Source organism: Culex pipiens, chromosome 3 (genome assembly GCF_016801865.2).
Source record: "Culex pipiens pallens isolate TS chromosome 3, TS_CPP_V2, whole genome shotgun sequence".
Lineage (NCBI taxonomy): Eukaryota > Metazoa > Arthropoda > Insecta > Diptera > Culicidae > Culex > Culex pipiens.
The window spans coordinates 79,177,436-79,295,039 of record NC_068939.1 but is presented as its reverse complement, the minus strand read 5'-3'; the positions used below and the strand labels follow the sequence as shown (position 1 = coordinate 79,295,039).

General features: G+C 36.6%; 11 protein-coding genes across 12 annotated transcripts; 5 read left to right on the top strand and 6 right to left on the bottom strand.

The window, feature by feature from the left end:
* Window positions 1-17,096: 17,096 nt before the first annotated feature.
* On the top strand, window positions 17,097-25,303 carry LOC120422645 (uncharacterized). Its single transcript, XM_039586148.2, has 5 exons — window positions 17,097-17,249; window positions 17,316-17,522; window positions 24,724-24,852; window positions 24,915-25,046; window positions 25,108-25,303. Exons 2-5 carry the CDS (start codon window positions 17,340-17,342, stop codon window positions 25,195-25,197), a joined length of 534 nt encoding a protein of 177 aa, XP_039442082.1. The 5' UTR covers window positions 17,097-17,249; window positions 17,316-17,339; the 3' UTR covers window positions 25,198-25,303.
* A 9,102-nt stretch (window positions 25,304-34,405) lies between these two features.
* On the top strand, window positions 34,406-37,637 carry LOC120422634 (uncharacterized). Its single transcript, XM_039586132.2, has 4 exons — window positions 34,406-34,732; window positions 37,119-37,241; window positions 37,319-37,450; window positions 37,517-37,637. The coding sequence occupies exons 1-4, from the start codon at window positions 34,565-34,567 to the stop codon at window positions 37,601-37,603; spliced, it is 510 nt and encodes a 169-aa protein (XP_039442066.1). The 5' UTR covers window positions 34,406-34,564; the 3' UTR covers window positions 37,604-37,637.
* On the bottom strand, window positions 37,615-74,881 carry LOC120422633 (tetraspanin-9). Its single transcript, XM_039586131.2, has 7 exons — window positions 74,197-74,881; window positions 50,296-50,362; window positions 50,035-50,226; window positions 49,772-49,966; window positions 38,513-38,667; window positions 38,339-38,453; window positions 37,615-38,269 (listed from the first exon to the last, which is right to left on the bottom strand). The coding sequence occupies exons 2-7, from the start codon at window positions 50,356-50,358 to the stop codon at window positions 38,129-38,131; spliced, it is 861 nt and encodes a 286-aa protein (XP_039442065.1). The 5' UTR covers window positions 50,359-50,362; window positions 74,197-74,881; the 3' UTR covers window positions 37,615-38,128.
* Window positions 74,882-75,149: 268 nt separating this feature from the next.
* On the bottom strand, window positions 75,150-76,127 carry LOC120422647 (uncharacterized). Its single transcript, XM_039586152.2, has 2 exons — window positions 75,412-76,127; window positions 75,150-75,345 (listed from the first exon to the last, which is right to left on the bottom strand). The coding sequence occupies exons 1-2, from the start codon at window positions 76,096-76,098 to the stop codon at window positions 75,163-75,165; spliced, it is 870 nt and encodes a 289-aa protein (XP_039442086.1). The 5' UTR covers window positions 76,099-76,127; the 3' UTR covers window positions 75,150-75,162.
* A 48-nt stretch (window positions 76,128-76,175) lies between these two features.
* On the top strand, window positions 76,176-77,492 carry LOC120422624 (uncharacterized). Its single transcript, XM_039586117.2, has 2 exons — window positions 76,176-77,207; window positions 77,265-77,492. Exons 1-2 carry the CDS (start codon window positions 76,542-76,544, stop codon window positions 77,457-77,459), a joined length of 861 nt encoding a protein of 286 aa, XP_039442051.1. The 5' UTR covers window positions 76,176-76,541; the 3' UTR covers window positions 77,460-77,492.
* A 2,278-nt stretch (window positions 77,493-79,770) lies between these two features.
* LOC120422623 (uncharacterized) lies at window positions 79,771-80,807 on the bottom strand. Its single transcript, XM_039586116.2, has 2 exons — window positions 80,097-80,807; window positions 79,771-80,036 (listed from the first exon to the last, which is right to left on the bottom strand). The coding sequence occupies exons 1-2, from the start codon at window positions 80,760-80,762 to the stop codon at window positions 79,842-79,844; spliced, it is 861 nt and encodes a 286-aa protein (XP_039442050.1). The 5' UTR covers window positions 80,763-80,807; the 3' UTR covers window positions 79,771-79,841.
* A 383-nt stretch (window positions 80,808-81,190) lies between these two features.
* Window positions 81,191-82,153, top strand: LOC120422621 (uncharacterized). The gene is made up of 2 exons (XM_039586113.2): window positions 81,191-81,896; window positions 81,965-82,153. Exons 1-2 carry the CDS (start codon window positions 81,207-81,209, stop codon window positions 82,145-82,147), a joined length of 873 nt encoding a protein of 290 aa, XP_039442047.1. The 5' UTR covers window positions 81,191-81,206; the 3' UTR covers window positions 82,148-82,153.
* Window positions 82,154-82,358: 205 nt separating this feature from the next.
* Window positions 82,359-83,387, bottom strand: LOC128093572 (uncharacterized). Its single transcript, XM_052710949.1, has 2 exons — window positions 82,699-83,387; window positions 82,359-82,635 (listed from the first exon to the last, which is right to left on the bottom strand). The coding sequence occupies exons 1-2, from the start codon at window positions 83,359-83,361 to the stop codon at window positions 82,423-82,425; spliced, it is 876 nt and encodes a 291-aa protein (XP_052566909.1). The 5' UTR covers window positions 83,362-83,387; the 3' UTR covers window positions 82,359-82,422.
* A 9,422-nt stretch (window positions 83,388-92,809) lies between these two features.
* Window positions 92,810-93,895, bottom strand: LOC120422652 (uncharacterized). The gene has a single exon (XM_052710595.1). The coding sequence runs from the start codon at window positions 93,839-93,841 to the stop codon at window positions 93,167-93,169; it is 675 nt and encodes a 224-aa protein (XP_052566555.1). The 5' UTR covers window positions 93,842-93,895; the 3' UTR covers window positions 92,810-93,166.
* Window positions 93,896-106,281: 12,386 nt separating this feature from the next.
* LOC120422651 (uncharacterized) lies at window positions 106,282-107,431 on the top strand. The gene is made up of 2 exons (XM_039586156.2): window positions 106,282-107,034; window positions 107,114-107,431. The coding sequence occupies exons 1-2, from the start codon at window positions 106,333-106,335 to the stop codon at window positions 107,294-107,296; spliced, it is 885 nt and encodes a 294-aa protein (XP_039442090.1). The 5' UTR covers window positions 106,282-106,332; the 3' UTR covers window positions 107,297-107,431.
* A 4,685-nt stretch (window positions 107,432-112,116) lies between these two features.
* LOC120422626 (UDP-glycosyltransferase UGT5-like) lies at window positions 112,117-114,916 on the bottom strand. Of its 2 annotated transcripts, none has more exons than XM_039586120.2 (2): window positions 114,767-114,916; window positions 112,117-113,723 (listed from the first exon to the last, which is right to left on the bottom strand). In XM_039586120.2, the coding sequence occupies exons 1-2, from the start codon at window positions 114,767-114,769 to the stop codon at window positions 112,167-112,169; spliced, it is 1,560 nt and encodes a 519-aa protein (XP_039442054.1). In that variant the 5' UTR covers window positions 114,770-114,916; the 3' UTR covers window positions 112,117-112,166. The 2 variants fall into 2 exon arrangements, with proteins under 2 accessions (XP_039442054.1, XP_039442055.1); XM_039586121.2 differs by lacking the exon at window positions 114,767-114,916 and adding an exon at window positions 113,778-113,825.
* Between the last annotated feature and the right edge of the window lie 2,688 nt (window positions 114,917-117,604).

The window sequence follows — 117,604 nt, the reverse complement described above, 5'->3', positions numbered from 1 at the left end:
GCGGGAAGGGGAAATAGTTTTACTGTCAAGAACTTTTTTATACGGTCCTATACTGCCTGCCTAAATGTCCCATATGCATTTTCATCACTTTTGAGTTAATTATGCAGTTTGGTTCAAAATCGTGTGCTCTTTCAGAAAAAGCCTACAACATACAGTACTTTGTTCTAGAAATCTGGAGGAAATCCATTGAAAACTTTACACGTAGCCTTATGCGTGGGACAAATTTTAAATGCGTTTTTCTCAGCTTGCTGATTTTGCATACATTTATGCGAACATGGGCAGTATAAACATATGAAACACAATAGCTTATAGGACCATTTAAAAATAAAAACTGTAGATGTGTAACATAACCACCTGCACCTTTTTTTCAGTAATATATCACAAGACTTTAAGGTAAATAATAAATAAATAAAAAAAAATCTCATGATTTTTGAGATTCAGCTTTCACGAGGCACCCAATTTTCTTCTAAGAAAGATTATCCTATAACTATCCATTGGTTTGTATTACAAGAAGTTTGGTTAAATATTTGTCCGTTTCTATTTTCCGGAAAGATGAAAAAAGCTTAAACTTGAAAAAAGTATAGCACTTTTATTGGACCGGACTCTCAACTCGAAGATGCTTTTCTACAAGACGGTGTTTAAGCCGTTGCACAATGGATCCAGGTGTGACAAAAATCCGAAAAATGAAAGTTAAATTTCAGTAGTGTTAATATTTTTCTATTTTTTCTCATACCTTCAAAAACTCTTTCCCAAATTTTGAGCAAGATTGGATGGAATTTGATTTTTTGGCGGCTTTGAGAGTGCAGACATTTTTGTTATTTCTAGTAGCTGAAACTTAAAAATTCGCAAAAAATATTTTTTTCTTATAACTTGCATAACTCAGCCAATTTTAAACCAAATTTGATTCTTCTGGCTGCATTCGAAAGGTATTTAAAAGTTATTAATTTTACTGTTCTCAGAATTTTGATTGACCCCTCCCCCCCTTTTAGCTATTCAAACGAAAGAAAGCATTAGCTATTTTCAATATTTTTTCGAATTTCAACCCTTCAGGAACAATTTTGTACGGGTGTGACCAAAGTCTCGTATGCAGTTTCTGTCGTGAAATTTAATGTACTTTCAGACTGTGTATAGCAAATTTTGCTCATACTTGCTCGAAAGATCAAAATTTGCATGTTTCTAAAAAAAAAAGTCAAAGTGGATCTACTCTACACTATTCACGAATCGGATCAAAAAGTCAGGTATGGCAATCGCCTTATGATCTTTCTTCATATTCAAGAATTCGACAAATGTACTAAAATAATACTGGATTTTGGATTTCTTAGTGTACCAAGGTCCCCCCCTCCTCTCCCTCGTCTTTTTTATGACTTGGTTAAATATTCCTCTTGGAATGACTGAAAACTTCAACGGCGAAAATACTTTCTATTGTAAAATTTCACATGTGCTTGTGTGCCCGTCTGCTGAAAAAGATAGGACGTTTCACAAGATAGCACACAATCTACGATGTGTATCAGCGTGGAGAATTATTGGAACAAAGTGATGCGGGCAGTGATAAACATAGTTAATAAGCAATTGCAAACATTTTAATGAATACCGTCATCAGGGGACATTGGGTCTGGTAGGTGAGATACAGTCATACAAAATTGCTAAAATTTGTATGACCCAATCTCACCCCCAGACCTAATGCCACCCCTGATGACGGTACATACTTTTTTTGATACGATAGATTTTTATGTGGGAATCCTAACCATGCAAGATTTTTTTCAGCTGTCCCAAAAAATCTTCCAAAAAGTCTTCCTAAAAGCAGTTTTTACCTTACATATTTTTATGTGCAGCTTAGTACATAAAAAGCAGAGCAGACCTTGGCTCTAGTCGTGGATGAAGAGAAGAGGGAAGATGGGAAATTAAAAAAAAAATCAAAACTTTATTCTCAACTTTTTAAAATAAAATGTAACACAAATTACTCTAATTAATAACTCTAATGCAAAAAAAGTTAATGATTTATAAGTTTTGTAGGTTTATCTTTGTTTTGCACCCTAGTATTTGGAGAATATTCGAAAGGGGAACGAGATAAAAACTTGAAATGAAATTTTTGTTGGCCTCAACAAAAATCTAGAGTTTTTTTAAAGGTCCTTTAATTTATTGTGTTTCATATGTTTATAGGACCTTTAAAAAACTCTAGAAATGTCTTCTGATCTTTTTCTACCTAAACTACAGATACTACTAAAATGTGCACAGTTAAAATGTTATGATAATCTCATAGAAGTCAAATAACACTTTTCCTCAAATACACAAATTTTGGAACACCCTATTAACTGGACCACCCTAACGTTACTACTGTCCTAACCGTGATCAACTTTTCGGAAGATGACAAAGCTGTTATTTAAAAGTGTGGTATCTACGAATTTGGTTTAACAAAATTTCGGTTATGGATCATTGTGGTATGGTACCACCCTAACATTTTATTTGTTAAGATTTACACACACACAAAATCAAAATTCCAAGCTACTATTGATATAAAAAAAACAATTCCAGCAATTAAAATAAATATTTGAAAAATAAATATTTATGAACCACCCTAATGTACTTAGATTTTATTTCATGAAAAATTAAGGTGTTTTTTGAATTCAGCTGCCCAAAATTACCATAATATGACATATTTGGTAGAATACCTGACATTTTTTAATTTTGTCACACCTTTGTTCGGAGAGGATCCACTCTAGGTGATGAATAGAGAGAATGCGTAACGTGATTTTCGAATGAACCCACTTTGTTTACATCAACAAAGTAGGAGGCTGTTCAAGCACAAGCATGACTTTTTTCTTACTGGTAAATGAGCTGTTTTATAATCAGTAGTATGTGTTTTATTTTTTGAGGGTTATTTACGGGTGACTAAGAACTGCGGCAAGAGTGTCATTTTGCGATGTCGCAGATAAATTTCCTGGCTGTTTTTGGAATCCCGCAGCTCTTTCTGGGCCAGCGAAAAATCATCGCTTATTCTAGCGAAGCTGTTCCAACAAACAGAGAAGATTTTCACTAAACCAGTAGATTTTCAAACGGAATCAAACAATAAAGACAGCTTCTGGATGGATACAACCGCATAGACTCCATATACAACTTCCATTCATAATTAAAAAAAAATACGATCTCGCCTTCAACTTTCGTTAAATTTCTTGACTTCAATTCCAGTTACTCAAAAGCCACACATCTTTCATTCTTGCAAAAAGAAAAAAAAAATTTAATTGTCGATAACAATACTCTCTACTTTTGGCCAACAGTAAATTGGTTCCTCTTTGACAGTTCAAAATTGAGGCCGTTTAGCGAGCCACTTTTCAGGTTTGTTCGTCAAGAATTTTAAGGTTTGTTTCGTCAAGAATTTTAAGCTTAATTCGAATAGATGCAACAGGATCTAATTACATTAATTTTGAAACCAGTATTTCCTCGGTATTTTACTTTTTGATCAAATTATTTATTTTAACAATTAATTCCAACCACTGCAAAACCTCCAGAATATTTTGTTTGATTGTATACTGTGTATAGTAGGTTTTTTTTTCCTAATAACAAAATGGGTTAATGCTTTATTTATGTTGTTTTGCTAATTATCATTTACAAGTATTTGCAACAGCAAATATATATGAAAAAAAAAATTAAAAGATTTTTGGTACCCAAACATGTAAATTTTGAAGTTATCGCAGTTTTAGTGAAAAAAGTAGATTTTTCATTAGAAAATTCTCAATATTTGCTTTTTTTGAACTTTGTTGCTACGACCCTTAGTTGCTGAGATATTGCCATGCAAAGGTTAAAAAAACAGGAAAATTTATGTTTTCTAAGTCTCACCCAAACAACCCACCATTTTCTAATGTCGATATCTCAGCAACTAATGGTCCGATTTTCAATGTTAAAATATGAAACATTTGTGAAATTTTCCGATCTTTTCGAAAACAATATTTTCAAAATTTTCAAATCAAGACTAACATTTCAAAAGTGCCAAACATTCAATATTACGCCCTTTTAAAATGTTAGTCTTGATTTTAAAATTTTAAAAATATTGTTTTTGAAAAGATCGGAAAATTTCACAAATGTTTCATATTTTAACATTGAAAATCTGACCATTAGTTGCTGAGATATCGAAATTGAAAAATGGTGGGTTGTTTGGGTGAGACTTAGAAAACATCAATTTTCCTGTTTTTAAACCTTTGCATTGCAATATCTCAGCAACTAAAGGTCGTATCAACAAAGTCCAAAGAAGCAAAATATAGAGAATTTTCTCAGCTTTTCAAAAATATTTTTTCTAAAAGTGTGCAAACATGTGCACTAATTTTAAAAAATGAAAAACTGCGACTATTTTCAAAAAAGTTACTTAAAAATGGATTTAATTTGAAAACGGTGCACTTTATCAAAAATTCACTGAAGCACTTTTTGATTGCAAATTTGATTTTACATCGCAAAATGAAGTTGAAAAATTTTTGCGACCGATATTTCATTTTTTTTTAAATCTGTATTGATTCAAAAAATCATAACTCGGTCAAAGATTTTTTGCCCATTCTGAAAATTTCTGAAAAGTTGGCATTTGATGTCCTCTAAAACAAATCAAAAAATAAAAAAAATAAAAATAGTGTTTTTTGCAAATCAAGTTTCAGGGACAAAAAGTGAAATCAAAAATCACCAATTTTTTTTACCTTGTGTCATTTTTTTTCAGTGTAGTCCTTATCCATACCTACAACTTTGCCGAAGACAACAAATCGATCAAAAAATTCCTTCAAAAGATACAGATTTTTGAATTTTCACAAATCATTTTTGTTGCCAAATTTGTATGGAAAATTATATGAACGAACTAATGTTGCAAAATGGCTTCTTTGGGCATACCAAAGGCACCACAAAAGTTTCAGCCGGATTATAAAATACAAAAAAAAATCGAATGACCGAAATCTCAGAGAATTGCTCATTTGCGTCCAAGACAACTAAAATCGGTTGAAATGGCGTGGAGTTATGATTTTTTGAAAAATGTGTTTTTTGCCAAAAATGACGGAAGTGGCAATTTTTGGGACTACCCTAGCACGGCGTAGGTCACCCTAATGGCCAAACAAAAAATACGGGTCTTATTATTTTGGCCCAGGAAACCCCACCAAAATTTTGAGCTCGGTCGGAGATTTTTTTTTCGGTTTGTGCCCTTTTCAAATGGAATTGCTGTGGTATGCTATGTACGACACCTCGTCAATCTATTAGCAAATTAATTCGCTTCACTCTCTGCAAAATATTTGAGCTCCGCACACATCATCATCACACAGGCCTTGTGAAACTGCAAAAATGCGCCGAAAAGCGCACTCATTCATCACCACACCGCACACCTGATTGAAATTGGCGCTACCATTGGAAAATTCAATCAATCATTCGATCCGGCCGCCACTTTCCTCGCGGCTGCTATCGCCCGGTGACATTTGACATTTAGTCCTAAAGGTTCTTTTTTATGGTTATCACAGATTATGATTGATTCGCATCCTTCGTTTTTTTTTTGTCTCTTTTTTGTTGCGCTACGCAATATTTTGCAAATTAAGTGCTGAATTTTCGAGTGGATCAATAATGCTTAAGTGGAGATTCTTGTGTGCACTCGCTGGACAATCCTCACAACTGCAAAATCCCATGGTTGAATGCATTAAGCAGGCATAATGTGGAAACTCTTAACGACATAACAAAGCCTGGAATGTATAAAAAAAAACTATAATGAAATGAAATTTTAAAGTTTTGGAACTTGAATCAAATAACTAGAAATTTTGCATAAAAAAATCGAAACTTTATTTTTTTTTTAATCAAAAACAATAAACAAGAAGCAGGATACACTTAATGATTATATAACAAAACAATTCTAGACTTTTTTTTAAAAAGGTCCTATAATCTATCACGTTTCATATGTTTAAAGGATCTTTAAAAAAAACTCTGGATTATTCATTATTCAGTCACTATATTTGATAATGTGGCTTGTACAGGGTTAAAATTATAAACATCGGAAAAGAGTTCTCGACTTTTTTTATTAGGTCCTATGAAGGAGAAAAGCAACTCGCGACAAAAATTTGAGGCTAGGAATTTTGACAGGTATGATTTTCATAAAGTATTCGCCTCCTTTTCTCGCCTACAGAAAACTTGGGACAATGTACCTGTCAAACTAGCCAAAATGTTAGAGTCACTCACAAAATGAACTTTGAGTGATTTGAGTTCATTTCTGACGTCACGATTTTCTCCTCTATTAACAAATGTAAACATTGAGTGTATTCCTTTCACACCTTATGTCAATGTCTATCGGAGTAAGCGGGTTACACTCAATGTTTACATTTGTTTATATGACCTAATCGAAAAATGTCTAGATGTTGAACAAACGCAAGCCATTAACATTTGAACGACGTGCAGCAAGAAATCACTGATACTAAATAGCAGGATTTGTGTGTATTTTCTCTTCATTCATGCTGAAGCTCCTAATAAAGGAGAAAATCGTGACGTCAGAAATGAACTCAAATCACTCAAAGTTCATTTTGTGAGTGACTTTAACATTTTGGCCTAGTTTGACAGCTACCTCGTTCCCAGGTTTTCTGTGGGAGAGAAAAGGAGGCGAATACTTTATGAAAATCATACCTGTCAAAATTCCTAGCCTCAAAATTTTGTCGCGAGTTGCTTTTTTCCTCTATTGGCTTGACATTTAGCAAAATCCCTACTAGCATGGTTTCACCTTCAAATCTAAAACAAGTGCTTTTGAAATAATAAACATTAAAAGAGTAATTTGCGTGTTATTAAACGCTGAACAAAATTTAAATACACTCAACCCCTGGTGAATAGAGGAGAAAATCGTGACGTCAGAAATGAACTCAAATCACTCAAAGTTCATTTTGTGAGTGACTTTAACATTTTGGCCTAGTTTGACAGCTACCTCGTTCCCAGGTTTTCTGTGGGAGAGAAAAGGAGGCGAATACTTTATGAAAATCATACCTGTCAAAATTCCTAGCCTCAAAATTTTGTCGCGAGTTGCTTTTCTCCTCTATAGTCACTTTTTCGTTTGACCCTTTTTTAATTTGTACCCCGATGGTTTGACAAAGTCAAACTAAAAAGTGACGAACTGTCACTTTTTACTCGGAACTTTCACTTACTATTTGGTAGTGTATGTGAGCTCCGTGTAAAGAGGGTGTTAAACTAAAAAGTGACTCCGTTAGTTTGACAACAATTGGTGTCAAACCAATTTTTGAAATATTTCAAATTATTTATGTTTTTAATGTTTTGTTGGGAACGGTGGTGTAACGTGGTTGCTTTTCACCCCAGTTGGGCTAAGTTCGATCCCAAATGGTACCGGTGGCATTTTTTGAGAAGAGATTTGTTTGACGGGGTAGTAAATTTTGGCCCCGGTCTAACCTAGAGGGATAGATCGTTAGCTCAGTCCAAGTCGTCTCCCTGGGTCCTGTCTCGGTAGAGTCGCTGGTAGGCAGTTAAACTCACAATCCAAAAGCAGTCAGTTCGAATCCCGGGGTGGAAGGAAGCTTAAGTGTAAAAAGAGGTTTGCAATTGCCTTAACATTCAAGCCTTCGGACACCCTCGCAATCGAGAACGCCAAGGCAATAGAGCTAATAATTTGATTTTTTTATGTTTTAATTTTTTTTATTTTGCTTCACCCCTTCTACCCCAGCAATAGTGACAGATTTTTGCGAGTTGTTTTCTTGTTTTCTGTTTCCTTTTACAACCAACTTTGTTTGCATCCATTGTGATAAATACCTTATAACGTCATGATTCGAAATCCCGGACGCTTCGAAACCTGGACACCTTATCTTGTTTTATCAATTATTTGTATATAAGTTCACATTATGCATGTCAAAAATGTGTTATTTGATGAATTCTAACATCAACATTCATTTAAAGTTTGTTTGAACGCTGTAGTTAATGTCAAAACATTAAGTAAAATAAAATTCTTAGTTTACCAAAAATGTGAAACAATTCAATGAAATATTTCATAGGCGTCCGAAGCACGGGGAAGGCAAAGCAGAAATTTATGGTTTTGATTTCTTTAAATTCTAGCATATAAAATATTGATCAATAATATTTCAGTCTAAATTTGTGCGATTCATAAGCAAAATCAAGTGTCCGGAATTCGAAGCAAAACTGTCTGGATTTTATGATGAAAAATTGTTAGAAAAGACATATTTTACATGTATTCTCTAAAAAATGACTGTTTATAATGCTATGCAATGCACGAAGTTTTTTTCGGTTTTTATGGAATATCTCAGGATAGAAATATAATTTTGGGGATCTGTGAAGGTCAAAAGGTGAGGTATTGTGAGCTGCAAAAATGGCGTTCTTAACTCAATTTGGCCCAAAATGCACGTACGACAAGTTTGCACGACGGAGACGATTTCCGACTTATTATATGATTTTTTGTCAGCTGTAACAACAATGATATGCTACTAAGTGTCCGGATTTCGAATCATGACGTTACACAGATGAAAGAATACCCAAAAACTCTGTACTACACTTACAAAACTACTGTAAGTCGATAAACTAAAGAAATAAACTGAATTGAATTGAAACATTTCTGTTCAGATCACCTCTTCACGATTATGAAGAAAATAAGCTGTTTATTTTCAACATGCTTTCCACGTTTTTTTTTACAAACAATGTTTATTGATTTAAAAACGGATGAACACATATCCAAATTAGGATTCCGGCTACCTGTGCGGAGAAAAAATAACGCTCTACATAAATATCAACAATCCATATCCAAACAGGTGCAAATGAGGGACAGATCTACGTGGCTCAAACACCAATCGAAATGTTTTAATTACTTTTGTAATTTCGCTTTCATCGGAAATACGAACACCACCGTCAGCAAAGTTTCTGCAGAATGACGTGAACTCACGTGTGTGTGTGTGTGTTAGTCGGTGAAATTCCATACACTCACCTGTTCGAGCACAACTTTTTTTCCCTCCTGTGAAGATACACGAACGGCAACCGGCAAAAGTTCCAACTCTAGTCAGTCGGTGTGAAGAAGAGATCCGTGTGTCACGCAATGTGACACTTTCACTGGCGTGCAAAAAATGTTCTTTTCTAATTCAAACTAAAAAAAAAACACACATTTTCTTAGAGAAAAAAGTGGAAATAAATGTCAAAATTGTCATTTTAAAACCATGAACCAAAGAACCTTAGAATTGAACAAAACCAGCAGTTTTCGTCGAGATGGATCACAAACGGTCTTAGACGTCAACTGACACCGCAAAGGAAAAAAAACAGCAGTTTTCGTGACTCAGTTCAAAAACATGTCTCAAGTTATTTTTAAACGGTCCTATAAGGTATTGTGTTTTATATGTTCATAAGACCTTAAAAAAACTCTACATGTTAACATTTTTCACACAATTATGCGTCCCCTGAACACGAAAGCCAGTGTAATGACATCACTAGCAAATAACATTCGAGAAATCATCCTTGGCTATCTCGCGGCTGTGATGGAGCTACTTGTACCCTGTAATGACGTAAAATCACATCTCGTGGTCCTTACTGCCAGCAGATTGTGCAGTTCACAAGACGACAAACTTCGTGAGTTGGTCCGCGTTTTTCAACACGTTTCTTGGGAAATGAAGTACATACAGTAAAAGGAAGCACACTGGAATGATTCCAAATAGTATGTTTTGAAGGTTTTAATTGTAATTCGTACATTTTTAATCAGTAGAAAAGCATAAGCATAAGCATAGGTGCCCACCCGCAGTTGCTACTCCGTTATTGACCAGGACCTCCAGAAGTTACATCCACGAGCCGTGGAAGATGAGTGGGTGCTATCTTTCCTCGCTTCGCAACTTCTCAAAGGCCCCTATCATGCTGATCAATACCGGCGCCGGCCACGACCAGTGGTAGGGTCACGGGGAAGTGGATGGGAATGTTAGTCCGATACTTGAGTGATAGAGACCGCCCAATCGACTGCTTCTCCGACAAAGTATCACATGAGTTTTGAGGGGGTTAGTAGATGGGTATGAGGTCAGGATTCACGAGTGGCAGTGATGTGACCATGAGCATTTTGTTTATCGGTTCAAATTTTTTAAATCTTAGGCAGCCGGCTGCGGAAAGATAGATAATTGATTATTTAAAATGGTTTATTTTTATCGAACGCGTGCCAGCCGAGCATTAGTGCTATGGGCTGGACTTATCAGTATAATTGTACTGTTTTTACAATTTAGATAACGTGAGCAAATTTCAAAAATAGTAAATAAATGACGCTTGACTCTTCATATAATCGATAGTTTGATGAGTAATTACTAAAACTGAAAGTTGGAATAAATTTTAACGATCATTTACGACGAAAATTATCGCGAAAAAACCGGACTGCGCGTCCCCAGAGGCACTGCACTTATGAAGGCATTATTCAATTATTATGACCAATCACCCCATGCACACAAACAGCGACACAAAAGAGACGAAAATTATCGAGAAAAAACAGGACTGCGCGTCTTCAGAAGCACTGCACTTCAATTGTAATTCGTACATTTTTAATCAGTAAAAAGGCAAAAAAAAACTAAGAAATGATAAAATTATTGTTAACTTACTACTAAATTTATATGGAAAAATAAAATTTGACCAAAAATCCAATGAAGCAAGCATTACTGTCATGTTAATACATCGTCCGTTGTTGTACCATCAACAGGCTCACCTTTCACGTGATGTTACCGAACAAGATATTGGGATGGAGACGGAAGCATACGCATTTTCCGGCACGACAAAGTCGAGTATCCTGTGGCTTTCGATCACAGTGCTCGGCAACGTGATTCGAATTAATTGATTCCATGTTCATCCTCCTGTTGCGTTTTTTTTGTTTTGCAGAAATGTACTGCTACCATTCATGAAAGTTATTTGCTCTTTAGAGATTTTGAAGTGCGGTGTTTTATAGATCGATTGTGCCATGTACTCTTCACCCGGAAATCTATAGAAATCGAGAAACGTGTATCATATCAACATTTCCTCATGAAATTGTCTACATATGACTGCATGCGAAAAGGTCATTTCGTTTGTTTGCTTGTTACGTTTATCGTAAATGATAGACCGAATAAAGGGCAAACTGCAAGTGCATGTTAAAAATGCATTTGAAAGTAAATATGAAACGAGCTGTTTGTTTTTTGGAAAATAAACATAAATTATTAAACACATGAGATTCGTGGAGAGGACGGTACTGTATGGTATTGATTTATCAGTTGAACTATAAAATTAAACTTAATTCACTTATAAGGTGGTTGATGCCTTCCTCACATTTATAGCTAATTTAACCAAATAAGTAACTTCCGCCTAGTGCGTCCATCCCGGGAATTCCCGGGGCAAAAATCCCGGAATTTTTCCAAAACCGAGAATTCCCGAATCCCGGGATTTTTTTATATTTTGTCCATCACAATGACTCATCTTTTGACCTTCACAGATCCCCAAAATTCGATTTCAATCCTGAGATATTCAATGAAAACCAAAAAAGCTCCAAAATTTTTTGTCACTTTTCATATGAAAGTAGTTTTAAACTTGTCGTGCTATCTTGTCACTCCCTGAAAATTGATGTAAGTGCGACAATTGGCCAAAGGGGTTTCAGGTCAGAACGCGTTTGACGCACGTACAAGTTAGACTACCGTAAACATTTGTATTTATAACTCGGGGCTCCAGAAACAAACTTCAACCAAACTTCGGGACAATGCACATAATGGTCAGCCAAAAAGTGTTTGTTATTGTTTACATTGCGTGCTCTAGTTTTTGCTTATTCAAAGTTAAACATTAAAATGCGTTTTTCTCGGAACGTCAAAATGGCGGATGCGACAAGTCGATATATCAGTTTTAAATTTACTTATTAGGATTTTTTTTTTAAATTTTCGTTTATAGATCCGCAAAATGCTTTGCGCCTGAATTATTTTCTATTAAATTTAATTATTTAAAAAAAAACTAAGTATTATATTACCGTATATTTGTGACATTTAACTTGAAAAAAATATTATATTAAAAAAAATAAAACCGGCATTGGGAGCAAATCCGGACAAAAGTTACGAATTAAGACAGCTGTTTAAGCTATTTTTCTACATAATGTTCTGGATGTTTTGATCGATTTCAGTTAGTTTCAGTTCAGTTCAGAACAAAACAATTAGTACACCGATTTTCAAATTTATTGCTCTAAAATCTCCTATACCTTTTCAGACTGCAGTCCTGAAAATCCCCATTTGGCGGTAATGACTTAGAGATAATTTTTTAAATATGTTTTGAATATAAAACATATCTGGTCTGGTCTGGTATAATTTTATTTGTTTTCGTTTCTTGTTTTCAGACAGTTTCAATGAAATTGTTCAAGTTTTTGTAGTCATGTTATATAAATAAATAAATAAAATAAATATATTAAAAATTGTGGTTCATTTAAATTCCAAAGGAAATTCAAAACCCGGGAAATGTGGATGCCCTACTTCCGCCTTTTCCCTGTCCTATCAATTCAATTAATTCTTGTTGAATGATTTTTCCTGGGTAGATTAATCTTCATGTGTTGAAATCAACTTGTGATTTAATTTGTGTCATTAACTAAAATTAACCCTCTTTGACCAAACCATACAACTTCGTTCTAAAAATTCGCCGAAAATCAAATTTCCAACCAATTGCAGATCTTTAAAAAGCATTTAAAAGAAGAAGTTTAAAAATTTCAGAAAATTTTAAGAATTGGAAGTGTGAGTTGTTTTATGTGACTTTTAATGTTTTTAAAAATGATTTTTTTTCTGGGTTCAAATTTGGCAGTTGTTTTTCACAAACATTTTATATATTTTGTAAAAATATGTTTGTAGTTATTTTTTTGTGATGTACCAGACTAAGCCTGTACGTATTTTTAACAATTTAAATGATAATGACATCATCCTATATAAGAAAATGTGAAAAACATGCAAAAATTCAAAAAAAGCTGTAAAACATTAAAAACTATAAAAGCAAAAGGTAATGATAGGAGGCGGTAGAATAAGCCAAATACTATTAGAAACAAACATAAACTAAACAAAATGAATGAAAATTAAAATACCAGAAATGAAACAAGAAAAACTTTTAACAAGAATAGCAGTATTTCGTAGAACAAAAATTGCACAAAATTACATATTTTTTTTGTATTTTTTTATTTGGCTCAATTTTTGTGGGGACCTTTCCTATCACCAAAGAATCCATTTAGTGCCATTGGTTAACCCATACAAGTCTCCATATAATTTTAGCAGCTGTTTATGAAAAGACATCGAAAATCAGTAACTTTTAAAAGAATGTTCTGATCAATTTGGTGTCTTCGGCAAAGTTGTAGATATTGATGAGGACTATTCCGAAAAAATATTTACTGGGAAAAATTTTCCGATTTTTAAATTAACAATTTTTCACAAAAATTCAGTTTCCCAAAACCCGTGTTTTATCAATTTTTGTTATTTTCAATGTGTTTTAGGGGACAAACAACCACAACTTTTTAGCCATACAGAAGTATGGACTAAAATTTCGCCACCGAGTCATGATTTAAAAAAAATGTTTTTTTTTGAACAAAAAAAAATGAAAATAACAAGCCATAGTGTCAACATTTGAATGCAATCATTAGTCTTCAAACAAAATGTAAAATTTGAATAAAACGAAAATTTCAGCGAAAAAAATCTTTTTGCTATTTCGAAGGTTATTTTTGCAATTTTTTTCCTTCTCTATCCAATTCGTTCTCCTTAGTAAGAGTAAACTCTCTCCCCATTAAGAACAAATCAGCTGTTGAAAGGTAGTCCATATCTCAGCTCAGGATAACAACTGCACCAATGTATTTGTTATAGCAACCAAATAAATGAAATGAAATGAAAATCTTTTTGCGATACTAAACATCGACAAATTCAAAAAATTTAATGGGTAATTCTCTACCAACTCACACGAAATCAGGAAAAGTTGCCCCGACCCCTCTTCGATTTGCGTGAAACTTTGTCCTAAGGGGTAACTTTTGTCCCTGATCATGAATCCGAGGTCCGTTTTTTGATATCTCGTGACGGAGGGGCGGTAGACCCCTTTTATTTTTGAACATGCGAAAAAGAGGTGTTTTTAAATAATTTGCAGCCTGAAACGGTGATGAGATAGAAATTTGGTGTCAAAGAGACTTTTATGTAAAATTAGACGCCTGATTTGATGGCGTACTCAGAATTCCGAAAAAACGTATTTTTCATCGAAAAAAAACACTAAAAAAGTTTTAAAAACACAAAGTTGTAGAGCAGGCCACCCCTCCGTCACGAGATATCAAAAAACGGACCTCGGATTCGTGATCAGGGACAAGAGTTACCCCTTAGGACAAAGTTTCACGCAAATCGAAGAGGGGTCGGGGCAACTGCTGTGTGAGCTGGCGGAGAATTACCCTTAGGGTACAGTAAAAAAAAATCATGGTAAAATTACATCTAAAAAGGGGTACATCTTTTATGTCAGAAAAAAGCTTTAATTTTACCACTTATAATGTGTAAATTTACCGGGACCCGTGGTGTAGGGGTAAGCGTGATTGCCTCTCACCCAGTCGGCCTGGGTTCGATCCCAGAAGGTCCCGGTGGCATTTTTCGAGACGAGTTTTGTCTGATCACGCCTTCCGTCGGAAGGGAAGTAAATGTTGGCCCCGGACTAACCTAAAAAAAGGTTAGGTCGTAAGCTCAGTCCAGGTGTAGGAGTCGTCTCCCTGGGACCTGTCTCGGTGGAGTCGCTGGTAGGCAGTTGGACAAACAATCCAAAGTTCGTCAGTTCGAATCCCGGGGTGGATGGAAGCTAAGGTGTAAAAAGAGGTTTGCAATTGCCTCAACAATCAAGCCTTCGGACACCTAGTTTCGAGTAGGAATCTCGCAATCGAGAACGCCAAGGCAATGCTGAGAGCGAATAATTAGATTTTTTTTTGAATGTGTAAATTTACATCTGGCAGACGCTAGGGAAAAATAACTGTAATCCCAAAAATATATCAAACTGGCGATAGTTAAATCTAGCTTACTAAGTCCGCGCCCCAACTCGCACGGCCAACTCGCCGCTGTAAAAACAGGTTGACCAAAGCCAATGTAGCTCTATGTGTTCCGTACGTTGTATACCGTAAACCGGGGTGACTTTGATAGGATTTCAATTTGTTTTTGGAATATTTTCGAACAGGTAAGGTTTTTCTCAAGATTATTATTTTTAAAACATGTACTGGGGTAGGCCACACAAAGTCCATGCACTATTTCGGAAAAAAAGTTTTTTCAATAATGTTTAGAAAAATAGTTACGTTAAAAAATTTTAGTTTTAATTCCGGGGTGACTTTGATAGTCATAGTTTTTCTTGTTAAAATCATATTTAAGATGTTCAAACTTTATTTGTACGTTAAATGTACCATCACTAAAGTAGCTGATATAGTTTTAAGAAAAAAAATCAATGTTTATATTTAGTTAACTAAGTGTATAAGCTTTTTAGCAAAATACATATAAATTTTAGGTAAAATTGTTAAAAAGTCGGAATTTTGCCTGAAATTTGTTAAAACTTGTTTTGTTTATAAAATTATCGATTTATATTGCATTTTATACTGAATTTCAAGCACGAATCACAGATTTTCACATTTTACATGAAATTTGTTCAACTGAAATTGCCTATAAAGTTGGTGATTTTTTAAATTGTGTTTCAAAAACAAAATATTATATATTATTTACAATTTTTTTAACCTTCTCCTAGTGGAAAATTGTCCAAAGAATCCGAAAATGCATTCCGTTTTCCGATTAAAAATCATGTTCATTGAGAAAATCATGACACTTTGAGAAGTTTAAAATAATGACTTTCATCAACATTTTCTTAACTATACTTAACTAACTTTTTAAACTTGTCAAAATTTTATGAAAAGTTCTTGTTGAGGTACTTCGAACACTTCTCTACCACGGTCAGTATGTTTCTGAACCATTCCTTACGTATTTTAACAGTACTCTTCATTTTGCGTAAAAATCGCAAACCTATCAAAGTCACCCCGGCTATCAAAGTCACCCCGTTTTACGGTACTGTATTTACTGCATATACAGTACATATACGATAAACGCGATACGTAGAGCTAAATCGGCTTTGATCGTCCAGTTTTCACAGCGGCGAGTTGGCCGTGCGGGTTGGGGCGTTTTTTTTCTATCGGATGGGGAAGTAAAACGTCGGTCCATTTGCGTAAAAGTGGTTTTGGGTGACTCAAATAACCTTCGGACGCCTAGAAATGAGCAGAAACTTGCAATAGACACCACAAAAGACCCGGGGGCAGGCCCGTAGCCAGGGGGGTGGGCTTCGTGCTGAAGCCCCCCCCCCCCTCAAATTTTCCAAAATTCTGGCTACCCTCCTGCGGGGGGGTCGTTGGAGTGGATTTCTTTTTTTTTTAATTTCTCAGTTTGTTCACTTAAAGAGTTAGTTCATCTGGAATGCAATTACTGAATTGTTCCTATCCCTACTTCCAGAGAACCTTTGTAAACAACATTAAGTCCATCCCGCTTATTCCGATGGACATTGACATAAGGTGTGAGAGGGATACACTCAATGTTTACATTTGTTTATAGGACCAAATCAAAAAAAGATTTCAGATTTCATAAAATTTCGCTGCCAGCCTGCGTGAATTCAAACACGCGGGTTCGTCGCATTCTCACCGTAGTAGAGTGCGTTCGCCCTAATTGGTTTAAACAACAAAACAAAACCAATAACCAGAGGTAAACCCTGTTGATCATCACACTCCACCACTCCACAGCAGGTGGTGCTGAATGCATAATGCATAAACAAAATTGGGCAACGAAAGCACACTTTGGCACGGCGACGATCGGCGCGTACATGTTTCTACTAGAGCGGTACCTTAAATACAGTGAGTCTTCGTTAAGAATGGTGGTAAGATATTCCTTGGTTCAAAGCAGGACAAAGTAAACCAACATGGAAGTTGTTATAGGCATGTACGCTGATCAATCGGTCGTCCAATTTCACATTAGATACCAAGACTTTACTCCTAACGATTCTTTAGTCATGAAGAAAATACTACACCTTACGAGACGTGACGGTGCCTGTTGAAGTTTTAACGTACACGAAGCCAACCCTCTCGATCCAATCCGATCGCTGTTTATAGTCGCTTATGAAAGTCTCCAACCGATACCGGTATGTGGAGAGTGGGGTGCAGTGGATAGCCCTCGACCGTTGGCGAACGATTCTACGACCAACCCACAACTTCTTAGTAGTCGATTGACCGGGTCCGCGCCAACAAGTTCTCTCGCTGCGCGATCATACCACTCGTGGTAAGGCTTTTCTTCGCGACAGCAAAACTTGTTCTGGATATTTAAATTTTATCAATTCTTTTTTAGAATAATTCAAACCAACCAAACGAAATGTCTCCCCACTGGCGCGTGATCTCCACGTTGACCGTGATCGCTGTTATGTCATCTGTCCAAGTTCACAGCCATCCACTGGGCACGAAGACCTTCGCCACGCAAAACAGTGACGATTCGGAATTTCGGGACAAGTCGTACGACGAGGACTTCAAGAAGGTGACCTGGGTCGGAGATGTTCCAGTGAGTAGTGGCCACTTGCAAAACTTCGATAACACACGCTGAACACCATCAAACAACGAGTTCGTACAAAACTGGCAAGGTTGTTCGGCTTCATGATTCGTGATGTAACAACAACAGTCAGGCCAAGTCGGGCCTGGTTTGCAGCGTTTTGCAATGCTGCTGCTGCAGTCAGTGCATTAGTGGAGTACATGTTGTTGTTGAGGAATGTGAATGTTGCAGGTTGCACTCTTGAACGGTGTGATCTTGTGGAACGACGCGTAATTTCGTTCTTTTAGTGAATAACTGGTGTCTGTTTTGCGTCACAGAGTAAGCTGCTAAATGGGGGGCAAGTTCAAGTGTAATAAATTGCGTCCATGAGTGGATAACGGGTTGACAAATTATGACAACCTCGAATGGACAAGGTTAAAATATTAGTTTATGCAACAAGTTGCAAAAAGAAGATTTTTTCAGCATAGGTCGCACAACGAAGTTCACCGAGTTGGATAAATACGATGTGAAAATCAAGTTTTGCAACGAGTTCCATGCAACATTTCCAGAGTTTTTTTTTTTTTGAAAAAGTCCTATAAGCTAATGTCTTTCATATGTTTATAGGACCTAATAAAAAAAATCGAGATTTTTTTTAATTTCGAAAATACCCTTAGAACAGAATTACAAATCAATGTCCATTAGGGTGCCCAGAAAAAATTACCCCTGCTCCACAAGCGGAAAACGGTTTTTTGAGTTATTTTAAGCATTAACCCATTGATACTGGAGTCTAAAGCTGGTGAAAAAAAAATTCATACAAAAATGACTTTTGCAAATCGCTAATAACTTTTCAGGAACGAGTTGTACAGCTTTAGCATGTTCTACAAAGTTAGAACATGACATTTTCGATAAGAATCTCACTTTTGAGAATATTTGGATGAAAGTAGCACGGCATGCAGACAATACCGTAAGAAAATTGGGGTTTTCATACATTTTTCAGATTTTTCCCATACAAACTTCACCCTCGAGTATCAATGGGCAAATGTTGACCGATTTGTTTCATATTTGACCCAGAGTCCTAAAATGGCTCAAGAAAAAATATACAGCTTGTGGAGCGAGGTTTTGAAAAAAAGTCTCATATTCTTGGCACCCTTATGTCGATCCATGTCGATCGTTTTAATCGTTTTAATAAAAAAAAATGTTGAAAAGTATAAATTTTCCAAAAAGTGCTGAAAAGTTCAACTTTTTAGCATCCGTTTCAGTGCTGAAAAGTAGAACATTTTTAGTCATTAGTTCGTCAATACTAGTTTTTAAACAATTGTATCAATATACTGTATTTTGAGAACAAATATTCGGATCGATTTGGTGTCTTCGGCAAAGTTATAGATATTACTTAGAACATTTCCGAAAAAAATAGTTACAAATAGTAACTTACAATCAAAAAATGTATTCATTTTTAATTGAACTATTCACAAAAAAAACAATAAGTTGCACAAAAAAACCTTTTTTGAAAAATCTCTTCTGATCTCCAATATGTGAGAGTGAGCCAATTTATCGAAAAAACATATTTTTTGAGGTCTAAAAGGAAAAACAAAATTTCATATTACAGAAAATGTATTGAATCCACTAAAAAGATGATTTTCAATCACTCCTGAAAGTTTCATGAAGATAATACATGATTAAACTGAGTTAGAGACGATTTTAAGCTCAACATTTTGCCGGGCGCATAGCGGACTGTCAATCTTTCAATTTTGAGCCGATTTGATCAAGGCAGTGTTGAGATATCGTGGCACCCGTTTTTTGAAACTGCTAACTTCAAATAGCTGTGTCTCGGAAATGATACAACCAAATTTCTTCAAATTTGTTTTGATAATAGATGAAAATGTATATTTTAATGTCCTTAAAACAGATTTTAAATAAAATTAAGTGTGTGCTGACACAAACCTCTGACTTTTTTGTATGTAACACCTTAACACAGACAAGTCTGTGACCTTAAGGCATGTCCTTTCAGGACTTTTTTTAGGTAAAAAAGTCCCGGGAATCGATTGGAGGGGGTTTCATCATAGGTGGACCATGTGGAACCGAGATATGACCCGATTTCCACCGGAACTTTTATTCCGACGATTTTATAAAATTCCTATATGGCCAAATATCAACGCAAAATTACGCTCTTGGCATGATAAGACGTATGAAGATCCCCCAAGATTGGACAGTACATAATTGGCCACAGGAACCATGTTCCTGAGCCCCGGTGGAATCATCAGTGTCTTGCGAACCTTCGAGGTGAACGGACACTAGAGCTGCGGTATTTTTTACTACCTAAGCTCAGAGTTATTTCAAACAAAATTCACAGTCTTTTTAAAGACTACCTGAGTTACTTTCCAAAATTCTAAACAGTCTTTTCAAGACTAACCCCACCTGAAATTTTGTTGTATTTTACAAACGAAGCCATCTTTTTAAGAGAACTTTGCTTGCAAAATGCGTCAAAACAAAGGTAAACGCAAATCTTCTGAAGATTTGGTCGTTACGTCGGTGAAGCGTTTGAACGCTAAGCCGGCTAACGGAAACAGAAAAAGAAAACAGCCTCATCCGAGGTCTGATTCTGATTCTGAAAGTGAGGTCAATCCTCCAATTCCATTGGCAAACAGTTTCGGTGTTTTATCCGAAACTGTTGACAAGGATCCTTCTCCTCGTACTGAGCCTTCTGCCGTCGAGAAACGAGTAAAGGCTCCGCCAATTGTAGTGACTTCCGTCTCCGATTTGGCCAGCTTTCGAACGCAACTGAAGAATTGCAAGGAAACTTGCAATTTGAAGGTTTCGTTCCAGCTTGGTCGAAGAGGAGAATGTCGCTTGTTGACGGAATCTTTACAAGATCACCAAACTTTTGTTGGTTATTTGAAAAACCACAAACACAATTTCTACACGTATGAGACCAAGAATGCTCGTCCATTCAAGGCGGTCCTGAAAGGTCTCTCCAACGACTTGTCGGTGGATGAGATCAAAAACGAACTTAAGGTGTTGCTTGGCTTTGCCCCATCCCAAGTAATACCAATGAAGAAAAAATCAAACGGGAATATTTCTCGCTTTGGTTTGACTTCACAATTTTATCTGATTCATTTCAACAGAAATGAAATCAACAATTTGAAACTTTTGGACAAAGTTCAGTTTTTGTTCCATGTACGGGTAAAGTGGGAGCATTTTAAGAAACATGGCGGTAATGGCCAGAATCTGACCCAGTGCCGGCGTTGCCAGGCATTCGGTCACGGTACTGATCATTGCGCCATGGTTCCAAAATGCATGGTTTGCGGGGATTCTTCTCACGACAAGGACAATTGTCCCGTGAAAGAAGTCACCCAATTTAAATGTGCAAATTGTAGTGGAAATCACAAATCAAATTTCTGGGATTGCCCCATCAGAAAAAAGGTTTTGGATTCTCGTGCTAAGCATCAGCCGAAATCCAAACCGAAATTTTCTCAAAGTCAGGTTGTACCTGCATCTTTAAATCAAACGTTCGTGCTGTCTCACTCGAACAATGCTAGAAATACCCCTACCGTGGAAAAGTTAGGTAACAGCAATGGCATTTCTTATGCCAACGTCGTTTCGGGTTCGGGTTCATCCACGAATTTTAAATCCTCTACCAATCTTCCTGAAATTGGGCAGGTACCTCAAATTTCATTTGAAAATGTTTCTGCTGGCAACGCTTTAGGATCTTCTGATCTCGGCGATGTTACGTTTGAAAAAATGACTTTTTTGCAAAACTCACTGTTTGGTTTGATTCAAACAATGAGTAATGCTACATCCATGATGGAAGCTATCCAGATTGGATTAAAATTTGCGAATGATGTTGTTCTTACCCTGAAGTTTAATCATGGATCTAAGTAATTCCATCAATATTATGAATTTTAATGCTCGCTCTTTAAAAGCGAAAGAAAATGAATTTTTCAACTTTTTACGAGTTCATAACGTGCATGTTGCTGTTATAACCGAAACATTTTTAAAAACTGGCACTTATTTGAAAAGTGAACCAGATTATAAAGTTATAACCAATAACAGAATGAATCGAAATGGCGGTGGAGTTGCAATAGTTATCCACCGTAGTATGACTTATAGTACGTTACGTGACTTTAAGTTGAAAGTTATTGAAAGTTTGGGCATTGAACTTGAAACTTCTTTTGGGAAAATTATGATTGCAGCTGCATATTTGCCATTCCAATGCACTGGGGAAAATAAAAATTATTTCAAAGGGGATTTGAATAAACTTACTCGGCATAGATCTCGATTTTTGATCATCGGTGATTTTAATGCCAAACACCAATCTTGGAATAATTCAAAAGTAAATTCCAATGGTAAAATTCTATTCAGAGATTGCACTTCTGGTCTTTATTCGGTTTTATACCCGAATGGGCCAACTTGCTTTTCTTCTGTTAGAAATCCATCAACAATTGATTTGGTTTTGACAAATCAAAGTCAGTATTGTGGTCCTTTAGTGACTCATGCTGATTTTGATTCAGATCATCTTCCAGTAACTTTTTCACTTTCTCATGAAGCAGTTACCAGACCCAATAGTTCTGTGTTTAATTATCACAAAGCAAATTGGGACAGGTATCAGCATCATATTGAGAATAATTTAAATCATGATTTTGTTTTAGAAACTAAAGCTGATATTGATTCAGCCTTGGAATCTTTAACTAATGCAATTTTGGATGCAAGGAATATTGCTATTCCTAAAGTTCAAGTCAAATTTGATTCTCCCATTATTGATGACGATCTTCAGCTTTTGATTCGTCTGAAAAATGTTCGTCGAAGACAGTATCAACGTTCTCGTGATCCTGCACTGAAGCGAATTCAAAAAGATTTGCAAAAGGTTATTGACCACAGATTCACTCTCCTGCGAAATGAAAAGTTCGCAAGAGATGTCGAACAAATTAAACCTTATTCCAAACCTTTTTGGAAACTTTCAAAGGTTCTTAAGAAACCTCAAAAACCAATCCCTTCTTTAAAAGATGGTGATAATATTCTATTAACTAATGGGGAGAAAGCTCAAAAACTTGCTCAGCAGTTTGAGAGTGCTCATAATTTCAACTTAAATGTTCTGAGTCCTATTGAAAATCAAATTTCAATAGAATTTCAGAATATTGTTGAACAACAGTTTTCATCAGATGATGTTTTTAATACGGATCTGAATGAAATAAAATCTATTATCAAAAAATTTAAAAATATGAAAGCCCCTGGTGAGGATGGCATTTTTTACATTTTAATTAAAAAATTACCAGAAGCAACTTTAAGTAGCTTGGTCAAAATTTGCAACAAATGTTTTGATTTGGCATATTTTCCCAGTAGTTGGAAAAATGCTAAAGTAGTTCCGATTTTAAAACCGGATAAAAATCCTGCTGAAGCCTCAAGCTATCGGCCCATTAGTTTGCTTTCATCTATTAGTAAATTATTCGAAAGAATAATTCTCAATAGAATGATGACGCACATTAATGAAAATTCAATTTTCGCTGATGAGCAGTTTGGATTTCGCCTTGGGCATTCAACTACTCATCAGTTGTTGAGAGTTTCAAATTTAATTCGAAGAAACAATTCTGAGGGCTATTCTACTGGCGCTGCTCTTCTAGACATAGAAAAAGCATTTGACAGTGTTTGGCATAAAGGTTTGATTGCGAAATTGAAAAGGTTTAATTTTCCGATTTATATCGTGAAAATTATTCAAAATTATTTGACAGATCGTACTCTGCAGGTATGTTATCAGAATAGCAAATCTGATCAACTACCTGTACGTGCTGGCGTCCCTCAAGGAAGCATTTTGGGTCCAATTTTATACAATATTTTTACTTCTGACTTGCCTGATTTGCCCCCAGGATGTCAGAAATCACTTTTTGCTGATGATACAAGCATCTCCGCCAAAGGAAGAAGCCTTCGTGTCATCACAAGAAGATTACAAAAAAGCTTGGATATTTTCAATTCTTATTTGAAAGAATGGAAAATTACTCCAAATGCTGCAAAAACTCAACTTATTATTTTCCCTCACAAACCAAGGGCTGATTTTCTTAAACCAAAAAGTCATCACATTATAAAGATGAATGAGGTAAATTTAAAGTGGGAGGATCAAGTGAAATATCTTGGACTTGGTTTTGACAAAAACCTTACTTACAAGGATCACATTGAAAGTATCCAGGTTAAATGTAACAAATATATTAAATGTTTGTATCCACTTATAAACAGGAATTCTAGACTTTGTCTCAAGAATAAACTGTTAATTTATAAACAAATTTTCAGACCTGCCATGCTTTATGCTGTGCCGATCTGGACAAGCTGTTGCTTAACCAGGAAGAAAAAACTTCAGAGGATTCAGAACAAAATTCTGAAAATGATTCTGAAACTTCCTCCCTGGTTCAGCACCAGTGAACTTCATCAATTAGCCGAAGTTGACACTTTGGATGTTATGTCCAATAAGATAATTGATGCATTTCGACAAAAATCATTGCAGTCTTCAGCTGCATTGATCCGCTCTTTATATAGTTTATAAGTTAGTTTTAAGGTATCCCTTTTCCCTTTTGTACATGTAGGCCCTCCTACATTTGAAATCACTGAATAGCGAAAGCTACAATATTTCATGAATAAATGAAAGTTGCTAGTATTTAAAATTGAGGTGAAAAGTCATCGATTGTGATTGGACACTCAATAATATTTTAACTGAATGAATGAACATGGAAAAGAAAATCAAAATAAATATAAATTGAAAAAAAAAAAAAAAAAAAAAGAGCCCCGGTGGAATATTGACCAGGACGGTCCAGTAATTTTGACATGTTGTATTTCGAACGTACTGATTTCAACTAAGTAGACTACTACTAGTGTCCAGTTAGTGCAACAATCAATTCTGACCTACTGTTACCGGTTCTAGGTGCCCCGGGTTAAGTTTTAGCCTTTTGCAAAAAGGGCAAGATGCATGTCAAACTTAATGATTTTTGAAAACCAATCAATAGTAAGTGTTTTTCAGACCAAATGAAGAATTGTTGATTTTTTTTAAATGATAAATAATCTTTAAAATATTTTTTTTAATCTTGAAAACGCTTCGATTCCAGTCCAGGAACTAACAGTAAAATATAAAAGGAAACATGTAGAGACCTAACCATCCCATCCCATTTAGATTTAAGGGCTATTCCTATCAATTAAACCATTTTTAACAGAGATCCATTCATTGCTAATGATAAATTTCTCAAAACAATATTTTCAGGTCCCTGCGCTGCAAAAGTACGGCAACCCAAAGAGCGAGGACAACGCCCACAAGGAGGTGGACAACTTTCCGTCCAACATTTACAGCAAGTACGACAACACCCAGAAGAAGGCGAAAGATTTCTTCGACGTGAGTTTTTTATTCGTTTGTTTTCTTTGAAGATTTAAATGTTTGATTTTTTTCAACGTTAGACCAAACCCCTTCTCGACACCATCCGCGAATCGGACAAGTACGGAAATGAGGGTGACCATTTCTACTTCATCACGAAGCCGCTGGTCCAGATAACGGAGAAGGTGTCCAACTCGATCAACAAGGTGCTGGCGGTAAGTTGAGCCAATTAATATGGCGATACACGTGAAGAGTATTAATACCAAACCATTCCAGGCTCCCCGTAATCTATTCCGGAGTGCAACCAAATCCGTTTCTGACAAGCTGAACAACGTCGGTGCTGGGCTGGTTGGACTGCGAAAATAAAACCAGTGACCTGGAGCGTATTGTAGTGTAGATGTAACATTTTTAGACTGAACTGTTAGGATAACATTTTTGTAAATAAAATAGAGTTGATTTTTCACAACTGAAACTCGGTGGCTCTCCGAAAAGGCAATACTATTTTGTAGATGTTTTGTTCCATCTGTTTTTTCTCTTTTTGTGGGTTCATCACTCCATGCTAGGAAAACGTAAACAACATCAAATTTTGTGGAATTTTTTACATCGTTTCCTACAAGGCTTGTGGAATCTTTTATAAGCATATCTTCTCTTATCTTAAAAAAAAACTAAACATTAAATTTCACAATGATTAATAGCATCGCTAACCCAGTTCATTCAGAGGAGGGGACCATCAACCGGCTCTCAAAACCGGGCTTGCCCAAGGTCGTCGTTTGCGCTTCACGAGAGCGCTGGTTAAAGATCAACAAGCGCGCGTGTCGCACCGATCAATACCAACAAAAAGCAAAACTTTGATTCGGGTGAATCTCGGCGCGAGTTCGTGGAATGAATCACCCAACACGTAGCATGCCATGGAAACGAAAATGAACCGTTGACTTCTTTGCCGTTAACGCGTTAAACCTACGCGCGCGCGAATCCCCCACTGACTGACGACTGGCACGCGTGAAGAAACAGACAAAATGAAGCCCCTGTCGCGTGTGTAGCTGCTGCTGTGTTTGTACTGTGCGAAATCTGCACGCTTTTGTCGATGTTGTGCTCTCTTGTTGAGAATGTTATTGACACAATCTACGGGTTTATACCTTCCAGTGCCAAAATTGATTGAATGGCAATATTGATGTTGTGATTGGATTATATATAGTTTAAGAGCGAGTCCACGAACAGGGCATACCCCTTTGTATAGGACGTCGTTTGGACCTCACCAATCTGCCTGAAATTTTCAGGGGTTGTTTGTACATATAAAACTAGCATCTGGCAAAAATATGAGCACTCTAGGTCAACGGGAAATGGGGCAAATCAGGACACAAAGTTTGAAGGTTCAAAAACGTAAAAAATCTTAAAAAGGCTATAACTTAGGCAAAATTCAATTTAATTTCAAAATTCAAAATGCATCTTAAAGGGCTTCAAAAATGCAACAAAATGCAGGGTAGAGCATCCAAATTGGTTAATTCTAAAGGGAGTTATTGGCATTTTAGTGAAAAAATAGCATAATTTTCAAACTCAAATAAAAAAGTGTTCCATCCAGATATCAACTCGGTTCGACCTGCAGCTTGTAGGGGACATCTGGGACTACCATCTGAGACTGAGAACGCTTTGGGTAAGGCAGTTTAACATATTGAATAGACACTTTTACTTTTAGTGATTTTTTTGGTTGTAAATTTTTGCTCGGGGGACCCCTTAGATCCCATTTTATGGTGATAATTTTATCATATTCGTGTTTCTGAGACAATTTCACAATAGAAACATACATAAAAATATATATTATCCATTTTAACCCTTTAAAAAATGAAAGATAAAAAAAATTAAGAAGCTGTTTTTTTCTGGTGTCATCTAGTATCCTTGGAAACGAACTTGATTTTCAATAAATGTGAATCAAAGTTTTTTTTTTAACTTTCATTTTTTAAAGGGTTAAAATGGATGAAAACAAACATTTTTATGCATGTTTCTAATGTGAAATTGTCTCAGGAACACGATTATGATAAAATTATCACCAGAAAATGGGATCTAAGGGGTCCTCCGAGCAAAAATTTACAACCAAAACAATCACTAAAAGTAAAAGTGTCTAATTGATATGTTAAACTGCCTTACCCAAAGCGATCTCAGTCTCAGATGGTAGTCCCAGATGTCCCCTACAAGCTGCAGGTCGAACCGAGTTGATATCTGGATGGAACACTTTTTTATTTGAGTTTGAAAATTATGCTATTTTTTCACTAAAATGCCAATAACTCCCTTTAGAATTAACCAATTTGGATGCTCTACCCTGCATTTTGTTGCATTTTTGAAGCCCTTTAAGATGCATTTTGAATTTTGAAATTAAATTGAATTTTGCCTAAGTTACAGCCTTTTTAAGATTTTTTACGTTTTTGAACCTTCAAACTTTGTGTCCCGATTTGCCCCACTTCCCGTTGACCTAGAGTGCTCATATTTTGGCCAGATGCTAGTTTTATATGTATAAACAACCCCAGAAAATTTCAGGCAGATTGGTGAGGTCGATGCGAGATGGGTATGCTTTGCTCGTGGACTCGCTCTTAAAGCTTCTAGAACAAGCTTTTACAAACATTCAAAGATTTAGGAACTCCATATTTGACGCAAGTTAAGTATCAACTGCAATAAACCGTTTTCAAGTACCTCAATCATCAAAACAAACCCTCAAAACCACCTCCGGAAACCCGCAATATCTCCGGTGGTCAGGAACCATTTTTCCAAAGCTGATCATACCCTGAAAATAGGATTAATTTCCCGTCGAATGCATCTGGGTTAGGGTGGTCCAAATCTGGGCTTTTTTGGGGCTACCCCCTGAAATCAATGATAGACCCATCACTAGGCTAAAATCCAAATGTGAGCTCATTCTGACCACGGGAACCCCTCCCTCCTATCGCTTAAAGTTTGTATGGGAAAAATCGTCAAAATGTATGGAGAAAAGCAACTGTTTTACTTTTTTACCTGTGGAGGGCGCCATATTTATCCGATTCTTACCATTTCTCAAATGTAGAACCTTCATTAAATTTAGAACAACTTTCCCGAAGACACCATATTTTTAAGATTTTTTCCCGCGAAGTTATTAGCGCCCAAAACTGACCCTTTTTGCGCGGCCGGCTGTAAGAGGCTACCTAACAGCGATTTTCTTAATTCCAATTCGTACACGCACGTGCTTTCTCTCAGGTTCAAACTCTCTCACGAGCTTGCTGCCTGCCTGCCTGCATGTTTACCGCGCGCTGTTTCTCTGCTTGGACTTTTGTCGTAGTCGTCGTTTTCGTTTGCCTTCCGCTGTGCTGCGTTCCTGGCATGTTTATTATAATTTTCAACCAAAATAAAAGGTTTGTTTTGAGAAACATTTAACATAGGGTATTTTAACTATTAGTGGACCTTCTCGTAGAGCCGAAGCACATTTTTCACAAATTTTCAATATTTTAACCCTTTTTTCATAACCCTTTGTACAAAACAATGAAATCTGAAGTCTTTTGAACAATTTTGACTATTTGTTTCATCAGTTATTTGTTTTTGAGCAGAAAAATAGCCATTTGAAAAAAAAAGTGTTTTTTGCCTGTTATGGACCCCCTTTTCCTATAGTGGACCAGGGTCCATAATCCGATTGTGGACCCGGGTCCACTATAGGCAAACTGTTATTTTTATACCAAATTTATCCGATATTTGATGTTTTGATGCATGAGGTAGGTCTAATGATAGATATAATGAATAAAAGATGGATTTTGCTCACTTTTCATCATAAGCAAATATGTTTTGATAACAAATTTGGCTTTAAACAACAACAAAAAAAAACCTGACAGACATTTAAACACATTTATTTCCGAAAAAGAGCAGAGAAAACGTTTCAAAAAACCACTGTAAACATAAAAATACTAAAAAAAAAGTAATTTTGATGCACATTTTTTCATATTAATTACATAAATGGTTGACCGAAACTAAACAATAGATTTGTTTACAGTTGCTGATAAAACCACGCATGTTTATTTAAAAAAAAGTTTTGTTGTTGATTTATTATTATAAAATATCACTTCAAACTGCAATTATGATGCTTCAGTTAAGTACAATTAACTATAGTTTTGATTAATTATAAATTCTTACGGCTTTAGCATTTTTGGTACTTTTAACATGAAAACTGCTATATTTATACTCATAATTGAAGAAAATATGCGTTTAGGTTGATAACAGCAAGCATTTATTGTAGGGGAGAGTGGGGAGACTTGATCCCCTTTTTTTGTATCGCACATAACTCTGTCAATTTCTCACAAAACTATAAACTTTTTGCATGAATTGAAAGCTTAAACATTCATCTGTGTTTGGCTAATAAGGATATTTCATCAGATGAACTCTTCGAATCATGCCAAGCGTTTTAAAAAAATATTTTAAACCGGCATTTTAAAAATGTTAGGGGTAACTTGATCCTCCTTTCAACATTTTGAAGAAATCTTAAGCAAAATGTTTCTTATTCATCCAAACTTTTAATTTTCTATAAGCTACAGCAATTTCACATAAAACCTGTACGTTTGTGTTCAAAATATAACAAGTTTATTATATTAAATATTTAAAAACTTAAAATATTATTTTTTAGACCAAAATTAAGCATGTTTACAAAAGCTGCAAATTTTTGTTTACGAAACTTTTGAAAAATGGTTCAAACTGCAGTAAGTTATGTACAACTATACTAAAGGAAACTATGTATGAAAACCCAGCTCAATTAATTAATCTTGAGGCTGATTCCAGTGACTGTAAAAATGCAGGGATCAAGTCTCCCTAAACGCACTTTTTTAAACAATTGATTGTAAAAATAGTATGACGATAAATTTAACATCAAATGCGTAAGGGTTTTGGAGTTGATAAGTTTATCAAACAATTCATGTGTAAAAAATATTTTTTTAAATAATTTTTGAGTATTTTCTATACATATCAATACAAAGAAAAAAAAATCTCTTGGAAGTTTTTTGCAGCTCGTTTTAGAAAAATGTGTGTAACTGAATCTAAACATTTTTTAATTTTTTTCTTTGTTTTCTACAATGAGTTTTAGTTAATTTCGCACAACTTTCTAGAACAAAGCTAATTGTTTTACCCACATGCTGACGAGATACAGGCTTGGGATCAAGTGTCCCCGGGGATCAAGTCTCCCCACTCTCCCCTATGTTTAAGAGAAAGATTTGCTTAAATACACAGTTTTCTTCATTTTTGAAGGTTAAATTAACAGGGGTCCACTTTTGGAAAAGTTTGGATTTTCGTTTTCCTATATTGGACCCCCCTAATTTTTGGTCGAAAATGAGCAGTTACTCGATTAAATTTTCAAAAGGCCCTATCTGCATAGGAAACCCATGAGGGATAGGTTGTTTTGAAAATTTAATCTAGATGTCCTTCGCTGGGTGCTGAATAGTGGTTCGCAAAACTGCCTCAATTTTGAAATGTCAAAGTGGAACCAATTTACTGTTCGCCAAAAGTAGAGAGTATTGTTATCGATCATTGAAAATTGTTTTTTTTTTTTGCAAGAACGAAACATTTTTTGCAAGAACAAAACATTTTGAGGACCTGAAGTTGAAGTCAAGATTTCTTAAGAAAGTTGAAGGCGAGATCGTTTTTTTTTTTATTATTATGAATGGAAGTTGTTTATGGAATCGATGCGGTTGTATCCATCCAGAAGCTGTCTTAATTGTTTCATTCCGATTGAAAAAATACCGATCCAGTGAAAATCTTCGCTAGAATTAACGGTGTTTTTTTGCTGGACCAGGAAGAGCTGCAGGATTCCAAAATCAGCTAGGGAATTTATCTGCGACATCGCTGAATGACACTCTCGCCGCAGTTCTTCGTCACCCGTGAAAAAGCCTCTTCTAACCGAACGAAACTTGAAAAAATACACACACACACAGACACAAACACACACAATTTTCCAGCGAAAAAAAGTAGAAATGTAGACAAAATAAAACTCACAACACTGATTATAAAATAACTCATTTACCAGTAAGAAAAAAGTCATGCCTGTGCTTGAACAGCCTCCTACTTCACTGAAAAAATCCAACATAGCAAAATCAAATGTTTTTTCATGTGAGTCACTCGAAAAACCCACACGATAACTTCACGTGCTTTTCATTTGAATCTCACGTGCTTTACATGTTAAATTAATGTGAAAATCATTCAGCTCCAGCTGATCGTTGACAAAAAAGAATTCATTCATTATTCGGATGATGTTCACGTGAGATTCAAATGAATTTCACTTAGATTTGCCCCAATCCGCTTGTCCTTTGGTTTTGAAGTGAATGTCACGTGAGATTGAATTGAATTGCACTTTGATTTGCCCCATTTGACTTTTCCTTTGATTGCGAAGTGAAAAACACGTGAGACTCAAATGTATTGGTTTTTAATTGCGTATGGTGAAAAATCTTCATTAGTAAGATGGCCACGGACGATGATGGTCAAAAAATTGCTGCTCTCTGATTTTGTAAACGAATTTTCTCTTTTCTGAAGATTTGTTTGCAAATTTAAACTGAGCACTCAATAAGTTTTCAGTGAGTACAAAAAAGAATACTTAGGGCAGAAAATTTTATACTAAGTTTCACTTTTTTTTCAGGAAATCAAGTTCCAGCTTCGGCTTCAGAATCCACACCTGATGCGGCGAATCGGAAGATCCGCTCTTGTTTCTTCCGGCTGGCTATGGAGAACTACGAGAACCAATTATTTCGGGCGGTGCTTCCCGACGTCCGCCAGGAAGTGCGCTCAAGTCCTACGGACCTAGCAGGATACGGAATCGCAATCAGACTTTCCGACGCTGCGTAACAGTGACCTTCAGAATCAGTGGAAAAAAACTAATTTATTGTATGTGTTTTTACTATTTTGAAAAATAAATTTAATTATGCAACCAATTTTTAAATAATTCTATTTCAATCCAAAAGAAAATACTAAATATTTAACACACATGAATTCCAATGGAAATGCATTTGAATCGCACTACAATCTCATTTCTTATTTATAAGCCAAGCATTGGAAATTCATGTGAGATTTCACGTCAGATCAACGTGTTTTTCATTTGGAATGGCAGGTTTGTGCCATGATTTGATTTAAGTGCTTTGCACATGAAATTCACATGCTAAGCCGTATGGGGCAGATTCAGGTGTAAAACATGTGATATTGCTGTGTGCCTTTCTTTCAGTGTTTGTAGATGTAAACAAAGTGGGATCATTCGAAAATCACGTTACGCATTCTCTCTATTCATCACCCAGGTTCTTCACTTTGTTTTAGTAAAGTTTCTTAAACTTACATTATTTCGACTTGCTGAAGTTAAATAATCAGTCAAAAAAAGATTGGATAGTTAATTCAATCATAAAATATAAATGCAGTTTTGTTGTGAAAATGCTATTGGCCATGGCTAATTTCAGATGTCGAACTCAAAACACTTATTTTGGTGAAAAGGACAATTCAATGTCAGTCAACATTGTTTTAAATGATGCTGAACATGCCAAATAAAAGATTTGTAGACAACAACACGCTTGACATTGTTATTTTATTGAATTTTTCATCAAAAACCCTTCAGAGGGTCCACTATAGGAAAGGGGTCCACTAATGGATAACGTACCCTATACATTCTTAAATTATGTCAAAACTTAAAAATAACTTGCACTGAAAAATATAATTTATATAAAGAAAATTAAAAAGATTACAGCAATTTACAATTTCTTCTGCAAATTTTCTTTCTAAAATTATATATTTTTTGTGCTTTCTGGAAAAAATTTCTGCGTTTCTCGACAACCTGGAACAAATATTTCAACTGTTCTTCAGTTAACCTGTATTTTTTTTCATTAACACTGGAAGGCCCAACGCATGTCTAACTAACACTGACGCCCAAGCCTCCCAAAACAATTGGAACTGTAACTTCAACTCGCTGGTTCTCGGGCATAACACAACCAATCGAGACGATTCTTGTTTCCAGTGATTTGTAAGAATGTCTAAATGATCCTAAAGTTTTGCAGAATTTGATTCGAACAAATCTGTAATTTCTGTTCCACCTTTTTTAAAACGACTGCCTCCGCGGAATTTTTGTCGATTTTTTTTTACACGCGAAAAAAAAAGTTGGAACGATGTTTTTGATTGCAAAAATTACAGATTTGATCAAATTAAGTTCTGCAAAGTTCTAGAATCACCTAGACATCCTAACAAATCACTGGAAAGAAGAATCATTTGATTGGTTGAGTTATGCCCGAGAACCATTGAGTTGAAGTTAGCGTTCCAACTTTTTTGGAGCCTTGGGCGTTGGAATGTTAAGGAAACACCTCTTCCTGTACAATAGCGTGAGTTACGGAAATATGGAGTTTCGTACGTATCAACCGAAATTTTCAAGCACTATAATCTCAGAAACTAGCCTGAAAATAAGCTCATTTGGTTAAGGTTTGGTTGAAAACCGGGACCCGTAGTGTAGGGGTAAGCGTGGTTGCCTCTCACCCAGTCGGCCTGGGTTCGATCCCAGAAGGTCCCGGTAGCAAATTTTGAGACGAGATTTTTCTGATCACGCCTTCCGTCGGACGGGAAGTAAATTTTGGCCCCGGACTAACCTAAAGGTTAGGTCGTTAGCTCAGTCCAGGTGTGGACCGGTTCGGTTGCCGGCGTATTTTCCGACGACGTAATTCCGGGTTGGTACGAAATTCCAACGAAAAATCTATTCTAGCGATACAAAGACCCCTAAACCGGTGTTTATACCCACTCCAAAATGTTTATTTAGCAATTCTATGATAATATTTTGACATTTAGTTAAATTGAAAGTTTGCAAAATTAAGTTTAGATAAGTTTTATATAGAATTTCCAGAGTTATATAAACTTTTATACTAAATATTTAGTAAACTTTATATTCAATCCAAATTATTTTTTTTAATCAGTCAAGGATGCCTATTTGGAGTTGAGAGACTGGATTTATGGTGATTTGTCAACAAATAACTTTATTTATGTTAATTTTTCGAAAGGTGTACAAACTTTTTTTGCACCTTTTTTTATTTCTGTAATAGTATTTGTTATATAACTTTTTATAGAAATCATCTTTTCATGAGCTTTTTGTAGCAAAATGTTCGGCATGAGTTTCTAAACAAAACGTAGTACTAGGTTTCTGTCAAACATTAAATTGTTTACATGTTTCATCACAAAATGTGCATAGTGCCCAAGGGGTGTAAATACTTTTTTTTACATACTGTACAAGACTTTGGTAAGATTTCATGGTATTTTACCATCTATTACTGGGCAACCAAAGGCACATTTTGGTCCCTGTTATTTGTCCAAGTAATACCAAAATTTGGTATTCCCGTGTTATTTACCCCTGCTCGGGTCAGGCAATAATAAGTAACTGGGCCAATTTTGAGTTACGAAAATTGCGATAACGTCAAGCAAGCACGACCACAACGTCAACTTCACGAAAAACGATGCCAACAATGTTTATCTCCTATGACTTTGAAGTGTTTTTCGTCGCTGTTGAATGGATGAATCAGATGCTGTTTCTTTTGCTGCCACTACTACTCATTAGATAATTCCACCACCGTCGAAATCTACTAAATTCGGGCATTTTTTTTGTTCGCCGCTTGTCTCTCTCTAACGCCTCGAGTCCTTCTCGTTGGATGAGGTGAGTCGATCGCGGTCAGTTCGCGGCCAGCATTTGACCGCAGGTGTCGTCTACTAAGCCGGTCCAAGTCGTCCACCCAAAACGATGTTCCTCCAAAGTGTTCAAAGTTTGGCCGTGCTGGTTCTGGTGTGTTGTAGTGTTCTAGTTGTGGACGGTCGACCCCAGGAGAAGACATCGGCGACCTCGGATCAGATCGAACGGAGGCAGGACAATGAAGAGTTAACCCGGGCGACCAAGATTGGTGATTCGATGGTAAGGGGGCCGGTGCAGAGATCGGCGTGTGGGCCAAAGAAGTGTGGCAAGTGCATCGAATGCAATTAAGGTTTTGAGGTGTAACAAAATAGAGATCAAACAGCGTGAACTGACGAGCAACTTGGTTATGAGAGTTGGTGTTGCAATGTTTGCGTCGGCAAAAGGAAACGTTTTGGACAATCGGATTGAGTTAATAGACAGATTTTAGGCAAACTTTTTATACATCAAGCATTTTTACAGTATGCTTTGTACATGATTATTTGATTGAAGGTATTTATCACATTTCATTTAGTATTTAAAAAAACATCAAAGGGCAACCAACTGCAGTTTAAGTGGAAAAAGTAGTTTTTTTACTGTTTAAACGCGTGATGATTTTTGAAAAATGTGATTCTGCGAAAACGTCATTTTTTGGACCACATATTTTGGCCGAATTATCGCACTTTTGATTAGGATCCTGCTTGTATGACATGGAATGGCTGTATAAACGTAGATCATTATCAGAGATTTATACCAGAAAGTGAGGCAAGATTAACATAATCGGCAAGTGAAACAATCAGTATTAGACCGATTCTTCGGCTCCTTTTCAAAAAAATCCTAAGTTTTTTTCAGCGTTTTGGCTATAGTGGCAAAATGAAAGAGGAAACCCCCTATTGTTATTACATATTTGGAAAGATAATTGATTTTCCTACAAAGAAATATCATGCAGAATGAACCATATAATTCCTGTGCTTCCCCTGAAATAAAAATGTAGCGTGACGGGACAACATCGTAAAACTGAACTTTAAAAAGGCACACTACAAAAATCACTACAGTTTTGCCAGTTTGATTTTTAAAAACTTTTGCTCTTCTACACATTATCACAAATTAAAAAACGAACCTTTTGCTCCTTGAACTGAACGATTTGGTTGAAATTTGAGTTTTTGCCAGCCATTTCTTTTCGTGACGGGACAACGAAAGGAGCAGATTAATGAAAAAACTCCTCTCCCATTCAATGGCTTGCAGACCATATTTGGTCAATATTTTTGGCTTTTGAGGTAAGAAAACGCATTTAAAGTACATTGAAATTATTGAATCATAAGAAAAATTAAATCTTTCATATAAAAAATCACATTGAAAATTGAAAATTGTGACATTTTGGTGTAGCTTCGCTAAGAATCGGTCATTAGTAAATATTAGTATATAGTCAAAGAATTTATCAAGTCTTCATTGACAATATTGATTAGAATAAATCAGAAAGAAATAGTTACACTTTAAAAAATAGAGCAATTCCACGTTAAATAGGGAATCGGTTGTACCGATTTCAATGAAACTTTGTAGACATGTTATCCTACGCTTCACAGAAAAAAAAGTTGAATTTTGGAATGTTGAAAATTTGGTAGGTTGAATATTACCTCTTTTTCGAGTAATATTACATAAAAAATGTGTAAAAATGTGAACCTGATGAATATTCATCAAAAACTGATGAAAATTCATCACTTTCTGGAGTAAAATCAATCATTTTTTTTTGACACAAAATCTGTCAACATTTCCTGATGAATATTACCATCATTTTTTTTCTGTGTTATGTAAGCCATTATTGTGTATATGGAGCCAGTTTCACTCGATAATGACATTTGAGAAGGGCGTAAGTGTTTTAAACATTTTTGTATTTCGTAATTTAAACATTGCTGTAACTCGAAGCCGTTGCATTTCATCAAAAAGTGGTCGAAAACAAACTTGTAGGAAATTTGACGGGCTTTCTGAAAAAATACACTGAAAGAAAAAAGGCACTTTTATGAGATTTTCTGGTTTTTAAGTTTAAGAGTCAAAATTTTTGTGAAAGTAGCCTAAGATGTTACAAAAAGACTCACGAAAATTATAGGATGGAGCAATGGAGCAACTCTTCTAAAAAAATCCAAAAATCATTTACTGAAACTATTTTTTTGAAAAGTGCTCTGCTATCTTGACTAGAGTGTAACAAAAATGACTTTTTGGCGGGCATTCAAGGGTTTGTTCCGGTGGGCATACTAAGCCCAAATCCAAAATATGAGCTTGATTGGACGTAACAGGAGCTGGCGCTTTGCATTTGAATTTTTATTATGATTTAACCCGTAAAAAAAGATTTTTTCAAAAATGTCACTTTTTGAGGCATTTTGGCCACTAAAGCGTTTATTTTCAATCGTAATTTGTATAGTAATTTTAAAGATATATTAGATACTTGAACTGTTACTGAATATTCATTCATTTATGTACCACAGACGTTCTTTTTCTTGAACAAAAAAAAACGAAATATTGACCTTGTCTCAAGCTTTAAGTTCATTCTAGCATTCCACTACTAATGATAATTATGGTTAACCCTTCAGTGCCCAAATTGAATAAATCATCATACTTACTCAATGACTTCCAGGTGTACGGTTTAATCAACAACGATTCCGAAGACAAGGACGCCAAGCAGGAGAAGGAAGACTTTGACTCGAAAGTGCTGACACTTTTCGAGAATATTCAACAGAAGATCGTCAAGGCGTTAAATGTAAGTGGTATTAAGAGAAGAAAATATGACGAAAGTGGGTAATTAACGCTGAAACTATCTGCTTTTTTATTTCGCAGCCCGGTGCAATCGTGGACAAGGCCACTCCGGAGGATTACGAGAAAAATCCCATCGAAGACTACGAAGCGTTCCGGCTGGGTATCGTCAGTGGGGTTGACTTTCTGGCCAAACAGTTGAACGCAGCGTTAGATGTGAGTGGTGTTTGATTGATTTTGGGGCCGTTCATGTGTGACGAAACGGTTTGTTTCTCGTTTTAGGTACCAAAGAAGATTGTCAAAAAGACGAACAAAACGTTCACGAAAGCGCTCAACGACATTGGTGCGAAGCTAGTTGGACTTGAATAAAAGAAACAACATTATTTATTTATTTAGTACTATATATCGATGTTTTATTTTCACTGGTGTAAATACAACTGCTACTTTGGAATGTTGCTACGTTGGAATGGAACATTCCAGCTTTGATTTGGGGAAGGGGAGCGCAGACGCTCTTGTTTTCATAAATAACTTAAAATTTGTTGCTTACGCACTAAAACTTGAAAGCACGATCTTCGATTCCACATCACTATTGCTTAATTTGATGCTTATGTTGTTCGTTTTTTGTTGATCTCACCTTAAACTTATTTCGTATTTTGTATTTCATCAATTTCCTAACGAGTACGGATTTAAAAATTATCAATTATTGTGAATTAGTTTTTGGCACAGCTTCTCCTTAATCTAAGGATTCGATTTCATCACCATTTACAGTAAATTTTCACTACTTCTCTTGTAGTCTACGTGGAAGATTCTTGAGTATTCCTACATCAAATTCAATATTCGTGGGTGCGTCTTGCTTTTCATCGTAGAACCCGAAACCCGGATATGCAGCTAATATCAATCGTCCAGATACGTCCCCGTGCTGTTTCGGTTCAGGGTCGTATCCACCGAAGGCGAGTAAGACTTGTACGTTTTCGATGATTTTCGTTTGTGCTTGACGGTGCAGAATATCAGCATCGAGGATATCAGACCAAATAGCTGCAAGGTGTTTAAAGTTTCATTATAGAATGAGATAAACTTGTTCCGGGTAGCAGATTCGCTACAAACCTGTAGAAATGCTATGACTAGACCGACGATACCAACGACGTGTAGTCGCTGGATGAACCACATTTGGAGAATTTGGCCGCAACTTTTGTCCCACAGCAGCGAAGGATCGCCGGATCTGGAAAGTAACGGTCTTTAAAAGTGTCCTCCAAGTAAATGTTGGGATTATACACTTACTTGCGGCAATCGCCACCCGCCAGATCATCGCCGGAGCCTTCCGTGTAAACTGAACCATACCGTGGGCGGCAGCATGAGCGGGGAACCCAACGTTCACCAGGCCAAGCACTAATATCGTACCAGTCTTCGTAGGAGGATACTCCGCAGCATTGCAACTGTAATGAGGTTAAAACTTTTAAATGAAAATTTGCAACAACACAACCAAATTAGGTTATTTTAACTTGCTTTGAGCGGCAGTTTAGATATTACGAGTTACATAAAGGTTATTGACACAAAGCCACCCCCACTGGTCAGCAACTCTTCAAGTGTTCTGACCTAAATTCCATACACTACGTTTCCCTCCTTGGCAGGCTGGGTTCTCTAGAAGGACTAAGGGAACTTCCAGCATTGAAGATTTGACTGATAAACTTTCACTTTGCGTGAGTAATTGACCTCCGCGCACGTGTGTATAAAGAGTACATTGTCGTGGTCGTGATATCTTGTCGCACGTGCATTTTGGGCCAAATTTAGTTAAAACGCCATTATGTGCAGCTCTCAATGCCTCACCTTTTGATCTTCACAGATCCCCAAATTCGGTTTCAATCCTGAGAAACTAAATAAAAATCGAAAAAAATCCGTGTATTGTTGTCACTTTTCACATGAAACAAGTTTCAATCTTGTCGTGCTATCTTGACACACCCTGAAAGTTGCTTTAAGTTCGTAATTGGCCAAAGGGATTTCAGGTAAGAACTAGAGCGTCCAATTTCCCGTCCCGGGAAAAAAATTCCCGGGAATTCCCGGGATTTCCCGAAAAAAAATATTTCCCGTTTCCCGGGAAATTTCTAAATTTCCCGGGAATTCCCGAAATTTAAGCGGAAGTATACATTTTATTAACTTATTGGTACATTTTTTTAAACTTACAAAACAAAATGAAATAACTAAATTTTATTTTATTAAATTCAATTTACTGTTCTTATTGAACTTGTCAGTTCGTCGGAAAATTTCATATAAAGATTTATTTCAGATGATATTAATTTCTGAACCATTCACAACTAGGAATTGATCTTGTTTATTTGTAGGGCAGTAAGCTTTTTAAACGAAAATTCGTGTTATATAATTTGAAAATAAGGTAACTCTTCCCGCCAAGATCAATTTTTTTTTTACGTTTTGTTTACCATGACCAAATTTAAAGAAAAAAATGAATTGCTATCATTAAATGTCGATAAGAGGATTTTTGTTAGAAGAATTAGGTTAATTTCTTTAAAAAAGTTCTAGAAATGACAGTCAAAAGTTAAAATTTTATAGAGCACTGGAGCAAACAAGGGCGTAAGGTTTAAATCTTAAACCAATAAATAACTTTTTTTCTATGAAAATTCTTTTCACCGAATTCTTGTATTTGCCCGAATCATTAAAAAACCATTAAAAAACTACTTTGTATTATATAAAAAGTGCCAAAAAAAGCAAACATATTTCAAATACTCGTTCCAAACATTTGAAAATTTGAGTTGTGATTACATGAAAATGGTATTTCAAGTGAATAGCAGATTTTTAAGGTAAATTCAATGCTTACCTATTTATCCATGAGATAAAACTAGAAATATTTGTTCTGGATAAAATATTTGCCATGAAAAACATATTTTCTTTATTATTTTTTATTCATTTCAATGTATTGCCATGAAAAACATATTTGCTGCATGGTCTCAGAGACGTATTCAAAAGCAATTTTATCGTTTTGGAGCATGGATTCATTTTACTCACTTTCCAAACCTTGTGATTAAAAAAATTATACCTAGCTACTTCTTATCAATACAAAATACTAATCATTATTTTTTGGTATCTTGAACGAAGTGAAAGACAGCAGAAAAAAGAATTATCAATTCGATAAGTTTCTGCCATCATTTCGATAAATTAAATTATCGGTTGGCAACCAATAAAGTTTATAGAAAAGATAAAGTATTTTATCAAATTGAAAATGTTATTTATCTTCCTTCCACTGCTCCTTCTTCGTAATAAAACCAAACAAAATATATGCTGCTTTAAAAACTTTATTTTGTTACAAAAATGTAATACCATAAGAAGATAATCCTACTCGGTGAATGGTCCATCGGTTGCTGCCGTTTGTGACAGAGGTTTGGACTCTCCATCGGGTTGAAACTCCGCCTTGGAGGAATTTTTCGATACCGGGTGCGTTGTGTTGACGTCGAAAAGCGGCTTGACGCTGTCCAGATTTCTGGTAGATTTTTTTGTTCAGGAAACACGCAACTGACAAGAAGCACGTTTAGAAATCTAACTTTACACACCTTTACATACAGTTGGACTCGACCGGCAGACGACCTTTTTTGTAAGCTGGCCAAATCCTCCGGGTACAGCATCTTTAAAGAAACTTGTTCGTTTCCTCACTCATTTTGGTTTGTTTGTTTATGTTTCGAATGACAGGCAAAAACGTGCATGCGGAAAAAATCTAGCAATAATGTTATTTATCAAAATGATAAAGAAGATTGTCGTTTCGATACTAAAAGTTTATCAAAACGATAATTCAACGTTATCAGAACAATAATCAAAAGTTATTGAAGTTGATAATGATATTTATCAATTTGATAAGGCAGTATTTCTCTGCGTGTATATATTTAGAATTTTTATATATTCTCTTGAAGTTGTATTTTTTTACAAGCGGCCAAGGCAATAATTGAACCTAACACTCATTTGACCATTATGGTTGCTATTTTATACTATTTTGTTGCAAAATATTAACCAAAACCAGGCCCAGAACAATTATCGATAAATTTCAAATTTCCCGGGAATTCCCGGGATTTCCCGGGAAATTTGTTTAAAATTTCCCGTTTCCCGGGAATTTTGTAACCCCGGGAAATTGGACGCTCTAGTAAGAACGCGTTTGACACACGTTCTTGCACGTCTACTGTAACCATTTTAAATTATGACTCGGAACTCCGGCAACCAAATTCTACCAAACTTCGGGATAACGCACAGAATGGTAACCAAACAAAAGCGTGTTATTCAAAAAGTGACGTTCGACAAGATAGCACGACAACGTCGACGTTTTGATTAATTAAATATTCATTGGTGTTGGGTGACACGTGCAGTGTGCAGGTCAACATGAACCACTTGTTTTTTATATTACACACATTTTTATTGATAATTTTTACACAACAAAACAATTTAATAATATTTCAAGGTGTGCAGTCGTCTTCCCCTGAGCGTGTCAAAGCAAACAAAAATGAATGAATAACGTCATGATTCGAAATCCGGACACTTAGTAGCATATCATTTTTGTTATAGCTGACAAAAAATTATGTAATAAGTTGGAAATGAAGAAATATTATCAGGATGTAGTATTAACAGTCAGTTTTAAGAGAATGCATGCAAAAAATGTCTTTTCTAACAATTTTTCATCGGAATTTGAAAATTAAAATGACTTGTTGTGCTTCGAATCCCGGACACTGATAAAAGCTGATTCGAAATCCGGACACTTTTGCTTCGAATTCCGGACACTCGTTTTTGCTAATGAATCGCACAAATTTGGACTGAAATGTTAGTGAATGACATTCTTTAGGTCTCAAATAAGCTGTTTACATAAAAAATCGATATTTTATATAAAAATTTGCTTGAATTTAAGGAAATCAAACCATGAATTTCTGCTTTGCCTTCCCGGTGCTTCGGACGCTAATGAAATATTTCACGTGAAATGTTTCGCATTTTTGGTAATCTTATAATTTTATTTTATTTTATTGTTTTGACATTAACTACAGCGTTCAAACAAACTTTAAATGAAAGTTGATGTTAGAATTCATCAAATAACCCATTTTTGACATTTATAATGCGAACTTTTATCCAAATAATTGATAAAACAAGATGAGGTGTCCGGGTTTCGAAGCGTCCGGGAATTCGAATCATGACGTTACTACTGTGTACTAAATTAACCCCTGAGCAATTCTCTACCAAAACCGGAAATGGATTTTATTTGTATTTTTTGATTTGGCTCAAACTTTGTGGGGGCCTTCCCTGTGACCAAATAAGCTATTTTGTGTCATTGGTTCACCCATACAAGTCTCCATACAATTTTGGCTGCTGTCCATACAAAAATGGTATGTAAATATTCAAACAGCTGTAACTTTTGAGTGAATTTTCTGATCAATTTGGTGTCTTCGACGAAGTTGTACGTATTGTTGAGGACAATTGAGAAAAAAATATGCACACGCAAAAAAAATAATTGCAGATTTTTTTATCAACTTTTTTTTTACTAAAACTCAATTTCCCAAAATATGTATTTTTTGATTTTCGAGATTTTTTGATATGTTTTAGGGGACTAAAATCCGCAACTTTTGAGCTATAGAGAAACATGGTCAAAAAATCTGCCGCCAAGTTATGAATTTTTGAAAAAAAATTGATTTTTGGAAAAAATCCAAATTTCATGCAAAAACAAATTTGAAATTAATTTTAAATGCAAAATTGAATTTGCAATCGAAAACTACTTTACAATTTTTTGGATAAAGGGCTTCGTTTTCAAGATATAGGCACCGAAAGTTTGACTTTAGCAAAATATTTGCAGTTTTTCGATTTTTAAAAATAGTGACCATGAGCGACCATTTCTAAAAATATTTTTTTTGAAAAGTTCAGAAAATTTGCTATAAAATTGTCTAAGAGACATTGAAGATTGGACCTCGGGTTGCTGAGATACAGCCGCTTTAAGAAAAAGAAACACGAAAATTGAAGTTTTCGTAGTCTCAATAAAACAACCCACCATTTTCTAATGTCGATATCTCAGCAACTAATGGTCCGATTTTCAATGTTAATACATGAAACATTCGTGAAATTTTCCGATCCTTTCGAAAAAAATATTTTGAAAAAAATTAAATCAAGACTAACATTTTAAAAGGGCCAAACATTGAATATTACGCCCATTTAAAATGTTAGTCTTGATTTAATTTTTTTCAAGATAATCTGCAAATTTTTTTTTCCGTGTGCATATTTTTTTCTCAATTGTCCTCAACAATACGTACAACTTCGTCGAAGACACCAAATTGATCAGAAAATTCACTCAAAAGTTACAGCTGTTTGAATATTTACATACCATTTTTGTATGGACAGCAGCCAAAATTGTATGGAGACTTGTATGGGTGAACCAATGACACAAAATAGCTTATTTGGTCACAGGGAAGGCCCCCACAAAGTTTGAGCCAAATAAAAAAATACAAAAAATAAAAATGGTCGAAATCGGCCGATTTCGTAGAGAGTTGCTCCCCTTTAAATACACGTGCAGTTATCCTTTACCCACGCCACGTTAGCTGTTATCGGGACAAAACATCGGGAACAAAATTTACCTTCAGTCAGACTAGAAAAATGACCTCGCCAAGGTGGGCAATGACGTCGATCACCATCACATTTTACATCGCTGAATTGGTCGGATGTTCAAATCACAGAAACTTGATCATCTCCACCATCGAAAAGTTGGCTACGCGGGAAACTGGAGTTCCTGAGTTTGTATTGTACGAGTTGGCTCTTAAAAAACGCTTCGCGGGAATATTTGGTGCTATACTGCGCTCTTCAAAACTGAAGCTCATCCCAAGATATGTCATCGATAGAAAAATTAAGCTGAAGTATGGGGAAATACCTAGCGAACCGTTGATATTGTTGATTAATGCCAGAGATGTGCCATATACTGACAACAGCATTTTGCAGACCCTAAGGGCCTTCAACCCAAACACTAAAGTTGTAGTGGTAACTAACATAGAGACTAGAAATTACGCCTACATGAAACGGATCTTGGAGTTGCTGTCGTTCGACAAAGTTACTTATTTAAACTGTGGACCACAAAATAACAATCAGCTGGTTGCATCAAGCGTGGAGAGTTTTTTCAACAATAAAATCAGACGAGAAATGAATGGGAAACCAATCAGATATTCCAGTAGATACGAGCTGAATCCTTTGAAGACTGAGTTGCGATGGATTCAGGAAACTGCAATTTATTTGAATACAACATCACAACAGTTAAAACATTCGTGTTCAAAAAGCCATTATGAGTTGCAGGACAAATGCTATTTCCACCAGTTTGAAAGCAACAACGTGGACATTGATTGTTCTACTTACTCAATGTTAATTTTGGACGCAAGTCGATTTTACTGGCTCTTATCGAATGTACCAGCCCTTAAAGTAATTGTGGTGCCCAGATTGCTACGAAATGTGGTAGAATTGTTATTGTTACCTTTCAACTGTGAGGTTTGGATATTGTTGATAGTAATCTTTACAGCAGTGGAAGTTATGTCTATTCTTAGACCAACATATTTCAAAAATGATCCTATTCTACTCTCCATTTGTGGATTTGAAAGACGGAGTCTGCACCAGGTTAACCTCAGGGAAAGGACGATATTAATCACATTGATTCTGTTGATGTTCATCATGTCTTGTGCTTACGAGGCCAAGCTCCTTTCAATGCTAGTGTACAGACCAGTGAGACCGAAGATCAATACGTTTCAGAGCCTTGTAAAGTCTGGCATCAAGATCAAAACAAATATTCTTTTGTGCCCAGATAACATAAGAGACAACATACTAGAAGGCATTGTAACAGCCAGTAACGTTACTATGTTTGGAATAGACATGGAGCACGCTTACATTTTTGATAAAGAAATCTCAAAAGTAATCCTTTCAATGTACTACGACCCTAAAAAACGTATTCAAAGATACAGTGTAATGGATGAAACCCTTGGATCGTATGTGACAGCATATGTATTGTCACTTAGAAGTCCACTGATGGTCGCTTTCCGCCATACTCACACCACGTTTGTTGAAAGTGGTATCTGGAATAATTGGGAATCGAAATTTTTATTTCATGACATAACTACTCATAATTTAATTTCTGACGAGATACTTTCTTTTTGGGACCTGGTTCCAGCATGGCTAGCCTTTGGATTTGGATGTGCTTTAAGTTTACTGGCATTACTCTATGAATTATTATTTAATTACCTGTCTAAAAATCGGTTTCAAAAATTTAACAAAAAAGTACCAACAAATCCGAATGGAAGGTTTTCTAAAATCAAAAAATATCTTAAAGCTAGGAAATAACCAAGTACTAAAGGTAACTGAGTATTGTGCAACCTGCTGTAACCCAAATGTAAGAGATTTTAACGAGGAAGTTACCATATCAAGCTCAAATACCAATTATGATATGTTTGAAAAGCTGGTAATCCGTGGTTTGCAAATAATAAATGGATAAATAGAAAAAATAAATAAGGGTCATTCCGTGTCAATTGGGTACACTTTTGGACTCGACCTTCACCGACTTGGACCAAACTTGGAGGGAACGTTCATCTGTCGATAGTTAACAGAAATCCCAAGTTTGGGTTTGTCGTCATAAATGGTTTGGTTTAATTTGAAATATACATTGATTCTTATTTAAAATTGTCCGGGGAACACGATAGTGATCAAATAATAAAATCATAAAGGAATGGGTAAAAATCACGTTTTAAACCAGAAACAGTAGTTGAAGGCATTTGAGGGTTGATATTTAATTTTTAATGAATTCCTTGGACAATTTCCTTCCATTCAACCAGAAGAAAGTCTTTGGCCTAATAGTTGGAATGTTACGATTAACAGAATAACAAGTTTTTAAGAAAATCGTCAAAAAAGAGGGCGGTGCCAAAGAATGAGGGATGGTCTAATCTGCCTGGGACCTGGGATTTCCGTTAACTATCGATAGCTAAACGTTTCCTCCAAGTTTGTTCCAAATCGGTGAAGGTCGATTCCAAAAGTGTACCCAATTGACACGGAATGACCCTTATATACACGGAAAGGGGATCCATCGACAAAATGTCCAACTTACACGGACGCTCAAGCCTCCTAAAAAAGTTGGAACGGTAACTTCAACTCACTGGTTCTCGGGCATAACTCAACCAATCGGGATGATTCTTGTTTCCAGTGATTTGTAAGCATGATGACCATAAAATTTTGCAGAACTTGATTTGAACAAACGATGTTTTTGATCGCAAAAAATACAGATTTGATCAAATTGGGTTCTGCAAAGTTCTAGGATCATCTAGACAACCTAACAAATCACTAGAAAAAATAATTGTTCCGATTGCTTAAGTTATACCCGAGAACCAGCGAGTAGAATTTACCGTTCCAACTTTTTGAGGGTTTTAGTTTTCGGCGAGACGAGTTTTCTCACAAAAAAAAACACGCTTTTAAAATTTTCAGGAACTTGTCAAAATTGTTTTTTTGTGCATCACTTTTGAAGTACCTAATCAAATTTGCTGATTTTTAAAAGAGACTTATGGGAACCAAAGACGGTTGGATAATCGAGGGACAATTTTTTGTCCACATGTATACGAGAAGGTGGGTTTAGAAAGTCAGAAGTGAGAAGTTCATTTTTCAATTGATTTTATAGCCTTGACAAAAACAGGAAAGGCAAAAATAAGGCAGATCTCTATGAATTTCGTAAATTAATTTTAAAGGTATATCTTTATGAAATTTACAATTCTCATTAAAAAATGTCTTTTAATCTGGTTAAATCATACCTTTATTCACCAAACAACAACAGTAATAATTAACATTTCTGAGCAGTTCTCTACGGAATCGGTCTTTTTTCTTTAATTTTATTTTTTGTATTTTTTAATCCGGCTGAAACTTTTTTGGTGCCTTCGGTATGCCCAAACAAGCCATTTTGCATCATTATTTTGTCCATATAATTTTCCATACAAATTTGGCAGCTGTCCATACAAAAATGATATGTGAAAATTCAAAAATCTGTATCTTTTGAAGGAATTTTTTGATCGATTTGGTGTCTTCGGCAAAGTTGTAGGTATGGATATGGACTACACTGAAAAAAAATGATACACGGTAAAAAAAAAATTGGTGATTTTTAATTTAACTTTTTGTCACTAAAACTTGATTTGCAAAAAAAACACTATTTTTATTTGTTTTTATTTTTTGATATGTTTTAGAGGACATAAAATGCCAACTTTTCAGAAATTTCCAGAATGGGCAAAAAATCTTTGACCGAGTTATGATTTTTTGAATCAATACAGATTTTTTCAAAAAATCGAAATATTCGTCGCAAAAATTTTTCAACTTCATTTTTCGATGTAAAATCAAATTTGCAATCAAAAAGTACTGTAGTGAATTTTTGATAAAGTGCACCGTTTTCAAGTTATAACCATTTTTAGGTAACTTTTTTGAAAATAGTCGCAGTTTTTCATTTTTTTAAAATAGTGCCCATGTTTGCCCACTATTGAAAAAAATATTTTTGAAAAACTGAGAAAATTCTCTATATTTTGCTTTTTCGGACTTTGTTGATACGACCCTTAGTTGCTGAGATATTGCCATGCAAAGGTTAAAAAACAGGAAAATTGATGTTTTCTAAGTCTCACCCAAACAACCCACCATTTTCTAATGTCGATATCTCAGCAACTATAGGTCCGATTTACAATGTTAAAATATGAAACATTCGTGAAATTTTCCAATCTTATCGAAAATTTTTTTTTCAAAAATTTAAAATCAAGACTAACATTTCAAAAGGGCCAAACATTCAATATGACGCCCATTTGAAATGTTAGTCTTGATTTTAAATTTTTGAAAAAAAAAATTTCGATAAGATTGGAAAATTTCACGAATGTTTCATATTTTAACATTGTAAATCGGACCTATAGTTGCTGAGATATCGACATTAGAAAATGGTGGGTTGTTTGGGTGAGACTTAGAAAACATCAATTTTCCTGTTTTTTAACCTTTGCATGGCAATATCTCAGCAACTAAGGGTCGTATCAACAAAGTCCGAAAAAGCAAAATATAGAGAATTTTCTCAGTTTTTCAAAAATATTTTTTTCAATAGTGGGCAAACATGGGCACTATTTTAAAAAAATGAAAAACTGCGACTATTTTCAAAAAAGTTACCTAAAAATGGTTATAACTTGAAAACGGTGCACTTTATCAAAAATTCACTACAGTACTTTTTGATTGCAAATTTGATTTTACATCGAAAAATGAAGTTGAAAAATTTTTGCGACGAATATTTCGATTTTTTGAAAAAATCTGTATTGATTCAAAAAATCATAACTCGGTCAAAGATTTTTTGCCCATTCTGGAAATTTCTGAAAAGTTGGCATTTTATGTCCTCTAAAACATATCAAAAAATAAAAAAAATTAAAAATAGTGTTTTTTTGCAAATCGAGTTTTAGTGACAAAAAGTTAAATTAAAAATCACCAAAAATTTTTTACCGTGTATCCTTTTTTTTCAGTGTAGTCCATATCCATACCTACAACTTTGCCAAAGACACCAAATCGATCAAAAAATTCCTTCAAAAGATACAGATTTTTGAATTTTCACATATAATTTTTGTATGGACAGCTGCCAAATTTGTATGGAAAATTATATGGACAAAATAATGATGCAAAATGGCTTCTTTGAGCATACCGAAGGCACCAAAAAAGTTTCAGCCGGATTAAAAAACACAAAAAAAAATCGAATGACCGAAATCCCAGAGAATTGCTCTTCTGCGAAATTTTTCATTCTGGGGAGTGGCTTTCTCTGCAGTATGGGTTATTAAAAAAAAATATCCAAAATGAGTGGGCACAGCAATTTTTCAGTTCCTCATGGGGTCCTAAACAACTCACCAAAGTTTGGTAACGATTGCTTTTGTCCACACTTTGCGCGAAATAATTCAATTTTCTATGGGAATTTGTTTGGGAAAATCATTTTTATTTTATTTTGATAATCATATAATTCACGTTTCACGCTGCATTAAAACCGGACTCAAATTTGATTGCACTAGAAGGTGCCCTAAAACATTCCCGAAGGGAGTAACCCAGAATGTTTTAGAGGTAGCAACCGAATACGCGCCCGGTTTTAATAATACGTGTAACGTGATTTTTGGATATATCAATATGCAAAACATGGTTTTTCATAGAAAATTGAAACGCTTTGCGCAAAGTGAGGACTAAACGAACCGTTCCCAAACTTTGGGAAGTTGTTTAGGACCTCAAAAAGAACTGAAAAGTTGCTGTACTAGAAAATCGGTTTTGTTATAACACCCTAATGGGTCATTCTGGGGAATGGGCTACTGGGAAAAGAAATTCTACAGAATAGATTCATGGCTAATGGCAAAAAAATTATAAAAAATACAGTACACAACTAAATAGAATCGTGGGAAATTCGTTGTACCCAATGTTTGTCAACCTACTGCACCTGAGCGCCATTACCAAGAATTGTTTGCAATTATTATCGATTCAATTTCACGAACCCTACACATTCCATAACCCGCGTGAACCTACCTCCACCTGCAGCTTGTCCCAGATCGACGCGACCGACGGTGCCAGGATTCCTCCCCGGTCGGTCACGTTGTAGTGCTTCTCGATGCCGTACTTTAGCTCGTGCACCAACATCCGGCCGATTCCACCACGGAACACGAACGCGAGCGAACCCAGCAGGAACTCGCTGAGGAACAGCATCACCACCAGCATAAAGTACTAGAATAGCAAGCAGTTCATTGTGAAACGTTTTGCGAGGAATTAATTCAGTTGATGATACGACGTACTATGATGAGGAAACACCTGGACTCGAACCAGGACCCACAACAGCCGAAGAAAGCGATGACGAAACTAATGGCACCAATGGCCATAAACACGTAGTCCGCACTGAGCCCGGCATGGTCCGGGAGCAACGTGGCATAGCCCGGGGCCGCGAACCGCAGCCACACTCCGATCGCCAGAAAGCCACCGCCGCAAATCTGTGGGGTGGAGCAGAGGTAGAGCGGTGAAAATGGGTCAAGTTCAGCGAACTAACGAGCGATATTTACCCATATCAGTACGTTGAACGAGCAAAACATCCGCCGTATGCACGTGTAGCCGGAATTTCCCATGGTTCTGGAAAGAGGAAGAAAAACATTGTGAAGTTGAAATCAGTCATACAAAATAGATAATGCCGACTGGAATAATAACCAATTCTCTCAAAAACAATTTCGGCACCCTGTACTTGACCTTAAGATTAAAGGCTGTTGAAGGATGTTATCACACCCCAATACACGTTCACTTGTTCACAAGTATGATGCCGAAATTATTCCACGTCTGGAGAAGTCAATTCAGCATCAGTGTAATGCTGGAGTGTTTCCAGTGTGTGGTTTGCGTCGGGCAAATAATGCCCCGTAATGATGACATCCGTTTCGTGGTCGTTTGGCTGAGCCGAAGTGAGATTGTATGTTTTATCACTTAATTCTACACTCGCTAGAAAAAAACCTTTATGTAATATTTTCCATTAAAAATCAAATAAAATTTCATGGAACTGTTCAAAAAATGTGGAGACCAAAAAGTCATCCCTTTTTTAAATTAAATTAAATTAAATTAAATTAAAATAGTTAAAAACGTAGTATTTGTTTTGCCCGAATTTTAAAGAACTTCAACTGGATCTAATGATGATAAATTAGGAATCAGTCCACAAAGTGCCTCCGACCAGTACAGTTGTGTTTACCGGATCAGCTAAAATATATAAGCAGCGTAAAAGTGGACTGCGTTGCCCATCAAAGTGCGAACGTTAGCAAAATTAAACCAAACGAGTGAACAGACTAAGTGCATAGTGAAACCGTAAACCGCGAAATGGCCCCTGACGGGGGCACATCACCATGGGGCCCCCCAACGAGGGGCAAAATATTAATTATCGAAAGGAATGACCAGATCGACCAACAAAAGATGAATATGAATGATATTTCGCCATTTATCATTGGTAAGCATCTAAAAGACCATGCTGGAGAGCTGAAAAGCATGAAACTCCAAAGGGATGGTACTTATCATGTGGAATGTAAGACGGATAAGCAGGCAACTAGCCTGCTGAACCTGAGGCATCTACAAGATGGGCTAAACGTCATCATTACTGAACACCCGACAAAAAACAAATCGAGAAACATCTTTTCATCCTACGAGCTCAAGGGCTTGTCTGATGAAGGGATTTTGGATGAACTTAAGAAAACACATAAAAACATCGAAAAAGTGAAAAGATTCACCAAAAAAGTGGAGGGCAGAGAGGTTCCAACAAGCTCGTTCTTGGTGACCTACAACTCCCCCAATCCACTAAGTGAAATTAAAGTCGCGTTCAATCTGATTAAAACTCGCGCATATTACCCAAGTCCATTCCGCTGCTTCAACTGTCTGGCCTTCGGCCATGCAACTGTGAACTGTAAAAAAAGCAAAGTTTGCGCAAAGTGTAGCGAAGAACATCACGAAGGCCCATGTACCGGAGAACTGAAGTGTGCGGCGTGCAATAACCCTCACCACACCTTTGATAAAAAATGCCCAATAAAAATTCAGGAGAACAAAGTGGTTAAGGTTAAAATCGATAATGGTATTTCATTTAAGGAAGCCAAAGCAATAGTTGAAAAAGAAAACGCGACAAATTATGCAAAGGTACTGAAAAAAAATCTCCAACAACCAAGTCAGGACACGGACAAAGAAATCAAAGAGCTGAAGGAAAATATTAAAATCCTCAAAGCATTGAATGAAGAGCTGCAACAAAAGTTAAATCAGCTTAAGGAAGAAACAGACAAACTTAAGGAAGACGCGAAGATAAAGGAATTGGAATACCAAAAATTAAATCTAGAAAACAGTCAGTTGACCCAAAAAAACTTGAGCCTTCAATTAGAAATGGAAGAAATGAATATCGAAATGGTTAATTCTAATAACCAAATCATACTATCACCACCAAGAAAACAAAAAAAAGATAAAAAAAACCAAAAGGTTGGTTTTATCAGACCAAGAGGATGACGAATCAATTTAAAATAACATAACAATATGACAACACAACATACAAATAATATCACAGCAGATAAAATCATATCATGGAATATACAAGGAATAAATACAAGTCGACAGGATCTGGCAATACTAATCAAAGAGGAAGAACCAGCAATAATATGCCTCCAAGAAACGATGTGTAAAACGGAAGAACAAAGTAAAATTAGTGGTTACAATACGATCCACAAAAAAAGAAATTATGGAACCAGAGCAGCAGGAGGTGTGATTGTAGGTATAAATAAAAACTTACATTTTCAGCAAATAGATATCACAACATCGGATGATATAGAAGCTATAGCAATTCAAGTCAAATCTCCAATTAATATAAACATCATTAACACTTATATACCACCGGACAAAAAAATCGAAAAAGCACACATACAAGATCTACTAGTACAAGTACCTGAACCCTATATTTTAATGGGCGACTTCAATGCCCATAACCAAATATGGGGATCCGACAAAACGAGCCAAAGAGGCAAAATTATCGAAGAAATAATGGAAGAAAACAATCTAACCATAATAAATGACGAGGAAATAACCTATATTAGTAACTCATCAGGATGCAAATCTATACTAGACCTAGTACTGTGCTCCCAAAACTTAACTGGAGATCTCATGATCAATGTTAAAGAAGATAATCACGGAAGCGACCACTTCCCAGTGATAACATCGATTAACATTAATCAATTCCAAGAACCTGCAAAAGTAAGCAGATGGATAATGGAGGAAGCAAATTGGGAAACCTACCAAAACACAATAAATTTTGATGAAACCGATGACCCGCAAGAACAAATCAGAGAAATAACAAATAAAATAATAAAAGCAGCTGAAAGCAGTATACCGAAGACAAAAAATACGAAAAATAACAACAACAGAAAAAAAGTACCGTGGTGGAATGAAGAGGTAGCCAAAGCCATCAAAATGAGAAGAAAAGCTCTGAGAGCGCTCAAAAAAGCAAAAAACGATGAATTTGGATCCTCACTTCGAATGGATTTTCAAAACAAAAAAAAACGAAGCCAGGAAAATAATGGGTGAGGCCCAACAAAAATCCTGGAAAAAGTTTGTGGAAAGCTTCAATGTAAACACATCAATAAAAGATATGTGGTCCAATTATAGAAAAATACAAGGAAAAAGTAATAATTCACACATTAAACAAATAAAGTATGAAGGAGATATCAAGAAACAAAACACGGAAATAGCCAATGCACTTGCAAACACATTTGAAAAAATCTCGAGTGATCGAAACTACAGCATACCCTTCCAAAACTACAAAAAAACCAAAGAAACGAAACCAATAAATATCCCACACGATGACTCAGCATATAATCAGAATTACTCAATAGTAGAACTTGAAGATGCACTGGAAAGCACAAAAGGATCATCACCAGGCCCAGATGAAATACACTACGATATGATCAAGTATTTACCACAAGACTGTAAACAACTACTACTCAAAGCATACAATAAACTGTGGAACCTGTCAGAGTATCCTGAACTATGGAGGGAAGCCACCGTAGTACCAATCTATAAAGGAAAAGGGGACCAAAATAACGCCTGCAATTACAGACCCATCTATCTTAACAGCTGCCTGGGCAAAATATTTGAAAGAATGGTAAATAACAGACTAATCCACATCCTTGAGAACAGAAATTTGCTATACCAACACCAATATGCTTTCCGCAAAGGAAAATCAACAACAAACTACATGGCACAACTCGAAAATCATGTCAGATGCGGAATGAGCAAAAAATTATGTACCCAAGCAGTGTTCCTTGACATCAAAAAAGCATATGATACCACGTGGAGAAACTTAGTTCTTGACAAACTAATTAAATGGAAAATTGGAGGTAAAATGACAAAATACATTCAGGAAATTCTCAGGAAAAAAACTTTCAGAGTAAGAGCAAATGGAGAAAAGTCTGAAACAAAAACAATGGAAACAGGACTATGCCAGGGATCAGTACTCAGTGTGACACTATTCTTAATAGCAATAAACACAATCGTGGAAGCAATGGACGACTCAGTACAAACACTTATTTACGCAGATCGTTGCCACAGGAGCAAACAGCAGAGAAACAGCCAAAATAATCCAAAAAGCACTGCAAAAAATAGAAAAATGGGAACAGGAAACAGGCTTTCAAATATCAGCAGAAAAAAGCGCCTCAATTATATTCAAAAGCCCCCGAACTAAAAAAACAGACACAAATCACAAGATAAAATTAAACAACCAAGAAATACCACAGGTAAAGCACCACAAATGCCTAGGTGTCATACTAGATCAAACACTAAGCTACAATAAACATATCGAAACAACAGTAGCTGCCTGCAAACAAAGATTAAACTACCTCAAATGTGTAGCGAATCAAGTATGGGGAGGAGACAGAGCAACCCTCCTCAAAATTTTCCAAGCAACAGTTATGGAAAAAATTCTTTACGCTGCCCCATTACTATCAGCGGCCAGCGAAAAACATATTGAGAAACTTCAAAAAGTTCAAAACATAGGGATCCCCCCTTCCACACAAGCCCAATACAAAGCATGCTCGCAGAACTCGGGTTAATAAATATTAAAAAAATGCTGAATCAAAGGACAGTAATATTTCACAAAAAAACAGAAAACCCAAATGAAAACAACATGGAAAGTGAACATAGTCCAGATAGCACCGAAACCGATAGCTCCGGGGAACTATGGAATGAGCAACAAGCCCAGAAACCAAACACAATAAAACACAGAGTTGAAAATATTATGGAAAAACTAAAACTACAGCTGCCTCTGTCTACAATTTTTCAAACACCAAAATGCCCTCCGTGGGAGAAAAAAAAATTAGATCGGACAATACACTAATTAACAAAAATAAACAAGGTGTAACCAATGAAGAACTACTAGCAACCTTCTACGAGAGAAAGAATAAGAAATACAAATTCAGTGATATAATCTACACGGACGGCTCAAAGATGAATAACAGAACCGGCTATAGTGTTTGTCATAACCAGTCAGTCATAAAAAAAAGAATGAATGGAGCTTGCTCAATTTTTCACGCAGAGTACTTAGCAGTAATCACTGCCTTGACAATTATCAAAAACCAAAATTCAATCAAAGAATACGTTATCTGCTCTGACTCACTGAGCGTAATCTTAAACATCCAAAAAAATCGAATAAACAACAAACTCAAAGATAAAGTTCAACTACTAAACAAAGAAATAGAAGCCAAAGGGAGCTCAGTCATTTTTATGTGGATCCCAAGCCACATTGGAATCCCTGGCAATGAAAAAGCAGACCGAGAAGCAAAAAACGCACTTCAGCTAAATATTAGTGAACCTGAATTACTTTTCGAAGAAATTAAAAAAATAGTGAAAAACGCTATATGGAACCAAGCACAAAACGAATGGCACAATACAACAAACAACAAACTCAGAGAAATTAAAAATACCATAAAACCCTACTCCAAAATCATATATCAAAATAGAAAAAACGAAGTAACCCTAACCAGATTAAGAATTGGACACACTAAATTAACACACAAATACCTGCTAGAAAAAGAAGAAGCCCCCAAATGCCCCAGGTGCTACCAACCAGTCACAATTAAACACATAATTGCTGACTGCATCGGTTACGAACCAGAGCGAAAAAAAAATAATATACCACCAAATGTCCGAGAAGCATTGGCCGATGATGATGAAGCAGCAAAAAATATTCTGCAATTTTTCAACGAAGCCAACCTAAGTACACTCATTTAACGAACTCCCAGCCAGTCTGGTGAGAGACGGCCGCAGCCGTCAACAAATCAAGGATCAACAATGATGAATAACACGATGTGTGGACCCGATAGCAGCAGGAAGAAAAAGAAAATTAAAAAGTGCTAATATTAAGCGATGAAGTGAAGACCTTTTCAAGAGATGAATGCACACAAGTGTAAAATCTCTCTAATTCAATTAAAAAAAAAAAAAATAAATTAGGAATAGAAAGAAAGCCTAAAATTTCCCTTTTCGTCTGGTGGTGGTACCTCTCTATGGTGTGTTGAAAAGGATTTCTGGTATAAGTGTTGCATATCTTGCAGCCGCGACAAGAGTCGCGTTTAAATTTTCGAGAAATTCTGGATTGCTACCCTGAGCCCCTTACCTATCGGAAGTCGCATTTTGGCCTCCCTTGAAACATCCTTACAAACGGTGCACAAAGTGCACTAGCGCGACCACCGAAAGGTTAAACAAAGTTTATTGGGAAAACAAACTTTCCATAAAAAATTTAATGATATTGAAATTATGAAAATCACATCAAAAGTTAAGAGCTGTTACAAAAATTATAAAAATTAAAATACATCTTTTAGAAGCCAAAAATCTTTAAGGCGTCATCCATAAAGTATGTCACGCTAAAATCGGCCAAAATGATTTTTTGCCAGCTATAACAAAAATGATATGCTACTAAGTGTCCGGATTTTGAATCATGACGTTACCCCTGCTCTCCCCTTTGTCACCCTTGCGCCAACCCCCCATCTCCCCCTAGAGCGTGACGTACTTTATGGATGACGCCGAAGGGTAAGCCGTCTATTATTTTCAAAGAAAAATTATCCTCACTCTAACCTGCTCTGTTTTTTGTTTAATCTAATAAATTTCTGCACCAAAAAGTATAAGCAAAATATTATGTTGTACCCTTCTAGAAGGTACTTAAAGAATTCTTGATCTAAATTTACATAAGTTTGGTTAGCAGTCATAAACCTCCTAAATAAAAATCATTGATGGTGAATGGTAATTTCTACAAAACAATAAAAAAAATAATTTAAATAACAAGCTATATTCCCAACATTTGAATGCAAAAGGTGTTTCAAATGCATTTTACACTAGTTCACTTGTTTTACAATCATTAGTTTTTAAAAAATGTAAGGTTTGACGAAAACAAAAATTTTAGCGCAAAAAGTAAAATTTGTACCAGCCATACCCAAATTAAAAATTTTGGGCTACGCACAAGTTGGCAAACAATCATTTGGCAGTGTTGCCAATTTCCCGAAAAAATCTTGTTTTTTAAGCGTGGAAAAGAAGTTGATAACATTTTTATAATTAATTTTCAATATCGTGCACCGTTTTCGAGTCATCCATTAAAAAATATTTTTGGTTGATAACGTGACATTTTTTACCAGTAAAAGTCATGAACAAGCTTGGCCATCTCTGATTTTTTTAAGAATAAAAAAATCCTATAATTTTGCTACAAATATATATTTTTTTAAAACACGTTTATTACAACATTTTCACTTAACATTTTAGAGACAATTACACTGTAAAAAAAATTATATTGATATTAAAGATTATTGAAGAAGTTAAAACAATTACACAAGCAATACGAGGTTTTCTCCAAATAAATAAAAAATCGTTTAATTGTTGTGTAACGATAACTTAGCTTATACGTGTCCGATTTTCAATGTCATAAGATTGAAGTATCATGAAATTTTTCGATCTCTCAAAAAAATGTGTAAAAAATTACCGAAACATTTGAAAGCCCAACAACTTTTTTTTTCGACATATTAAATGTAAGGATTGATTTGTGTGAAAAGTCGAATTAAAAAAAAAGGTTTTTTGTTAAAGCTCAACTATTTTTGCCTGAGAGAAGAGAAAAAATCGTAATTTCCCAGACTATGCCTCTATGCATGTTTTTCAAATTTAAATGGAATCATTCTAAAGCAGAAAATGTTAAAAACGAACAAAAAAATAAAAATTACTGTAAAAATATGAAAAAAAAAAGCTTAAAGGAAAAAAGGTAAAGATAGAAGGTGGCAGATAAATCAAATACTGTTAGAAAAAAATTAACTAAAGAAAATAAATGCATAGTTAAATAGCTAAAATTTAACAAATAAAGCTTTTTAAGAGAAGTAAGGTTTTTTTTTTTTTTTGAACTAATGTTGCTCAAGATGACCTCCTGAAAACGATAAAACTAAGAAAATTCGAATGAAATTGGGAATTATAATTTGTTATAAGTTGATTTAACAAAAAAAACTTTGATGAAATCGATTTTTGGATCAATTGTTGGACGTTGATTTGAAAAATCAATCAGATAATTCATAAAGTTTCTCAAGTCTCATTAATCATAAAACATGAATTGATTATTAAAATATTACATACTTTCAATATTGAATTCCTAGTCAAAACATTTTTTTCCAAAAAGTCCCAAACAAGCTAGAAATCTAAACATAAGAGGCAGTATTTGTAGATTTTGCTCGGTTTGTTGTACAGGTCGCATCGAGATGCTCCGATTTGAAAACTTTCAGCGTTTGTTTGTCTATACATGAAATGAACTCATGCCAAATATGAGCCAGACAAAGGGATGTGACCTAAAACGTGTACCGTCATCTGGGGCGAATCGGGACTACAGTCTGAATAGGGACAGCACGTTTTAGAGCAGTTAAATGCTTCAAATTTGGAAATGGATGTACACATTTTGTTGCTCTGAATCTGGTCTACCCGAAACCACTCAAAAATATCAAAATAATTGGCTTCAACATTGTTAAAATAGCTGTCCCAATTCGCCCCATGTGTCCCGATTCACCCCAGATGACGGTATTGAAGTATGGGGTATAAACAACATGAAAAATCTTAAAACTGCCCGCATTTTCGTAAAACTTGATCAATTCTAATTTTCTTAAATGCATTCTTAAGTGAAAGGTCATTTGAAGCACTTCAAAATGTGCCATAGCCATTCGGGATTGGTTTTTGGCTTTTGCAGATTACTGTTCAAAATTGATACTTTAAAAATCCCAATATCTTTTTGCAACAGCCGTTTAATTGGCCTTTTCTATCTGGTCCATTTATCGCCCCAAGAAAAAAAAATCTTCCATTCTTACATAGGTACCTCTACAAAACTCACTTTTCCCCCCTTTTCCAAACATAACGGACCCGAGGGGTCGTCCACTCGCACCTTGTTCTCTTTTATTTTGTTTCAATTTTGTTTTATGCTGTCTGGGGGTGCCATTAAAGTTTGTAGTGTTGCTTCATGGCACCTTTTCTCCCGGTCAAAATTACTTCTCAGTTTTACGAAGAACTCAACGCAGCAATAAAACATGATTTTAAGCTGAATCGAGCGAGTATTTAGGCATTTTTCTACGCGTTCAATTTTCATATGATGCGGTACTGCTTTTTTCACACCAGCCAGCAGAGCGGGTGCTCAAACTGGGCTGTGAATGGGTGGGAAAAGTGGGGTACGAGAAAAAAAAAAGTGTAAATAAAAGGGAAAACAAAAATGTATGCGTTTGTTCTCACACCTTTTGATTGAAAGATGCCGCTGCTGTGATGGGTGCAATATGATGATGATGAATGGAACGAGGAGTTTTCTCCCCCTTGGGGGTAAGTGTTTCACAAGTTTGAACTTTCTGAATGATGTAACGGCTAAGAAGCAGCTGAATCTTGCTGTTAGCTTTTAATTATTCTGGCGTCGCGACGTTACATATGGGCTCATCTCGTCATTATTATCTGGCGTAGGAACAGAATGCCGTTAAGTTTCACTTTATTTGATTGTATCAACGCAACATAAGTCAGCGATGTTACTTATGATTTTGTTTCTTTTAAAATCTGTACTCTACCCCGCACGAAAACGCGGGAGCTCTGTTGTACTATATATTTTTGTCTAATACCAAAATAATCGAAAATGAACCGACGAAGAATCAAGAATGTGTTATTGTTGCTTCAGCAGCAAAAATCGGCCTTCTGAGCCGTTATACGGTACAGTTTCCAACGCCAATTTGTTGGGGGAGGAAATAATTGAGACCGGAAGCGCGCCAGCCAAAACTTCGTGATCATTGTGAGGTCACGAAATCTTGTGAGAATTCGTCGTTGAAAAATCGAAATTAGGATGGTTCTTATGATTCTCCTGTTCTTAAACTAAATTTCAGTGAACTATATTTTTAAAAAAATATTGTCAATTTGAATCCGTTAATTATTCAGCTTCGTTCAGTATTTTTCTTCCAATGCCAAGTTGATTTTAATCTATTACTAAATTTGCTACAGCCAAACGATGCGTAAACGTTACAAACCGTTCCAACTGTTTCATGCCTGCAACATTGGGAGCGTGGAACGATTGAGAGTGAAATGATTTGATTTTTGTTTTGCCTTCTCGGCACTCATGGACCGGCCTCTTGGCAGCTGCTTTGTTTTTATTTTTATTGCCTATTTTCTGCGTGCGTCGAGCGGGGATAATCAGCTTCGTCTTGCATAATAAGCCGTTGCGCCGTACTAATTTCAAAACAAAAAAAAACCCCAAAATAATGAATTTAACATTCCAACGCCCAAGGCTCCAAAAAAGTTGGAACGGTAACTTCAACTCAATGGTTCTCGAGCATAACTCAACCAATCAAGATGATTCTTCTTTCCAGTGATTTGTTAGGATGTCTAGATGATTCTAGAACTTTGCAGAACTTAATTTGGTCAAATTTGTAATTTTTGCGAACAAAAACATCGTTCCAACTTTTTTTTTCGCGTATAAAAAAAAATTCGCCAAAAAATCCGCGGAGGCAGTCTTTTTAAAAAAGGTGGAACGCTGTTTTCGGTCGCAGAAATTACAGATTTGTTCAATTCAAGTTCTGCAAAATTTTAGGATCATCTGGACATTCTTACAAATCACTGGAAACAAGAATCGTCCCGATTGGTTGAGTAATGCCCGAGAACCAGCGAGTTGAAGTTACCGTTCCACCTTTTTTGGGAGGCATGGGCGTCCGTGTAAGTTGGACATGCGTTGGGCGTTCCAGTGTTAACAGATTCCGAGGCGAGATTGTTGCGGTGGTGAATGGCTATTTTTGCTTTGGTACAGGTTGTTCCTAAGAAGATCGGAACTTATCAAAAAAAATATTGAACATAAGTTTCATGCAGTATTTTCATAGTTAATAGATAAGGAATAATTTAAACCTCGATTAAAATATTAAAAGCCTAATTTCGAGTAATTTTATTTTATTTTTTTGATTTTTTTTATTTGGCTAAATCCATTACTATATGACTAAAGAAGTTTTTTACAACTGTGGCAACTTTCCATACAAAAATGGTACGAAAATAAACGAAGTTTGTATTTTTGCCTTTCTTACAAAATAAAATTTTAAGGTTTGCTTTTGGAAAAACGATTTAGGACGTTGCAAGTAGTGGGGGGAGGGGGGAGAGGGGCAAAAAAATAAATAAATAAATAAATTACAGGCCACAGTTTCAACATTTGAACGAAAATAGTGTTTTAAAATGCATTACAAATCTGCCCAGTTGTTTTGCAGTCATAAATTATTTTTGCGAGAAAAAAAGTTTTTGCGGTGATGTACATTAGAATTCCATAAAGTTCAATAAATTTTAAAATGAGCCCAAACATGCTAAATATAATAAGCTTCTACAGGGTATTTTAGATTGTTTTCAGTTGATTAGACTTCTATTTTTATTGAAATTTTCAAGTTTTTTGAAAATATTAATATTAAAATATTTTTTTGCTCCCTGATTTTTCGGACCAACTTTGAAGGAGGGCGACATAAACTTTAAAAAATATTTGCATTGACCTTACTCAGAAATCTTGGAAAAAAAACGTGCACGGGTTGGGAATTGTCCCAGAAAAAAACCTTTAACTAATTTTGGTCCGAAACCCGGAACTCAAAGCCTGATTTTGAGAGCTCTTTTATGAAATACTTGTGAGAAGTCTGTATCCGCTCTTAAAAAAAAGTGTCTTCCATCATTGAAAAACCGCTCGTAAAACCCACAATTTTTATATTTCAGATTTGTAGCCGTTGGGTCGGAGACGAACATTTTATTTTTCGATTCACAATTTTCGACCAATAAATGTGGTCAAAGCCATTTTTAGAGGTATTTTTGGACTATTTTACAGATAACACTTTCAAATTCAAATAATATAATTTTAAACAAAAATACATTCGAAAACATGCACCATAAACTGCTTGTGGCCAAAATTTGAAGCATTTCCAAAATTTATTTCCAGAGATATTGCCATATCAGTGTTTTACGTCTTATTTTTATCCTATTTTCTCTTATTAAATTTTTGGTTTTATACAGAATCATATACTAAACATCAAATTCGAAGTCCCGGCTCGTTCTCGCTCGAAAGATCGACAAGTCGTCAAGTTAAAACTTTAACGCAAGCGCATTTACGCTTGCGCGTGAGAATGTATCTTCTGGCTTACTGTCATAGATCGACAAGGTGCACTATCGATTTATTTATTTTTTAAAAGCTCATAGACTAGCAATGAAGACTGAGTAACCTTTATATTTTTCTAATAATATGAATCGAATATCAAGAGTTTTTTTTATTAAATAGACCATATAAACATATAAAACATAATAGTTTATAGGACCTTTTAAAAACAACTCCAAAATTTTCACTGTGTAATAACAATGTGTTACTGAGAACTTCATCATTTTGTAAGAAAGGCTCTATTTCACCTCTTGGTGATATTAAATCAGTTTTTTTTTATTTTTGTATCCTATCTTAACTTAGTTTTTAACATCAATTTTGAATGTTAAATCAAATTTGCAATCGAAAAGTTATTTACAGAATTCCATTGCGTCCTCGAACAATTATCTGAAATTATCAACAATCTGAAAAATCGAACAATTATCTGAAACAAATCAATTTTTCATTGGTTTTGGGCCAAATACTCGAATTAAGTTATTTTAAAATGTTAGTCTTGATTCCAAAATTTCCCAGATATTTATATCGAAGAGATCAGAAAATTTCACAGATGTTACTCAACAATATATTTCTGAATCTATAAAACAAAAGGGTTGTTGGCACATTCTTCGGGCTAACATACCAGTGGAAAAACTTTAGAACACAATTTAATGGAAAAATGTATGTTGTGATTGTATTCTACATAGATTACACCTCACAACAACTTTTACAAACTTTAAAAGATTTCAAAAAATAAAAAAACGTTAGAGGTTTATAAACATTGACTCAAGTGAAAAATAAATATCAATAAACCGAAATATCGGGTTTTCACGAACCTCAATCAGTGAAAAAAACCTCAATCCGGAAACCCGAAATAACTCCGGGTGGTCAGAAACCATTTTTTCAAAGCTGATCATATCCTGAAAAAAGGATAAATTTCCCGTCGAATGCAACTGGGTACATCAAAATTGATCATTTCTTCGTAGAATCTGTAAAAATATTGAGGTGTTTTCTTTGAAATTTCCGAGTTATAGCCAAAAAACAGAAAACAGAAACGTCAAACTGTTGTAACGTCACGGCAGAATGTGTCTATTCTGTTTGGTTTACGAAAATTCCGAATAACTCGAAAGCGGCAAAAAATTACATGGGTTCAAAAACATAGAACAGTAACTTTACCTTACTTTAGGTACTCCCATGTTATACCCGTAACGGTAAAAACTCAGTTCAACTTCACCCAAACTTCAGCTGCTTTATGGTTCTTTGAACAAACAAGCGCAACTCATTTGCATATGAAGCGATGACGAGAGTCCACAAAAAAAAGATGATCCATTTGAAAGCACACGTCTTTCTTTCAAGTGTAAGTCCACACGTACAACTTCCTCACACAACATACCTAAAACGACCCAAGAGAGCTTCTTCCGTCGACGGGGGTAACACATTTCGGACGACTCAATAGCATCAACACATCCCTACATGGTGGTTCAACATGCCGTTAAAATGCAACTTTTTGTAGCCGTGTATGTCACACGAACGAATTGTCAAATGCACACAGCACAGCCGGGGCGAATCCGGCCATAATAAACCAATTTAGCGGCCGTAAATTCAAGCCACTTCAACTCAACGGTGTGCGACAACGATCTGCTGCTGCCGTTTGGAGCACGTTTGGATTGAACGGGTTTGGCTTGATTTAGCTGGATTAAATGATGGCTTAGATACTGAGGTGCACATTTTGGGAGAAATTGAAATCATCTTAGTGGAAGGTAAGCGTTGTAGCCTCTCACTCAGTCGGCCTGGGTTCGATTTGAGTAGGAATATCGCAATCGAGAACGTCAAAGCAGTGCTGTAGAGCGAGCAATTGGATTTTTTTTAAATCATCTGAGAATTTTAATACAAATTCAATGAAAATATTCCTTGAAAAAATGTTCATGAATTTAATGATGGGCATTATTTAAAAATTAAGTAAATAGTTTTACTCGAGAGGTGAAGATTTCATCATCCATAACTAGAGGGTGAAGATTCTCGAGATTTTCAATTTCCCGGGAATTCAGAGTTTAATTTGGCCATTTCCCGAGAATTCCCGGGACCCGGTAGTTTTTTTTTTTTGACTATGCCAATAGTGCCAAAATTTAAAATGAAAAGTAATAAATTTGTTTCTTTAAAGTGAATTCAGTTACAATTAATTCATACTAATTCTATGAAACGTTAATTTGAGTAGCCTCATTATTTTGAGTAACTAGGTATGGGTAATTCTCCGCCAACTCACACAGCAGTTGCCCCGACCCCTCTTCGATTTGCGTGAAACTTTGTCCTAAGGGGTAACTTTTGTCCCTGATCACGATTCCAAGGTCCGTTTTTTGATATCTCGTGACGGAGGGGCGGTACGACTCCTTCCATTTTTGAACATGCAAAAAAGAGGTGTTTTGCAATCATTTGCAGCCTGAAACGGTGATGAGATAGAAATTTGGTATCAAAGGGACTTTTATGTAAAATTAGACGTCCGATTTGATGGCGTACTCTGAATTCCGAAAAAACGTATTTTAAATCGAAAAAAACACTATTTTTTTCAAAAATTCTCCCATTCTCCTTTACTCGACTGTAAAAAAATTTGGAACATGTCATTTTATGGGAAATTTAATGAACTTTTCGAATCTACATTGACCAAGAAGGGTTATTTTTCATTTAGAACAAACATTTTCATTTTAAAATTTCGTGTTTTTTCTAACTTTGCAGGGTTATTTTTTTGAGTGTAATAATGTTCTACAAAGTTGTAGAGCAGACAATTACAAAAAATTTAATGTATAGACATAAGGGGTTTGCTTATAAACATCACGTGTTATTGCGATTTTACGAAGTTTTGAAAATGTTGGTCGTCGTTGATATTGGCCGTTCATGGTCACCCGCGACAGACACTTTTTTTCGTAAAATCGCGATAACTCGTGATGTTTATAAGCAAACCCCTTATGTCTATATATCAAAATTTATGTAATTGTCAGCTCTACAATTTTATAGAACATTGTTACACTCTAAAAAATAACCCTGCAAAGTAAAAAAAACACGCAATTTTAAAATGAAAAAATTTGTTCTAAATGAAAAAATGACCTTTCTGGGTCAATGTAAATTCGAAAATTACATTAAATTCCCCATAAAATGACATGTTCCAAAAAATTTTACAGTCAGGTAACGGAAAATGGGAGAATTTTTAAAAAAAAAAAATTAGTGTTTTTTTCGATGAAAAATACATTTTTTCGGAATTCTGAGTACGCCATCATATCGGGTGTCTAATTTTACATAAAAGTCCCATTGACACCAAATTTCTATCTCATCACCGTTTCAGGCTGCAAATTATTGAAAAACACCTCTTTTTTCGCATGTTCAAAAATAGAAGGGGTCGTACCGCCTCTCCATCACGAGATATCAAAAAACGGACCTCGGATTCGTGATCAGGGACTCAAGTTACCCCTTAGGACAAAGTTTCACACAAATTGAAGAGGGGTCGGGGCAACTTTTCTCGATTTCTTGTGAGTTGGTAGAGAATTACCCGTATATAAAACCTTTTGATTTTTTTTTCTGAATCTGCACATACTAAATCGTTTCTTGAGCTTTTTAAGACTAAAAAATGTAGTTTAAAATATGTACGAATCTTAATTCGCACTGAATGATTTTTCAAAAGTTGCACAAACTTGTTATTTGATTTTTGTAAAAAAAAAACTAATATAGCTAATATATAATTTCCCAGTATCGGGAATTTTGCAATATGATAAAAAACGACTCAAAACAACAAATTAAACTGTTTTTTCATTGTAATTTTTAAGGTCAACTGTAAATATTCATTGAAGAAATATTTACAGTTATCAGGAAAATCCATACGTTCACAAAAAAACTAGATTATGAGGATTGCTATGCTCGAGAGAAGATATGGTAATTAAAGTTAAATTCTGGAGTTTTTTTTGAAAAGGTTCAATAAACAAAATTTCCAGGTTTTACTTTTTGGGTGTTTTTAAAACCGCCTTGAGTCAGGGGTATTCAAAACCACCCAAAAAGCAAAAACTGAAAATTTTGTTTATTGGACCTTTTAAAAAAAACTCCAGAACTGAAAAAAAAATTCCCTCTTAAAAATAATTTAAAAAAAATATTTGAAAAAAAACATTTAATTTCATTTCTGGGGTGTAGTTGCTAAATATTTTTTAAGGTAAATTTTGGGGTCCAAATTCTTTTGGCTGCTCTCAATTTTTGACCAGTTAAAATTTAAACTTGATGAATAAGAAGATTAGAGAAGCATTGGTTTATTCAAATTGATTGAACATTCAATTTTCAAAACAATTTTGAATTTTTCAAATGTTTTTCTGATTAGTTTATAAATATAATATAAATATAATTTTGCTTCGATATTTATAAGTTAAAAATTTCCCGGGAGTCTCGACCGAATTTCCCGGGAATCGAGAGGGCCAAAAATGGTCGATTTCCCGGGATTTTTTTCCCGGGAATTCCCACTCGTCACCCTCTGTATACACTTTTTTTGAAGCCAAATCTCACATAATTTGTTGAGAATGCTTTTCGGGTCAATCATGCAACACATCGTTGGCAGGGTGAAATACCTTCATAATAGACAAACAAAAGTCTGCACTTAAGTGTTTAGTTTAAACTTGTTTGCAGTCAAATTTTGGATAAAGACCTTATAGCAATATGAGAAAAGTGGGTTCAATAACGTTTTTCTACATCAACATTTATTTTCATTGCGGTTGTCACCTAAAGACATGAAAAATATTGCGTACAAAGTTGCTCATAACGGCAGGCCATAAAAGAAAAGAAAACTTCAAAATAAAAATCGTCTAAAAGTGGCCAACCCCACCTCGACACAGGCAGTAAAAGATGATAAATCTACGATCAATTGTCGCATTTTTCGATTTCCCACCGTATAAGACAGTGCGCGATAAGTATCTTTCCGGTGCCATCTTTTTCCTATCCGGAGACCTCTGCAGCTAGCTGCTAGTGAGATCACGTGGACAGGCCACGAACAGAAAATGACCGTCGGACAAAAACTCCAGTCTCTGGGGTCTCTCTCGGGTCTTTACACGAACGTTTGAATGCATGGGAAAAAAGTAGAGTAGAGGTTTTTTTTTGTTGTTTCGGCGCTATAAATGGCGATGAATGAAACTTTCCGTTGGCTGGCGCGCGCTAATCTTCGCTTTCCGTAGACTGAAGTCTGCTGGACTACTTTTTAATGTCAACGGGCGGAGGTGTGATTGTCCGGTGAATCCATCGGGCAGAGGAAAAGAGTATGGTAAGCCAAGATTATTGTTTAATTTATTGGGTAGTACAATGATTTCGTTTTATTGTAATAATTCGACATACAAACATGGGACAGCTTTGCATTTATGAGCAGTTCAAGTATCATTACGAAAACGAAAAATATAAAAAAATAATTGAAAGAAATTAAAATACTACGGCTATAATAAAATCCGTCTAAGTATTGAGCAATTTTATAGAATTATAATGTTTTGATCACTTATTCTGCAATAGCTTTACTGAAACTTCACTTCAATCGTCTTACGAAAATATCACTTAGTGACAAGAGGTTTACCAAGCAATTGCGAAAATAAAAAATGAGCAAAAATTATTTTAACTTCCAAACGATTAGTTTAACATCTGTACAAAAATCTCGAAATCCCACGACAAGGGCCAAGTACAAAAAAAGGCAACAAAACAAAGCGAGTGAGAATTTGCCCAATTGGGGACACTCTCACGCACCAGCACCAGCGGCTCAGTCTCTGAGTCCGCCGGCGAAAGTACAAGTATAAGCAAGTAGCTTTCCTTTCCACCCGTTAAACCACGTGCCACAAACCGGCACTAGCGCGACGTGAGCACCTGATCCAAGGGAAGAGTCACACGGTCGCTGCGGGACTGTCTGAATGTTTACTCTCCGCGACTCATCCCAGCACAGTGTGATATACGATTTTGCGGCGTTTTTAAGCGTTAATATTTGAGCAATGATAACACTTATCAGTTCAAGGCACTGCGAGATGAGCGCAAACAGGTTGAATTAAACGTTGTGAAATCTGCTAGTACTACTGCAGCAGAAATTAAGTGTTCATATTTTGCCCGGTTTATTAGAGAAGGGCAAAAGACTTTCTTCATCATTACAAATGCAAATTATTTGCATGGTTGAGATGCATTCCTCAAGTCACGACTCAAGTTCATCTCCTAGCAACTTCTGAAGTTGAGAGAGATCACATCAAATTAGCCTGCAACCGCTTTGAGATTCCTCTCGAGCAAGATCAGACGTATTCTTAAGGTTACCACCTACACTCGCTCGCTCCCTTCTTTCTCGTTGAATCCATCCATTCTTTGCCCACTAATTCATTTTCCGGCTTACTGGTTGAACGCGGCAAAACATAATCAAGATCGGTTTATGAATAGGGGAGAAAAGTCAGCCGTTATTACCAATGTTTCTTATTTAAATTCTCTTGAAATTTTAATTTATATCAAATAATTTTGATTACAATAATTTATTCTTTAAATTGTTTACTTATTTATTCTTCACTTATTTGCCTTTGCTAGCACTTTTTACCGATATTTTTTAATTAACACTGGAACGCCCAACGCATGTCCAACTTACACGGACGCCCAAGCCTCCCAAAAAAGGTGGAACGGTAACTTCAACTCGCTGGTTCCCGGGCATTACTCAACCAATCGGGACGATTCTTGTTTCCAGTGATTTGTAAGAATGTCTAGATGGTCCTAACATTTTGCAGAACTTGATTTGAACAAATCTGTAATTTCTGCGACTGAAAACATCGTTCCACCTCTATTAAAACGACTGCCTCCGCGGAATTTTCGGCGATTTTTTTTACACTCGAAAAAAAAAGTTGGAGCGATGTTTTTGATCGCAAAAATTACAGATTTGATCAAATTAAGCTCTGCAAAGTTCTAGAATCATCTAAACATCCTAACAAATCACTGGAAAGAAGAATCATCTTGATTGGTTGAGTTATGCCCGAGAACCATTGAGTTGAAGTTACCGTTCCAACTTTTTTGGAGCCTTGGGCGTTGGAATGTTATTGTATTACTCTAAAGTTGTATTGTCTTTAAAGAGCAACAATTTTTCATCCATTTATTTTAAATCATAAATGTTATGTGTAAAACTAACTAAATTTTATTTTGAACGCAATTTTGTAAAGTTTTTGTCCCTTGGCTTCGACTGAAATCACGGTTACAACATATTAATGAACACACTCATTTTTGATTTTCGAGTTCGGTATAATTCTGCCGCAAACAGAAAAAAATATTTTCTCAGCAGAAAAATGTCGAAATTTGGCAAATAAACTGTAATTTTTCGCCGAGAATTCAGCAGAATGACGAGACTCGGCATTTATTTATGTTGATATGATTCCGGCAGAATTCTGCTGAAGCTCGGAAAAAAATCATTTAAGGAATCATTTAAAAAGTTGTGTTAGGGCCGATTCTAATTCTCTGGCAGAGGACGAGACGCGGCAAAAAATTAAAAAAATGTATATGAAAATTGAATATACAGGCATAAATTCTAATGATTCAATGTAAACATTGTTAGAAAATGCATCGTACATCATACAGTTGATTTGTAATTTAGAAAAATGTCCATAAATTTCATGGTTATTTAGAAGTTTTTTGAAAAAAAAAATTGCCCACTGATTTTTCGAGCCGACTTTGAAGGGGTGATAAGTGACAAAAGCTTTAAAAATATTTGCCTAAATACGTAAAGATTCGTAGATTTTTGCAAGTAAAAGTATGAATAAATTGTTCAAGTTTAAAGAATGCAAAGCTCTTCCAAACTTGGACAGCTGATTTTTTTATACATTACGTCAGTTTTTTTTTTTGCAAAATTTGCTCAAATTACACTTTTAAATTTTTTAACCGTTTTTCACAGCCAGAATAATTTCACTTTATTTGAGAAAATCTCAGTTTTTGTTTATTCTTAGTTTTAGAATCAATATTTCGTCTGTTGTGTGCTATCTTGTGACAACGACCATTTAGTACTATTCGAGAAAATCAATTTTTAAAGTTTGAAGATAAATATTTTCAAAACTATAAATGATAGAGCCAAACTTTTTGAAGCAATTGTTTCGTATACTATCGCTTAACAAACGCTCCAAGTTTCAACTAATTTGGTTACACCAGTCAAATGATACAGTAATTTATGTAACCAAAAATCTGAAAAGCACGTGTCACAAGTGTGTTTCGAAAGTAAACTTGTACTACGTGTCACAAGTGTGCACAGAATTCCCATACAAGCTAAAATAGGCTTAAATCAGTAGTTTAACCGACTTAATCAGTATATTTTCAAAAACAAAAGATTGCATTGCCTTTAGAAAGTGTGTATCAACATAAATTTGTGGAAAACAAGAAAAATTTTCCACATTTTCCAACAACATGTATGACGTGTCACAAGTGTGCACGATCATTTTGATGATAAATTGGTCTATGTCACAAGTGTGTATTGCGATATCCGGGAAACGGAAGCGAGTTTCCAAAATCGGGTTAAAGCATCTTGTAGTGTTTGTTAAGTATAGCAAAACGTCATCATTAACTCATTTTCGACCAAAATGGTCTATGTCACAAGATAGCACACAGCTGACGATTTAACATTTTTATAATACATTATTCAGTTTATTTTAAAACTGCATTGATTATGTATGTTAATCTTATAATAAAAATTAAATCTTAATTTTAATAATTTGATTAAAAAAAATGTTAAAGGTTTAAGGAGGGCATGCAATTCATAAAAATTAGACAAAAGGGGAATGGAACGAGAAAAGTTGAGAACCACTGGATTATACCATTGATTTTCGAGACAAAAGTTGTAACTTGCATCAAATAACAGCACAGTTTTTTTTTTGCGTTAAGCTATTGTTTTGCAGTCAGCGATGGAAGAATCATCATCGAAAGAAAATCTTTTGACGCTCATTAATAGAAAAAAAAGGGAAAGAACATGGCTCTTCTCTCTTGCGCACGAAAGATCGGTAAAAAGAATCCCAAATAATCATCAGCTTGATTATTCGGCGGAAAATCTATTTGGATAAACAAAACGAAATATATAATTTTAGATAGTGTTAATAAGGAAAATCACAAAAAATCAACTGATTGATTTTATTCCAGAAGGAGCAGAAGGAGCAAGTTGTAAAAAGAAGTTTTTTTCAGCACGAGTCATAAATTTGTCCAACGAGGTCACCGAGTGTGCTGATAAAAAGCATAAGGAGTTAAGAATGTTTTTATTGACTCCAATTGACGTCAACATTTTGGATGAAAGAGGAAAATATCAATACAAAATTAACTTCGTTTCATCTAAGCCATTTTGGCCACCATCTTACATTTGAAAATTCTTAATCACTTTAGCGTAGTTTCGGGGTCATACCTAAGCTCGAAAAACAAAAACAAGACATCGAAAAAAATAATTTGTGATTCTATTATCTAAAGTGATTTTTTTATATGTTGTGTATTTTTGGGTTGATAATTAGTAAATTTTCGAAATTTTTCTTAATTTATAAATTTATTAAAATTGATTCAAAAACTGTTGGATCCTTAACGTGAAATATTTTTGCATCAATAAAAACACATCAGCTGGTGTGCAGATTCCACCGCGCAAGCCCGCCAAACTCTGAAACAAATGAAAACGGGAAAATTACCGGACACATTGTCATATATTTCTACCGACTTAACGAAGTATTTCCTATATCAAAACGGTGCGCTCTTCGGTCGCGGAACCGTGTTTGATTTGGCCCCGGTCTCTCGCACTGGGGACTGCCATCGTGACCAGAGAGAGAGTAGCAAAAAAACACAAAAAATACTTGGGGGAGGGGATCAAATCCCATTCTGACAACCGTACACGGAGCAACATCTGTGCTGTGTATCTGTTTGAGCAGAGACATCTGTAGATTAGAGATGCACAGCATCCATCATCAGCGGTGAGCACTGAGTACACAGCCGAGCCGGGGCCAATCTGTGTCATAAAAATCTCGTAAATTATTGCGACTTTCGAGCGCGCGCTAGATTGCTCTCAATTATTATGGTAATTCTCGCCTCGATTTCAGTCGAAGTCAACCGTGCCCGAGCGCGAGCTATTGTTGTTGAACGGGGAACCCGGGAACTCGAAGCTCTCCAGGGGCACAGAGATTAGGGGATGACTTGCTTTGAGCGAAAAGTACGTATTGTACAAATATTTTAAACAAAATAGTACATACAAAAAATATAAAAGGAAAACAAACATTACAACAACAAAATTAAGCCAAACAATACTAGTATATGCAACAAGTTGCAAAAAGAAGATTTTTCAGCACAAGTCGTACAATTATCCAACGAGATTGACCGAATTTGATAGACAGGCAAGTGCTGAAAAAAAATGCAACGTGGTGAACACAAAATTTCTTGCAATTCCGTAAACAACTCTTGAATTGGATTTTTCATTGATATGTTCGTTTTCCCGATTGAATGTTATTTGCCGTCAAGATAAATGTCAAACTCCAAAACTCGAATAACGGCCTACTTTTCATTGCCAAAAATAACAGTATTGAAAAATTCTTTTTGCAATTCCGCTGTGAAACTGTCAACTTTTCCTTTTCCTACGAAACTAACAGAAAAGAAAATTAATAACTTTCAATACCAGTGCTGAAAAGTTTTACTTTTCAGCACTGAAATGGGTGCTGAAAAGTTGAACTTTTCAACACTAGTATCGAAATGTAACATTTTTCAATATTTTTTTTATTTTAACAGTGAATTTACTTAACACATGGATGATAGACATAAAATTCCATCCACAAGCGTTTTTTTAATTGCAAAAAAGGTTGCAAGCAACTCGTTGCAAAACATGTTTTTTTCAGCACTCGTCGTATTTATCCAACTCAGTAAACCTCGTTGGATAAATGTACGACGCGTACTGAAAAAATCTGCTTTTTGCAACTTGCTGCATAATAGTAGTTTATCCAACGAGGTTTACCGAGTTAGATAAATACGACGAGTGCTGAAAAAATCAAGTTTTGCAACGTGTTGCTTACAACTTTTTTTTCAATGCCGAAAAACGCTTATTTAATGGAATTTTATGTCAAACATTCATGTGTTTAGTTAATTCATCGTTCAAAACAAAACAATAATGAAAAATGTTACTTTTCGATACTAGCGCTGAAAAGTTCAACTTTTCAGCACCCATGTCAGTGCTGAAAAGTAGAACTTTTCAGCACTGTTATTGAAAGGTATTAATTTTCCATTCTGTTATTTTTGGTAGGGAAAAGTAGGCCGTTTCGTTTCTCCAGAAGGGCAGGAAAAGTTGACAGTTTCACAGGGGAATTGCAAAAACTACTATTTCAACATGCAATTGAGTACTGAAAAGTTAAACGACTCATGCTTAAAAATACTTTCCAGCATCCATATGCGAACTATTGCCCAATTTACCGAAGTTTAATCCGCTTATTTTCAATTAGTTTTATCAAAAATATTCGCTATAAAAGATCTCAAACGATATCTCTAAATTAGGAAGCATCACCCTCGTGCCGGATTGATTTAAACGTGCGTCCAGACAGCACAACGGCGACGATTTGTTTTATTTTCATTGCCAATTTTGGACCGCTTCCTCTCAAATCAATTTCCCTTTTTGGTTTCACCGCTATTTTTAAAGCGTTTCGCGCCCATCCCAATCTGAATATCTGCATATACTTGAACGGTCAAAACAAAAACCAAACACAAATATCATTCGCCGCTTTCCAAGGCGACTGCATTGGCGGCTTGGTCAATATCCGAACTGTGAATCACACACCATACAACTCACTTCTAGTGCCGGCCGTCGCCGCCGGATTCCTTTGCTGGGATGTAATGGGGGGTGGTCGCAAAAATTGGCCACTCTGGAACCTCTGGTTTCAACACTCGCTGAGCCCGCTAGCTGTCAACAACTCAACTCGCTGGCCCTCTTTCCGTATAGTTGATGTTGTACGTTCACAATTTCCTCATGATCTTTGCAATCTGGCGCGCGCGCTAAGAAGTAGAACACTGAGAGATATTCGTGACTTATGTCAAACTCCGCAAACCCCCTCTTCTGGAACTCTGCCTTTCTTCTCCGTCGACGGCTACCCCTCTAATCCATCATAGCGGTAGAATTACGCCGCGCCACGATCACGTCACGTTTTATTTCGCACTTCAACACCGCACCGCCGCAAGATCGTTCTCAGAACATTAATTCTTGGCCCAGCAATCAATCACAACTTCTGTTGCGTCGTAGTCGTAGATCACCGCACTGCACCGCCAACCGGCACACTTCTTGAACACCGTTTCGCACACCTTAATTCCACTTTCTACACATCGCCAATGCCATGAATCAACCCCCGCTCCCAAGTGCGTTGTGTCCGGAGATCAAAGTGGATCAGTCTTCAGTCTTCTTCCTCCGCGGAACTTCTCCCAAGAAGGTGAGAGATGATCGACTGGACTGAACCGGACCGCGCTAAGTCCAACACTGCAGTGTTGTGAGTTGATCCGCGAAGTCGGGAAGGTAGCTGGAGCTCGTCGCGACGCCAGAAATCAAATCAACGACGAGAGAGCGAGAGAGTACAGAGAGCAAGCGTGCTGAAGAGAGTAACGGAACGGATCGGAAAATGGAACAGCACGTGCTGTTGGATGATCGCGGTATCGCGATTGATTTAAAAAGAACAGGTAGTTATTCCTATACACAGCTTTTATTTTATTTTACATTCATCTTAAAAATAACATTGCGATACGAAACTACACTTTCGAAAGTCATCATTTACTTGCCAGTGGTCAAACACGTACCGAACGAGTTCTGCACGCGGTTGATCGAGTCCTGGATGTCGGCTTGGACGAAGGTGGCGCAGCGTTGAACTCTGCTGTAGATCAGCCCAGTTTGTGACCAGCGGGCACTGTCGGCGAACATGACGTAGGTTGGGATCTGGCTCATATCGGAAAGGTACTGCGAAAGATAAAGAATTCATGTTTAACCAAAATGTTCTGTACCGCCCTATGATGAGACCCTTACCGCTTGGATGCACTGAGTTGAAGGAGTGTACGGCGAAGCTCCCGACGGGGTAAGTTGAGCCACCGTTGGGACGGTACAGATGCTGCTCAAGCTGAAGAGCGATTGCGCAAAAGTCGCTGATGAGGCGTACGCACTGGACACGTTCTGGGCAACGATCGCCAGCCGGGCGGTTTCATTCGTCAAACATTCTCCAAAGCGGCTGAGCGAGATTGGCTTCGCTGTAAGAGCTGGACCGTACTTGAGCAAACAGCTGGCAGAGAAGATTCCCAGGGGCTGCGATGTCATGTTTTGCACCGCCATAGTCAACTGGCTAATGGTTTGTTGAGCAGCGCTCTGGACTGTGGAGTTCAAGCTGGACAGCGAAGGATCCATTGCCAATGGATTGTAGCTGACCGAGCCAAGAGTGCTCAGCACACTGCTCAGTCCGGATGAGCTGAGCGTGGGATAGCTCTGGAATCGGTTCTGGATCGCAACAACACCACTCTTCAAGGCCGAGTTCCAGCTGTTGAAGGCTTGTCTAACCTGAGAATCTCCGGCGGTGAGCGAGGTGTTGAACGTAAGAACGTTGGCGTTGAGCGTGTTGAGCTGAACGGTTATATTTCCGGTCACAAAGTCCAACAATGTACCAGCAGCCTGGATTCCACTGACCAGGCATGCCGTAGCAACGAGTACTGCGATGAACTTCATCTTCTTGAGAGGACACTGTAACGAGAAGGAACCGACTGATGTAGTTTTGGTGGAATGTAAAAGCTTTTATAGTCGATAATTCCTTTGCTCTACTAATGAACAGCTGTTCTTTTCTGGTAGCACACAGCATAATTTGTAATCGATTTTGGTAAAACCTATTTTTTGAAGATGATTAAACACAAAGCATTGAAAGAAATGGTAAAGGCATTTCCAAAGTTAACCCAGCTGATCAGTTGAGTGAAGTGTTGCGAAAGAATATTCTTTTAAGTCCACTAACGATGTGCAAATAAGCTGAGAAATTTCTTCTTATTGCTTCTTCAACTAGTGAGATAGATAATGTCTTTGAAATGACATTGAGGACAGTATAAAAGATTTATCCGAAACACTCCACAGTATCAGTTGTTTCCTGCAGTTTGAACACGAAGAACCTGAACGGAATAGCAATGAATCGTTGGCTGACCGTAGTTTTCCTGGTGGCTTCCGTTGGAGGAGCCTTCTCGCTGTACACTGCCGTTTCGGTAGGTTCTGGAGGACTAGCCAGCGTAGCTACTAATCTGAAATCGTTGTCAGTCGTGCTGAACAACTACTACACCGCCCTCAACAATGGAAGGACCTTGGTGAACGCTACTTTGAACGATCTGGGATATTATGTGGATGTCACGTATGCTGGATTGAACAAAGCCTACGGAGCTAGCCAAATGAGCTTGTCAGGATTTTTGTCGACTGTTCAGTACTTCAACCAGTCCTTGCAAACCGGAGAACAGATGGTCAACATGCAGATATCTACGGACCTGTCCCAACTTACCAGCACGCTCCAGCAAGCGATTGACACGATCATCCAAACCTACTCATCCTCGTTGTACACGCTGAGCTCTTCCATGGACGGAATGTTCAACATGGACATTTGTGTGGCCAAAAATGTGACTCAGATGATCAACATTCCCAGCTCTATCGGCAAATTGGGTGCATGCCTTCAACAAGAGGTCAACACCGCCAATGCAATCACCCCAATCATTGTGTCCACCATAAATATGTTCAAGAATGATCTTAAGGCACTCAATGCTCAGCTGCAAATCTGCCAGCCCACATCCAACTCGTGTATCGATCAGGTTAGTGCTAGTTACCGTTTGTAGCAAACTCAATACCTTATCGTTTATTTTTTGCAGTACTTTATGAACATTTACTCGGAAATGAGCACGATTCAGAGTGCTTTGAGCATGGTGCAACAATTTATCAGTTCTGCCCAACAAGACGCTTCAACGCGTAACCGAATCTGCTCTAATCTGGTCACCGGTGACATTCAGGACGCGATTCAGAACATTCAATCGGCGGTTAGCAGCTGTTCATACCCAATGTATTAAATTTGAGGCGCTTGAAATGGAAAATGTTCGTGTTAGTTTAGATGTTACACTGGCAAAACAATAAAATAAAAAAAATCCTATACACAGTAATTTTGAAGTTTTTATACATTAAAGTGAAAGTGAAAAATTCTCAAAAACCGTTTAGATCTCACGATTTGCGATTTACTCAAAAATGGTCTGTTTTCATAAAAAATATCATATTTTGTTCGAAATCCTTGAAAAGTGTGTTCAAATTGCCCCGTATTTCACTTCAAATCATAGTTAGGAACCATACCAAATAATGGTCTGTATTCATATTGATCCAGGAAGTCGTAATTTTTCATTGGCAGCATGTTAAAGATGGCAAAATGAAATATTTTGACTGAAAATTTTACCAATTTTTCTCAAAAATCGTAAGAAATACCAATTAAATGAGGTGTTCAATAGTGTGTCCCAAAAATGGTGATGTGGTGGAATCCTTTGGACTCACCCGGATTTCGATAAGGGTAATTCTCTACCAACTCACACGAAATCGGGAAAAGTTGCCCCGACCCCTCTTCGATTTGCGTGAAGCTTTGTCCTAAGGGGTAACTTTTGTCCCTGATCACGAATCCGAGGTCCGTTTTTTGATACCTCGTGACAGAGGGGCAGTACGACCTCTTCAAATTTTGAACATGCGAAAAAAGAGCTGTTTTTCAATAATTTGCAGCCTGAAACGGTGATGAGATAGAAATTTGGTGTCAAAGTTGTATATGTATGTAAAATTTGACGCCCGATTTAATGGCGTACTCAGAATTCCGAAAAAACGTATTTTTCATCGAAAAAAACACTTATTATTTTTTAAACTCTGCCATTTTCCGTTACTTGACTGTAATTTTTTTTAGGAATATGTCATTTTATGGGAAATTTAATATTCTCTTCGAATCTACATTGACCCAGAAGGGTCATTTTTTCATTTAGAACAACTTTTTTCATTTTAAAGTATCGTGTTTTTTCTAACTTTGCAGGGTTATTTTTTAAGAGTGTAACAATGTTCTACAAAGTTGTAGAGCAGACAATTAAAAAAAAGATATATACAGCCATTCCACGTCAAACAGGAAGTCTCCAAATCAAAAGTGCTCCGATTTGGCTCAAATTTGGAGTGGGGGTTCTTTGGCCCAAATAATTAGACCTGTATTTTTTTGTTTGGCGATTAGGGTGGTCCTATCCGAAATAGGGTGGTCCAAAAAATTGCGTTTTTCGTCGATTTTCGCAAAAACCACATTTTTCAAAAAATCATATCTCCGGAACGGCTGAACCAATTTTGGAGCGCCACAATTGCGAAAATCGACGAAAAACGCAATTTTTTGGACCACCCTATTTCGGATTGGACCACCCTAATCGCCAAACAAAAAAATACGGGTCTAATTATTTGGGCCAAAGAACCCCCACTCCAAATTTGAGCCAAATCGGAGCACTTTTGATTTGGAGACTTCCTGTTTGACGTGGAATGGCTGTATAAACATAAGGGGTTTGCTTATAAATATCACGAGTTATCGCGGTTTTACGAAAAAACAGTCGAGTAACGGAAAATGGAAGAGTTTTTAAATCTTTTTTAGTGTTTTTTTCGATGAAAAATACGTTTTTTCGGAATTCTGAGTACGCCATCAAATCGGGCGTCTAATTTTACATAAAAGTTCCTTTGACACCAAATTTCTATCTCATCACCGTTTCAGGCTGCAAATTATTGAAAAACAGCTCTTTTTTCGCATGTTCAAAATTTGAAGAGGTCGTACTGCCCCTCTGTCACGAGGTATCAAAAAACGGACCTCGGATTCGTGATCAGGGACAAAAGTTACCCCTTAGGACAAAGTTTCACGCAAATCGAAGAGGGGTCGGGGCAACTTTTCCCGATTTCGTGTGAGTTGGTAGAGAATTACCCTTATCGAAATCCGGGTGAGTCCAAAAGATTCCACCACATCACCATTTTTGGGACACACTATTGAACACCTCATTTAATTGGTATTTCTTACGATTTTTGAGAAAAATTGGTAAAATTTTCAGTCAAAAAATTTCATTTTGCCATCTTTAACATGCTGCCAATGAAAAATGACGACTTCCTGGATCAATATGAATACAGAACATTATTGGTAGGACTCCTAACTATGATTTGAAGTGAAATACGGGGCAATTTGAACACATTTTTCAAGGCTTTAGAACAAAATATGATATTTTTTATGAAAACAGACCATTTTGAGTAAATCGCAAATCGTGAGCTATAAACGGTTTTTGAGAATTTTTCGCTTTCACTTTAATGTATAAAAACTTCAAAATTACTGTGTATAGGATTTTTTTTTATTTTATTGTTTTGCCAGTATAACATCTAAACTAACACGAACATCTTCCATTTCAAGCGCCTCAAATTTAATACATTGGGTATGAACAGCTGCTGACCGCCGATTGAATGTTCTGAATCGCGTCCTGAATGTCACCGGTGACCAGATTAGAGCAGATTCGGTTACGCGTTGAAGCGTCTTGTTGGGCAGAACTGATGAATTGCTGCACCATGCTCAAAGCACTCTGAACCATGCTCATTTCGGAGTAAATGTTCATAAAGTACTGCAAAAAAAAATAAAGGATTATGCATTGAGTTTGCTACAAACTGTAACTGGTACTAACCTGATCGATACACGAGTTGGATGTGGGCTGGCAGATTTGCAGCTGAGCATTGAGTGCCTTAAGATCATTCTTGAACATGTTGATGGTAGACACAATGATTGGGGTGATTGCATTGGCGGTGTTGACCTCTTGTTGAAGGCATGCACCCAATTTGCCGATAGAGCTGGGAATGTTGATCATCTGAGTCACATTTTTGGCCACACAAATGTCCATGTTGAACATTCCGTCCATGGAAGAGCTCAGCGTGTACAACGAGGATGAGTAGGTTTGGATGATCGTGTCAATCGCTTGCTGGAGCGTGCTGGTAAGTTGGGACAGGTCTGAAGATATCTGCATGTTGACCATCTGTTCTCCGGTTTGCAAGGACTGGTTGAAGTACTGAACAGTCGACAAAAATCCTGACAAGCTCATTTGGCTAGCTCCGTAGGCTTTGTTCAATCCAGCATACGTGACATCCACATAATATCCCAGATCGTTCAAAGTAGCGTTCACCAAGGTCCTTCCATTGTTGAGGGCGGTGTAGTAGTTGTTCAGCACGACTGACAACGATTTCAGATTAGTAGCTACGCTGGCTAGTCCTCCAGAACCTACCGAAACGGCAGTGTACAGCGAGAAGGCTCCTCCAACGGAAGCCACCAGGAAAACTACGGTCAGCCAACGATTCATTGCTATTCCGTTCAGGTTCTTCGTGTTCAAACTGCAGGAAACAACTGATACTGTGGAGTGTTTCGGATAAATCTTTTATACTGTCCTCAATGTCATTTCAAAGACATTATCTATCTCACTAGTTGAAGAAGCAATAAGAAGAAATTTCTCAGTTTATTTGCACATCGTTAGTAGACTTAGAAGAACATGCTTTCGCAACACTTCACTCGACTGATCAGCTGGGGTGACTTTGGAAATGCCGTTACAGTTTCTTTCATTGCTTTGTTTAATCATCTTCAAAAAATAGGTTTTACCAAAATCGTTTACAAATTATGCTGTGAGCTACCAGAAAAGAACAGCTGTTCATTAGTAGGGCAACGGAATTATCTACGACTATAAAAGCTTTAACATTCCAGACAATCTACATCAGTCGGTTCCTTCTCGTTACAGTGTCCTCTCAAGAAGATGAAGTTCATCGCAGTACTCGTTGCTACGGCATGCCTGGTCAGTGGAATCCAGGCTGCTGGTACATTGTTGGACTTTGTGACCGGAAATATAACCGTTCAGCTCAACACGCTCAACGCCAACGTTCTTACGTTCAACACCTCGCTCACCGCCGGAGATGCTCAGATTAGAAAAGCCTTCAACAGCTGGAACTCGGCTTTGCAAAGTGGCGTTGTTGCGATCCAGAACCGATTCCAGAGCTATCCCACGCTCAGCTCATCCGGACTTAGCAGTGTGCTGAGCACTCTTGGCTCGGTCAGCTACAATCCATTGGCAATGGATCCTTCGCTGTCCAGCTTGAACTCCACTGTCCAGAGCGCTGCTCAACAAACCATTAGCCAGTTGACTATGGCGGTGCAAAACATGACATCGCAGCCCCTGGGAATCTTCTCTGCCAGCTGTTTGCTCAAGTACGGTCCAGCTCTTACAGCGAAGCCGATCTTGCTCAGCCGCTTTGGAGAATGTTTGACGAATGAAACCGCCCGGCTGGCGATCGTTGCCCAGAACGTGTCCAGTGCGTACGCCTCATCAGCGACCTTTGCCAAATCGCTCTTCAGCTTGAGCAGCATCTGTACCGTCCCAACAGTGGCCCAACTTACCCCGTCTGGAGCTTCACCGTTAACACCTCCTTCAACTCAGTGCATTCAGGCGGTAAGGGTCTCATCATAAGGCGGTACAGAACATTTTGGGTAAACATGATTTTTTTTTATCTTCCGCAGTACCTTTCCGATATGAGCCAGATCCCAACCTACGTCATGTTCGCCGACAGTGCCCGCTGGTCGCAAACTGGGCTGATCTACAGCAGAGTTCAACGCTGCGCCACCTTCGTCCAAGCCGACATCCAGGACTCGATCAACCGCGTGCAGAACTCGTTCGGAACGTGTTTGACCACTGGCAAGTAAATGATGACTTTCTGAAGTGTAGTTTCGTATCGCAATGTACGAAAATTTGAAATAAAATTAAAACTGTGTATAGGAATTACGTTTCTTTTCAAATATTCATTTTTAATTTATGGAGTAAAAAAGAATTAGGTACCCAAAATATTAGTTAGGAAGGAGAAGTTTATCTGATGCTTTATTGTTATAAGATGAAGTTTTAGCCACCGGAAATTTAAAAGTACGATCATCTGGTTTATGCATTGCACAAAAAAACATGCTCGGAACGAAACTGCAGTTCTTCAAGCTCGACCAACAGTGACGGGAGCAGGATTTGCACAGCTGGACACCGCAGACTGCAAGTTGGAAATTGCATCCTGAATATCACTTTTCACCATTTCCGAACAGATTTTGTTCCTTGCGTAAGCATCTTGTTGGGCACTGCTTACATATTGTTGCACCATGTAAAGCGCATTCCAAAGCTGGCTGAAATCCATTGAGGCCATCGTGAAGAACTGAAAGAATTGGGTCGGTTGTTATAAATTCAGTAAAATTATATTTTGAAAGATTATAATCACCTGATCGAAGCATGAGCTAGATGTTGGTTGGCAGATTTGCAGTAGGTTGATGTAGGCCGTCAGATCCTTCTTGAATAGTTGGATAGTTGAAATGATGGTTGGGGTGATAACGTTTGCAGTGTTAACTTCTTGTTGTAGACACGGACCAAGCTTGCTCAACGAGTTGGGTATTTGAGACATTTGAGTCAGGTTTTTGGCAACACAATTATCTTGAACGTACGATTGATCGTATGAGCTCATCGAGTAAAGCGCCATCTGAAAACTCTGGAAGATGTTATCGATTGCTGCCTGAAGGTTCCAGGTCAAGGTGCTCAGATCTGATGTGATTAGAGAGTTGACGTATGATTCTCCATAACCAAGAGATTGATTGAAGTATGATGCAGTTGACACCATCGACGCGAAGCTTGGTTGCGAAGCTCCGTATGTTTTATTCAACGTAGAAACAGTCACATTGACAAAGTATCCCAAATCGTTAAGAGATGCGTTCACCAAGGCACGGTTAGCGTCGAACGCGGTGTAATAGTTCTTCATCACGACCGACAGCGACTGCAGGTTGACGGCCATGTTTGCGAGGCCCAAGGAGCCAACCGAAATGGCTGTATACAACGAAAATGTTCCTCCGATGGAAGCCCCCAGGAAGACCACTGTTAACCAACGATTCATGGTTCTGTTTAGATGTCACCCGTTCAAACTGCAATGAACAACTGATGGCATAAAGATCCGCTGAGGAATCTTTTATACTAGCTGAATCTGTTACAAATGAACAAATAAATTGAAACTATCAAATTCATTCATATTTTGAAAATCCAACACGAAGCGCACATGATTCAACTATTTGAGTCTGTCGCGTGTCCTCCATCGTTTGAGTAGAAACATTCTGTTAATTCACCTGAATACACAATTGCTTAATCCACCGTTAATAACAATCATTTATTATTTTCAAAAAACATTAAAAATCGGTATCAATTGATTCTTATTTTTACAAAATGTGTCCATTCGATGATTACAAATGAATAAAAAAAAATATTTCCTCCAGCCATCAAGTTTTCAAAAAAAAACTTATGTTTACTTGAAAAATTGTTTCAATTACTTTTCTAATTACGGGTTACGCCAAGGATATGAAATAAGGCTTCAAAAAAGTGTATATTAAACACTCAAGTGCAAATACAGTTTGATAGAATTGGGTCCTAAAATGAAGCTTAGATTGCTGATATTATTGTTTACAGCGATAAAGCTTATTTTTCTGAGTACAATGACCCTTTGTACGACCACAAAGAGTTTAAAATGGATTTTTAAATCAATTTTGAAAAATTAACCTCGCGGTCCTTCTTGACAGAAAAGTTCCTACTTGACAGCTCGTTCCAAGCAGGCCCGTGATACCGACGTAGCTTGCTGAAGCCGCCACCAAATGTTTGGTGGCGCTGTTTCGGGAATAACATTTCAGAGGGTCACAAATCAAAATATAATAAGTCTTATTTTTTTTTTTTTTTTTTTTTAGAATAATCCTGTAGCTATTCAGAATGATTCTTTTCATTAAAATAAACGAAAAATGCCGCCAACAACAATATATGTTTAGCATCAGGTCTCAGGCAAAGCTTCCCAGCAGGTGTCTTTTTCAAATCCTCTGAAATGTCTTCCGCAAATTCTTATTTAGCCAATGAACTTACAGATCATCATAATGTTAATTTAAATCTACAATTTGTTGTTGGGAAACCTTAAGAGCGAGTCCACGAACAGGGCATAGCCCATTGTTAGGGACGTTGTGGAGCTCACCAATCTGCCTGAAATTCAGGGGTTGTTTGAACTTATATAACTAACATCTGGGCTAAATATGAGCACTATGAAGCATCCCAATTGTTCAAATCTAACGGAAGTTATAAGCATTTCAGTTAAAAAATTGCAAATTTCGAAGTTTTTATCCATTTATGCCTACTCTTTAAAAATTAAAGTTAAAATAATAACAATCTGCTCTTGTCGGTTGACATTTGGTATTGTTGGATATGAACCTAGTTTCCAATGAATGTGAATCGGTGATTTCTTTACATTTTAGTTTAGTAAAGAGTATAAATGGATAAATATAAACATTTTAATACATGTTATTCTGAAATTGGCTCAGGAACTTGAATTTGATAAATCCATCTCCAAAAAATGGGATATCCGAGCAAAAGTTTCCACCTGCAACAATTCATCGTAACATTAAGTTTAAAGCTAGATAATACTCAAATCATCATGCACTGAAAGCCCAATCATGGTTTTTGCTACCATATTGTGGAGTTGAATTGAGGCACACACCGATGTATTTTGCTAAAAACAAACCGTACAAACTTGATTTGAATAAATTACGTTGTCAATTTTACGATGTCCAGTAGTGCATAGTAATGTTAACCCTCCAATAAAGAAAAGATGAACATGATTTAGTATTCACTACCATACAGTTTCGAGGAAGCATGGTACATTTTACCACATTTGCGTTTACAAGAAAGCATGTTTTTGAGTCAAACGACCAAATTCTATGGTACCCCGTGGGTTGAATGTGTTGGTAAATTTTCGACAAGAAAGCCTTCTATGAACAGCTGTTTTTAGACATAAAAGTTCAAATTTACAAACTAATTTTGTTGTTTTGTGTCTATTCCTACTGAAACAAATTAAAAACTATTCAAATATTGTGCAAAAACATTGCTAAAATCACTTCTCAATTTACCCCATGTGTCTCGATTTGCCCCGGATAATGGTACACATTTTATTTCATTTTAACTAACGAAACAAAAATAAAGAAAAAAAATATTTTCGTCGTTTCGATTTTGCGCCCTTTTTGTCATGTTACTCCCCATAATTTTGACACTAGACACCAAAACTTTGGTACTTTTTAGGCTTCAGTGACATTGTATGCAGAAGACAGCCGAAGCATCCCCGTGGTTCCAAGGGGATCATAGTTGATCCATCGAAAAAATGTTGTCTTGTCATTTTTTTTTTTTGCATTAAAATGAAAAAAGGTGATCAGAAATGGTTTTTGATCGTGTTTTTTACCGTTGTACATACAAATTGACATAGGGCTTTAGTACCCAATTGCCATACCTTCAATCTTCATGAGTTTATATGATGTAATAACGGTTTAGGTTTTTTTTTAACGGTGTAGGTCAGAAGTTTAATATCACCAATTCGAAAACCCACAAATTCACTCGTTGCAAAAAAACAACTTGTGTACTGTTGTGTAGGAAGAATTTTATTGACTTTGTTTCACTAAACTATAACAATATCCAGTGATTGCACCATCGACTTGAGCTCTGCATTGTACCATAAACACACTTGAAATTTTTACATCTGAGGATATGAGCATCTTTGTACGGTTGATTGCAAGTTCATAATTTGATCCTGAATGTCGGCTCTGACCAAGTCTCCACAAACGCGGTTACGGTTAGCGGCATCCATTTGAATATACATGACATATTGCTGCACGGTATACAGTGCAGTTTGCAAGGTACTCCAATCCATCGAGAGATACGTGAAGAACTGCAATAAGTATTAATAATGTTTAGGGGAAATGGTTTTTCATAACTACTGACCTGATCAAGACACGTTTTAGACGTCGGCTGGCAAATTTGCAGAAGGTTGAAGTACGCCATGAGATCGGCCTTGAGCAGTTTAATAGTTGCCACAATGGTTGGAGTGATGGCGTTTGCAGTGTTGACCTCTTGCTGCAGACACGGACCCAGCTTGCCCAAATTGTTGGGAATTTGAGACATTTGTGTCATGTTTTTGGCAACGCACTTATCTTCAGTATACGACTGATCGTACGAGCTCATCGTGTACAGCGACATTGAGAAGCTCTGGAAAATGCTATCAATCGTCTGCTGGAGATTACTGGACACTTGAGATAAATCTGACGAAATCATGGAATTAACGGTAAGCTCTCCCATTGAAAGAGTTGAGTTGAACATCGGTGCCATCGACATTATCATTGAAAGCGGTGGTTGCGTAGCTCCATAAGTTTTGTTCAACGCAGAAACAGTCACGTTGAGATAGTATCCAAAGTCGTTCAAAGATGCGTTCACCAAAGTCCGGTCAGTGTTGAGGGCGTTGTAGTAGTTGTTCACCACGACCGAGAGCGACTGCAGGTTGGTGGCCATGTTGGCGAGGCCCGTGGAACCAACCGAAATGGCCGAGTACAACGAGAATGCTCCTCCGGCGGAAGCCACCAGGAAGGCCACTGTAAGCCAACGATTCATGGTTTCGGCGTTCGGTACTTCTTATTCAAACAGCAGAATACAACTGATGATTGATAAGTGGTATTTTGATCACTTTTATACCAATTCGTGTGGCAATTTCACATTTATTTATTTTTTGCGAATTTCGGATCTTAACCTTCCCTTGGTATTAAAAAAAAATCACACATAAGGTATTGGGGTCCTTTTCGACCCCAAACTTTAAAAAATCGTCAAAAATCCATTTTTTTACCGATTCCAGTTCTTTTGGTCACAAATGAAAGCTTGGAACGTCCCCTTACCGAAACCGACCTGGAAAACCGGATTTGGTCACTGTGGCCACCGGGAATCGGCTACAACCGAAAAAAGGCCTTTTTGAGACCCCAACTTTGACGACCTGTATCTCCGGCAAATTTTAACCAATCAGGATGCTCCAGGTTGCATTCGACAGGTATTTACCTGTACTTTGACCACAAATATTAATATCAGGGCCAGGTGACCTACCGGTTCCGGAAATCCGGAATATCCGAAAAGTTCATATTTTACTGTTTTTCACGAATATGTGATACCAATACTCTCATGATAGTTGAAATTGATCCATAAAACTTACTGAAAACACAATACACGATTGCCAGAACCACTCTGGGGTGTTAGTGGTCACTTCCGGGTAACCTGGAACCGGTTCCCGGGTACCCGATGAACGACCAATTTGAATTTTTTGTTGAAAACCCATCATGTTGCATATCAAACTTCATGAAATTGAAAGATATGTCCATCTTTGATAATGCCGTTAATCGCTGAGCCATCCTGGCCAATCTGGAACCGGTTACCGGTGGCGCCTTGGGGACACTTCCGGAATATGAGAGAAACCCTATCATCCGACATATCAAACTTCATGAAATTGAAAGATATGTCAATTTACTGTCATGCCATTGTTCGCTGACCTTTTCTGGCCAATCTGGAACCGGTTTCCGGTGGTGCCTTGAGGACACTTCCGGAATATGAGAGAAACCCTACCATCCGACGTATCAAACTTCATGAAATTGAAAGATATGTCAATCTACGGTCATGCCGTTGTTCGTTGACCCATCCTGGCCAATCTGGAACCGGTTACCGGTGGCCCCTTGGGGACACTTCCAGAATATGAGAGAACCCCTCTCATCCGACATATCAAACTTCATGAAATTGAAAGATATGTTAACCTACGGTCATGCCGTTGTTTGCTGACCCATTGTGGCCAATCTGGAACCGGTTTCCGGTGGCCCCTTGGGGACACTTCCGGAATATGAGAGAAACCCTATCATCCGACATATCAAACTTCATGGAATTGAAAGATATGTCAATCTACAGTCATGCCAATGTTCGCTGACCCATCCTGGTCAATCTGGAACCAGTTACCGATGGCCCCTTGGGGACACTTCCGGAATATGAGAGAAACCCTATCATCCGCCATATGAAATTGAAATTGAAAGATATGTCAATCTACGGTCATGCGGTTGTTCGCTGGACCTTTCTGGCAATTCTGGAACTGGTTCCCGATGGCCCCTTGGGGACATTCCAGGAATATGAGAGAAACCCTATCATCCGACGCATCAAACTTCATGAAATTGAAAGATATGTCAACCAACGGTCAGTGAACATCGGCATGACCGTAGATTGAAATATATTTCAATTTCATGAAGTTTGATATGTCGGATAATAGTGTTTCTCTCATATTCTGGGAGTGTCCCCAAAGAGCCACAGGGAACCAGTTCCAGAATGGATCAGCGAACAACGGCATGACCGTAGATTGACATATCTTTCAATTTCATGAAGTTTGATATGTAAAATGATAGGGTTTCTATCATATTTCGGGAGTGTCCCCAAAGGGCCACCGGTAACTGGTTCCAGATTGGCCACAATGTTTCAGCGAACAACGGCATGACCGTAGATTGACATATCTTTCAATTTCAATTTCATATGGCGGATGATAGGGTTTCTCTCATATTCCGGAAGTGTCCCCAAGGGGCCATCGGTAACTGGTTCCAGATTGACCAGGATGGGTCAGCAAACATTGGCATGACTGTAGATTGACATAAATTTCAATTTATTGAAGTTTGATATGTCGGATGATAGGATTTCTCTCATATTCCGGGAGTGTCCCCAAGGGGCCATCGGTAACCGGTTCCAGATTGGCCAGGATGGGTCAGCGAACATTGGCATGACCGTAGATTGACATATCTTTCAATTTCATGAAGTTTGATACGTCGGATGATAGGTTTTCTCTCATATTCCGGAAGTGTCCCCAAGGCGCCACCGGTAACCGGTTCCAGATTGGCCAGGATGGCTCAGCGATTAACGACATTACCAAAGATGGATATATCTTTCAATTTCATGAAGTTTGATATGCAACATGATGGGTTTTCAATAAAAAATTCAAATTGACCGTTCATCGGGTACCCGGAACCGGTTCCAGGTTACCCGGAAGTGACCACTAACACTCCAGAGTGGTTCTGGCAATCGTGTATTGTGTTTTCAGTAAGTTTTATGGATCAATTTCAACTATCATGAGAGTATTGGTATCACATATACGTGAAAAACAGTAAAATATGAACTTTTCGGATGTTCCGGATTTCCGGAACCGGTAGGTCACCTGGCCGTGATATTAATATTTGTGGTCAAAGTTCAGGTATATACCTGTCGAATGCAATCCGGAGCATCCTGATTGGTTGAAATTTGCCGGAGATACAGGTCGTCAAAGTTGGGGTCTCAAAAAGGCCTTTTTTCGGTTGTAGCCGATTCCCGGTGGCCACAGTGACCAAATCCGGTTTTCCAGGACGGTTTCGGAAAGGGGACGTTCTAAGCTTTCATTTGTGACCAAAAGAACCGAAATCGGTCAAAAACTGGATTTTTGACGATTTTTTAAAGTTTGGGGTCGAAAAGGACCCCAATACCTTTAAAGTAACTTTTGTTATGGACGCTCCCCTAGGGGTCGTCCAAGGTTTGTTTGTTTTGTGAAATGTGTATTTATACTATAAATTTAATGTCAGAAAATTTCAAGGCTCTAGCATGTATATAGCAAAAGTTATGGCAAATTTAATTTTCAAAAAGGCCGAAAAGGACCCCAATACCGTAGGAAGGTTAAGTTGAAGCTGTCCATCATTTTCAAGGTAAATCACTATAAAATGGTTTATATCTCATTTATTTCAACGAATTTTATCACCAAAATGAATCAGCAAATGCTAATAGATCCCTCCTTGAAGATGCTGAAGTATTTTTTTGTTTTTAAATCAAATGTGTCTCAACATTTATGTAATTTTGTGATGCAATCATTAAACTCCTGGTCCTGGTTGACAATCATTGATTAATGATGTTTATCATAACATTACAAGGAGTAGGAAAAACGTTACCAAAAAGTATCAACATGTGTAGGACACTATTCTAAACAACTTGCAGAAGAAACTTTGTCAAAATATTGTCAGGGAAACGAAATTTATATCTTCGAACGAAAACTTATGTCAGTGATGAAAGTTGTCACCTTAATGGAATCTACTAAAAATTGATGAAGAACTCTTTTTGTTTAGAAACCACATTTGAAATGAGTTCACAAGATTACAACAATGTAGCTTATCAAAGTTTTCATTGTTCTAGAATAGATAAAAAAAATGGATGTGCTTAAGGATAATATAAAGCTACCGTAAATTGAAATAATGTGTAAGCTTCAGCGATTATTACAGCAATTTAAAAGATGTTTTTGTTCCGTCAATAATTAAATTAGGGGATTCCACTGCAGAAATATATAGGCTCTCATATTATAGCTGGTGATCAAAATGAGTTGGACTCAACAAGGTAAATTTCATTAGTTTAAAAAAAATACAATTTCAAAATTAAAATACCTCCTTGTCCGTCTTGTTGCTTTGGTTTTAATACATTATTTATGCGTCATTTAGCACCAACTGGCACCCCACTCAAAATTGACTTTCACTGATCAAGCTGAAATTTGGTGGAGCTATTGATACTATCAAAATATGAATGTCACCATGCGTCAGGTACATTTCACATTTCCACTCAAAATTCAAAATTCGCGTGGTGAGTAAATTAGTTATCTCAAAGAGAATTGCATTCGCCCAACATGAGACAATTACGTTTTCAATTGCGCAAAATGCAACAAAGTTTGAAATCACGACCAATTTCCTTTTAAAATAGGTGTCGAGTTTTGCTCTATCATTTTTTTGTTTTCAAGATATGGCCATTTGAAAACAGAGGTTTTTTGATAAAATGACGAAAATCGCAAAACTTTGGGGCGGTGCCAAATTAGAAGGGGTGGTCCAATTTGGTTCAAAATCGGCATTCATTCATGTTTTGATAGCATCAATAGTTCCACCAAATTTGAGCTTGATCAGAGAAAGTCGATTTCGAATTTGTACTTTTTTGTGTACAGATGAGGCGAAATTACCCTTATACAAAACAATTAAAGAAATGAGATTTGCATACAATGAGTAAAATACACAAGCATACAAAATTGGAACAATATTTTTGGTCGCAGATCAAACTGAGTTCGGCAAAGCTGTAGGCTCATCTAGACATCCTTACAAATCACTGGAAGAAACAATCGTCACGTTTGGTTGTGTTATGGTACAGAACTAGCAAGCTATAGAGTCATCGTTCCAACAGATTTGGGAGGGTTTGGTTTTGGAATGTTAATAAATCTCTCAAATTGCTATGATAAAAATGGTGCTGTTTGATAATCACGTTTTAATCGATCACAAGCAATATTCATGCGATCTCGATCTACTTCTTGCATATTCTGAACCCTAATTTGACTATTCGATCGGAACATTGTGGATCGAATCGATCGAAACTCTACCCGAACTCGCTGACTCTGACGTCATCCTTGGCTCGATAGTCCTAGTAACGTTGCATGTTGTTAACATTAACCCTCTACTGCCCAATTTTTTTTTTTGCGAAAATTTTTATTCTTTCCGTGTTCAGGAGGTCATTTTGAGCAACTTTTGTTCTACGAAAAACTTTACTTCTCTTGTGTTATGTTTTTCTTGTTTCATTTTTAGTATTTTAATTTGCATTTATCTTGTTTAGTATATGTTTGTTTTTGATAGTATTTGGCCTATTCTACCACCTGCTATCATTAAATTTTGCCTATCTTATTGTTTCATGTACTTACAGTCACTTTTTCAATTTTTTTCTTGTTTTTCACATTTTCTGCTATAAAATGGAAAAAAAATCGTAGAGGCATAGTCTGATACACTAGAAAAATTACTGCATACTTCTTTTTGCTTAAAATATAGGAAATATGAGTAAAAAACACAGCCAAAGATGACTCCTAGAAAAATGACATTTTTAAAAACATTGGCAAAGTTACATAAAACAAAAAAAATGAAATAACAAGCCGAGGTTTCAACATTTGGATGAAAAAAGTGTTTTAAAATCCATTTTACAGGCGTACAGTTGCTTTTCAATCATTAGTTTTGAAAATATCGAGGTATTGACGAATTTTTTTTTTTCGCAAAAAAAAGCTTTTCGTGGGACTGTACATTGGTATTTCATGAAAATTTAAAATGTTTTCAAAGGAGTTCAAACCTGCTAAATATGATTATAAACGCGGGAAAATGCATTTTAACTGGTTTTCAGTCGATTAAACTTTAATTTTCATTAAAATTTTGAAGTTATTCGAAAAAATTTTTTTTGTCCCCTGATTATTCAGGCCAAAATTGAAGGGGGATGGGGGGGGGGCATAAACTTTGAAAAATATTTGCAACGGCCTTATCAGAAAAAAAAATTGTTAGAAACTTGCTTGCTCACTACCTACTGAGCTGTTTATCATTGCAGGGTATCGGTTCAATTAAAAGCATTTCGGAAATTTTGAAAAATATGTTATCCTTCGCAAAGTAAATAAAAAACCAAAATGTATATACTGTTGTGTAGGAAGAATGTGTAATGAATTTAATTCAAACTAACTTAAAGCTACATCCACTGATTGCACCATTGATTCTGGCACTGCACTGTACCATTAATTCACATGAAATCATGACATCTGAGGATACGAGCAGCTTTGCACGGCAGATTGCAAGTTCGTAATTTGATCCTGAACGTCGGCTCTGACCAGCTCGCCACAGATGCGGTTACGAGTGTACGCATCCTGCTGGATATAACTGACATATTGCTGCACGAAATACAGCGCGCTTTGGACGTTACTCAAGTCCATCGAAAGACCCATGAAGAACTGCAATTCAAATAAAAAAATGAAATATTTTGGAGAAAAAGTTTTTTCAGCTACTAACCTGTTCAAGACACGTGGTTGATGTCGGCTGGCAAATTTTGAGGAGGTTGTTATACGCAATGAGATCGGCCTTGAGCAGTTTAATAGTTGCGACAATTGTTGGAGTGATGGCGTTTGCAGTGTTGACCTCTTGCTGCAGACACGGACCCAGCTTGCCCAAATTGTTGGGAATTTGAGACATTTGTGTCATGTTTTTGGCAACGCACTTATCTTCAGTATACGACTGATCGTACGAGCTCATCGTGTACAGCGACATTGAGAAGCTCTGGAAAATGGTGTCGATCACCTGCTGCAGATTACTGGACACTTGAGATAAATCTGACGAAATCATGGAATGAACTGATTGTTCTCCATATCCAAGAGTTTGATTAAAGTATGCAATAGTCTGCATCATCGAAACCAGGTTCGGTTGAGTGGCTCCGTAAGTTTTGTTCATTGCAGCATATGTCACGTTGATATAGTATCCCAAATCGTTCAAAGATGCGTTCACCAAATTCCGGTCAGTGTTGAGGGCGGTGTAGTATCTGCCCATCACGACCGAAAGTGATTGCAGGTTGGTGGCCATGTTGGCGAGGCCCGTGGAGCCAACCGAAATGGCCGAGTACAACGAGAATGCTCCTCCGGCGGAAGCCACCAGGAAGGCCACTGTAAGCCAACGATTCATGGTTTCGGCGTTCGGGTACTTCGTATTCAAACAACAGAACACAACTGATGATTGGGAAGTTAGATTTTGTGCTTTTTTATACCCATGGGATAATTTTGCGAATTTTGGATCTCAATGAAATTTATTTCAATAGAATGAACAGAACTCTTTATTCATTAAACAATCATTTTGCTGAACACATTTTGTTCGGTAAATGTAGGGTGTTCTGCTAACTCATTCATGAGTGATAAAAAAAAGCAGTTTCCAGTGTCTGAGTGGAACAATACGCCCTTTTAAGAGGATTGGGATCGCATGTAAAGCGGCTTGTGTCCATAAACCATTACAGGACATACCGTAACACGCTGGGATACAACCACTAGTGTTTTCTAGTGGTTTCTTTCACATGCTAAGCGGAAGCGTGACCACTAAGCCTAGTGGATTGGTTGAATGTGAACCGTAGATCTATTAGGGGAACTATACCCTTTTTCAGCCTATTTCTATTATCGGCCTATCAGCACTTTGATCATGCTCAAATAAAAGTGAGCAAGCAACTCTCCATTGTTGATTTATCTGAAAATTTTGATTTAAGGGGTAACATACATGTAGAAAATCAAAAATTTCATAATTCAGAAAATTTAATAAATCCACTAAAAAGATGATTTTCAACCACTCCTGAAAGTTTCATGAAGATATTTCGTGACTGAACTGAGTAAGAGACGATTTAAGTTCACAACTTTGCCATGCGCAAAGCGAACTGTCAAACTTTCTGAGCGTTTTCTCTGAACACCGAGTTGATTTACGGGTGCCACGATATCTCGAGATGGGATGGACCAAATTGGCTGAAATTTGGGGTTAAGACTCTCAAGACATATTCCGTGTGCATGACGAAGCCCGATTTTGAAATTTTGCTTTTTTTTTTAATTCAAAAATCTAAAACTGGCGATTTTTCATATGAAAAACATAACAATATTTTAATCTTTTTTTCAAACAAACTTTTTGAAAATCGGGCTTCGTCATGCACACAGGACCGGTTTAACGAGGCTTCACCAAAATTTTTAGCCGATTTGGTCAAAGCAGTGTGGAGATATCGTGGCACCCGATTTTTGAAACTGCTAACTTAAAATGGCTATATCTCGGCAATGATACAACCAAATATCTTCAAATTTATTTTGATAATAGTTGAAAATTTGTATTTTAAAGCCCTTAAAACATAATTAAAAAAAAGTTTAGGTGTGTGCCCAAACCAACCTCTTACATTTTTGTCGATTTACATGTATGTAACCCCTTAATAGCGGAAAACGGCGAAAGTGATGAGAATTGGTCGAACGGCTTAGAGTGAGTAAAATGGGCATATTTCCCCTACATCAGATTATCTAAAAAACTGGAATTTTGCAATTTTAAATGGGTTTTAAACCGTTTTTTTAATATCCATTTTTGAGACACTTTTGCAACTAAAGAATTTACTTTCAACATCACTAGTATTTGCGCAAGTTTTGGTATAAACTTAAAAAACTTAAAAAAATAAATAGGGCTGTTTTGAGAAACGGCCATTTAATGTTTTCAATTGCGCAATACAGGTAGCAAAAAATATTTCAATCTAAATTTTGATCACGAAGATAGATTCTACGTCCAATTTCCTTCAAAATAAAGCTTAAGACCAACCTTCTAAGATTTGTGGTCCCGGGCAGACGGTAATAACAACATTCATGCCATTTCAATAACAAATACTGTTAAAATAACAAAAAGTGTTATGGAATATTCTTGCAAAATCCATATTTGCATAAGAGTTTAATAACAGTTTAAGATATCATAACAAAATCTGTTATTGGTCTGATATTGGTTGAAAGCCAAAACAACTTGGGAATAACATTTTTTGTTATGGAAGAATAACTCCAACTGTTATTGGGATGATCGGATTAGTTGTTAAAATAACAAAAAATAAAAACAAAGATTTGTTCGAAGAATAACTGAAAATGTTATTAGTCTGTTATTACAATAACAATCCAATAACAAAAAAATCATTTCGGCGAATAACAAAACTTGTTATAAATAACATAAAATGTTATTGGCCTAGGATTTTCAAATATCAAAAAATGTTATTCCCACGTTATTTCCGGCTGCTCGGGGTTCCTGAGCTATCGCCGTTTGAAAATAGGGGTTTCGCTCAAAAGTCGCCAAAAGTTGGGAGGTACCAAAATTGAGGGGGTGGTCCGATTTGGACGAAATTCGGGATTCTTGCATGTTTTGATAGTATCAAAAGCCTTTGAGCAGGATCGGAGAGGGTAATTTTCAAATTTGTATTTTTTCTTGCACTTTTCAGGTGGAATGACCCATATGATAGACTTGATTTTTTAGGCTAGTCAATATTTTTACCGGAAAGCTCGTCCAATTTCCCATAAGATTGTCTTTGACCACATATCAATTGGATGTATGGGCTTACAGATATAAGCTAATTACATTGCTCATAACTGAAAACCGAATATTTTTTTCAGTGCAGTTCAGTAGATGATAGAAACCTGGATGGTAAATTAGCTTAAATCATCAAAAAAACGAGTTATTTTTAAAAGTGGCCAAAGACAAACTTGTTTGATTAGAAAGGGTATATTTCCCCTACCAGGTATCATTCTGTGTACTTTTTCAAAGTATGAGCAAAAGAAAAAACAATTATCAGTACAAACATGACAAAAGCATAAAAAGAGCAGAGGTGAGATACCTGTTCAATGGATTTACAGTAAAATAATTGTATACTTGTAATTCATTGCAAAAAAAAATAATTCAAGCTTCCAAGCTCGTTTACTCAACTTGCTGACTTTCCATATGGGACATTTATGCGAACCGGGGCAGTGAATCGATATTAACTCATCTAAAGTTTAATAGGCAGGATTGTTTTCGACAGTATTAGTACCTTCTAGATTAAGTTCATATCTGGAGCAACACGAGAAAAGGGCATACACCAAAGCTGCACATCCTTGGTTGCGCGTGTTGGCATCATACTGGACATATCCAATGTATTCGAAAACCATATTCAACGAGGTTATAACACTGAAAAGGTCAGTCACCGCATCCGAAAAGAACTGCAATTCAAAGATTTAGATAACTTGTTTGCAAAAAAGAAGCTCAAGATATTATACTTACCGCGTCAAGGCACGTGGTAGACGTAGGCTGGCAGATGTTCAGAAGTTGGTTGATAGCAGCCAGATCGTTTTTCAATAGTTTGATAGTTGCAACTATTGTTGGGGTGATGGCGCTTACAGTGTTGATCTCCTGTTGAAGGCACGGTCCTAGCTTGCTCAAAGAACTGGGAATGGTGATCCTATATCTGCTACTAAATCACTTAACTGTAGCTAAAACATCTTAGGTAGTGCCAAAAAAATGCCAATCATTGTTTGAGAAAGTATAATGAAAGAATCATCATTCAAGTGAATTTGCTTAGTCATCGAGTTTCACATGCGTATGTTATTCCCTTAAGATATTAAGTTACCTTTTATATGAAACAACAAACCACCGCCTAAGCTTAGAGTGTGTTTGAGAGATTTTCGGTCAGAAAGCCTGATTGAAAACTGATTTAAAAAGTCAATTCATTTTATTTTTATTTTTATTTTATTTTGTAAATTAACATATTTTTTAAACGTTTGGCGAGGCATTGGAAAATACTTCAATTTACGGTGGTTGATAATATTTAGTAATATAAGTAATAATCGTTTCTTTAATAACAATGATATGCATTTTTTTTGTAACACTGCTCTCAACCGATTAAATGCAAATGGTTGTCTGCAAAAACAAACACAAAATTTGTTTCATATTTCGCTACCTCCAGCTGCCCAACTGTGACAACAAACTGTTTAAAGGATCTTTCATCGTTTTGCGTCATCCAAGAAACGAGGGCTTCACACAACGAAACGCGGTTCAATACATTTTATTTTGCACCTATCGGGATCAGTTTTAGGGCTTTTCTGTTTCTTTGACCTTGTTGCAATTTTTTATGTGAATCCCCTGAAAAAAATTACCTAACAGTGCACTGCCCCTGTTCGCATAAATGTCCCATATGCATTTTCTGTAAGTTGAGAAAACGAGCGTGGAAGTTTGAAAATGAAATTGTCGTAAATTTCAAATACACACACATTTCACTGAAAATGAATTCAACAGGCATCTCAAGCTTGCTCTTATTAACGCTCAAACGCTCGGGTAGTCATTTGACCACTTTTTTTTTTCTTAAAAATTCATAACTTTTGGTAGAATTTACCAATTTTGATGCTTCCGGTAGCAAAAGATTCAGATTTGACTATATTTTCAACTGTCAGATGGGGGACAAATATGGTTCACTTTTACCGGAGATATTCCGGATTCCGTTGGGGTACCTCGGCTCTCCTATTTGGGGTTTTGATCAAAATAACCAAAACTTTTTCTCAGAACAATGTCGAAAATGATGCAAAACTTCAAGGGATCATCCTAATACATCAGCCTGCAAAAATAATTGACATGGTTAAGTCCTAAGTTAAGTTAAAACTTTTTTTCGAATCATGTTGTTTTCGTGGGGAATTGCTGCATATATGTTATTACGGAAAGTACATTAAATTTCCTATAAGAAACAATGTTGAAACATTATTTTAAGTGAAAATTATATTTTTGAGAGGGGAATATGTAGCGTGACTTTGCAACGCTTACTTTTTCTCACTCTTCACCCAGTTTAGTTTTCACCATGATCTGTACTCTGCTGAAAGGCAAATTTTTAGTTCTTTTTCCAAGGAGCGGCCGTAGCTGACTGGTTACGGTGTTCGCTTTGTAAGCGAATGGTCCTGTCCTTGTCCATTTGACAAGGGTTCGGAAGTTCTAAATAAAGTTTGAATCCGATTGGTGCAAACGTTCTTCAGGGTGGGGCTTGTCGATAAAAGCAGGGGAACCTCGTGCTCGGCTAGCCAGCGTAGAAATGGGTCACCGAAGCTCGGCAGAGCTTAACACCTTCCAAATGCCTATGCGAGTTATTTGCATGTATAGAATGTAAATCTAAAAAATCATGGAAACAACTGAATTTGTAAGAAGTGGCCGCACACACTCACAATTTTTAGTTCTTTTTCCATTTTTTATGTAAAATAGACCAATAAACCAAATGCAATCATTAGTTTTTCGAAAAAATCAAACCTCCATTTTTAAAAACCACTTACAATTCGTGACGTTGCAACGCTCTGTTTTTGAAAGCAGGGTGTTTCGTTGTGATGCAACGTCACGAAATTCCAGTTTCAAAAAAATCATAGTTTTGTTAGTTTGAACAACTATATGTTATGATTTTATTCAAATTCATTTTTAGACAGTACAAGGACATGTAAATTGATGGTTCCGCCAATTTTAGACCACCCCCCCCCCCCTCCCCTTCCTCATACCGCTTTTACAGTAGTAGTACGATTTATGAAGTTTTTCAAAGCGTTTACAAAGTAAAAATAAATATTTGTATTATTCCATTCTCACGAAGGACAACCGCCCTCCCCCTCTATCCATGTAATGGGGCGTCCATGTATTACGTAAGTGCGTAATAACAAGGGGGGAGGGGGTTGGTTAACGACTGTGTGAGAATTCATACAAAAAATGTATCGGTAGTGTATCGGGGGTGGTCAAACCGGTTCCAGGCCATTCCAGATTGTTTTACGGTTTTGTTCCGAAATAGATTTTTTGTCGAAAAATGTTGATAAAAAAGATATAAACAATGTATTTTTGAACAAATTTCGTTGAAATTTGTTCAATAGAGGCTCATAAAATATAAAGCATAAAACAACAATTTTTCAGGAATAGTTTCTCAAAAACTAATTTGTATATGTTTTACTTTTCAATTCAATTCATTTTTTTTTATTTATTTATTAAGTTATTTTGAACTGCATAACAGAGTTTTGGAGTTCCTTTCAGCTGTGCGTTGCCTCATAATCCATTTTGGAACAATTATTTCTTCAACAAAGGTACTAGCAAAAGTAAGAAATACGTTTTACTTAAAAAATTAAATTTTAAGCATTTTTTTATATAAACATACTAGAAAAAGTTATCAGAAGTTTTTTTTTTTTTTTTTAAATTTATATTTATTTTGATTTTCTCTTCCATGTACATTCATTCAGTTAAAATATTATTGAGTGTCCAATCACAATCGATGACTTTTCACCTCAATTTTAAATACTAGCAACTTTCAATTATTCATGAAATATTGTAGCTTTCGCTATTCAGTGATTTCAAATGTAGGAGGTCCTACATGTACAAAAGGGAAAAGGGATACCTTAAAACTAACTTATAAACTATATAAAGAGCGGATCAATGCAGCTGAAGACTGCAATGATTTTTGTCGAAATGCATCAATTATCTTATTGGACATAACATCCAAAGTGTCAACTTCGGCTAATTGATGAAGTTCACTGGTGCTGAACCAGGGAGGAAGTTTCAGAATCATTTTCAGAATTTTGTTCTGAATCCTCTGAAGTTTTTTCTTCCTGGTTAGGCAACAGCTTGTCCAGATCGGCACAGCATAAAGCATGGCAGGTCTGAAAATTTGTTTATAAATTAACAGTTTATTCTTGAGACAAAGTCTAGAATTCCTGTTTATAAGTGGATACAAACATTTAATATATTTGTTACATTTAACCTGGATACTTTCAATGTGATCCTTGTAAGTAAGGTTTTTGTCAAAAGCAAGTCCAAGATATTTCACTTGATCCTCCCACTTTAAATTTACCTCATTCATCTTTATAATGTGATGACTTTTTGGTTTAAGAAAATCAGCCCTTGGTTTGTGAGGGAAAATAATAAGTTGAGTTTTTGCAGCATTTGGAGTAATTTTCCATTCTTTCAAATAAGAATTGAAAATATCCAAGCTTTTTTGTAATCTTCTTGTGATGACACGAAGGCTTCTACCTTTGGCGGAGATGCTTGTATCATCAGCAAAAAGTGATTTCTGACATCCTGGGGACAAATCAGGCAAGTCAGAAGTAAAAATATTGTATAAAATTGGACCCAAAATGCTTCCTTGAGGGACGCCGGCACGTACAGGTAGTTGATCAGATTTGCTATTCTGATAACATACCTGCAGAGTACGATCCGTCAAATAATTTTGGATAATTTTCACGATATAAATCGGAAAATTAAACCTTTTTAACTTCGCAATCAAACCTTTATGCCAAACACTGTCAAATGCTTTTTCTATGTCTAGAAGAGCAGCGCCAGTAGAATAGCCCTCAGATTTGTTGCTTCGAATTAAATTTGAAACTCTCAACAACTGATGAGTAGTTGAATGCCCAAGGCGAAATCCAAACTGCTCATCAGCGAAAATTGAATTTTCATTAATGTGCGTCATCATTCCATTAAGAATTATTCTTTCGAATAATTTACTAATAGATGAAAGCAAACTAATGGGCCGATAGCTTGAAGCTTCGGCAGGATTTTTGTCCGGTTTCAAAATCGGAACTACTTTGGCATTTTTCCAACTACTGGGAAAATATGCCAAATCAAAACATTTGTTGCAAATTTTGACCAAGCTACTTAAAGTTGCTTCAGGTAATTTTTTAATTAAAATGTAAAAAATGCCATCCTCACCAGGGGCTTTCATATTTTTAAATTTTTTGATAATAGATTTTATTTCATTCAGATCCGTATTAAAAACTTCATCTGATGAAAATTCTTGTTCAACAATATTCTGATATTCTATTGAAATTTGATCTTCAATAGGACTCAAAACATTTAAGTTGAAATTATGAGCACTCTCAAACTGCTGAGCAAGTTTTTGAGCTTTCTCTCCATTAGTTAATAGAATATTATCACCATCTTTTAAAGAAGGGATTGGTTTTTGAGGTTTCTTAAGAACCTTTGAAAGTTTCCAAAAAGGTTTGGAATAAGGTTTAATTTGTTCGACTTCTCTTGCAAACTTTTCATTTCGCAGGAGAGTGAATCTGTGGTCAATAACCTTTTGCAAATCTTTTTGAATTCGCTTCAGTGCAGGATTACGAGAACGTTGATACTGTCTTCGGCGAACATTTTTCAGACGAATCAGAAGCTGAAGATCGTCATCAATAATGGGAGAATCAAATTTGACTTGGACTTTAGGAATAGCAATATTCCTAGCATCCAAAATAGCATTAGTTAAAGATTCCAAGGCTGAATCAATATCAGCTTTGGTTTCTAAAACAAAATCATGATTTAAATTGTTCTCAATATGATGCTGATACCTGTCCCAATTAGCTTTGTGGTAATTAAACACAGAACTATTGGGTCTGGTAACTGCTTCATGAGAAAGTGAAAAAGTTACTGGAAGGTGATCAGAATCAAAATCAGCATGAGTCACTAAAGGACCACAATACTGACTTTGATTTGTCAAAACCAAATCAATTGTTGATGGATTTCTAACAGAAGAAAAGCAAGTTGGCCCATTCGGGTATAAAACCGAATAAAGACCAGAAGTGCAATCTCTGAATAGAATTTTACCATTGGAATTTACTTTTGAATTATTCCAAGATTGGTGTTTGGCATTAAAATCACCGATGATCAAAAATCGAGATCTATGCCGAGTAAGTTTATTCAAATCCCCTTTGAAATAATTTTTATTTTCCCCAGTGCATTGGAAAGGCAAATATGCAGCTGCAATCATAATTTTCCCAAAAGAAGTTTCAAGTTCAATGCCCAAACTTTCAATAACTTTCAACTTAAAGTCACGTAACGTACTATAAGTCATACTACGGTGGATAACTATTGCAACTCCACCGCCATTTCGATTCATTCTGTTATTGGTTATAACTTTATAATCTGGATCACTTTTCAAATAAGTACCAGTTTTTAAAAATGTTTCGGTTATAACAGCAACATGCACGTTATGAACTCGTAAAAAGTTGAAAAATTCATTTTCTTTCGCTTTTAAAGAGCGAGCATTAAAATTCATAATATTGATGGAATTACTTAGATCCATGATTAAACTTCAGGGTAAGAACAACATCATTCGCAAATTTTAATCCAATCTGGATTGCTTCCATCATGGATGTAGCATTACTCATTGTTTGAATCAAACCAAACAGTGAGTTTTGCAAAAAAGTCATTTTTTCAAACGTAACATCGCCGAGATCAGAAGATACCACAGCGTTGCCAGCAGAAACATTAACTAATGAAATTTGAGGTATCTGACCAATTTCAGGAAGTTTGGTAGAGGATTTGAAATTCGTGGATGAACCCGAACCCGATACGACGTTGGCATAAGAAATACCAATACTGTTACCTAACTTTTCCACGGTAGGGGTATTTCTAGCATTGTTCGAGTGAGACAGCACGAACGTTTGATTTAAAGATGCAGGTACAACCTGACTTTGAGAAAATTTCGGTTTGGATTTCGGCTGATGCTTAGCACGAGAATCCAAAACCTTTTTTCTGATGGGGCAATCCCAGAAATTTGATTTGTGATTTCCACCACAATTTGCACATTTAAATTGGGTGACTTCTTTCACGGGACAATTGTCCTTGTCGTGAGAAGAATCCCCGCAAACCATGCATTTTGGAACCATGGCGCAATGATCAGTACCGTGACCGAATGCCTGGCAACGCCGGCACTGGGTCAGATTCTGGCCATTACCGCCATGTTTCTTAAAATGCTCCCACTTTACCCGTACATGGAACAAAAACTGAACTTTGTCCAAAAGTTTCAAATTGTTGATTTCATTTCTGTTGAAATGAATCAGATAAAATTGTGAAGTCAAACCAAAGCGAGAAATATTCCCGTTTGATTTTTTCTTCATTGGTATTACTTGGGATGGGGCAAAGCCAAGCAACACCTTAAGTTCGTTTTTGATCTCATCCACCGACAAGTCGTTGGAGAGACCTTTCAGGACCGCCTTGAATGGACGAGCATTCTTGGTCTCATACGTGTAGAAATTGTGTTTGTGGTTTTTCAAATAACCAACAAAAGTTTGGTGATCTTGTAAAGATTCCGTCAACAAGCGACATTCTCCTCTTCGACCAAGCTGGAACGAAACCTTCAAATTGCAAGTTTCCTTGCAATTCTTCAGTTGCGTTCGAAAGCTGGCCAAATCGGAGACGGAAGTCACTACAATTGGCGGAGCCTTTACTAGTTTCTCGACGGCAGAAGGCTCAGTACGAGGAGAAGGATCCTTGTCAACAGTTTCGGATAAAACACCGAAACTGTTTGCCAATGGAATTGGAGGATTGACCTCACTTTCAGAATCAGAATCAGACCTCAGATGAGGCTGTTTTCTTTTTCTGTTTCCGTTAGCCGATTTAGCGTTCAAACGCTTCACCGACGTAACGACCAAATCTTCAGAAGATTTGCGTTTACCTTTGTTTTGACGCATTTTGCAAGCAGAGTTCTCTTGAAAAGATGGCTTTGTTTGTAAAATACAACAAAATTTCAGGTGGGGTTAGTCTTGAAAAGACTGTTTAGAATTTTGGAAAATAACTCAGGTAGTCTTTAAAAAGACTGTGAATTTTGTTTGAAATTACTCTGAGCTTAGGTAGTAGAAAATACCGCAGCTCTAGTGTCCGTTCACCTCGAAGGTTCGCAAGACACCAGTTATCAGAAGTTAAAAACTGTCACAAACTAGCTTAAAGTACTTGTATTTGACACAGCAACAACATTTGCTTAAAGAATTCACTCAAATCGATCTCATTCCGTAGTTTTATTAGAGGTACGGACAATTATTTGACCTCATTTTTTAACTTTTTTCAGTAATTTTTTTTTGTATTTTTTAAGAATTCGTTTTCTACAAACTCAGCGACAGGATTTTGCGGAGGACATTCTGCCGCGTCGATTGACGTTGGTACTTAAGTCAATGTTTATGTACTTTTACATCAACAAAAGTTACGGACGGACAAATATTTGACTCACTGTATCAAAATGATTGAATGTGTAGTTTTCTGTTTGCATAAACAACTGTCCCTTTTTCGTGGCGTTACAGCGAAAAAAAAAGGTGAACTTACACTAGTTCGAAGAAATACTTAGTACATCTAAAAACCTACAAGATGCTATCAAAATAATAATATTTGAATTTTATTTCTGGAAAAAGCAGGAGTTTTAATAAAAATGATTTAAAACGCTTATTTTATCACGAATTGATACATAACTTAACCAACTTGTAGTTAATGATATTCAAATGATCCATTGATGAAATCCATGATTTTTGAAGCTTCAAGTAGTCTAGAATCTATAAAAAATACCCAAATAGCTCATACACGCTTTTCTAAATTTCATCCTATGGTGTACATTGTCGGAGAATGTGTCTTATATAATTTTAACTAATTATATTGATGTTATAAAATAAGGTTAAAACTTTCAGTAACAATCGTAATCCTAACAAGATTAACGGAAACACAAATGATAAAACGTTAATCAATCCACCTTTAGGTGATTAGTGCCTTCCTTACATTCACATAGTGAATACATTCAGTCAGAATTTCATCTTTCCCATTTCAGGCAGATTGGTGAGGTCCAATTGAAGTCCCATACTAAGGGGTATGCCCTGTTTGTGGACTCGCTCTTATATTAACACTTAATTGCTCATAACTTTTGATAGGGTTGTTAGATCCTCAATGTCTTTTAAATATGTACCTTTTAAAAATGTATAACATGAAAGGTTTTCTTACAAAAACCACCCCTTTTTCTTCTGTACTTTGTGAAAATCGTTTTTTTAGCATTACTTTTAAAGTATTTTACTTGTGGAACTTATGGGACGATGGGACTTATGACGAATCGAATGTGACCAAAACGATTAAAATCGGTTAAGCCAGTGCTGAGATAATCGAGTGCGTATTTGTCGGTACACAGACCTGGGGATGTGACACACACTTACTCAGAATGTGATTTTAAGTTAATATGTATATGGGTCTAGAAGGTCAAATTAAGAAGTTCGAGTGATTTTATAGCCTTTCCTCCGTAAGGAGGGAAGACAAAAATAGTAAAACAAAAGAAGTGAAGAAATTAAATTCGTTCACTATTAAATTCGTCTAAGAAACTTTTGAAGATTGGTCATCAGGATGCTGGAAAATGAGGTGTTTTGATAGCACGTAATTTTCAAATGCTGATATTATCTCAATAAATAACTATTCATGAGTTGTTAATTTTATCAAAAAAAAATCTTGCGTAAAACTTCCGGATCTCTGATGATAACATCCTGGAAATGTTATATCCTAGACTAACATTTCAAAAAATTCATAATTTCACAATATAAGCTTTATATGACATGTGATGAAAACAACTTTATTTAAGTTTAATTTTGTGGAACTTAACAGCAGCTTTCGTCAGTTTTTCTAGAAGCAAAGCAAATGTGAAACTCGTTTCAGCTATCAATTGATTTCATTAACAACAACAGATCTTAAGATTAAATGCGGAAAACCTTTTTGGATAACAAAAAAAAAACAGACGAATTTTTAAATAGAAAGAAACAATGGCTCTCATTGATAGGAGTATCAAAATTATGCTGTATAAAAACAGTCCAAATCCGCTTCACATTCATCAGTCGGTTCTTTCCTGCAACAGTGCCCATATCGATACGATGAAACACTTTGTTGTCGCACTCATCGGCGCCATATGCCTGGTTGGCGGAATTCAAGCCGCCGGCACAGTCGTGGACAACGTGGCCGGAAACCTCACCATTGGAATCAACACTTTCAATGCTAATGTCCTCGCGTTCAACGCCACGATCACCGCTGGTGACGCTCGGATTAGACAAGCCTTCAACAACTGGAACGCAACCATGTTGAAGAACGTGACCGCCATTCAGCAACGATTCCAGCCCTATACCATGCTCTCCACCAACGGAATCACCAGTATCCTGAGCAATCTCGCCATGGTTAACATTATGCCTCTGGCGTCTGACCCGACCCTCCAGAGTGTGAATACTACGGTTCAATCCCAGATCCAACAAGTTGCCACCGCGTTGAACATGGCCGCGCTCAACATCACGGCTCAGGTGAACTGCACCAACACCTTCTCGATCAACTGCATGATCAAGTACGGTGCCCAGCTGACCCAGAAGCCGATCCTGGTCAGCCGTTTCGGAGAATGTTTCACCAACGAAACCGCCCGTCTGGCGATCGTTGCCCAGAACATCTCTACTTCGATCAACACCACCCTGGCATTCACGCAAACTCTGTTCAACCTGAGCAACATCTGTACCATCCCAACCGTTGCCCAGCTTACCCCGCCGGCCAACTCGGTGAATTTCAATACACCTTCGACCCAGTGTATCAATCAGGTAAGAGACTTTACTAGCCAACAAATCCATAACCACCAATTTTACCAAAACAAAAATCCCATTTTCCCCCATTGCGCAGTACCTGTCCGGCCTGTCCCAGATTCCGACCTACTTTAGCTTCGCCGACACTGCCCGCTGGACGCAGGTCAATCTGATCACCCAAAGAATCCAGCGCTGTGCCACCCTCGTCCAGTACGACATCACGGATTCGATCAACCGCGTGCAGAACTCGTTCGGCACCTGTTTGAAAACGGGAGTGTAATGATGCTCGGGATAGAACACGTTCGATTGAAAGAATAAGCTAACATTATCGCGCGCCACTGATGCTATGCATTGTACCATCTAAGTTTGTCTGAATAAATTTAACTGTTGTGTTTAAGGTAGGAAGAATATATAATCCCTGGTTAGCTTTGGATACATTCATGAGAAACGACCTTTGGATCGCAGGTGGTGATCAAATCAAACTAGAACAAAGTTGTTTTATGCCTTTTGGGCTTCAAAACAAACCCACTCAAATTTGGAACCGATTGGTTGCGTCCACACTTTGCGCATTTCATTTTAGTGTAAATAGTGATTTTTGGAAAAAAAAATCAAATTTGATGCAAAATATTGTTTGACCTAATTTGTTATGTAATATTGATTTTGCAATCGTTAGTTTGATTTCAGCGAAATATTTGCAGTTTTTTAATTTATAAAAAATAGTGACCATTTCTGAAAATATTTTTTTAAAGTTCAGCAAATTTGGAATAAAATTGTCTCAGAGACATTGAAGATTGGACCTCTGGTTGCTGAAATACAGCGGCTAAAAGAAAAAGAAACAGGAAAATTGACATTTTCTAAATCTCACCCAAACAACCCACCATTTTCTAATGTCGATATCTCAGCAACTAATGGTCCTATTTTCAATTTTAAAATATGAAACAATCGTGAAATTTTCCGATCTTTTCGAAATCATTTTTTTTTTGATTTTTTTTTAATCAAGACGAACACTTCAAAAAGGGCGTAATATTGAATGTTTGGCACTATTTGAAATGTTAGTCTTGATTCAACATATTTTTTTTGTTAGGTTTATATGATAATTTTACATAAAAACATAAAATACGACCAAATCTCGATATTTTGACACTCTGGCTCAATTCTGAGGGTAGATTCGGATTCAGCGGGCAAAACTACATGGAAAGCATATATCTGGAGGACAGTTTTTGATTTTCGTTAGGGTGGTCCAATACACGTTTCCCTTGAAAATTAGACATTTTCAAAAGAAGATATCTCCTGGGGTTTTTCAGCGTGTTTGGTGCTAGATCTTCTCTTTCGAATGCAACCTGACACTTAAAATTTGGCCAGCGCCTTTTGGAGTTATTTGGGTTTTAAATTTGCATCTTTTTAACCTAAAAATGGCTGTAACTTTTGACCCTTAAGTCCAAATTGACTTGTCAAAAAATGAATATGTTGGATTTGAGCTCTAAAAGTGCCCGAACATCACTTTTCTCTAAAACTTAACCCTGAATTTCTACGTCTAAAAAACTGATTATTAAAGGTTTGCTCAGATGCTTTCTAAAAATTCAGTAGTAGAAGGCGTAGGAGGCGTAGGCCTGAAAACTTTCTAGAAGAAAAATAAAATCCCAAAAACATTTCTGAAAAGTTTGATTTTTAAAATCACTCTAATCGTGAACCATTCTTATTTTCAAGCAAACCAAAAGTTGCCCCTTTCTATTTGAAACAACTCTACTGAAGACACCAAAGCTCCAAAACATCACAATTTTTCGTAAAACCCATTTTCCACTTAAGAGAGTTTTTCACCAATGTGTAACAGGTCGTATCGAGGTGCTCCGATTTGGATGAAACTTTCAGCGTTTATTTGTCTATACATGAGATGAACTCATGCCAAATATGAGCCCTCTACGACAAAGGGAAGTGGGGTAAAACGGGCTTTGAAGTTTGAGGTCGAAAAAACATAAAAAATCTTAAAATTGCTCGCATTTCCGTAAAACTTCATCAATTCCAACTCTCTTAGATGCATTCGAAAGGTCTTTTGATGCACTTCAAAATGTGCCATAGACATCCAGCATTGATTTAACTTTTTTCATTGCTTTTGCAAATTACTGTTAAAAATTGATTTTTTTAAAACCTTAATATCTTTTTGCAACAGCCTCCAACACCCATACTCCTATAGGTCAAAAGATAGGTAATTTCATGGACTATAAGCCTACGGTATTAACTTTTTGGCCAATCGCAGTTTTTCTCATAGTTTTTTGATTTTTCTACAACAAACATTTTACAACGTTACACAGAAAAAAATAATGTAAATTTGGAAGCTTTAATTTTGGAAGGTTGAATATTACCTCTTTTATGATGTAATTTTACCTCAATTTAGACTGAAAAAGTCACATTACAACAGAAAAGTGGTAAAATTACACATTTCCAGAGGTAAAATTACACCTTTTTTCTGACATAAACACGGTGTATTTTTTCGAGACCTCAATGATAAAAAATTCGGTATGTCTGATATTTGGCACCGTGAAAGAAGGGCTCTTTCCCGACATTTTGCGGTATATACCGAAATATTTCGTCGGGGGGTCTAGTGCAACTTTTTTTTTTGAAGATTATTTTTCGATTTTATGGTTCATGTTGATATCACTCAAACTTCTTATGAATATGCCTTGGGGACTCTATCCAACTATATTTGACCAATATTTGACCTCCAATAAAAAAAATCGAACCAAATTTACCAGATTTCTAGCTTTCTTTGAAATAACCCCAAAATCCAAGCTGGAAACCCCGATACGACCGAAAGTAAATCTTTTCTTTGTACAATTTGTCATGAAATAACAGCAACACATTGCCCGGATACAAATTTGAGCATTAAACAATGCAAAACATAGATTATTTATTTAATAAGCTGTTTATTACCCAATAGGTTCCGAAAATTATTTTTTCAATCCTCGGCCACATAACACCATTACATTTTTAAACATTTTAGAATCAATCACATTGTAGAAAACAGTTTTCTGAACAAGTTCCATAAAAAAGTATCACTTTTGGTTCAATATAAGCAGAGATATGCCCAATTTCCTGAAATAAATAGTGCCTTTCTCCAAAATTTCTTAATTTAATTACCTTTCACACGATGGGCTTTGCCTACTGAGATTTGTAATGAATGCTATAGAATAATTTCATTAATTTCGTCAAAACTTGTTATAATTTTTACGTTTTAATAACATATTATCATCATAAAAAATATCTTAGTAGGCAGTGCCCATCATGTGAAAGGTAATTAAATTAAGAAATTTTGGAGAAAGGCACTATTTATTTCAGGAAATTGGGCATATCTCTGCTTATATTGAACCAAAAGTGATACTTTTTTATGGAACTTGTTCAGAAAACTGTTTTCTACAATGTGATTGATTCTAAAATGTTTAAAAATGTAATGGTGTTATGTGGCCGAGGATTGAAAAAATAATTTTCGGAACCTATTGGGTAATAAACAGCTTATTAAATAAATAATCTATGTTTTGCATTGTTTAATGCTCAAATTTGTATCCGGGCAATGTGTTGCTGTTATTTCATGACAAATTGTACAAAGAAAAGATTTACTTTCGGTCGTATCGGGGTTTCCAGCTTGGATTTTGGGGTTATTTCAAAGAAAGCTAGAAATCTGGTAAATTTGGTTCGATTTTTTTTATTGGAGGTCAAATATTGGTCAAATATAGTTGGATAGAGTCCCCAAGGCATATTCATAAGAAGTTTGAGTGATATCAACATGAATGCACCGATTTCCTGTGACTTTTTTAAACAAATATCCCATAAAATCGAAAAATAATCTTCAAAAAAAAAAGTTGCACTAGACCCCCCGACGAAATATTTCGGTATATACCGCAAAATGTCGGGAAAGAGCCCTTCTTTCACGGTGCCAAATATCAGACATACCGAATTTTTTATCATTAGTTTGTTCTAAAAAATACACCGTGAAAAGATGTACCCCTTCCCAGATGTAATATTACCATGATTTTTTTTTCTGTGTAGTTTTTGCCCTGTAGGAAGACGGCATTTCTTGGTCTCAATTTTGTCATATTCGGAATCCTCGGACAATTTCACGTAAGTTAGAAGTATTGGAGTTGTAATTTTGATTTAAAAAATAATTAAATAAAACATTTTTGAAAAAAGAAATAGATTTTATTTACCCTATGATCAATACGTCAAATGCTGAAACCCTGTTTTACCCCTAATCTAACAAATTGTTAAAAAATATTTTAATTCATTCTAAATGGCATTTTTTTAAATCAATTTTACAACTCCAATACTTCTGACTTACGTGAAATTGTCCGAGGGTTCCGAATATGACAAAATTGAGATTAAAAAGTGCCGCTATGGCTGCCTACAGGGCAAAAACTAACGTTGTAAAATGTTTGTTATAGAAAAATCAAAAAACTATGAGAAAAACTGCGATTGGCCAAAGAGTTAATACCTTTTGACCTATAGGAGTATGGGTGTTGGAGGCTGTTGCAAAAAGATATTGAGGTTTCAAAAAAAACCATTTTTGACAGTAAAGCTATGTGAAAAAGTTAAACCAATCCTGGATGTCTATGGCACATTTTGAAGTGATTTAAAAGACCTTTCGAAAGCATCTAAGAGGATTGGAATTGATGAAGTTTTACGGAAATGCGAGCAATTTTAAGATTTTTTATGTTTTTTCGACCTCAAACTTCAAAGCCCGTTTTACCCCACTTCCCTTTGTCGTAGAGGGCTCATATTTGGCATGAGCATATATAACCCAACAAACGCTGAAAGTTTCATCCAAATCGGAGCACCTCGATAAGACCTCTAGAACAAACCGAGCAATATTTACAAATACTGCCTCTTAATTTAACGATCTAGACCACTGTGCATTGGCTCCAGATGACGTTACTGTCTGCTTTATTTATTTATTTATTTATTTTTTTGAATCGAGGACCAAAAATAAAAATAAATTTTCATTAAACTAATACAATTATTGAAGAAGGTCATTTTACGACTTATGTGATCAGTATTGCATGCTTTAAATACAGTCAGTTTAACCACGAAATGAGAATTTATTTGCTTAAGTTTATGTCATGTAAATTTTTATTAATGTCTATATTTTTAATTCAACTTTATTACTCAACTTTCCTCTTCAGACCTGATTTACCACAAACCACAAGAACAATTTTTCTAAATACCCAAGCCAACACCAACAGCACCGCCAGCACAACTCCGACCACGTCCAACAGGGCGAAACTCACCCATGGCAAATCCAACCCAGCCGATCGCAACTGTGGAGCTCCTTTGTGCCTGATAACGTACTCAATCCAGTACGCGGACTCTTCCAGCGACGACATCGGTCGATCCCGGAACACGGCCGAGACTCGATCCATGTTGGTCTTGTACTCCGGTTTGTGCAGCAGCTCGTTCAGTGCCCACCGGAACGAGCTTTCCGTAACGTTCGGGAAGTACAGTTTGACCGCGTACCCACCTAGGACTGCTTTGTTCATGTTGAGATGCTGGTCACAGTAGATCGGAATGCCGAGCATGGGAACTGCCCGGTGGACGCCCTCTTGCGTGCCCAGAAGACCACCGTGCGTAATGAACACTTTGACGTTTGGATGTGCGAGGATGTCACTTTGGGGAAGCCAACTCTTGATCATCACGTTGCTGGGTAAATTCTGGATCGATTCGTCCTCGTACTTCCAAACAATGCGTTGCTTCATCGAACGGAAAACGGTCAAAATGGCACTCAACTTGTCCTTGGGCATGTCTGCGCTGCGAAGATTTGTTCCGAGGCTGAAGTAAACCGCACCCTCGTGGGCTTCGTCCAGGAACTTTTGGAGATCTGTTGGGAGTGGTTTGGGCTCCTTGATGTGTAGTCCACCCACCTGGATCAGTCCGGGAACTTTGGCACGGGTTGACGTTAACGGAGCATAACTGTTCAACAGCATGACCGATACTTGTCGCTCAAGGTCGGCGACCTTGGGCAACGGGCCTTTTAGATGATCAAAGTGTTCCAGAGCCATCGCTTCCTGGCGTGGCATGTAGTAAAAGGACCGAAGAAGTAGCTCGTACGCGGACGTTGCCGAGTTGTACAACCGCTGCCAGAACGACATCCGGTCCGTGAACGGAAGAAACTCGTGCGGCACGTGGGACCACATGTTCATCATTCCCATCAGCGGGCCCATGTACTGGGCAAAGCCGAAGGTTCCAACGGTCACAACCGGAGCCCGGTACTTGTGGGCCAACATCAGGAACGACTCCTGGTAGAACTGTTCGGCTAAAATCAAATCAAACCGACTTTTGTCATTTCTCAAGAAATGTCGCACATTTTCCCTCTTGAATGCGTGCTCCGTCGTTTCCAGCCCCAAACTGTACAGAAAATCCACCAACATCCGGTGGATGGAAATGTCCGTCAGTTCATAGATCGAGTCCACCTTCACCGATTCCTTCCAAAAGTCGTAAATCGGTGCTATTCGTATTTCCGTATAGTTCTCGTGCCTTCTGGACAGTGGGTAATTCGCGATACACGTGACCTCGTGGCCCCGGTCCAACAGTTCGTTTAAAATTGCATCGATCATCATCCAGTGGCTGCGCCCGGGAAAGGCAAAAACGCCCAGAATGCGAGCCGGCTCCGAGTGGTGCCAACTTAGGGCACTCACCAATAAGAAACACAGACACTTTATTTGCTGAAAAAAATATTGAAAATTTAATCGTCAATAAATATCTAACAAAATTTTTACCATTTCAACAGGCAAACGATGTGTTCTTTGATCGACAAGGTTAGATAGACTGAGGATCAACTAGTTTCTAACAACCTAACGAAGTCCGTTATAACACTATATCGACGCCGTCGTGCTATCATGTCGTACGTCGCTTTTTGACGTTCCGAGAAAAACGCGTTTTAATGTTTGACCTTGAATAAACAAAAACGAGAGCACGCAATGTAAACAATAACAAACACGTTTTGTTTGGTTGACCATTCTGTGCATTGCCCCGAAGTTTGATTAAAATTGGTTACCGGAGTCCCGAGTTATAAATAATTGAAAATGTTCACGGTAGTCGAGCTCGTATCTGTGTCAAACGCGTTCTGACCTGAAATCCCTTTGGCCAATTGTCGCACTTACATCAATTTTCAGGCTGTGTCAAGATAGCACAACAAGATTGAAACTTCTTTCATATGAAAAGTGACAACAATGCACGGAGTTTTTTCGGTTTTTATGGAATATCTCAGGATTGAAATCGAATTTTGGGGATCTGTGAAGGTCAAAAGGTGAGGCATTGTGAGCTGCACAAAATGGCGTTCTTAACTCAATTTGGCTCAAAATGCACGTACGACAAGTTAGCTCGACGGTGACGATATAATACTTGAGGTATAATATAGGCTTTTGCCCCGTCTTACCCAACTACAAAAAGTAAAACTTGAGCACCACTGCATCTTGAACGGGCATTATTTGTCTATCATGCGACGTTATTATTTACAAAACTAACAGAACTTTTGCCGGAGCGATACGCACATGGTTATTAAACGGTTAACCAAAGGGTGAAGTAATACGCAATTGAAATCTGAAAGTTATTATCTTCCGCTTTATATATGTTGCAAATATATCTAAAACGCAACATTATTAACCTGTTCAAACCAGTCTGAACTGAAAATTGCACATTCAATAAATATTTAGAACAAAAATAGCAAAGAACACATCATTCCATATGATTACGAAATGATCCTCACCATTATGCAAACTTTTTACAAACAAACAAAAAAATAATTCTCAAATAAATATCAACCAGTACGAAGTGACAGCATAGTACCAACCACTATTGAGCTGTACGGCAAACAAATTGAAACTAACCCGCTTTCGTGGACCACCTCACGGGCTCAACTGTCGAACATGACTTGCAAAAAATCTTATCACCCAATTGAGTACTACGCACACGTCAGTGAAACGGTGAAACCGTCACTAACTATAGTCAGTTAATGGTTTTATTTTTATTTTCTGCGATCGCTATCATCATGCTTAATTGACGAGACCGTGAGATTTTGCAACATTGTGTCAGCCCCTGTTTACATAGAAGGTCCCAAATGTATTTTCATTTATTTATTTTTTTGTAATGTGTTAGCTCTGAAATCATTTATTTTTTTGCAAAAATAAACTGCTCAATCCACCTGTGATCATGCTTTTATTGGTCGGTTAATAACCTCTTTGATTATCAAATAGCATAGCATAGCATAGCATTGCGGGTCTGTACCACGGTGTATGGGGTGCCCATTGAGTTGACTCAATATTCTTATACAATTTGACTGCTACCCGGTACCTTTCTTTGTTTTGTTTTTAGAAGCATTTTGCATATCGTGATTTATTTTTTTCATTTCGATTTACTATTTCTGGACCTTGAATTCAGAACCTTCATTGACAGTCACTGCCCCAAGAGTGAAGGACACCTTCTAAGACCTAAAAGCTTTGGATTTTGGAGGTTTGGTAGGTTATACACACCACATTTTTTTCACTGAAATTCAGTCAAATTTTACTGAATTTTCATCTACTGAAATTTCAGTAAACGATTCAGTAATTTAGATTTTACTGAATTCTCAGTTAACTGATATTTGTCACTTTGACAGATGATTTACTGAAATTTCAGCAAAAGAAACGTCAAATTATTTTGCTGAAAATTCAGTAATTTTCTTGTGGCAGTTTGACAGATCATTTGCTGAAGATTCAGCAATCGTTGCTGGTATTTCAGTTATCAAAATTTGATTTTGCTTGTCATTGAAAATGTTTTCAGTATTGTTATTTATATTTTTCTTACCTTGGTTTCTAAAGATCACAATAAAAACTTAAAAAAAAAATACAACATGTTTGAAAGAGGATTTTCGCTCGGAAGTATCCACACAATAAGTTAAAAGTGACATTTCAGTTTGACAGATATGCAGTTACTGATTTTTCAGCAATGTTTTTGTTCATTACCGAATTTCAGCAAAAGTGATGATTACTGAATCGCATTCAGTTAATTATTTTACTGAAATGGCAATCCAAAATTTGCTGTGTAAACTTACCAATAACAGCACACTAGGGTGCCCAGAAAAAATGACCCCCTGCTCCACAAGCGGAAAATGGTTTTTTGGGTTATTTTAAGCATCTGTGCAAATTTTGAGCGAAATTGGTTGAGATTAACCCATTGATACCCGAGCCTAAAGTTGGCGAAAAAAATGTGTTTCATACAAAAATGACGTTTTTAAATCGTTTATAACTTTTCAGAGTCGAGCTTTACAGCTTCGGTATGTTGTTCAAAGTTGTAGAGCACTAAATTTCCATGTCTGCCTGTGTGGATCAATCGGACCGCGCACTGGACTCATAATCCAGAGGTCGCCAGTTCGAATCCCGAGGCAGACGCAAAAATTCTAAGTGTTAATATAGGTATTCGGTGCCCTCTCCCCGTGCCATACCTTCACACTTAGGAGACCCGGGAGGCGGAGTCATGTCGCAAAAAGAACGATACACGCCTGTGGATCCGTTGACGAAACCGCAAGGTTTAAGAGGGCCACATTATAAGGTGTTACGTCGATTCCGTTTTTTTTCCGCACTAAATTTCCAATGGGTATCTCACTTTTGAGAATTTTTTGATGGAAGTAGCGCACCCTGCAGACCAAACCGTAAGAAAATTGGATTTTCCATACATTTTTTCGATTTTTCCCATACAAACTTCACCTTCGAGTATCAATGGGTAAATGTTGACCGATTTTGCTCATATTTGGCCCAGAGTCCTAAAACAGCTCTAGGAACAATATTCAGCTTGTGGAGCGAGGTTTTGAGAAAAAGTCCCATATTCTGGGCACCCTACTGCACACACCTTAATGCGTTCTACTGGCCTAAAAGATCAAATTTGATGCAATTTTGATCATCATTTCTATTTTTGGCACCATTTCTCATCACTTTGAATGGACACACAAGATTTCACATTCGCTCACTTTTTTAAAGCGCTTTTGATATAAAACTGCTTCCAACTTTCGGCAACATGTTCGTTTTTACATAGTTTAGCCACTCAATTATCAAGCGCTATCAAAAAAACAAACGCCTTAAGTCACTTGAAGTTTTACCAAATTTACCTATTCTCGTCGAAGGCTGATTAAATTAAGTGATCAAAAGCCCCCTTTGATTCATTATATCTTAGACTCACACCATGCATTAAAACATCATATATCGGTTAAATTTGATATAAAAATAACATTTTTCCTATAGGGACCATCCACAAACCACGTGGACACTTTTTTGGACCCGATTTATTATTATAAAATATCATTTCAAACTGCAATTATGATGCTTCAGTTAAGTACAATTAACTATAGTTTTGATTAATTTTAAATTCTTACGGCTTCAGCATTTTTGGTACTTTTAACATGAAAACAGCTATATTTATACTCATAATTGAAAAAAATATGCGTTTAGGTTGATTACAACAAGCATTTATTGTATGTTTAAGAGAAACTTTTGCTTAAATACACAGTTTTCTTCATTTTTGAAGGTTAAATTAACAGGGGTCCACTTTTGGAAAAGTTTGGATTTTCGTTGTC

Excerpts from the sequence above, each read along its gene's own strand:
- LOC120422645 (XM_039586148.2), top strand. The coding sequence starts at position 17,340 with ATGTCTCCCCACTGGCGCGTGATCTCCACGTTGACCGTGATCGCTGTT. Across the intron at positions 17,523-24,723 it reads CCTGGGTCGGAGATGTTCCA|GTCCCTGCGCTGCAAAAGTA; the intron begins GTGAGTAGTGGC and ends CAATATTTTCAG. Across the intron at positions 25,047-25,107 it reads CGATCAACAAGGTGCTGGCG|GCTCCCCGTAATCTATTCCG; the intron begins GTAAGTTGAGCC and ends AAACCATTCCAG.
- LOC120422634 (XM_039586132.2), top strand. The coding sequence starts at position 34,565 with ATGTTCCTCCAAAGTGTTCAAAGTTTGGCCGTGCTGGTTCTGGTGTGT. Across the intron at positions 37,242-37,318 it reads AGATCGTCAAGGCGTTAAAT|CCCGGTGCAATCGTGGACAA; the intron begins GTAAGTGGTATT and ends TTTATTTCGCAG. Across the intron at positions 37,451-37,516 it reads AGTTGAACGCAGCGTTAGAT|GTACCAAAGAAGATTGTCAA; the intron begins GTGAGTGGTGTT and ends TTCTCGTTTTAG.
- LOC120422633 (XM_039586131.2), bottom strand. The coding sequence starts at position 50,358 with ATGGGAAATTCCGGCTACACGTGCATACGGCGGATGTTTTGCTCGTTC. Across the intron at positions 50,227-50,295 it reads CGTTCAACGTACTGATATGG|ATTTGCGGCGGTGGCTTTCT; the intron begins GTAAATATCGCT and ends TCCACCCCACAG. Across the intron at positions 38,454-38,512 it reads GCGGGTGGCGATTGCCGCAA|ATCCGGCGATCCTTCGCTGC; the intron begins GTAAGTGTATAA and ends GTTACTTTCCAG.
- LOC120422647 (XM_039586152.2), bottom strand. The coding sequence starts at position 76,098 with ATGAAGTTCATCGCAGTACTCGTTGCTACGGCATGCCTGGTCAGTGGA. Across the intron at positions 75,346-75,411 it reads CAACTCAGTGCATCCAAGCG|TACCTTTCCGATATGAGCCA; the intron begins GTAAGGGTCTCA and ends TATCTTTCGCAG.
- LOC120422624 (XM_039586117.2), top strand. The coding sequence starts at position 76,542 with ATGAATCGTTGGCTGACCGTAGTTTTCCTGGTGGCTTCCGTTGGAGGA. Across the intron at positions 77,208-77,264 it reads CCAACTCGTGTATCGATCAG|TACTTTATGAACATTTACTC; the intron begins GTTAGTGCTAGT and ends TATTTTTTGCAG.
- LOC120422623 (XM_039586116.2), bottom strand. The coding sequence starts at position 80,762 with ATGAATCGTTGGCTGACCGTAGTTTTCCTGGTGGCTTCCGTTGGAGGA. Across the intron at positions 80,037-80,096 it reads CCAACTCGTGTATCGATCAG|TACTTTATGAACATTTACTC; the intron begins GTTAGTACCAGT and ends TTTTTTTTGCAG.
- LOC120422621 (XM_039586113.2), top strand. The coding sequence starts at position 81,207 with ATGAAGTTCATCGCAGTACTCGTTGCTACGGCATGCCTGGTCAGTGGA. Across the intron at positions 81,897-81,964 it reads CAACTCAGTGCATTCAGGCG|TACCTTTCCGATATGAGCCA; the intron begins GTAAGGGTCTCA and ends TATCTTCCGCAG.
- LOC128093572 (XM_052710949.1), bottom strand. The coding sequence starts at position 83,361 with ATGAATCGTTGGTTAACAGTGGTCTTCCTGGGGGCTTCCATCGGAGGA. Across the intron at positions 82,636-82,698 it reads CTAGCTCATGCTTCGATCAG|TTCTTCACGATGGCCTCAAT; the intron begins GTGATTATAATC and ends CAATTCTTTCAG.
- LOC120422652 (XM_052710595.1), bottom strand. The coding sequence starts at position 93,841 with ATGAATCGTTGGCTTACAGTGGCCTTCCTGGTGGCTTCCGCCGGAGGA.
- LOC120422651 (XM_039586156.2), top strand. The coding sequence starts at position 106,333 with ATGAAACACTTTGTTGTCGCACTCATCGGCGCCATATGCCTGGTTGGC. Across the intron at positions 107,035-107,113 it reads CGACCCAGTGTATCAATCAG|TACCTGTCCGGCCTGTCCCA; the intron begins GTAAGAGACTTT and ends CCCATTGCGCAG.